Genomic DNA, 144,179 nt, shown 5'->3' with positions numbered 1-144,179 from the left:
TACAGAGTACAACGCTTTGCTTAAGACTGGCAAAGTATATACCCATTTATAAAGGTGGTGGCTTAAAGTCTAAAAAAGATTAAGGCCCAGTCAGCCTTAAAACCATTCTGGGGAAACATTTTGAACACTGCCTTGCCACACAATTAAAGAAAGAACACAACTTTTCTCATACTATAGGCATCCACCTTGATGGCTTTACTGAGGGACAATACACTCCTACCAGCCTTGTGATATTTTAAAATTATGTTAGGTGACAAACCTTGGATGGATGGCTCTGTGTTAAGAATAGTATATTTTGAACTCAGCAAGGTATTTAAAATGTACTCCCTAATTCTGAAATTATTAACATAGTATATTCTCATAAAGTAAATCCATTTACACTTAAATGGCTATACTAAGAATTAAAAGACAGAACATGGCGTTGTAATTTCTTGGGATAATACTCAGACTGGGCTACAGTTACAACTAGATATTATAAAATCAGTGCTTGGTCTGCTGTTCTCTAACATGATTTTTCCAACTTATCTACATCTTGCAGTTGTCACATCCAAAATATGCAGATAATACCAAATCAGATACTGCTTTTACATCCACTTAGGCCATGTATACCTCTCAACCAGGAAACATCAAAATCTGGACAAAAGCCCAAGAAAAGTAGGTACAACTGGCCAAAAATCAGGATGGTCATTAACATACAATTTGCATATGTAATAATGTAACCCCACCCGCACAATTGGAATTGTGGGATATCAACATGAAGATTAAAGTCACTAAATAATAATAAATAATGGTAGGCATTTGAATTTTAGACTTAATATCCCTTAGAAAATATATAATAATGCAAAACCTGTTATTCTAGCAACTATCTGTCCCTATGTTTGGGCCTTTGCCCCACTATTATTTTTGCCTTTGACCAGATTTCTTGCTTTGAGAGATTGAGAGGTATGCCACCTATCCATCACAACTGCAAAAACTAAACTCATTTTGGACAAACTGTACAAGGCTAAATCTTTCCAAAATTAATCTCAAAGGATAAAACCTACCTCCTAACATATCTCATGTTCTCCTCTCACCTCTTTTAATAACTCAGTCAAACAATTCAAACTAAAAATGAAAATAAACAGGATCACCTAGTTTCTGCGATGATCAGTCACATCCATCATTGCATCTGTTGGATCTCAGCTGACTTTAATATTACCACTTGGAATAATTTCTCTCCTGAAGTATGAGCTACTAAAAAAAAACAAGACATTTCAACTCCACTCAGACTGCTCCCCTTAGGAACAGTTAGGTATGCAAATGTGACATTGCCAGAGTACTACATTCCCTTCTGAGAAACAGACACAGGACACTTTCCCCTTATAATCTTCTTTCACAATTCCTGGCTCTATTAACTGTCTTTAAATAGAAGCCCGTCTCGCCTGCTATTATTAAAAATTATATTATATTATGAAAGTTGATATATATAACTTGAGGTTTTCTAGGAATTGTTTGTGGACTTCAATAAAAATCAGATCTCACACTTGAAAGTTTATATTTGCTAACTGGCACTGTCCATTACACAGTACCTGTAATAAACATAAACCGACCAGTTATCCAGAGTAATCTACTTGTAGTAGTTGCCATTACATCAGTTTTATGACTCACTTTCTGCCTACAGTGTGATGCATAAAGCAGCAGACAGTTAAAACAGAGTTTGATGCACTACTCCTGGTAACATACAAAGCTTCAAAACAGCAGAACACCATATTTAGAAACAAGCAAGAATCAGAACAGTCCAATCACTCCACAGCCAGTAACACTTTTTAATATTAAAAAGTCAGCAACAACTTATGTACAGAGTACAGCCTCCTCCATCCTGTAGAAGCCATCAACTTACACGCCCAGCAGTTAGTGTGTGACACCCACTTGCAACTGTGGCTCACGATACACTTAGTCAGTTAGGGTGACTCACACTTCTAAATTAAACATACATAATCAATGATCTTAATAAAAAAGTTTCTTATGGATTTAATTATAACAAAATACATGCAAACTGCAAGTTATAATCAGCTACGAAAACACAATCACTAAAAAAATCTGTTGGGCTAGTCACTTTCCAGCACAACATTTTGAGCTCAGCGTTCTACTACTGCCACCCTCCTCTAAAAAAGTGAATTCACAACAGGATTTTGACATTTTTTTTCTATTTTTCAGTTACCCTAAATAAAATTGCTTTAGGAGCAAATTCAGTACCATGGGGAAAATAGCACATGTCCTAGAATAAAGATCAGCGTCCCATCGCTAACAGCACATGTCCTAGAATAAAGATCAGCATCCCATCACTAAACTAGAAGAATAAAGAAGAGAGAGAGAGTGGCAACTGAAGTCTTACTGTATGCTTAATCTAGTTTAACCCATAAAAGGTGCTAATGCAAATTATGGTTACCAAATAAATACTTTGTTGCGTCATTCTCTGAAAGTAATACTCACAGCAAAGCATCGACTTTAGCCATTCCCTTCTCAACACCAATGGCAGACAATGAAGGAACATAAATAAGAGCACTACCATTTTTTTCCATAACTAAAAATCAAATTATTTTTTGGACTCTGTCCAGTGGTGGAGAACTGTGCACCGTTTACTTATTTGTGTAAACGAGTACCCCTGGATCGCCTATTTACAGGTAAGCGAGGGAACGCACTTACGACCATTTCAACTCATTGACATAGCCACAACATCACAGACTATCCACAGTGAATCAACAACCGGCATCTCAACAGCAGCCTATCCAGCCAGCACAGGGACTACTCATTAAAATAAATAATAGAATGAAGCTTATAGAACAAAATGGGTGAAATATGTCAGAGAATTGTACGTTGTTTGGAAGCAGAGGGTCACTGACTGTGTAAGATTGCATTAGGTGTGTGTGTGTGTGTGTGTCTGTGTGTGTGTGTGTGTGTGTGTGTATGTGTGCGTGCGTGCGTGTGTGTCTGTGTGTGTGTGTGTGTGTATGTGTGTGTGTGTGTGTCTGTGTGTGTGTGAGACCAACAACAGAGTAGCTTCCTGGTTTAGCAGCACTCCGATCTCTTATTACCAGTCTGTACCTAAAGAAAAAAAAAATGTCTAAGCTTGTTTCCTGCCATTCCTGTAAGTAGTCTAGTCCAGAAACAGATTTGCTGTATCCAGGACTTTTTGTAAGCTTCTGAGCCCCCGGCACTTAGCTAGGGTTAAACTATTCCCAGCACCCCATAAATTTTGCTCTTCAAATTTTCCCTTAGAACTAGCCATTGTTTTAGGTTTAGAACTCAAATCTGTTTCATTGAGTTCAGCACTTGTTTAGAACTCGTTGTAAGCGCCAAATAAGCTACAAATTACTACAGCACTCAACTTTCCTCACTTGTCTAGAGGAAAACAGGTTTTAGTACTTAATAAATAAGCACTTATCTAGGCATGTCTAAGGGTCAATTCCCGATGTTTTCTCTTGTCTACCTGATGAATCTGGGCATCTTGGGGCAATGCAGCAATTGCCTAATGTACACAGACAACCTTCTCCTCCTACCACCCAACACTACAACCTGTGACAGATGCACTTATATATCCAAACTGGAAGCAAAGCTCTCTTCACCCAAAACTGGACTAGACAGTCAAGAGGAGAGGGTAAACACTTGCACTACACCACACTCATCACATAATCTCTCAAAACTTTCACCACCAAAACACACACATAAAAACACAAAACACACACCTACATTTGCAGAGACTCTCAATAAAAATCTGCCCAAGCAACAGGGACCTCCAAAGCAGAAACGCAAGCAACATCCACCCCCCCAACACAACCCAAACTCAGTGTGCCACTCAACCATAGCCCATAAGGTATAACAACGTACTCAACATTCTAGTCATAGGTGACTGTATAGTGAGGCACACTGATGTTCCACTCAAAAGGCTAAACAAGGATAGAGTTGCTGTCAGCTGCCTGTTGGGTGCCAGGATCCACCACATAATGCACGCACACAGGTCACTCTACAACAAGTACAAATATGACTCTGTCAATATCCATGTTTGTGTGAATGACCTGAGATGTACCTCCCTGGACTACATGAAAAGAGACATGAAAGAGCTGTCCGATCTTGTAGCCCAGTCAGGTATGACCCTAGCCCTGAGTAGCATCCTGCCATCACCCAGAATTATACCACAGTACAAGGATAAAATGATTGAATTCAACAATTGGCTAAGCTACTCGTGTCATTCTAAGGGGATCCAGTATCTGTCTGCCTGGGATGACATGATCCACAGACCACGATGCTTTACCAGAGATGGCCTCCACCTGTCACCCTTGGGATTCCAGATACTGGCTAAGGCTCTTGCTACCCCTATAGTGTCTTTTTAGGCAAGGTTCAAATGACAAACTCACCACCGTAATAGGTACAAGCAAGCAAAATCTGAGGGTAATGCTACTCAATGCTAGAAGTCTAAACCTCAAAATGCACTCACTCGAGGCACTCCTTAAAATGGAGAACATCGATATCTGTGCAGTGACAGAGACCTGGTTCAAGGCTCCAGAGAGCACCCCTGCATTACCAGGCTATAATTCATACCACACCTTTTGGCAACCTAACCTGGACCGAAACACTAAAGGTGGAGGCATGTCCATATTCATTAAGGATATTCCCACCTCCAGGCAAGCTTCTCAGCATAATGCATCTGAGATTATCAAAGTGCAGCTAACTCTAGGCAAGACCGTAATCCAAATTGTAGCTTGCTACAGATCTTTCACCATGCCCCACGATTCCCACCCCTCATTTCTTGATACACTGGACAATATTAGGGTACAACCTAACACACTAACAATGGGTGATTTCAACTACCCCACCATTAACTGGGAAAACTACTCATGTACCAACTCTTTTGCTCAACGTTTTCTGGAATTCACAAATTCCAATGCCTTGGATCAACTTATCCACATCCCCCACTAGTGGGCAGCAATATCCTAGACCTGGTTATTGCCAACATGGACAACCGGTGTTCCACACCAGAGGTCAATTCCTCGTTGGTCAGATCTGACCTCAAGCTAATCACCCCAGACATCCAGATCCCGCCGCCAACCCCCATTAAGGAAACCACCATAAAAAAATTCTCCAAAGCCAACTTCACGCTTCTTTAGACAGAAGTGGCAAACTTCATGACACCCATGCAGACTGATAATAGAGGTATGACTGCTGAATCCTACACAAATGCACTTTATAAACACTTACACGAGTGCATAGATCGTGCAATCCCTAACAGAACCAAGATGCTATCCTCCAAAAAAAGGAAGCCAATCTGGTTTTCCCCTGCCATAAACAAACTCTACAACAGAAGAAAGAAACTGTTGCAAAAAAGAATAAAATCCCATGATTTGAGGAACTCCCTGGTCAGCCTCAGTAAAAAGCTGAGATCCCTCATAAAATCCTCCAGAGCTAGTTACGAAAACAAAATCGCCACTGATTCTAAAGACAACCACAAAGCATTCTATAGCTATGTCAAGATTCTCAATAGCAATGATCAGATCTGCTCTGAGTTACAGCACAATGGCACTAAATATACAGAACCAACTGATATTGCCAACATCCTGGCAGATAGTTTCAGTGCTGACTTTACCCCCCTCTCAGCCCCTAAAGGGCCCATCTCTATACAGGAAGAATGCAAAGTTCCTGTAATCATGGCTGCTCAGGTCAAAACCACACTCTCCAAAGCCAAGAACACAGCATCCATGGAACCTGACAACATCCCAGGCTGAATTCTACATGAACTACAGAATGAACTGGCACCCCACCTAAGCACCATGTTCAATCATAGCCTCACCTTAGGCTTTGTGCCCACTGAATGGTGCACAGCAGCAGTTATCCCACTCCACAAAGGAAACCCACCATGGACCCCAGGAACTACCACCTTATTAGCCTGACGAGCCTAGTCTGCAAGGCTATGGAACATATCATCATGGAACTTATGAAAAATAACATTGGTAATCTCCAAACTCTGAACCCCACCCAGTTTGTGTTTGTAAAAGGCAGATCATGTGTCCTAAACCTGATAGACATCTTTGAACCGATCACCAAAGCCTTAGATGAGGTTGAGGTGGTTTACACAGCCTATCTAGATCTTGCCAAGGCTTTTGACACCATCCCCACTCTCGAATTATAGATAAACTCACTAAACTAGGTATAACTCCCTATGTCACAAGATGGGTTGTCAACTGGCTCACTGACAGAACCCACACTGTGAAAGTAGCAGACTCCAAATCCGACTTCAGACCAGTGGCAAGTGGAATACCACAGGGTTCAGTCCTGGGTCCTCTCCTGTTTGGTATCTACTTATCAGAAGTACAGGCTAACACAGAAGGTTTTTGGCTAACAAAGTTCGCAGGTGACTGCAAACTAGGAACCATAATCGAAACTCCTAATGATGTGGACATCCTACAAAAGGGTCTCACTGAGACAGATGCCTGGTATCAAAGCCATGGCCTCAAGCTCAATGCCAAAAAGTGCATTGTCATCCATTTTGGTAAAAACTCTGTACCCATGAACTACCACATAGGCGGTAGTCTACTTAACACCGAAAGTGTGATAAGAGACCTTGGGACACAGATGGACAATAGTCTCTCCTTTGATCATCACATCGCCACAGTCATCAGGAAATCCTTCTACATGGCACACCTCATCACAAAAGGTTTCTCATCCAGGAAAAAAGGGGTCATAGTTCCCCTCTACTCATCACTCATTAGACCCATTATAGAGTGCAGCACCCCTTTTGGTATATACCTCACAAGACATCTACAAGAACTAGAAAGGCTGCAGGAATAACTCACAAAGAGGATTACTGGCCTCAAACAGATGCCCTATGCAGACTGTCTCAAAAAACTCCAGCTTTACTCTGTCGCATATCGTCTACCCAGAGGTGATCTCTGCCTAACATACAAAGCTATGTCAAACCCAGAGCTGTTGAACATGCTCCACTTAAATAAATCCCAATCCCTCCGACCCACACACTCTAGAGACCTAAACCTTGTCACCACAATAAACAGAACATGCTGGAGGGATAGATTCCTGTCCCAGAGACTTCCCATACTCTGGAATAAACTACCTATCTATATCAAACAAAGCGCCTCGTTAGCACTCTTCAAGAAAAATCTTGATGATTGGATGGGAGATAGGAAATTCTCCCCAGGAATCACTTCCCTCATTTCTCCTCTATTCATATCCCTACTTAGCCTATTCCTTTATTATTACATTGTCCTCTCCACTACCTTGCTGCAGCTATCTACTACTACTATTCACCTCACTCTCATCCCCTCTCTCTCTCTCATTGTTTTTCAGGTCCATGATACCAATCAAATTAAGGACATTGCCAACCCCAATCAGCCTTGAAGACCATCCACTCACTGTTTGAGTGTTGTTCCTTCGGTGGAATTCCTATCCAGCAACAGTGCAATATAATTACAATGTATGTTACACTGTGTATTCAGTAATCCTACCACTCTATACCCACTTGGTGTAGAATTTAACTTTATGTCTACTGTATGCCTCTTTACGGTACTGCCCCATGGTCAGCTATAGAACTCCCTCTGCACCTCACCCCCACTACCCATGTTCTCTCTAGTGTTTAAGTCATTCACCTTCCCACATAACCTTACTCCCATTCACTTTCTCTGCTAGCTTTTTCCCTCTACTCTCAGGGCTTCCTACTGACACAGTCCTCACATCTCTGCCTGTTTGTATCCTCCCTCTGACCTCTCTCTCCCAGATAGAATCTCTCTATCCTCTCTCTCCAACATAAAGTCCCTACTCTCACCTTTCCCTACCATAATCTCTTTTCATCCACCTCTATAGCCTTGTTCTCAGCCTAGCGACTGTCAGCTTCTCTGCTTAGTTTGTGTACTATTACTTTCTAAGCAGGCTCCCAGGACATTATTCTCAGCATTCTCTCCCCTGTACAAAAGTATCCAACCTTCCTGCTGATAGCTTTTTTATCATCTAGTTTGCTAGAACTACTGGTAGGTGCTGCCCCGCTCTGTTCACTCTGCTCACTTTACTCCTCTACCCTACCCCCATTCCCACCCACCCCCACATCAATTACATTTATAGTTGTAGAACACCCCCTCAACACATCTAACTCCCAATTAGCCAATCAAACCTCACCTACCATCCCTCACTTATAGACTCCACCACACCCCTATTCAACACCTGACTACTATTACTACTAATATCACTCCTACAATAACCCAACTACTTCTCCAACTCAACATGTCTTATATGCATCTCACCCACTTACTAAAATATTATGTTCCTCATTATCTATTTTCTCTCTCCTCCTTCTGTCACTCCTTTCCTCCTACCACACACACTTTAATACCACTTCTCTGCCACCATGTCAAACATATTCCACAACCAGTCCTAGACAAGAAGCACATTTCCCTATATCACCCTACAACCTTTCTTCCACCCAATCTATTTCCTCCCTTTATAATACTCTTAAGTACAAGACCAGTACCCCATCCTCCCTGAACCATGCTAAGATATTACACAAACTAAACAAGCTCTATTTATACCTCCTCCAAAAGCTTACTTGCTGTGGGGGCATTCACCCTAATCCAGGACTCAACAACACTAACCACAGTAACTTTTAGTAACTAAATCCTCTATATCTAAGGCCATCCTCATTTCTACTCCTTATAAACATCAATGTAAAAAGCATTCATAACAAAACCCAGGACCTTCATGCCCTACTAGCTCTATACAAGCCAGAAGTCATTGTGCTAACAGAAACATGGCTCAAACCTGAACACCATGATAATGAAATTAGTCCCCCTGGGTACAACATCATATGTAGAAACAGAACAGGTAAAAAGGGAGGCGGTGTTGCAGTACTTTTCCAAAACCAAGACGTAAAGGACATAGAACTAATTCTAGGCAGATTAAAAGTCAACTCCAAAAAACACATAATTATTGCAGGTGGATATATCCCACCAGGTAATAATACTACCATACTGGAAAGCCTACTAAACTGGATGTCATCCTCCCTTCCTCATGAAACCATACTATTAGGTGACTTCAGCATTGACTGGTCTGCCTGTTCCAGCCAAAATTCCCCCACCCATATAAACCTCCATGGGTTTAACCAAATTATAACTGCCCCCACAAGAACTGACAAAACTTCCAAACACCAGTCCATCTTAGACTGGATTCTATCATCAACAATCAGGCTGTCTTCCTGACAATCTGAGTGACCATCAGGCAACCTACTTAATTAGGAATCGATCACACCACATCAAACAACCTATCCTCAGAGTAATACATAACAAAAAGACCTTCAGAGCTAAAGACCTAATCAATTCACTAACATGGTGCAACTGGACTACCATAAAACAACTACCCCTAGATGGTGCTGTACAGTACTTCAACTCAACCTTCCTAGATATTCTAAACTGTCATGTACTCCCCAGCACCATTAGAATCAAAACTAACTATGCCCCATGGCTAACAAAAGATACTAAAACCATAATGAAAGAAAGAGACAAAGCCTGCTTACAATTTCATAAACAAAAAACCAATATCATGAGACAAACTTATCTTGAACTCCGCAACAAATCTAAAAAACTAGTAAAATGTGACAAAACTAATTACTATATAACCATGCAGGAAAAGTACACTGACAACCCTCAAAAATTCTGGGCCGCTATAAATACTTTATTGCACCCAGGTAAATCCACCACTCCTACCCCTGTACTACCAAACAACCATGACAATATCCCCACCCAGTTTAACGAATACTTTACTGAAACAGTCCAAGCCCTAGCCAACACCCAGAATACTACTAGCAGCCCCTTACCTACAAAGTCCCCTACCCACATCAGTATAACAAAAAACTCCTCCAGTTTCTCCCTGGAACCAGTCCCTACTAAACCTATTGCTAAACTTCTCAAAAAACTGAAACCAACCACTCTGGCAGCTGAAAATCTACCTGCAGACTTCCTTCAAATAACTGCTGAAGCTATAACCTATCCAGTGTCCATTCTCATAAATAGGTCAATATCAGAACGTAAAGTACCTCACTCCTGAAAAATATCACATATTATACCACTGCACAAAGGGGGTAAGTCCCTTGAGCTTACCAACTGCTGCCCTATTGCAATCCTATCACCTTTATCAAAAATATTAGAAAGGGTAGTTCATTCCCAGCTAATGCAGTACCTCCTAAAAAATAACCTGCTATCCATATACCAGCATGGCTTCAGACCTTCCCATAGCACTACTACAGCACTACTCTCCTTTACCAATATTGTTAATCACAAAAGAAACAATGGTCTATTTGTATCCTCAATATTCTTAGACATCAAAAGCCTTTGATATGGTGAAGCATAGTATGCTCCTAGAAAGTCTGGCATCACTTAACATAAGCTCCCCCACCATGTCATGGTTCAATAAGTACTTAACAGACTGTCATCAGGCAGTTCTATGGCAAGATCACCTGTCCCCTCTATTACCAGTTGGCATAGGTGTCCTCCAAGTGTCCATCCTAGGACCTCTGTTATTCTCATTATTTACTAACCAGATAACCTCATCCGCACTCTCTGCCTCAGTTCTGCAATATGCAGATGATACCACCATTATATGTGCTTCCTCCACCCCACTCTACATGAGCTAAAAGCCATAACCCCAAAAAAATGTTCCTTAGCTGAAGCATGGTTCACTAACATAAAACTTATTCTTAATCCAAAAAAAAAAAAATTTTTCTTTAGCCCTGGTAGATCTCCTCCACCAAATAATGGTTCTACTATAACATCTAGAGACAACATACAAATCACCCCAACAACACACACAAAACTATTAGGTGTTGAAATTAACAATAATCCAAAATTTGACATACATATAGCCCAAACATTTAAGAAAGTTAACAAAAAGCTTGGTCTTCTCTACAGGAATATACAGTTCATCACTAAACCTACTATAGCCACCTTAGCAAGAACTCATCTCTTATCCATTCTACTTTATGCCTCACATATCTTAACTAATCTTTGCCATAGCAAACTAAACAAATTGGAATCCTGCTACAACAAGATTGCCAAATTTGCTACTGATGCCTCTTATAGATCCCATCACTGTCTTGCCCTCGGGGAACTAAATTGGCTTGAATTACCTCAACTACCCCTACTCAACCAACTCTCAATAGCTCACATGCTCTATTACCTCCCCTGACAAAACCCCAGCACTTTAGAACCTAATTCACCCCTACACCACCATCAGAACCTTAAGATCTAGTTATCAGAACCACATAAATGTCAAAAAACACAAAAATGATGTGGGTAAATCTCTCTTTGCCTGCACCATTGCCAGAACCTGGAATTCACTCCCAAGCAACTTAACTACTGCCACCTCTACTTCCCAATTTTAAAAAATTCTCAAAACCCACTACATAAATAACTGGCATTGCACATGTTACTCCCAGGCTAAGCCATACCACTGCACTGGTGCTAGGATTCTGCTAGGATCATAAGGCTGTTCCCTATATCCTGTAGCTACAAATCTGCTTAGTATCAATTGGTTGCTATCCAAGTCAAAAAAAATTGTTATTTTTTTTTAGATACTAATATGAATATTGGCTTACTGCCAAAAAATGTAGAAATTGTGAATTTCTGCTAACTTTGTTCAAATATGTTCACTGTTCTCTTATTTGGTACTGTTTTTGTAACTACATTTGTGTTTGGAGCCATCTGCACTCAATTGTATTCCTATATGAGTATTATATGTGTATTATTATGTTTCGTTATATGCTACTGTTTAGTCTCTATGGAATTGTATTGTTTGCTTGGAGCTTTTCTCCCTGGGCCTCCCCTGAAAATGAACCTGTGTCCAGTCAGACTTTCCCGGTTAACAAATGTAAAATAAAATAAAAAATAAAAATTCTGTGGCTCTGCTTGACAAAGGCACAGGAAAATAATTTTCTTGGGTGTTGAAAGCCAGGGGACCTTTTTGGCTAGGCTTATATAGGCCCTAGGGCCAATAGACTAGTACCTACCAATGAACCTATGAACCTATTTAAAAAAATCTGGAAGTGAAGGGGCCATGCGGAGATTCATGGCATCCTGTTATTTTGCCCTCAAAACCAGTAAATACTGAGGAATTCATTGTGGTTAAGAGGTATGAAGCCATGGACATGTTAATCATTTATTTAGGTAAGATTCACACATGGGTAACTATAATGGATGCAAATTTTACTATTTAAAATTGTCAAGTGATGATGTTTGGTAGTTATTGCCTTAAAACACCAGTGTTCCTAAACAAGGAACATATACAAACACCAGTGTGTTTAAAGACTTGGACATCATAATAAACAGCAATATTTTAAAAATCATCCTCACTATTTGCATATTAAGTGTTTTGACACAATTTGGAACAATGCTTTAGACTAATACATGGTTTCAGTAGAGCTTTAGACTATGATAACCCATGGCGCTTCTATTTGTATGCCATTATATAAGACCTTTTATTTATTTTATTGATTTATTTATAATTTGTTGACCAGGTTAGTTTCACTAGTCTAGTGGCCTTTGCAGGGTAGATCTGAACTGAGGTGCTTTTTATACTACCAAGAGAAATTTGTCCAGGGCATCAAGAACATGCCCTATTCATTTCTGTAGGTGCTGTGGGAGCTTTTATATCCACTTGAACTACTACCAACTCAAGCAGAGGGGACATTAGTTTAACATCTCATCTGAAAGATGACACACTGGTGAGTGTGCACCTCACTGATGCTGCACTGCAGTGTCAGCAATTCAATCACCTAGAGCAGGAATAGAACTCACAATCTTTACATCTTCCAGCACCAAAGGCAATTGTGTGCTTACCCGTTGAGCCACTGACACTGCATTAAACTTTTATTGATCTTTTTACTTAATACAATTCATCTTTTTGTGCATATAATGCTACTGAAATTTGTATGTTAGAATGAAAGATAAACTACGAAGTTAACAGATTGCATTATTATGGATTATATTACAAGAGTAAAACCTGCTTTAACCTTTCTAGCATCACATATAGCTTCACAAGAGGGAAACTAATTCTTGGGTATAAGGCTCTTGATAATGATAATTAAATATGTATTTTTGGATGAGAAACTAACAGAAAATCATATGGCACTGAGATTCACCAACCTGAGTTATACCTCTAGCTAAAACCTGAAAGAGAAATAGGTTATTTCATAACAAACTATACCAAGGCTGCCGAACCAGGTCCTCTGCATAGAGTTTCTTTGTGCCTAGAAATTTTCAAGATTAGACTTGGCGTAATGGCTGGTGACAGAAAATAGATTGCTGCTGTGAAGTTCACAGTCCCAGATGGCCATAGGGCCTGAATGTGGGCCATCTGAACTTATAAACTTATGGTATTAAAGCTGCCCAGATTAAAGTAGGCATCAGTATGTCACCAAGGCTTGGATAAAGACTTTTATATCTTGTACCCAATCTGCCCAGTTTAAAATGGGAGCAAGCAATTTTCTGGTTAACCAACAGAAAAAGTGGTACTCTCAGAGCAGTACAGTGCAGGTTTTGCACTGTGGTTTTGTGATGTTTCAGAAGAGCCTTCCCGGTGTCCTGACCACTCTGGTTTTACTTATATTAATATATACTGTGCATTTCAGTGCTTTTCATGCAGCATTTAATTCTCCTATATATCTCAACAGTACAAGACATACAATTTAAGGAAAACAGATAACAGTTCTGCTTTTCCCTGCCATTGCTTTCAGCTGTATAAACAAAACATGAATTGTTTCATGGTTCACATTAAAGAATTTAAAACTTGCTGTAAATATTCTTCTTTGTCAAAATACTTGTAAATCAATGTCCATGTTAATGTGCCTGACAAAACTAAAGTAAGACCTCCAGATGAAGAGAATTAAAAAAATGTATGACAGCAGGAGCTTCTGTCTCTGTGGCTGACTGAAGTGTTATTAAACAGTGCAATCAGGGAGAGAGTTATTAAGCCCAGTGGCTAGCTACTATATAGAGCCAGGATGCTGTATAAACTAGCACAGCGTGGCATGCCAAGCTAGCAACTGCCACAATTCTTAATATTCAGAAACCTCACTGATAGTTGCACTAACACAGACTGTAAAAATGTCTTTCTTACTGCTGAGTGCTCTAGAATGTATTATTTTTATATAAGACTTAGAAAACAAAATGCCTGTTTATTAAATATACGTAAACCATTTTGTAAGGGCAGTAGCTGACATTAGGCTGCGCAGTACACTAAATATCAATAAGCTTCTCAAGGCTGTAAAATTTCAAGAACATTTCCTACCATGCATGACGAAGCTCAGAGTGGGCCTCCTTTATTACTTTTGCCCTCCACCCTGCAGGAGGGCAATGTTTTCTTTTCCATGGAACAGCAGTCACACAGGCATGACAAGTCACTGCTGACTTTTGTGTGAAATATGTGAAAATAGCCCTTAGATACATAATGCTATACCTTACATTTCCCATCTGCAAGTCATAAAGCACATCTGTCTACTATCTCAGGTTTGCCTTCTTTTTGGGCATTAATTATCCTGCTTAAGTGTACACAGGTTCTAATTTGTACAGTCACTTAGTCTGTTACATGCTCTTCTTATAGCATTAGTAGTGCATGACCATTCTTGTTTCTTCTTTAATTATTTATTTATTCATTCATTAGTTTATTGATGCTTGTGATAATCTGTCAAAACATAGTTAGCACATTTCCTTTTTATGGGTGCTTCTAGCAAGGCTCAATAGTTAAATGAGTTAATGAGTTACACAGACTTAAAACTACAAATACTATACCTAGCTAGCTAGCTATCTATATGTATAGCTATCTATATCTATGTCTATCTATCGGGCGATCTATATGTAATTGCTTTGACTTCAAGGCTGTAACTCCTATGTTTATGCTAGGAATTACTGGGCCAATTGTTCAGTTATACTAAAACAGATAATGGATACCAAGCAGAAGCATGAGTGCTATAAAACATAAGCCAGAGACACTAAACAGACAACATTAACCAAATGGTTGAAAAGAAACATGCCAAACTACTGCAGAATTTTAAGCTGGCATTGGTTTCCAAACTGTGTAAGATGGATATTAATAGTTTATTCTACAACAGATGCATTGCATATTTGGGGATACCTGTTTAATTTCCAAGGACTGAAAAGGCAAGCCTCAGAAGAGTGGAACTACAAGTGAGAATGTGGTCAGAGACAATGGCATTTTGTATTGTTCTCTAATCTCCAAGTTATAGCAATCTTGGAATTTGAATATATAAGTACCAAGGGTGTGGGGAATGCAGGGGACAGCAGACATGCTTAAAATGTTTAATAGCAGATTTCACAATTTGCTGTTATTTGTTTGAATTGCAATTTATGTATTTTTTTATTGAAAGTACTTATAAGATCTGTGCTTGCACTTTTGGTATGGAACTACATAGCCATACTGCAGGACAAAAAAACATAATTTAGTTTTACTATAAAGAAGCAGCTACTTTAATGTCTGATGGTGTAAAAAATTGCTTATAACATTTCTTAATGACTCAGTTGCTGTAGTCTTTAATCACTTTAAGAGCTGTCTAACTTAGCACTGAATGTACAAGCATCTAGCTAGCATGATCAGATCAAGAATACAACTTTTTTATACAATTTCTCCAAATTGTATTTGATACTTTGATGTGTAATGCAGTCAGACTAGGCACAGAAACTGTAAACAAAATAATCATCTAAATGTGCAAACTGTAAACTAAAAATTATATGCTACAAATTCATTTTACTATGCAGTTCTACAAGGCAATAGGTCCTCATATACCCACACCTCATATATTTAAATACCATATTCTAAAGCCTTAGAATCATAGGGAGAAGAAAAAAAAAGATTTTCTAACAAAAATAACTTTGTTCTCCTTTTTTGAGGTTGTTTAGAGTTTGAAAGTATCAGCAGTGGGAGCATGCAGTACCACCCCAACATAAGGAGGTCCAGTAATGTTATAAGGGGTACATAGTAACATTTTTAATTTGCATGAAAAGATAAAACACAACCACCAACCTGTACCAGAACTTAAGTCTAAAATTAATGAAGGTGAATATCACAAAGAATAAACAGAAAGACCCAAGGACAGCCAAAAACTCCAGTATAATTCCATCTATAATGCCAAGGTAAAAACATGAGTGCTTTCGTAGCAATGTTCCTTCATCAGATGTATATTACAAACACAAGATCTGCTCATTAAATTCTTTAGTCATAATATCACGTGACTACACTTCATTCTATCTTAAAGGCACGAACTGTTAAAACTTACTATCTAAATAATACGTAATATATAATATATGATACATACTAAATAACAAACTTATCAGTAACTAATAAACATTACATGGTCCAACATTCATCTTAATACTTTGTATTCATTCAGGGTATGTGCTATTAGCAAACTCAGAGTAGGACATTAATCCTCCAGTATCCAACATAATCTCCTAGAACAGAAGCTGAAATATGTAGGGGTCCGAAGAGAGAGAGAATAAAATCAGCAAACAAAGGAAAGTAGTACTGCTGGAATTAAATTCATCTGAAAGTCTTGGTGAGTACCTCCATGAAATGGATGGACCTTAATTTTACATAATCTCACCAATACGGCACTGATATATAGACTGTATTTTATATAGCAGATATCATGTCGTGTAGATTAAAAAATAAAACGACAGCTGGGTGAACAAGTCTCAGAATAAAAAAGTGCCTAGTCCTGGTAGGTACACTGGTGCCAGGACTGGAAAAAATGATGGTGTAGAATCCTCAGAAACATTTCTACAATGGGGTTAGGCCAGCCTCAGGGGGAGGAAGAGCCATAAAGATGAGTGGCTGGACTATAAAGGATAAAAAATAAATTATGTGTTGTTGCTATTATGCAAGAAGCACAGAATTTCCAGACATAAGATATATAAAAAGATTAAGAGAGAAATTAGAGGAAAGAAAAATACTTGCACATGAGAAACTGTCAAAAATTTCAAATGCAAATTTCTGTTCATTAATACAACAGATCCATGGCAAATTTAGAACAAGAAACCTTGGGCTGTTTGGAAAAAGAAGCGAGTGAGGAAGTGCGAAAATATAAAGAACAAAATCTAGAGATTTTTGAAAGGTATAAAAAGAAATATGGACATTGGAAAGAAAGCGACATCTGATATGGTACAACATTTATGCAAAAGAGAAAGCAAAACTATTCAATACAAAAAAACCAGCACCAAAAATATTTGAAGAGAAATACAGGCAAAGGCATCCAGGTATGGAAAATTTAACAATACAAAAAATATGAAAACAAAGGGGGGGGGGGGTAGAAAAGAGGATTAGTACTGGAGAAGTTAAAGAAATAGAAACTGAAGTTATGGATTACCTGCAAAGTGAAGGATTTAGTATAGAAAAATCTGACTGATAAAATCACATCATGACAGAGTAATGATTCCCCAAATTAAGGAGAAACCAGTGAAGAGGGGAAGCATCAGATCAATTGCCATATAAACATACTTTGGAACCTTCACTAGGAAGCCAGTACAAAGGTTAATTTGGAGTTGCACAGCAAGAGAAGGAACAGGAGACTGTGGCAACTCAAACTCAGTCAATGTTGTGGAATGATAGGCCATTGAGTTCCCACATGGAAGATCAATGGATGATACAAGGTGAAGCTCAAAGTCAAAGTCAAAGAAAACTTTATTGTCATTCAGAACTACACAGCAGTGTAGATGAACAAAATTACAATGCTTCATTCTCAATGCAGGAAACAGTTGCGCATGCAGATAGAGAAAAAATAATAAAATATCACAGCAGAAATTTAATAAGTAGCAATTTGTAAGTAAAGTAGGACAGCAGTGACCCACACCCATCCCAGAACAGGAGACAAGGAAGACAAGGAACAATATGAAGGTAATATTATCAAAGTAAAATTGAAACAATAATAGCATATCAATGATTGGACTGAATTATAGCAGTTTGTATATTGCACTTTACAGTCCTTCAGTGTGTAGGTGAGACACCTTTGTATTGCACTTAGTTATTGCACATCCGTAAAATAAGCCCCTTGATAGGCTAGTTATGTAACAGATGTCATAGTTCATTTTTCCAAAGAGTTCAACAGTCTAACGGAGAGCAGAAACTGTTTTCTAGTCTGGTGGTCTTACAATGCAGGCTTCTGTATCTCCTGCCAGAGGATAGGCGAGTGTACAGATCATTGGCAGGATGTGAAGATTTTCTGGAACTCTCTGTAGAATGCCCACAGGAAATAGAGAATAAAAAATGTACCCTTAGTTTAGAAGAAAATGATCTAAGGGAAGAATTGTTTGATTTAATAGAGATGGATAGACATAGTAAGATTAATAAAAGAAATGGAGTACAGAAAGTCAATAAGACCCAAAATGTTAGAAGTTTGATAGAACAAATGGCCACAGTAATCAAGGCTGTTCTTAGAAATTCATGCGATATAACAGAAATAAATAGGAAATATTACTGTGCAGTTAAATTAAAAACTGATAAAGTCTTACTACAAAAACTCAGGGCAGTAAGGGAAAGGAAGGGGATAAATCAAATGTCATCATGGAAGTACTGTATAGAGAAAACTATAAACCAAATAAGACAAAAAAGTGTCACTGCTACAGAATATAGAAGAGGGAACAGATAAAAAAAAATACTCAGAAAGACTCACATGATGAAAGCAACATGCAGTATCAGAACAGATCAGGCTCTATTGTGCACTATTGCGAATAATAAATCAAAGATATCAGTACAGGCAGCGAAACTTAGAAGATATTCAATACAAATATAAAGGAAAAGTACAAAATAAGCACTTTATTGATAACCCAAAAAAGTTTGATAGAGAACTGGTAAATAAGTCAAAAGTGAAAGAAACGTTGTCTTCTTCTTTTGGCTGTTCCAGTTAGGGGTCGCCAAAGTAGATCATCGGTTTCCATTTCTTCCTGTCCTCTGCATCTTGCTCTGTCACACCAACCAACTGCATGTCCTCTCTCACCACATCCATAAACCTTATCGTAGGCCTTCTTCTTTTCCTCTTACCTGGCACCTCCATCCTTAGCATCCTTTCCCAATATCCCCAGCATTTCTTTTCAGCACATGTCCAAACCAATGTAATCTCACCTCTCTGTCTATGTCTCCAAACCTCCAACCTGAGCTGAACCTCTAATATACTGATTCCTAATCCTGTACAACCTCATCACACTCAATGCAAATCTTGACATCTTTAACTCTGCCACCTCCAGCTCTGACTCCTGCCTTTTTGTCAATGCCACCATCTCTAACCCATATAACATAGCTGATCTCACTACCCTCTTGTAGACTTTACCTTTCACACTTACTGGTACCTGTCTGTCACAAATCACTTCTGACACTCTTTTCCACCAACTCCACCCTGCCTGTACTCTCTTGTTCACCTCTCTTCCACACTCACCATTACTCTGAACTGTTGATCCCAAGTATTTAAATTCATCCACCTTTGTCATCTCTACTCCCCAGGATCCTCACCATTCCTTTATTCTCCCACTCATTCACACACATATATTCCATCTTAGTCCTGCTGACTTTCATTCTTCTCCTCTCTAGAGCATATCTCCACCTCACCAGGGTCTCCTCAACCTGTTCTTTACTCTCACTACAGATCACAATGTCATCCGCAAACATCATAGTCCATGGGAACTCCTGTCTGATCTTGTCTGTCAACCTGTCCATCACCATTGCAAATAAGAAAGGGCTCAGAGCTGATCCTTGATGTAATCCCACCTCCACCTTAAACACATCCGTCATTCCTACCACAGACCTCACCACTGTCACACTACCCTCGGACATATCCTGTACCACTCTTACATACTTCTCTGCCCCTCCTGACTTCCTTATACAATACCACAACTCCTCTCTAGGGCCCCTGTCATATACTTTGTCTAAGTCCACAAAGACACAATGTAACTCCTTCTGACCTTCTCTACACTTCTCTATCAACACTCTCACAGAAAACATTGCATCTGTAGTGCTCTTTCCCAGCATGAAACCATACTGCTGATCACTAATCATCACCTCCCTTCTTAACCTAGCTTCCCCTACTCTTTCCCATAACTTCATGCTGTGACTGATCAATTTTATCTCTCTGTAGTTACTACAGCTCTGCACATCACCCTTTTTCTTAAACATTGGTACCAAAAGACTTCTTTTCCACTCATCAGGCATCCTCTCACTTTACAAGATTTCATTAAACAATCTGGTTAAAAACTCCACTGCCATCTCCCCTAAACACCTCAATGCATCTACAGGTATGTCATCTGGAGCAACAGCCTTTCCGTTTTTCATCCTGTTCATAGCTGCCCTCACTTCCTCCTTATACTTCCACATTATATAGTCTGTTTAAGGCAATTTACATAGTCTCTTTAAGGCAGTATGTTTAGTGTACTACAAGCACCTTCGGGCCTTCAACAACAAGTTGTTAACCATATGTAAACATACATTACTAATAAAGTGAGACAGAGACATACCTTTTATTCCAGACAGTGTGTGAGCTCTCGATGTATTATGAATAGAAGAATATATAATTATTTTCTCAATTGCATGACTTTAATGGCAAACTATAAGTTATTATACCTTCTTCAGAGAAACTTATGAGTGGTTGCTAGACTCAAACCTAGCTCTTCTAACAGATTGCAAACAGCTGAATACACATAAAAAAACAGATTAATGTTCTGTACTCCTGATTAGCCTGTTTATGTACGTCTATTTGCCATACTGTAAGCACTACCTCTATTCCTGAATGCAATGCCTATCATGTTTTCAGGCATACTGGCAGTTGTGTGGGACATTATAAATGATAATTCTTATTTGCAAGTAGTTAATCATCCTGTTATGGGCCCAGAACCCTTAATCTAGTCCTCACAACTATGACCACTTAATGCACATCTCCACAATTATCATCCTGCCATAAATTAGAGAACCTTGTGTTTAAAATTAGCAGTACTTCCTCTGTAAGTACCTTTGCTTAGGGAATTCTCAAAAGCAAACCTTCTTCATTTACTTAATGACCTAAATAAATTTTGCCGTAATCATCCTCTGATGGATCCATGCATCCGCGACTTCTTTTCCCAGTTTTGCACATGGGGTCAGGGTGTCACTCCAACACTGACAATCAACTAGAACCAAGGTTCACACCACCAGGTGCCTAGCCCTGACGTGGCTTCCTCTGATGGATCTCACTGCTAAACAGTGATGGCTCTTGATATCGGACTGCAGCACCCACCCAGCTGTGAACCACAATGGTACAGTCGTACAGTCCTCCAAATCCTCCATACAAAGTAAATCCAGACTGTTGCCTTATCAGTCCGGATTCAAGAAGAAGAAAGCAGACTGCTGATTCCCCAGAAGTCTATGCAGTGCTAACCACATAGACTGGAAGGGGATCAGACTGCAGAGTCAGCAGTCTTGGACCATTCCAGGAAAGAGCCGTGAAACTGGAAGTGTACATTCTGGCACAAATGCGAGCTGCAGGAGCTTAGAAAGCTAATGAGTCTTGCCATGGATTATATCATTGGATTACTTTGCAGGTACCAGAATCAGAAGCAAACTGTGGATTTTAGCATTGGAAGCAAACTTGTTGCAGGTTTGAAAATGTGTCATTTGGCAGGAGCTTGGAGCAGGTACAAGATTCTAGGTGTGTGTGAGCTTGGAGCAGGTACAAGATTCTAGGTGTGTGTGTGCGTGTGTGTGTGTGTGTGTGTGTGTGTGTGTGTGTGTGTGTGTGTGTGTGTGTGCAGGTATAAGATTCTAGGTGTGTGTGTGTAATGCCCCACTCATTGTGTACTGGTGGCTAGAGAGAACTCAGGATACCTGGGGGTGGTGCTTGAACCCTGGACTTTAGGTACAGGTAACAAGAGCCTGAATTCCCTACCCACCACCATTTGTGAAACTTTTGGAGATTTTTGCCTCATATTTTGTTCTATTCTGTTCCCTGTAAAATCTGTGGTTTCTGAGTGTTTAATTCCTTAAATAGTTGATGGTGCAGTGGTAGCATTGTTTTCTCACAGCTAGAGGTTCTCTGGTTTGATTTTTTGCTGGGATGGCTTCTTTGTGGAGTCTGCATGTCCTCCCTGTGTTTGTGTGGGTTTGCTCTGGTGCCCTCCCATGTTACAACGACATGTGTCTGCAGTATTTCTCCCCAGGCCTCTGATGAAAATTGTTTTTTGTTCCAAGTCAGACTTTCCTGGTTAACAAATGTTAAATAAATAAAACTGACAGGCATTTGAATTTCAGACTTCATATTTTTCAGAAAGTACATAGTAACACAAAACCTTTTATTCTAGCAATTTTCTAAATTTATAAGATGAATATTTGAAACTTGTCCCTATTTTTGGGACTGCATTCCCCCATTATTGGCTTCATCCAGATTTTTGTGCTAAGGTTGAGAGCTATGGTGAGAACTGAATTCACTGAATATGTTTGAGGGCTGTATTCCCCCATTACTGGCTTTGTCCAGGTGTGTTGTGCTAAGAGGTTGACAGCTATGATGAAAACTGATTTCAATAAATGGTAGCCATTTATGTTTCAGTCTTCCTCTTTTTCACAAAACAGCTGAGTTGGCATAGTGGTATGTTGCTCTGGCTGTTTTGCACAGGTTCCTGGGTTCAAGACTTGGCAGTGAAATGCATGGTGGTAACACAGCATTTTATTCTTGCAACTTTCCAGCTAACACTGTTTTTATTGTGAGACTGCATTGCTTTGTTTAGCACGTCTTTGTGTTTGTGCTGTAAAATGCAAAATAAAACTTTCAAATGAAGTCCAAATCATTGTAAAAGTAAAGCAGTATGCACATTAGTGTTTATGGTAAATGGGGTGAAATAGCCAAGTAATGGTTAATTGGAATGGCTGCAGGGGGGGGGGCAACATTCGACCATGATTTTGTGAGGGGGAAGGGCAGCAAACTCAAAGACAGCCCCGGCTGAACTATACCTCTCAACTGTCCACATTTTCACAGAATGAATCGATTTTTGCTTCTTGTTTTTGGTTTGTTCCTCATAAAATCTGTGGTTTCTGAGTGTTTAATTCCTTAAATAGTTAATGGTGCAGTGGTAGCATTGTTTCCTCACAGCTAGAGGTTCTCTGGTTTGATTCTTTGCTGGGATGCCATCTATGTGGAGTCTGCATGTCCTCCATGTGTTTGTGTGGGTTTGCTCTGGTGTCCTCCCATGTGTCTGCAGTATCTCTCCCTGGGCCTCTGATGAAAATTGTTTTTTGTTCCAAGTCAGACTTTTCTGGTTAACAAATGTTAAATAAATAAAATTGACATGCATTTGAATTTCAGACTTCATATTTTTCAGAAAGTACATAGTAACACAAAACCTTTTATTCTAGCAATTTTCTAAATTTATAAGATGAATATTTGAAAGGTGTCCCTATTTTTGGGGCTGCATTCCCCCATTATTGGCTTCGTCCAGGTTTTTTGTGCTAAGGTTGAGAGCTATGGTGAGAACTGAACTCACTGAATATGTTTGAGGGCTGTATTCCCCCATTACTGACTTTGTCCAGGTGTTTTGTGCTAAGAGGTTGGTGAGAAGTGAATTCACTAAATGGTAGCGATTTAAGTTTCAGTCTTCCTCTTTGTCACAAAACAGCTGATTTGGCATAGTGGTATGTTGTTCTGACTGTTTTGCATAGGGTCCTGGGTTCAAGACTTGGCAGTGAAATGCATGGTGGTAACACAGCATTTTATTCTAGCAACTTTCCAAGATTATACAAGCAATGTTTAAGTGTATCTCTGCTTTTTGGGCTTTTGTCCCTCCCCAATACATTTTGGCATTTTTCCAGATTTCTTGTGTTGTAAAGTTGAGAGATGCAGCCGAGTGTCGAGTAAATTTTACAAGGAGCTGAGAGCTGCAAGGGAAGAGAAGTTTAGTGCTGCTTATGCTGAGACTGCTTGTATTGTTAATAGCACAGCATGTAGTGTACACTTTTGATGCAGAAGGCTGTGGATTCTACTCCCACAGTATGTAGATGCATTGCTGATATTGTACTGTGTTGTAAACGGGGTGGATGCTGCCGTCTTGAGAATGTCCTCTTTGCCGAAGATACCTAGTAACTATGAACCTGTCCGTTATTTGCCATCCATTCCCTATTGCAATATTACTAGCTTATCATTTTTTAATGTAATATAGACAATGTATTCCTCAAGGGCAACAGGCACTTTATTTTTAGATGAAACAATGAAATATAAAGTTGTTTGCTAGCAGCAATCTCTTCATTTGTTTCAGATCTTTTTAATGTGGAATTATTTAGATGACTTTTACTTCTGCAGAGATTGTGCATATTTACTAATACTGGTGGATTGTAGAAGTTTGAGTAGACTTTTATGATGGAAATGTTCTCAATTGGGCAGTTTTGTCATTATTGGTGCATGCATTTTGTTTAATTGTTTATTGGAAAAATGTTCAAAACAATAAATGTAAAACACCCTATAACAACTGTACTGTATTATACAAGGAATATAATTTAATGCAATCAGGAAGGCGCATCACAGAACACATGTATGTTTTGTGTGCAAGGGGCCTATCATTTGAAAATAGCCCAAAGTTAATCTTTATCTGCAACTAGCCAAATGTATTTTCTTTGGATGTGGGTTTCAATGCTGTTTCAATGAATGTGAGTTTCAAGGGCAGAGAAGTTTTAATGCTAAGACTGTTTTCATTGTGATACTGCATTGCTTTGTTTAGCAGATGTCTTTGTGTTTGTGCTGTAAAATGCAAAATAAAACTTTCAAATGAAGTCCAAATCATTGTAAAAGTAAAGCAGTATGCACATTAGTGTTTATAGTAAATGGGGTGAAATAGCCAAGTAATGGTTAATTGGAATGGCTGCGGGGGGGAGGGGGGGCATTCAACCATGATTTTGTGAGGGGGAAGGGCAGCAAACTCAAAGACAGTCCCGGCTGAACTATACCTCTCAACTGTCCAAATTTTCACAGAATTAATAGATTTTTGCTTCTTATTTTTGGTTTGTTCCTCATAAAATTTGTGGTTTTTCAGCAAATCATTTAGGAATTAAGTCACTAAATAATGACAGACATTGAGTTTCAGACTTCATAACCTTCAGAAAAATGAATACTAAAGCAAGACCTACTATTCTATCAACTGTCTCAGTTTATACAAGAGCAATTTTTAGTATTGTTTATATGTTCCCCCAATATATTTAGCCTTGTCCAGATTTCCTGCATTAACAGGTTGAGAGGTACATGCAAATAAATTGCTTTATAGAATTAGACATATCCAGACCTCTCAACTGTCCCCAATTTTGACTCAAAATGTTGCTCTTCCTCTAATAATCCCTCCGCAAAATGTCAATTTTGGAAGAAAACGTGGAGGGTTTACAATTAATAAATAACTATAATAATTATAGATTACTTTTATTTCAGAAATGCATGTAGATTCTTTTATTTTGTCAGCTGCTCAAGTTAGCAGTACCAATATTAAAAATGTGCCCCTTTTTTGACAGGTTCCCAGCTGTATTGGGTGGCTATTTTATATTTTTGCATCACATTTTTGGTCAATTTTTCATAAAATTGTGTTTTTTTGGCAAATTAGTGGCAAATCATTAAAGATGGAAGTTAGAAAATAATGACAACCATTTGAGTTTCAGATTTCATACCCTTCAGAAAATTCATACTAATGCAAAACCTATTATTCTATTATCTTTCTAAGTTTATAAGAGCAATATTTAAAAATTGTATGAAGAAAATAGCTGCTTTGTCAAAAGGTCTCCGGTCATAAAGAAATAAAGTTAAACAACAAACAAATAGAGACCAATTGGCAGTGCAATATGCTCGAAATAAGTTATTCCCAATTTGTACTCCATATAAGTGGAGCGGATCAGTAACATGAAATATCAACGGCACAATCCATAAAAGGCAGTTTTCACTTCACCAAAGAACAGTTCAGACTAGGATTTATTCAAACTAATTTAATGATGCTTAAAATTTCCAAACGGCAAGCGCTTTCACCACATGGGCTTCCTCAGGCCAAATGCAATAGACCTTTAATTAAATGCTTATATACTCTATTATCTAATGACATAACTTCCTCATTATCAATTTAATTCATTTAAAGACATATGAAACTAAAACTCAATAGTAACTGGAGAATATAGAGAAATAAAAGTGAGTCGCTAACCAAAATTCAATCGGCTCACTATTTTGCTTAATATACTCAATTGTGATTACAAAAATATACACTTTTATAATGTACAATTCAAATCTCACGTATATAAAATGATAATAATATTCATATGGTATGACAAGAATGCACTTTCTAAACATGTTATTGATACATCATCCAACCACAGATTTAAGTTTTTAGCTGTTCATAAGAATTATACTAATATTAGGAGGGGGGATGTCAGGAATAAAACTGAACAAGATAAAAGTAGATGGATTATTAGGTTGAGGGCTGATCGAGAACCTGGGCTAAATGATAAAGTATCTTTTTGACCCATCTTGAAGGGCAGACCTATTAGAAAATAGTGTTTGTATTCTATGAATGTATTTATGTCTTCAGGCATATATATATATATATATATATATATATATATATATATATATATATATATATATATATATATATATATAAAGCACAGGATTTGTTTTTCATGGACCTACTTACATGTTCCTTGCGTCCTTATTTTGTGTATATGTCTTTATTAACACGTAAGTGTATTTTTTATATATGTTTATTATATTTTATACATTTTATACATTTACATATATTTATATATATTTTTAGCAGCTAACATGGGTTTGGGCCATCATGGAAAAGTTAGGATATATTTAGTTGCAAAATACTATAGTCTATAGTGGAACACTCAATATTTTTTATATAGATAGATTTGGCAGCTAATCAGTTGTTTATAAGAATTATTAATGTTTTTATATACAATATGACAGGACGTTTGGAGTTTATCATACCATATGAATATTATTATCATTTTATATACGTGAGATTGGAATTGTACATTATAAAAGTGTATATTTTTGTAATCACAACTGAGTATATTAAGCAAAATAGTGAGCCGATTGAATTTTGGTTAGCGACTCACTTTTATTTTTCTATATTCTCCAGTTACTATTGAGTTTTAGTTTCATATGTTTTTAAATGAATTAAATTGATAATGAGGAAGTGATGTCATTAGATAATAGAGTATATAAGCATTTAATTAAAGGTTTATTGCATTTGGCCTGAGGAAGCCCATGTGGTGAAAGCGCTTGCCGTTTGGAATTTTTAAGCATCATTAAATTAGTTTGAATCCATCCTAGTCTGAACTGTTCTTTGGTGAAGTGAAAACTGCCTTTTATGGATTGTGCCATTGATATTTCATGTTATTGATCTGCTCCACTTATACGGAGTACAAATTGGGAATACCTTATTTCGAGCATATTGCACTGCCAATTGGTCTCTGTTAATATTTAAAAATTGTCCTTATTTTTGGGCCTTTGTCCCATGTCTATGTATGGCTTTGTCCAGATTTCTTGCTCTGAGGTTGAGAGGTATGACAAATGTTTTCAGGGCCATCACAGTCAGCCAGAGACATTTCAAATTGTGACATACTTGTTGCACCCCACGCCCCCATGTAGTGACTCTGGATGTGTCAAAGCAAGGCAAGGAGCAGTTATGCCGTGTAAATGTGCAGAGTATCCCCCCATCCAAGGTAAACGCAGGTAATCTGTCCTTGATGTTGCAGAATGTTCTGGTTTCTGTCATATTTTTATACTGTTGATTTATGCTTATTATTATTCAGAAAGTGCCTGTTGCTCTTTGTTTAAGTAGCAATGCTTTAATGACCATCAGGTAAGCTTGTCTGAGATTGTAAGATGCAAGTAATCTTTAATAAGCATACTGTTAAAGAATTGCCAACACTGAAAGCCTTTAGGTTGTTGCCATGCAGAGAATACTTACATAATTAGATAACGTATAAGCCTTTGGTATTGAAATGCATATGATAGTATTTGTAATAAAGGATAGGATTACATTATTTTAAGAAGCTCATTACATTTGTTGGAGACTTGCAGTCATGTTTGCAGGCTTTACCTGTAAACTAAACAGAATGCCAATCATGTGTGGTTCATAACCTGTGCAGTAATTCTTTAAGCAATATATCTTGAGCTTGTTTCTTGTTTGCTTTTCATTTTTTATTTTGATCATGTTTTCCTCATGAAATAAGTCGATAGTTGTTGTCAGGCAGCAGGTCTTTTTCGGATAAGAAACATTTTTACAAGTGGGGGTATCACAGAGATCGTTACGTTCAGCATGTTACTTGGTATTTTAATAAAGCTGAATATAAATTATAATTAGAACTGCAGTGCAAGGAGAAGAGGTTTGAGTTGAGTGCTGCTTGTTTTTCTTATACTTGATTTTGACTGGCATTCCAGTAATGTGTTTAAAAAGTAATTTATTTTTTCATGCCTCACAACCTTTTAGTTTCCATCTAGATATTAAGTAAGCTGTCATGCAGCCAAGGAATTGAAATACTTTTTTTTCTTCTACACTTCATTTTGTTTTGCTTGGACTCTCATAATGACGGTTTGGCACCCAGGGCAGCGTATTTAATTAAAGTTACAGTTTTTGTGGTTTTGAGCATAGCTCTTCCCCTTTCTAGTTGGCCGCTCCTCTTTCCATTGACCCCACCCATTCAGCTGTCTCCTGCAGCCCCCCTTTAATTTGAAGTCACCAGCCGCCACTGCTGCTAAATCTGCTGTCTATGCCTCTGACTTGTACTCCCACTTAAATGGTCTAATTAATAATGCAGTGTCTAACCAAATATATTCAGAAATCTAAAAATAAACTACTATGGTGTTATACCCATATAAATAAATGATATAATAAGAGAAAAAAATGTCTTAATTGTTATAAAAGCTCTCATTTTGCTTACCTTAGGAACACAGTTAAGGAAACTAGTAAAGAGCTTAAAGGAACCATTAGGAAGCTCAAAGCTGAATTTGAACTTAAAATAGCCATTAAAACAAAAAAAAAAAAAAACAACTACAAATCTTTTCTTTAGCTTTGGCAACAAGTAATATTGCACACTCTGACCCAAAATAAATTGCTAATACTCTAGCTGATAAATTTAGTACAAATTTACTACATCCACAGTTACATCTATTCCACCGATTCCACATTCCCAGCCAGCCATTTAAATACTATGAAACAAATTATCTTGTCTCTTTCAAAAGATAAGAACATCTCATCCTCATGTCATAGACCTTGATAATATACCGAGTTGCCTGATTATCAGTATCAAATATGGCCTATCTGAACCCATTCTTAAACTCTTTAATCTAAGGCTTTTCACTGGTTGCATTCCCGAAGCCTGGTAAACAGCCATCGTAATGCTGTTGTGCAATAGTGGCCCAACCATGGACCCTGGTAACTACAGAACTGTTGATTTCATATGCAAAGCTATGGGATATATTATAACAGTCCTCATCGATTTGGGCATTAAAAATCTGTTAACCCTGGACCTTCATCAGTTCTGTTTTATCAAAACAAGCTCCTGACTCTTCAGTCTCATTAATTTATTTTAAAAATAAATCAAAGCAATGGATAGTGGTTATGCAGTACATAATGCAGTACATATCTGGACCTGGCCATGACCTTTGACCCCATTCCCCATGCAATTTGAATGTAAATAATTATGTTGTGCAGTGGATGGCTAGCTGGTTGTCTGACAGAACCCATGTGGTTAAGGTTGCATGTGTCACTTCTGAAAAACAAAACAGTTACCAAAAACAAAACAGTGCTAAAGAGGAACTTTGCTTGACATAAATGGGCAGCTTGTTCCAGAGTATGGGAAGTCTCTAGGACAGGAATCTATCCCTCCAGCATATCCTGTTTATTGTGGTGACAAGGTTTAGGTCCCTAGAGCATGTAGCTCAGAGGGATTGGGATTTCTTTGGGTGTAGCATGCCCAAGAGCTCTGGGTTTAACATAGCTTTATAAGTTAGGCAGAGATCTCCTCGGAGTAGGTGATATGCTACAGAGTAAAGCTGGAGTTTTTAGAGACGGTCCATGTAGAGCATCTGTTTGAGGCCAGTAATCCTCTTTGTGAGGTACTTCTGTGGCCTTTCCAGCTGCTGCAGATGTCTTGTGAAGTACATTCCAAAAGGGGCGTTGTACTCTTTAATGGGTCTAATGAGTGCCGAGTATAAGGAAACAATAACCTCTTTTTTCCTGGATGAGAACCCTTTTGTAATGAGGTGTGGCACATAGAAGGATTTCCTGACTACTGTGATGATGTGATTATCAAAGGAGAGACTACTGTCCACCTGGGTCCCAAGGTCTCTTATCACACATTCAGAATTAAGTAGACTGCCGTTTATGTGGTAGTTCATGGGTACAGAGTTTTTACCAAAGGGGATGACAATGCACTTTTTGGCATTAAGCTTGAGGCCATGCCTTTGACACCAGGCATCTGTCTCAGTGAGGCCTTTCTGTAGGATGTCCACATCATTTGGGGACTCGACTTTGGCTCCTAGTTTGCAGTCATCTTGGAACTTCATTAGCCAGAGGCTTTCTCTGTTAGCCTGTACTTCAGAGAAGCAGATACCAAACAGGAGAGGTCCCAGGTCTGAACCCTGTGGTACTCCACTTGTCACTGGTTTGAAGTCAGATAAGTTTGCGAGTGTGGGGGGGATCTTGGTCCCTGCAAAAGAGAAGTTTAGAGGAAAAGTGCGATGTGCAAGATTCTCCTGTATTTTCGGTCATTTTGTTCAGTGTTGGCACTTGGAATTTGGAGTTCTGACATTTCAATAGGGAGCCCAAGTACCAAGTTACAGGAACTAAATCTTCATCTACAGATAAACAATACACATTGGCACGATACATTCATATCCCAAGATACCCCTCACCTGTGAAACAAGCTTCCTCTACATGTCAAGCAGACTAGCACCCTTGCCACTTTCAACGTTAACCTAATAATTGCATGGGTAGCCTCAATTCATCCCCCCCCCATTTCTGGTCTATCTTGTCTTGCCCTTGCTTTAGGGAAGTTTTGCATAGTTTTTTTTTTTTGGCAAGCTTGTAATAGTCTGCAGACTTATTGCCTAGCACTCACTTACAAATCTATATTTATAACTAAACAAGTTGAAACTTAAATAAACAAACATTTGAGTGTGACGACATACTGTATGCAATATTTGTGCAAATTTCACTGCCTTATCAGCTAGACTATGCTGGCTGGCTGCCAGACTTAATATTGCATACCAGTGGTTTGTCACATCATCTGCATACTATGTTAAAATATGTTTTCTTGCTTATTAGAAAATTCAGTAAAACGTTCTGAAATTATGATGTGTACTCTGCCTTTTATGTCTTTATTAAATGGAATATGTTTGTGCAAAAGGATATAAACTCCACACCTATTTTATTAAACAAATACCACTCAGAAGGATGTCACACTTCTGCCACGCTGGAAATAGTCCAAGTTAAATCAAGAACTGTTGTATTATGACCATGTGTAGTTTAGTAATTTTAAAGCATTTTAAGTAAATTCTGTGTTGTGGCAAGTAGAGTAGAGAGATTCCTTACCATTCATGTGTATTTATAAGCTAATCCCTACAGGAAGTTCGTTTGCAAGCTGTTGAACACTGACCACCCTCGATTATCCTGTCTTAGAAACGGGGAGAATGACTATTCAGTTTTACTCATTAGTTTCCTTTTAACTTAAAAATGGTTTATTCCTTGAATGTTTAAAACAAAGCTTCATCCACCCTTCATGGATGTCTGAGTATTAAGTGACATGCACATCACTTTGCTCAGATTTTCTGATGTCTTCTCTGATTCTCCCCCAGCAAAACCATATAAAGCAGTCTACCCAGTTTGGGTGAGGCATTAATTAAATCATTTGCTCAGTAATGTTTGCATTTCCACTGACAGTACTATCAGATTTAAAGAAAGACTCCAAACTGGAAACAAAGAATGACTGTTTATCTAATAATGCAAACGATTATGCTTCTAATAGACAGGGTAACGTAGGACTTTATTCTCAGTAGTCTTTGTTGCAATATAAACATACATCATTACAAAACCATTATCCAACTCAATCCTAAGGTTTCTTTCTTTTCATTAACCAACAGTTCATGAGGGGAAAGCTCACTAAATGTATATGCAGATTAGCTGGCTTTGGGTTAACTTCATTTCATCATTTCCTCCTGCTTTGAAAACAAATAAGTCACATAATAACATCACCGTTTGTATCCTCATTGCTTGAACAGTTTCTCAAAAAATACAGCAAAAGGCCACGGCAATGTTTCTTTAACAGCAAACATGGGAGGCTCCCTGAGTAAGAGAGAGACTTGGCAAGTGTGACTTATGGGTATTCTTCCTTCATGATTTACTGAAGTAGCACTGCTTATTACAATCACTCAAGGACAGTGAGGTAATGGAAAACTGTGACACATCATTTAGCTATGGATCTAGCAATCTTTCAACTTTCATGTGCCTCTAAGGCAAATGTTACCTAATATAATCAGCTTACTATTATGTACACATTTGCACAGTATGATTGCGCACTTCTTTTATAAAAGTACTGTAGCTGGTGAGCCTTGGCTGGCATTTCTCACTCAAATGATCTCTACACGTAAAAAAAGCTGCAAGAAATACTGAACGAAAGTTCCCATCACGTTCAGGCAGGTCCTTTACCATATCTGCTGTTGGCCTATTTCATAATGGTCGTGCTTTTAATACTGACTATTTTTAATTACTTTGCTTGGTATCCAACAAGCTGTGTCTCCAAAATGGTTTGATATATACTCCTTAATTTTTTAGGGAATTATACTGGGATAATTACCTCTAAGATATCCTTATTGCCCTTAGGTGGCCCTAGCTTCAAAAGTAAAGTAGAAGCTGCATGTTGAATTTTAGTGAAAACATATTTTGATGATATTTTTTTACAGCATGTAGAGACATGCATAGTGATTCTGTGCATGAGTCAACAACAAAAACACTATGTATTCACATCTTTCATAGTTTTAATAGTTATTTACTCTAAGAGCTACACCATTATTTTAGAGATAAATGTAATAGTCATGTTATTCTTTATTTATTTGTTTGCTAAATAGATAAATTAATGTACTTCCTTGACCGATTTCAGCTATGATGGAGGCCTCAAGGGAGAGGGTAAATACAGTACATGTATTTAGTTACTTTACTAGTGCCAGTAATAATAATTAAAAAAAATGATTGTGGGAGATGGAATAATAAACCAGATTACACAGGGGAACACCATGGAGGCATGATGCAAACATACAAAATCAATGGCTGGAGGTGAGGATAGAACCTAAAGTCCCAGAGCTATAAGGAAGAAGTCATACCATTCAGCTACTACATTGTATGACTTTGCAGCTGAACTCATAACAATGCTACATATTTTTATTGTTGCTAGCTTTTTTATTAGTTATTCTGAATAGAAGTGAGAGGGACTCCTTCATGCTAAACTGAAAATTTGAGAAATGCTGCAGTTTTTTTTTTTATTTTAACGACCATTTTGACCATAATTTCATCATAACTACAAATGCTAAATTCTCTATAGTATGGTCTTGTTTTTTTATATGTTATATTAGGACAAATATTTGGATATTCTCCCCGATATGTATGATATAATAGCACTAAAGGCAGGGGCACAAAGCCATCATGAAATGTATGGATGTCATTCTGCACATGTTGGAACAATATTTTATATTACAGAGCTTAAAATGACAACAATATTACTTTTTTTCTGACAAGTATTAGTTTTAGTTCTTATATGACAAACAATACTGTTAAGATAGGATTCTAACATTTTTACTAAATCATTGACACATGTTTATTTCAGTTACAAAAATAGGAGTTACACTTCTATAAATTTTCAATAATGAAACATGTACTCAAAAACATTAAAGAAGCACACACTCACAAAAATAAAAAAATAAAAATTCTGTTTATTTATTTAAAATGTGTTTACTGGGGAAGAACAATGAATGCAAACTAACAATTTCAGTCTCAGTTCAAGAATAAGAAGTAATTCAGAATTACATTTAGAGAGAGAGAGCGAGACAGTGAGAGTTTAATATAAATACATATGTGCCTTTTTTACTTTGTTACTTTTGTTTCCCCTATTCTTTGTGCCTGCCTCAGCCCCCTCTGAGACATTAAGTTAAAGTTTCTGAAATTCTAACCATAGGATTAGATCTCTAATATTGGATCCCTGTCTAGGAAGTCCACTTTTTGCAGCTTAAAACTTTCTGCAACCCTCCCACCCTCCCACTCTTTTCCTGTTGTTGTTTTAAAAGACTATCCCCTATAGTTAATAAAATCCATGTAAGCATAGTGTAGAGCCTACAGAGAATGTTGCCATGTCCGTATACATGGTTCCCCCTCGGCAGCATGCCATGCATATTAACCATGGTGTGTTGATGAGGGAGAGACATGGAACACAGTTATTGAATCAGTGTAGGGCATGTGGTGCTGTGTTTGCAGATGGGTAACACACTCCATGCACTGTCCAACTGTATTATATCAATGTAATTTAATTTTTAAAAAAATGTTTTTAGAAAGCATGTTTGTGTGGCATGGTGTGGAGTGCAGCAATGCTAAGTGGTGCAGAGACACCTGCCAGACATCTAAAAACAGAAACTGGCTGTATTTAATTATTTATGTAAAGGTCAAGTTTAAGTGTAGCTGAGTGGGTTTGCTCAATGCGGTGCAGTGCTCAGCACTGCTTAAAGGTAGCTCAGAGGTATATGTAAAGGAATAGCAAAATTCCACATATCCACGTAGCTAAATGGGTAGAGTTATGGCCGTAGGTGCAGGGTTTGAATACATAGAAGGGCAGTAAGCATTTTTGTTCGAAATACAAATTAATTTTAAATACTGGCCTGCTGCACTAAGCTAAACTCTGCTAAGACCTGCTAAGCACTGCATAAACAAAATAACAGCTGATAATGTGTATGGACTGCTTGGCTAGTTTGCGCACCACAAAGCACTGATAAGCACTAGTAAGCACTGCTTGGTTAAGCTGAGGTGGTTTGTGCAGTGCTAAGCAATGCACTGCATTTTTAAATGTTGCCCAATGGTGTTTAAGTGTGAGAAAATGGGCTATATTAATCTCACTAGGCAGGAATACAGCATAATCTGTTGGAGTTCTACCTGTGTAATGATGATGGCTGGCATTGGAGAAAGTGTGCACTTCCGGGTGCAGCGGTGAAGCATTCAGGAGTCCAGGGTCATGGTTGGACTCCTGGTGAAAAACCATGATGACCAGCTGCTGGGGGGAGGGTTCCAGGTCTCAGAGTGCAAGGTGGAGGCCTGGGACTGGCTATCATGTAAACTCACAAGTGTGAAAGGTATCCCCCACACAGGTGAGCAGGTTCATCACCACCATGATGACCTGTTGTGTAGGAAGGGAGATCTGTTGGACACCTGGATCCAAGAAGCTCGGGCAGCTAGTGCCCCATACGTTTGTAAGTAATTTTACCTTTGTTTCACCATTACCTAATCTGAATGTCTGACAAACTGATATGCATAATGATGTGCTTCTCTCCCAACAGCTGCAGAGGAGGGGCCTCACAACATCGAGGTGCATGCCCGGCACATGGCCAGGTTGCACAGTGAGTGTGGTGAGTGCAGCTGTATATTGCTATCTATAGACAAATAAGCAAGAAATAGTAAAATATTAACTGTGATTAGGAATATACAGTAAAGATTGTATTGCAATGAATATGGATGTAGAGATGTACTGCAATAAGTGCATACTGCCAACTGCAGTGCCATAAGCAGGGAAGACTAAAGCATGAACCACAATAAAGTATATGAAATAAAGTTTGTAGTGCAATAACTGTGGAATTACAGCTGTATTGCAACACCTGCATAATGACAACTGTTATGCAATAAAAACTCAGAACTATGCCATTAATTGCATGAAGGTATCTCTAATAAAGTCTGTTATGCAATAAGTGTGGAATTAGGACTGTTTTGCAAGAAAACAATCATGCCAACTGTTCTGCAATAGACACACAAAATAATATTGATACCTGCATGAGGGTATATCTAATAAGGTCTGTTGTGTAGTAAGTGGTAGATTCAGAGCTGTTTTGTAAGAAATTAATTATAACAATTGTTCTGGAACAACACATAAACCAAGAGCAATAACACCAAGTTAAATTGTGTACATCAGGATTGTCTTGTTTTCATCATTGCATGTCAGTTATATGCATTCAGGCTGTGAGGTATGGTGCTGCAGTTAGGTATAACATAGTAATAGTTGTAGACTCCAAATAATAACCCATAATCAGATATTATTTGTTGACGTCACAGATATTACAACACACTAAGAATATATTGTGTATACCTGTATCCTATGTAGTAATGTATAGGTTACCTAGTATCTCTGTCATGCTTGAATTTCATGCATGTGTGGTCAACTGTCACTGCAGTCTAGTATAAAACTGTACTACTATTACCAGGTCATATTTTGGTTCCAGGTGAGCTCTAGGCAAATATCAGCCAGTCAGTAATTAGCAGTGACTCAGTAGCTCAGTTTGCTAAATGCTGTATGAATTACAATGAAGTAGATTTTGCCACACACAGCCCAGGGTTTAAATCCAGTGCTATGTAGTACTATATATATTACAGTATCAGTCACGTAGTGTTACTGATATTCTCTCTACAGGAATGACAGGTAAATGGGTGAGGTAGCCCATATTATGAGTAAATAATTGTGTGTTTAGATGTCACAGACTATTACAATCATTACCAGGAATGTTAAAATACATCATAAAATAAAGGAAATAGGTATATTAATAATAAAAGAAAAGAAAAGAAATAAAATGTGTAATCTCTGGTATGGCTGTATGCCTGGAGTGTCTGTTAAAGGTTGCTACAGTCAATTAATACATTTGATGCAGATGTCCTCTGCAGTCACTGCTATTAGGTTATTTCCCTGTACCTGCCAAGCTAGGCATGATAGTTGTTGACTCTCGGTACTGTACACATACATGTCTCTCAAGTGTCAGGCTGTCACGTAATGTAATTACTGGTGCATAATATCTCTGTCACAGATTTATCATTAACATGATTATGTAAATAGCAAAGTATCACTACATCAGTTCACAGTACACCTTGGTAGTTATATAGGTACACCTAATGTGTGGGAGTTCTGCGTAGTTGTGTATCTCCAGTTGTTAATGCTTAGCCCATACTGTCCCACACGGATAGCTAGAGAGTTATGTATGTGCCACAGCAGCTATAGAACACTTTTACACATAAAGAAAGGACAGACCTGTAGAGTAGATAGCACTACTGTTTGTCAACTATATAGCCTATAATGGTATTAGTGGACTGTATTTCTTTCTCTCCCCACCCCTTATCTTCATATATTTATTATTTTTATTCATTGGTTGTGGTTTACTATGAACATATCAACTCAAAAAGCCAAATGCAGTGCTGCTATCAGTTGAGGCAGGAGACTCACGTAAACATAAAAGAGAGCAATCCAAATCCAAGTGTGTGACCCTCCAGTGGCAATGAAACGAAAAGCAGAGATTCAAAGGAACTTCAAATAAGATGCATTCATAAAAAATAATAAAGTTTATTCCAATGAGTGAGCGCTTTCGCCAAAGGCTTCTTCAGACTCTTAAAACAATGAATAAAACTGTTTGAATCATTTTTAAACCATCCTTAAGCTTCCTATTGGACATTACAAATTGATATGTCACATGTTATCTTGTCTTAAAGGAACAGATACTCAAAAAGTTAACATAGTTAAATGCAACAATATTTAGAAGGAATACTTCCATCCAAATATACAATTAATGATCAGAATGTCCATGCAAATAAGTAAAAATATGCATATACCCTGATACATTCTAAAAAATAAAAGGAGCATCGTGCTTGGTCCTATATCATTCTACAATCATTAAAAACTGTTGCTACATTCATTAAAAACCCTGAACATTCTCTCTCCTCATGGTGTTAAAAACATTAAAATCCTTAGATAAACAGCAAGTTTTATCGCGTTTCAATATCTAGCATCTCTACTAAGATAGTGGTGTGTCGAATGCAACTTTGCATATATCAGGTTAAAAATTAATATAGCGAGAACTCTGTACTAAAAATGTAAGCGTACCTTTACCACAAAACAACATAGCGAATATAATGTATTTCGCGATGTGCCTCATCAAGGAGTCAGACCTCATCATATCGGTGAAAGGCTGTTGTCCAAGATTAAAAATTCCACAAATAGGAACCTCTTAGATTCCACGTAAAACAAACTGTTTACAAGTTGTAAAGTGCCGTGTGCTGTAGGAACTCTGAATGCAATTGAGTACACCCTAACTTCATGCGCTATGGTAACTCAAGCGTGCGGTGAGCACGTTCTAAGCATCTAAGTACTGAACAACAGAAACAATGTTTAAATTTCTAAGAAAAAAGGTGAGCCTATATTCGTGCTGTCCTGTGCCTAAAATAGACAGTATTTGTAAGCACGATTATGCCCTAGAAGCATATATTGATCACAAAGTGTCACTATTTAAAACAATGAAACGTGTACATATTAATGAGTACACTTATTAAAGTGTTAAGCTGAACATGGCAGAGATGGCATTAACTAATACAAAATAAAAAGATAAAAACAGATAAATAGTGGAATGCTAGGCGTAACACATAAAAATTGACACAATAAAGCTTGAAATTAGCACAAAGCACACATATAATAATACCTAAGTATAAAGCTCCATAGATGATAGGGTCCCTAACTAGTAAAAAAGCAAAATAAGCTACTACTTCCATGTACATAGTTGGAGCTAAATATAACAACATTCTAAGTTAAAAGGTCAAATGAAAAATGTGAAGAGATAAACAATCCATAACAATACTAAGCCTGTACCTAATGATAAAACAAAACTATCTATTGATGTATGGGGTACCTAGCTCAGTCGCAAAATAAATTCCAGCTACAGTGAACAAATATATAGACGTATATGCATGCTTGTATATACATGTGTATATATTTACACACATGCATGTGTAAACTATGCCCAATAACCACTAATATATTGAGGTGGTGATAGGAGGATGAAAAACATACTAGTATGTGAGGTATGGGCTCAGAAGTAAGGCTAAAACAAGAAAGCCGAACATATCCAAAGGTCCATCAGTTCCTGGGATTTGATACTAAGAACACATCTACTTGTGGCTATAAAGCTCAGAACATTAATACTATGAAAATAATTATATTCAGTCTACAAGGACTGATTCTTACACTGATTTACTATAAGAGTGACATCAATACGTAGTTTTAAAATTACCTTACTACTCTATTTAGGTAATAGTAGGTTAAGTCATCTTCGTAGTCTTCTACTTTTTAAAAAAGGTTTGAGTTGCACTTTATCATTAAGCCCTGGTGACCTATCAGACCTTAGTCTGATAATCCAACATGTCTCCTGTTCTAAGGTTTTGTTGATTAGATCACCACCTCTAAAACCCACGCTGACTTGTTCAATAACACAAAATTTAAAATTATGATTGGTGCCTGCTGTTGTATTGTGTCTAGCTAGGGCATTGGTCTCAGTACCTATCCTAATGTGGTAAATATGTTCCCTAACTCTTTCCTTAAGTGATCTATTGGTTTTGCCAATGTAATAGCTTTTGCAGGTTATACAGGTGGCCATGTATACCACATTCTTACTTTCACAGTTCGTGTTAGTTCTGAAGTTATATGTGCGTAGCGTAACAGGATGCTCAAAAGTGGTATCTTTATTAATGTAGATGCATCAATGACCACAGGGTACTGTGTTTCTATCATTTATTGGTCTACTTTTCCCCGGATGTTTGGGTCTACATAAAATGCTTCTTAAATTCTGATGATTCTTGTAGGTTATACGTGGTGTTGGTCCTGCTACCTCATTGACATCCCTATCGGATTTCAGTATTCCCCAGTGTCTATCCAGGGTTTTTTTCACCTCCAAGTTCATTTTACTGAAAGTGAGGTTGGTTCTAATTTCAGTTTTTAAAGGCTTCGGACTCTTCATACTACCTTCATGTGCCATAAAGTAAGGTTTAGCAGTACTCGTTCTTAGACGCTCCACAGTTCTGACCATTTCTAATATTTCATTTTCTTTATAGCCCCTTTCTAGAAATCTATCCTTCATGTCCTCTATTCCTTTCTCATAGAACTCTTGTTGTGGGTTCAACCTTGATACTCTCATGAATTGTCCTTTAAGGACATTTTGGAATACATGTACAGGATGCATACTGTTTCTGTGTAGTATGTTGTTTCTTTGGCAGGCTTTCCTATGAATGGTTGTATTAATAAGGCCATTGGACATCCTGAATACTTCCACATCCAAAATGGTATAGTTTCATCTGAAAAATTCATGGTGCATTTTAAAAAATCTGTAGTGTTATCCAAATAAGAAACGAAATTCTTTAAAGAGGGTTCATCACCCAACCAAATAAGGAAGAGGTCATCTACAAAGCGGCAATACATACCAACAAATTCATTGAAAAGTGGATGGTCATATAAGTGAACATCTTCCCACCTAGCCATCACAAGGTTGGCGTAACTATTAGCACAAGATGTGCCCATAGCTACGCCATCCTTCTGTAAGAATATGGATTCTTGAAAAGCAAAAGCGTTGTTAGTCAAGACAGTCTCAAGTAACAGAGTTATAAGATCAACTTTGTTATCCGAAAAGTCGGAATGTATCTTCAAATATTCTGTTAACATTCTTATTCCTGTGTCATTAGGAATTACAGTGAATAAACTGACTACGTCTAGTGTCACAAAAAAGTAATGTTGCTGTTCACCTAAAGGTCGAGTTTGAGAGTATAAATCTAAGAGAAACTGTTTGCTATCTTTCAAAATATTCCTATTGTCATTGACTAAAGGTCTTAATACACTTTCCAAGTAAATAGATAAGGGTTCAGTGACCCAACCTTGCCCTGCAACAATGGGTCTGAGTGGTGGATCTACGCTGTTTTATGGACTTTGGGGAGTCCCTGTATAATCGGGATGATGGGGTTGTTCACCTTAAAGTACTCATAGAGTTGTTGAGTTATGTCCAGAGACATAACTAAGTCATCAAGGTATTATAAACACTGAACACCATATCTATTAAATTGTCCTTAGTTAGTATGGAGTAAGTATTGCTGTCATTTAACATTTGAAACATTTTGTTAGTGTAGTATATATCATCCATGATGACCACGGGCCACCTTTATCAGCTGGTCTTATTATTATAGAGCTATCATCTTTGAGTGAATACAATGCTTGTCTCTGCTTATAGTTCAAATTGCGTCCATGTCTTGAAGGTGTTTTCTCCTGATAGCATTTGTATATGTCATCTTCCACTACATTGCCAAACACTTCAATTGTTGGGTGAAGTTGAGGCACGTAAGTGCTGTTAGGACGGTGCTTATTCTTAACTGAATTGTCATCAAACTGTCCAAACTCTAGCCTTAGTTGTAAATTACGAATGAACATTTTGGTTTCTATAATAGTGTCCACTAAGTCACTGTTCTTAGTGGGAATGAAACTTAGTCCTTTATTTAGGACTTGTTTCTCATACTCATTTAAAACCCTGCCGGAAAGGTTCATGATCAATGATTCTGCCTGCCCCACATTTTCTTTATCGTGGGGCCTACTTGTTCCTGCTCGTCTAACAATCCTTTCCTCTTCTGTCTCCCCTGCTGGTTGACCTTCTTTTGTCCAAAAATGATTTTGTGCTATGGGGAGGGGCAGGTAATATATTTGTATTCACAATAACACTATTTGTTTTGGTCTTACCACTGCTGCACCTGACCTCTGTACATCCGTAATGCAGCCTATCAGACCTTCACCTACAACAGTACTGTTAACTCTCCCATTTCCTTGTGTCCTGTTAGGGCTTACATTGTCCGTTTCTAGATTATTGTTTGCTGTGACTGGTTGATCAGATTCTGTGGTTACACTGGTACCTAAAATGTCAGTGATATCACTCTGCTTATTGTTTAAATCAATTCTATTAAATGATCTACTTTCTGAAGTATCACTGCGTGGATGTCTATCAGGATTGATTATAGGTGTGCTCAGTGTGGCATTCACAAAATTGTTACCTGTTCTACCTGGAGGCCTCGTGAGGCATTTGAGCCCTGACTATAGTGTAAATTTGGATTCATTTCCCTAGGCCAGGTGAATACATTATTGTTCTTAAAATCTCTTACATCCCTGGTAATCTTAGCTTTCTTTTGGTCTAGCAACCGTTTCTCTAAAAACAAAACATCTTCAATTACTTTCCTAATTTTCCCATGCACATCTCATTGTTAGCATATTTACTTTCAAAGTCTTTAAACAAGTTATTTACAGTCAATCTCAGTCTCTCCTCTTCAGGCAGATGAAACTCAATTAAGAGTTTCATATAACTAAAACTCAACTCCATGTTGAGTTGCTGCCAGCGATATAGTAAGTCTGGTAATGAGGTACCAGATGTAGGCATCTTCAGTACGCGTAGGCATGAGGTATAATCCGTTTGTTCAAACAACTTTCAAAATAATGTCTTTGAACTTGTAGTTAACCAATTTACGAAAACATACTCTAAATCTTGTAAGTCTTTAACAGAATCCATAGTACTCACATCAGTTCGGTGACTGTCCCTCCATCAACAACTGGATTAAAATCCAATAATGAATTGATACTTCCAGATACACAAGTCTTAAATCTGTCAAGGACATTAGAAGTATGTTCCAGAACGCGTGGTACATATGGTAGTTCAATGTTTATGCTGCTTGTCGCCATCCTTACTTCCTGCAGCACTGACCAAATAAATAATACAACTCAAAAGCCAAATGCAGTGCTGCTATCAGTTGAGGCAGGAGACTCAAGTAAACATAAGGGAGCAATCCAAATCCAAGTGTGTGACCCTCCAGTGGCAATGAAACGAAAAGCAGAGATTCAAAGGAACTTCAAATAAGATGCATTCATAAAAATAATAAAGTTTATTCCAATGAGTGAGCGCTTTCGCCAAAGGCTTCTTCAGACTCTTAAAACAATGAATAAAACTGTTTGAATCATTTTAAACCATCCTTAAGCTTCCTATTGGACATTACAAATTGATATGTCACATGTTATCTTGTCTTAAAGGAACAGATACTCAAAAAGTTAACATAGTTAAATGCAACAATATTTAGAAGGAATACTTCCATCCAAATATACAATTAATGATCAGAATGTCCATGCAAATAAGTAAAAATATGCATATACCCTGATACATTCTAAAAATAAAAGGAGCATTGTGCTTGGTCCTATATCATTCTACAATCATTAAAAACTGTTGCTACATTCATTAAAACCCTGAACATTCTCTCTCCTCATGGTGTTAAAAACATTAAAATCCTTAGATAAACAGCAAGTTTTATCGCGTTTCAATATCTAGCATCTCTACTAAGATAGTGGTGTGTCGAATGCAACTTTGCATATATCAGGTTAAAAAATTAATATAGCGAGAACTCTGTACTAAAAATGTAAGCGTACCTTTACCACAAAACAACATAGCGAATATAATGTATTTCGCGATGTGCCTCATCAAGGAGTCAGACCTCATCATATCGGTGAAAGGCTGTTGTCCAAGATTAAAAATTCCACAAATAGGAACCTCTTAGATTCCACGTAAAACAAACTGTTTACAAGTTGTAAAGTGCCGTGTGCTGTAGGAACTCTGAATGCAATTGAGTACACCCTAACTTCATGCGCTATGGTAACTCAACGTGCGGTGAGCACGTTCTAAGCATCTAAGTACTGAACAACAGAAACAATGTTTAAATTTCTAAGAAAAAAGGTGAGCCTATATTCGTGCTGTCCTGTGCCTAAAATAGACAGTATTTGTAAGCACGATTATGCCCTAGAAGCATATATTGATCACAAAGTGTCACTATTTAAAACAATGAAACGTGTACACATTAATGAGTACACTTATTAAAGTGTTCGCTGAACATGGCAGAGATGGCATTAACTAATACAAAATAAAAAGATAAAAACAGATAAATAGTGGAATGCTAGGCGTAACACATAAAAATTGACACAATAAAGCTTGAAATTAGCACAAAGCACACATATAATAATACCTAAGTATAAAGCTCCATAGATGATAGGGTCCCTAACTAGTAAAAAAGCAAAAAAAAGCAACTACTTCCATCCTATCACCACCTCAATATATTAGTGGTTATTGGGCATAGTTTACACATGCATGTGTGTAAATATATACACATGTATATACAAGCATGCATATACGTCTATATATTTGTTCACTGTAGCTGGAATTTATTTTGCGACTGAGCTAGGTACCCCATACATCAATAGATAGTTTTGTTTTATCATTAGGTACAGGCTTAGTATTGTTGCGGATTGTTTATCTCTTCACATTTTTCATTTGACCTTTTTAACTTAGAATGTTGTTATATTTAGCACCAACTATGTACATGGAAGTAGTTGCTTTTTTTTGCTTTTTTACTAGTTAGGGACCCTATCATCTATGGAGCTTTATACTTAGGTATTATTATATGTGTGCTTTGTGCTAATTTCAAGCTTTATTGTGTCAATTTTTATGTGTTACGCCTAGCATTCCACTATTTATCTGTTTTTATCTTTTTATTTTGTATTAGTTAATGCCATCTCTGCCATGTTCAGCGAACACTTTAATAAGTGTACTCATTAATATGTACACGTTTCATTGTTTTAAATAGTGACACTTTGTGATCAATATATGCTTCTAGGGCATAATCGTGCTTACAAATACTGTCTATTTTAGGCACAGGACAGCACGAATATAGGCTCACCTTTTTTCTTAGAAATTTAAACATTGTTTCTGTTGTTCAGTACTTAGATGCTTAGAACGTGCTCACCGCGTTGAGTTACCATAGCGCATGAAGTTAGGGTGTACTCAATTGCATTCAGAGTTCCTACAGCACACGGCACTTTACAACTTGTAAACAGTTTGTTTTACGTGGAATCTAAGAGGTTCCTATTTGTGGAATTTTTAATCTTGGACAACAGCCTTTCACCGATATGATGAGGTCTGACTCCTTGATGAGGCACATCATGAAATACTTTATATTCGCTATGTTGTTTTGTGGTAAAGGTACGCTTACATTTTTAGTACAGAGTTCTCGCTATATTAATTTTTAACCTGATATATGCAAAGTTGCATTCGACACACCACTATCTTAGTAGAGATGCTAGATATTGAAACGCGATAAAACTTGCTGTTTATCTAAGGATTTTAATGTTTTTAACACCATGAGGAGAGAGAATGTTCAGGGTTTTAATGAATGTAGCAACAGTTTTTAATGATTGTAGAATGATATAGGACCAAGCACAATGCTCCTTTTATTTTTAGAATGTATCAGGGTATATGCATATTTTTACTTATTTGCATGGACATTCTGATCATTAATTGTATATTTGGATGGAAGTATTCCTTCTAAATATTGTTGCATTTAACTATGTTAACTTTTTGAGTATCTGTTCCTTTAAGACAAGATAACATGTGACATATCAATTTGTAATGTCCAATAGGAAGCTTAAGGATGGTTTAAAATGATTCAAACAGTTTTATTCATTGTTTTAAGAGTCTGAAGAAGCCTTTGGCGAAGCTCACTCATTGGAATAAACTTTATTATTTTTATGAATGCATCTTATTTGAAGTTCCTTTGAATCTCTGCTTTTCGTTTCATTGCCACTGGAGGGTCACACACTTGGATTTGGATTGCTCTCTTTTATGTTTACGTGAGTCTCCTGCCTCAACTGATAGCAGCACTGCATTTGGCTTTTGAGTTGTATTATTTATTTGGTCAGTGCTGCAGGAAGTAAGGATGGCTAAAGCAGCATAAACATTGAACTACCATATGTACCACGCGTTCTGGAACATACTTCTAATGTCCTTGACAGATTTAAGACTTGTGTATCTGGAAGTATCAATTCATTATTGGATTTTAATCCAGTTGTTGATGGAGGGACAGTCACTCGAACTGATGTGAGTACTATGGATTCTGTTAAAGACTTACAAGATTTAGAGTATGTTTTCGGTAAATTGGTTAAACTACAAGTTCAAAGACATTATTTTGAAAGTTGTTTGAACAAACGGATTATACCTCGCGACCTCACGCGTACTGAAGATGCCTACATCTGGTACCTCATTACCAGACTTACTATATCGCTGGCAGCAACTCAACATGGAGTTGAGTTTTAGTTATATGAAACTCTTAATTGAGTTTCATCTGCCTGAAGAGGAGAGACTGAGATTGACTGTAAATAACTTGTTTAAAGACTTTGAAAGTAAATATGCTAACAATGAGATGTGCATGGGAAAATTAGGAAAGTAATTGAAGATGTTTTGTTTTAGAGAAACGGTTGCTAGACCAAAAGAAAGCTAAGATTACCAGGGATGTAAGAGATTTTAAGAACAATAATGTATTCACCTGGCCTAGGAAATGAATCCAAATTTACACTATAGTCAGGGCTCAAATGCCTCACGAGGCCTCCAGGTAGAACAGGTAACAATTTTGTGAATGCCACACTGAGCACACCTATAATCAATCCTGATAGACATCCACGCAGTGATACTTCAGAAAGTAGATCATTTAATAGAATTGATTTAAACAATAAGCAGAGTGATATCACTGACATTTTAGGTACCAGTGTAACCACAGAATCTGATCAACCAGTCACAGCAAACAATAATCTAGAAACGGACAATGTAAGCCCTAACAGGACACAAGGAAATGGGAGAGTTAACAGTACTGTTGTAGGTGAAGGTCTGATAGGCTGCATTACGGATGTACAGAGGTCAGGTGCAGCAGTGGTAAGACCAAAAACAAATAGTGTTATTGTGAATACAAATATATTACCTGCCCCCCTCCCCATAGCACAAAATCATTTTTTGGACAAAAGAAGGTCAACCAGCAGGGGGAGACAGAAGAGGAAAGGATCGTTAGACGAGCAGGAACAAGTAGTCCCTACGATAAAGAAAATGTGGGGGAGGCAGAATCATTGATCATGAACCTTTCCGGCAGGGTTTTAAATGAGTATGAGAAACAAGTCCTAAATAAAGGACTAAGTTTCATTCCCACTAAGAACAGTGACTTAGTGGACACTATTATAGAAACCAAAATGTTCATTCGTAATTTACAACTAAGGCTAGAGTTTGGACAGTTTGATGACAATTCAGTTAAGAATAAGCACCGTCCTAACAGCACTTACGTGCCTCAACTTCACCCAACAATTGAAGTGTTTGGCAATGTAGTGGAAGATGACATATACAAATGCTATCAGGAGAAAACACCTTCAAGACATGGACGAATTTGAACTATAAGCAGAGACAAGCATTGTATTCACTCAAAGATGATAGCTCTATAATAATAAGACCAGCTGATAAAGGTGGCCCGTGGTCATCATGGATGATATATACTACACTAACAAAATGTTTCAAATGTTAAATGACAGCAATACTTACTCCATACTAACTAAGGACAATTTAATAGATATGGTGTTCAGTGTTTATAATACCTTGGATGACTTAGTTATGTCTCTGGACATAACTCAACAACTCTATGAGTACTTTAAGGTGAACAACCCCATCATCCCGATTATACAGGGACTCCCCAAAGTCCATAAAAACAGCGTAGATCCACCACTCAGACCCATTGTTGCAGGGCAAGGTTGGGTCACTGAACCCTTATCTATTTACTTGGAAAGTGTATTAAGACCTTTAGTCAATGACAATAGGAATATTTTGAAAGATAGCAAACAGTTTCTCTTAGATTTATACTCTCAAACTCGACCTTTAGGTGAACAGCAACATTACTTTTTGTGACACTAGACGTAGTCAGTTTATTCACTGTAATTCCTAATGACACAGGAATAAGAATGTTAACAGAATATTTGAAGATACATTCCGACTTTTCGGATAAAAAGTTGATCTTATAACTCTGTTACTTGAGACTGTCTTGACTAACAACGCTTTTGCTTTTCAAGAATCCATATTCTTACAGAAGGATGGCGTAGCTATGGGCACATCTTGTGCTAATAGTTACGCCAACCTTGTGATGGCTAGGTGGGAAGATGTTCACTTATATGACCATCCACTTTTCAATGAATTTGTTGGTATGTATTGCCGCTTTGTAGATGACCTCTTCCTTATTTGGTTGGGTGATGAACCCTCTTTAAAGAATTTCGTTTCTTATTTGGATAACACTACGGATTTTTAAAATTCACCATGAATTTTTCAGATGAAACTATACCATTTTGGATGTGGAAGTATTCAGGATGTCCAATGGCCTTATTAATACAACCATTCATAGGAAAGCCTGCCAAAGAAACAACATACTACACAGAAACAGTATGCATCCTGTACATGTATTCCAAAATGTCCTTAAAGGACAATTCATGAGAGTATCAAGGTTGAACCCACAACAAGAGTTCTATGAGAAAGGAATAGAGGACATGAAGGATAGATTTCTAGAAAGGGGCTATAAAGAAAATGAAATATTAGAAATGGTCAGAACTGTGGAGCGTCTAAGAACGAGTACTGCTAAACCTTACTTTATGGCACATGAAGGTAGTATGAAGAGTCCAAGCCTTTAAAACTGAAATTAGAACCAACCTCACTTTCAGTAAAATGAACTTGGAGGTGAGAAAAACCCTGGATAGACACTGGGGAATACTGAAATCCGATAGGGATGTCAATGAGGTAGCAGGACCAACACCACGTATAACCTACAAGAATCATCAGAATTTAAGAAGCATTTTATGTAGACCCAAACATCCGGGAAAAGTAGACCAATAAATGATAGAAACACAGTACCCTGTGGTCATTGTAATCAATGCATCTACATTAATAAAGATACCACTTTTGAGCATCCTGTTACGCCACGCACATATAACTTCAGAACTAACACGAACTGTGAAAGTAAGAATGTGGTATACATGGCCACCTGTATAACCTGCAAAAGCTATTACATTGGCAAAACCAATAGATCACTTAAGGAAAGAGTTAGGGAACATATTTACCACATTAGGATAGGTACTGAGACCAATGCCCTAGCTAGACACAATACAACAGCAGGCACCAATCATAATTTTAAATTTTGTGTTATTGAACAAGTCAGCGTGGGTTTTAGAGGTGGTGATCTAATCAACAAAACCTTAGAACAGGAGACACGTTGGATTATCAGACTAAGGTCTGATAGGTCACCAGGGCTTAATGATAAAGTGCAACTCAAACCTTTTTTAAGAAGTAGAAGACTACGAAGATGACTTAACCTACTATTACCTAAATAGAGTAGTAAGGTAATTTTAAAACTACGTATTGATGTCACTCTTATAGTAAATCAGTGTAAGAATCAGTCCTTGTAGACTGAATATAATTATTTTCATAGTATTAATGTTCTGAGCTTTATAGCCACAAGTAGATGTGTTCTTAGTATCAAATCCCAGGAACTGATGGACCTTTGGATATGTTCGGCTTTCTTGTTTTAGCCTTACTTCTGAGCCCATACCTCACATACTAGTATGTTTTCATCCCTCCTATCACCACCTCAATATATTAGTGGTTATTGGGCATAGTTTACACATGCATGTGTGTAAATATATACACATGTATATACAAGCATGCATATCGTCTATATATTTGTTCACTGTAGCTGGAATTTATTTTGCGACTGAGCTAGGTACCCCATACATCAATAGATAGTTTTGTTTTATCATTAGGTACAGGCTTAGTATTGTTGCGGATTGTTTATCTCTTCACATTTTCATTTGACCTTTTAACTTAGAATGTTGTTATATTTAGCACCAACTATGTACATGGAAGTAGTTGCTTTTTTTTGCTTTTTTACTAGTTAGGGACCCTAACATCTATGGAGCTTTATACTTAGGTATTATTATATGTGTGCTTTGTGCTAATTTCAAGCTTTATTGTGTCAATTTTTATGTGTTACGCCTAGCATTCCACTATTTATCTGTTTTTATCTTTTATTTTGTATTAGTTAATGCCATCTCTGCCATGTTCAGCGAACACTTTAATAAGTGTACTCATTAATATGTACACGTTTCATTGTTTTAAATAGTGACACTTTGTGATCAATATATGCTTCTAGGGCATAATCGTGCTTACAAATACTGTCTATTTTAGGCACAGGACAGCACGAATATAGGCTCACCTTTTTCTTAGAAATTTAAACATTGTTTCTGTTGTTCAGTACTTAGATGCTTAGAACGTGCTCACCGCACGTTGAGTTACCATAGCGCATGAAGTTAGGGTGTACTCAATTGCATTCAGAGTTCCTACAGCACACGGCACTTTACAACTTGTAAACAGTTTGTTTTACGTGGAATCTAAGAGGTTCCTATTTGTGGAATTTTTTAATCTTGGACAACAGCCTTTCACCGATATGATGAGGTCTGACTCCTTGATGAGGCACATCACGAAATACATTATATTCGCTATGTTGTTTTGTGGTAAAGGTACGCTTACATTTTTAGTACAGAGTTCTCGCTATATTAATTTTTAACCTGATATATGCAAAGTTGCATTCGACACACCACTATCTTAGTAGAGATGCTAGATATTGAAACGCGATAAAACTTGCTGTTTATCTAAGGATTTTAATGTTTTTAACACCATGAGGAGAGAGAATGTTCAGGGTTTTTAATGAATGTAGCAACAGTTTTTAATGATTGTAGAATGATATAGGACCAAGCACAATGCTCCTTTTATTTTTAGAATGTATCAGGGTATATGCATATTTTTACTTATTTGCATGGACATTCTGATCATTAATTGTATATTTGGATGGAAGTATTCCTTCTAAATATTGTTGCATTTAACTATGTTAACTTTTTTGAGTATCTGTTCCTTTAAGACAAGATAACATGTGACATATCAATTTGTAATGTCCAATAGGAAGCTTAAGGATGGTTTAAAAATGATTCAAACAGTTTTATTCATTGTTTTAAGAGTCTGAAGAAGCCTTTGGCGAAAGCGCTCACTCATTGGAATAAACTTTATTATTTTTTATGAATGCATCTTATTTGAAGTTCCTTTGAATCTCTGCTTTTCGTTTCATTGCCACTGGAGGGTCACACACTTGGATTTGGATTACTATGAACATATGTTGTTACATTAAACTTTATTTTGGGGCATTTTATTTTGGGGCATTACCCATTCTGTTGGTCTTATGCCGTAACTGGCATGCTGTTAATATACTATTTTGTTATTTATTGTTGTGTTTCATATAATATGAATTGAAATGTAATGGGGGTTATTTCCAAATGTTCTGGCATACTGTTATTACTAACAATGGTTTTGTTCATAACTAACTTCTATGTATTGCTATGCCTCCATCACCACAGCATGACAGGGTGGGCCAGTTCCTGCTGATCCATCTAATTATCTCAGCTGGCTCTGGCATCAGGTCCTGGCATGTCTGGGACCCAGGCTGGTGGTGCCCCCTACACTTGCTCTGCACTAGGTATGGGGCCTGCCCCCCCCCCCTGCAGAGCAGTGGTGGAGGGTTAGTAGTCACACAAAGATCATTAACTGGCCATGGTGTGCAGGATTATTTATAGGAGCTATGAACATTACATGCACTGGATTGATGGCAGACTGGGCAACCTGGTGGGGCTGGCTGGCCCTGGCACCCAGCCTCCATCACAGCCACCTTTGGAATGTGAAGGAGGAGTGTTGACTGCCCATGGTTGGGGATGTCAGTCACACTGCTGCAATCTGAAGGCACATGCATCTCAGATTCCACAACACCCCCATCCAAGGTGTTTACCCCTCTCATGTCATGTACTGCCCCTGTCTGCTGTTTGTCTGTCTTGTCTGTCTGCAATTGCATCCTATCCTACCCAACTTACCTCCTCATATGTACCTATATCCCTTCTCCAACATTCCACCCTCTCCTTCTAAAAAAAAAAAAAAAAAAAAAATGGGCACCTGTCCCACAAAAAAATATTGCCCCATACATAGTTCTCCTTTTTGCTCACATATTCACTGGACACAACTAATTTGGTTCAACTAGCTTGACAACACATTTATGTTGTCCTCACTCCTGTCTCTGGGGTTTGAAAGTCCAAATTCATCCACAAAATCTGTCAAAATGTACAGATGTTGCTGTACAAGGAAATGGAAAGGTATGGTTCTTTCCTACACCCTTCCTGCACATTCCAACCTGCCTTTCACTATATTTTTCCCCATGCTTGCCCCCATTTCATCACTGTCCAATCACTCCTCTTTTTCTTTTCTTTTTAATTTTTTATCATGAGTTTGTGTGGAGCTAAGCGAAGCGCCACACTGCACAAATCTGCTTAAATGAGCTTTAATGTGCCTTAATGATCTGCCAGATTAGCATGCATATTCTGATGGGTGTCAAGTGTGACACTCACATGTCTCTCTCCCCTTATTGACCTCAACCCAGAATGTTTGCCAGTGAACTGCCAGATGACCACAATGTCATGGGACACTGACCAAACATATGAGGCAAAACTGTGGACATACTTCATACAGCTTTACAGTGGACAGTATAGGACCAATGCCTACATTAACGCCTTATATATTGCACTGTGGTGCCTTGTCATTGGTTTATAGGTTCATATGTGTTTACTAGGCTATCGACCACAAGGGCCTTTTTAAGCCTAGCCATGCATCCTAAATTGGCTAATGATTGTGCAATTCAGTTATTTTGGATGCAATTAGCAATTCTGAGCCACATATTGGTGCAGAGGCAATTACCTGTTAATGGGCATGACCTACAAAATGCAAGCAAATGCTTATGGGGAACAGGTCTGTATGTGGATTTACTCACAGAGACAGTGTATGTGCAAAGCATTTGCAGAGGAACACTTCAAAAAAGCAATACATCACTCTACCAGGTATGTACTGGATTTCCCCATAAAATGGAATGCAGATAATTAATGGGGGGGGCAAAGGCCCAAACTCAGTGACAGAGTATATATACTGGCCATACAAAGTAAGAATGTGAATAGACTAATAGATATTTCTGTAGCATAAGTGTTTTTTGAGGAGTCTGATGTGTGGCAGTCAGATTCTGTATTTATTTTCTGACTGTAACCATCAATGACTAGACAACCATTTGTCAAATATCCACAAGTTTGTACAAAAAGGACCACATCTATGAGGCAAACATGTTGACATTCTGCAAACATCTGCATAGTTGAGATGTATGATGCCTACAGGGAATATATACTACAGCAGATTTGCATTGCTTTCTGCCATTGTGGCATACTGGCGTTGCTTGACCGTACCCATGTAGTTGTTGTAATAGCACACTGCTATTTTTCCAACAGTGGCCGTATGACATATTAGTGGGGATTTTCCCATAGGGGACATACCACAGTAGACTGCAATGATGGGTGTAGAGACATACAGCAGAATCTGCCACAGCACACAGAGACATTACCCAGTATTGCTACTATTGTGGTGATAGTCAAACATGTAGTGTGTTGCCAGACTGTGAGGTGTGATGTGTGAGGGACCAGTGGATAGTGCAGACCATTATGGGTGTGTAGGGTCTGTACATAGTGACATCCATGTGTCTGGTCCTGTAATGTGTTCCCAACTTGTTGTTGTGCAGGAACGATGTACTAATGGAGATATCTACCATTTTCATCTGCAGAGAATGATGCTATACTGGATGCCCTCAAACTCCACCATCACATCCTGCTTTCCAGGGGTCACCACAATCATGAACAGTGGGCAGCATTGTGGGGTGACCTTGTGAGGACTGTAAATCAGATTGTCCAAAAGGACAGGACCTACGAGCAGGTCCAACACTGTGCCAAGGATATGGTCAATGCTGCATGTCAAAGGTCAGCTGCTATTGCCTGGGATCATGCTGCCACTGATGGATGGCCTGTGACAGAACAACCACTCTCAGACACAGATGAATTCCTGGCAAAACTAGGAGCAACCAACAGCTCCCAGGCATCCATAACTCCATACATCCTGGTGGTAGGTGCCACAGCATCCACATCAGATGAGTGTCCAGGTAAGCTTACTGTGTTCACCATTATAATACTGTACCAGTCATTGTGTCAGGCTCTACATACCAGTACATGGGTGTCAGGTCTGTCTGCATTGGGGGGAGTTAGCTTTTATGCACAGTTGTGCATACATACTCAGAATATCAGCAATATAGCCAGTATCACATTAGCAACTGCACATGTAGATATACGCACATATTACCTTGTAACACTGCAACATTTGATGTTGTTGACAATATCTCTCCCTCATCTTTTCATAGATCTATCAGGTATGGCCAGAGTTCATGGTCCTGTACCTGGTAAGTTTGATACTGTTGTTTTCCAGATCATATATACCCTATGAATGTTAAGGGCTGCCATTTTGTCTTATGCACAACTGTTATGCTTAGCCAGATTAGAATAACTGTATGTTACATATCAGAGCAGTTAACTACAGTGCATAGCCTAGGGAATGACAGGTGTGTGTTTGTACAAACATTAACATGTTTGCACTTATAGTTATGGGTAACTACGCAGCCAGCTATACATGAGGCAATTACTCCAAGATGCCCATTCGAACACAGTAGGGAGATAGTACATACCTGAGGCAGTGATAGTACAACTGGCATATCATTCTCAACATAGGTGTACTGGGTTTTATGTGCAGTTCTATCATATACACTGTCATATTGCATACCTCACAGGTATATTGCACTGGCAACGTTAACCAAATGTAGGTGATGTACATGTTATACAGGGCCTGACTTACCTGTGTTTGTTGTTGTGAGTTTGTGTGCTGTGCATGGGATCAGAGATGAGAAGATGGGGGACATGTAATACAGTTGTCGATCCTCATCTGTGTGTGTCTGTGTGGCTTACCATACATAATAGTGCAATGTACTGCTTTTGTCTTGTTTCTCACAGGTTAACAAGGGGTTTGGAGTTTGTCCCCCCAACAACCTGATGTCAGTGTCTTATCGGACTCTGATGATGATGGTGGTCATAGTGAGGCACAGGTGGGGTTGTTGGGGGCTGAATCTGTCCCAGAGGTTGACAACCCTCATCTGCCCCCATTTTCCCCACACAGTCAGTATGCCCACACATGCCCAGAATCCAGAGGCCACAGATATTTGACAGTCAGAGGGTGGCGACATAGTACAGGACAGTGTGAAAACTATGGCTTCAGTGAGTGTAGACACTGGCCATAGTCAGAGAGCTGGCGTGGTCCCACACAGGCAGATTGGGAGGGGTGCTCAAAAGAGGACTGCTGCTCATCCACCTCCTATTGCAGGTGTCACATCACAGATCACTCAGCACATGTTTTGGGCTGTCATGGAGGCACAGGCATGTTCTAACTGCAACACCAGATGGATGCTTAGGGTTAGGGATGCAGCACAGTATGACATCCGTGACACATTGGTGATGCCCTGGATCATTTCACTGATGTAGTGGACAGATGGTGGGCTGAGACAGTGTCGATGTTTGACTGCATGTTGTCTGTGCTGGAACATCTGGTTGGAGTTGGGCATTAGACACATGGATGTAGGCCAGCAACACCATCTGCTGAGAGTCCACGTGGCTGTGCACACTCATAGTGGGAGTACCACTCCAGCGCTACAGAGTGAAGTGTGCTGTCCACACCATGATGTGGCAGGTCATGGGCATGTGGTCCTGGGTGGTCCCATAGTGGACACAGGCCTAGCAGACAGCAGTCACTGTCAGGTACTAGCACTGCATCTGACCTTGGGCATGGTGGTGCCAGTGCTACTCCTGGTGAAGCCAGTTCCCGTGTTCATGGCTGGAGACAGTGAACTCTACCACTCTACCATGTACAGTCCAGAGCTGCCAATGATACACACATGTAGGGCTGTCACTGGGCTTGACAGTGTACATGCACACACTCCATCACCACTGTCACATGTAGGTCATTAACAGACACACACGGCACCTCCCCAGGGCCCATCTAACCAGCACCTCTTCATGACTCACACACATGCTGTCAATGGTTTGGCACAGCCTAAGGCCTCTGCCACTCCCACAGCACACCCTGTGCATGTGATAATACCTGTGTCAAATCCCTGCCATCCATGCCATCGATGCAAGGACCTGCAAATATGTGTCTGATGCACAGGGTGACTATATTACTTTACATGTGTTTGTGTAGTGCAGTAGTGTTATGCCATGGCAGTTGCTGTGGGCCACGACAGGTATTGTATGTTGGCGTGTGTCATGACTATACATCAAACTTTGTGTATCTTTGTTGCCTGATTGTACACTGGCAGTAGTGTTACAGAATGACAGGTGTGTTATGGAGCTGTGTATGTTTTTGTCCCAGGAGTCTGAGTGGTTTAACTATGGACACATGGTGACAATACAGCAGCACAGGATAACAAGCAGCACAGCAGAAATATAACGTCAGCAAGGTATGCCAGTATATGTGCATAGCTCCCTAGGTGCATATGTGTAGAACAGTGTGTCAGGGACAATGGGTACAGTCAGTGTCATCATGCTTTCATACCCTGTGAAACGGTCTACTACCCTTGATATGTGTCACCTGAGTATTCTGCACATACAACTCTAGATGGTGGCGGACATCAATTATGCTTATGTAGATATGGGCAATTTAGGGCCAGCAGCTAGTCACAGGGACATAAAATGCATAAACAATGCACAGAGGTAGGCCACATGGGCATGTCTCTAGTGCTGCAAGGGGATATATTTCACACACACACACACACACACACACACACACACACACACACACACACACACACACACACACACACACACACACACACACACACACATTGCATGCTATGTGATTAGAACCCCTACCTATCTAATAGTACACACTACAGCTTGCAGTAATTATTGCATGTGCCATGGTGTTTATCTGATATTATACTCTCAGCCAGCACTCGTAAGGTGGATGACATCAGCAGGTCTTGGGAAAGAGGCCAGTGTTGAGGCCAGCAGGTAATCACAGGGCATAAGGGGAAATCTAAGGGGGCGGCGAAAGCCAACACATTCTGGCTAGGCTCATAAATGCCTTCAGGCAGATAGCCTAGTACCTTCCTACCTACCTATAAAATGCATAACCATTGCACAGGTATAACCCATACGGGCTTGTCTAAAGTGCTGCATGGAGATATAGTTACACACACACAAGTTGAATGATTTGAGATTAGAGCCCCTACTCATCTAGTTGTACATGCTACAGCTTGCAGTACTTATCACATATGCCACAGAGTTTATCTGCTATAACATTGTCAGTCAGTGCTCTTAAGGTGGATGACATCAGCAGGTCTTGTAGAGGAGGGAGTTTAGAGACCAGCAGCCAGTCACGGGGCCATAAGATGCATACCATTGCAGGGAGATAGTACATATGGGTATGTCCATAGTGCTGTGAGGAGGTATATTGATACACACACACACACACACACACACACACACACTTCAATGATGTGAGATTAGAGCTCCTGCCTATCTAGTAGTACACACTACAGCTCACAGTAAGTACTTATTGCATGTGCCACAGGTTATGTCTGTTACATATGTTTATGCAGGCAGAGTACTTGTGGAGTACACAAAGTGGTCTTGTGTTAGACAGCATGTGTGGCCTGCAGAGTGATACTGCTTAGTACTGTTATTGTATGTAGTATCCTAGGGGTGGAATACCTGGTAATATCCCTGCTATGTGTGTACACTTACCAGTCTGACCATATGTGTCTGTTTGCAGTTTGATAGGTGGCCATGTGGCCATGGACAATATGGCCTGTCCAAGCATGTGTTGCAACCATTGTACATTACACCACCTGAATACCTGTGTCTATCTACAGGGTGACAGTCCACAGGCACTGGGGTCTGTGGGTGAGTGCATTATGTACTGTTGCAGCCTTGGCCTGGTTCCATCGGACAACTGTTGTGATGTGTAAGTGCAGATATCCCCAGCATTCAGGGGTATGTGGAGACATTTGTACATCCCCACCCATATCTATATAAATGTGTATACCAGGGATGTCTCCTTAAATGCAGTTGTGTGTGTCCGTTATTAAAATATGTTATGTAGATATATGTGGGGAGTCTATGTATCATTATATTTTATATAGCTGGGTAAACATCTTGTTATCATATATATATATATATATATATATATATATATATATATATATATAATGTGCCATGTATTGATAGAGACACTAATCAAGTATGGGGGGATAGGGATATACAGATATGTTAATGTAGCTGTATGTATGTACAGACATATTTCCATATAGCAGGTCTTTGGGCAGTAAAGGCAACAGACTTGGGCTCAAGTTAGATAAGTGCAGGAGCATGCCCAGTGTGATTGTCAGTACTTACAAGGTGACTCTGGGCCAGAGCTACCTGTACTCCAGTCCAGGATTATGTGTGCTGCAGGTCATTGGCTGCTGCACCTGTTACCACAGTACTGCACTTTCCTGATATTGTCCAAGGCATTCCCTGGCTGTTTGCTGACCTTAATATGTGACTCATACCTCCCAACTGTACAGAGCTTCACAAATTGTCCAGAATTTTGCCTCATAGTTTTGGCCCATTTCACATAACATTGTGGTTTTCTGGCAAATTAGTGGCAAATCAGTGAAGATTGAAGTCAATAAATAATGACAAAAATTTGAGTTTCAGACTCCACACACATCAGAAGATTCATGCTAATGCAAGACCTATTATTTTATCAACATCCTACATTTGTAGGAGAAAATATTTAAAACCTGTCCCTATCTGTGGGCCTTGGTCCACTTTTATTCATGGCTTTGGCCAGATTTCTTGCTCTAAGGGGTTGAGAGGTATGATGTGACTGTGGTACATGGTGTATCACCACACACAAGATGACAGCCTGCATACCTCTCCCTGTACAAGTTTTTGCAGAATATCCAGCATTTTGCCCCATATGTCTGCCATGTTCTTCATACATTTGTGGTTTTCCGGTGCTACATTGTAAACAGTGGTCACTGAATTGTTGTAACTACTGACACTTTTAAGTGATGGCTTTTACATCCTGCAGCTAATCTGACCTGTTGCAGCCTGCTGTTATACTAGCCACCTGCTTGGTTACTCAGAGTGTGTATAATGTCTGTCTGTAGGCATGACCCTTTGCCCCCCCCCCATTGACTCTGGCTTTTTCCAGCTTTCTTGCAGTAACAGATTGAGGGGTTATGACAGTCTGTGGGAATACCACCAGATGAGTACCTCACACGCTAAAGATGTTTGATGCTGCCATATTCGAACCATCAGCACAGTTGCCTATTCTGCTGTCCCTGGCCCATTGAGACACACCTGCCACCAGACAGAGAGGTTTCATTTCTCACACTATCAACAACATACAGGAATTGTCTGGTCTGCTGGCATATCATTGCAGACTTACTGTTACAGCAGTTGTATGGGAACACTGATGTGTTTGAGGTGGGGAATGACCAGCCTATGCTCTTCTGGCATAGACAGTCATGCAACTCTCCTGTGACCCAACTGTTTGGCATCTCCCTGGAATAATGTCATGGAGTTTCCAGCCATGTGGCCTAGTGGCTATTATGGGGCACAGGCTAGTGAACAGATTACCTGTTGTCCCAAGTGGCTGTTAGATCTGTACAAGTAGCCCAGTAGCCCACTAAAGATCTCTGCAAGTAGCCCAGTAGCACACTATATATAGCCCACTATATTCCCTTGCATACAGGCGGCAGGTCTATACATATGCTACCATATTGTAGTACCTTACAAGTGGTATATAGGAGAGTGACTTACCTTGCGAATGCAGCAGTTAACAGACCTATAGTTTGGGGCTGACTCAGTCTGATGCATGCAGTCCACAGCCAATACATGATAGGGTACAGCTTGTGTGGACTAGCTGGCATTATTTTTACTAATATGTATGTGAGTCGGAGAAAGGTGTCAGTCCCTAGGGCCTTAGGTTGTCAGTGCATGTGGTACAAGTTGTTTCTTGGCCAAGACCAGGGCATATTGGGCATCCCTATGTCTGCCTACAGGGACAGCCTCAGGGAGTTCCTCCTCTGAGTCCCCCTGTGGGTGTGCTGTATATAACAGAGGGTCAACTCTGCCATTTTAGATAAGCCCCATTATGACTGCATGATGTTGCACAGAATACTGGTCAGGCTCACAGGTCTAAAATCATTTGTGTTTGATGTGATCCCCTTCCATAACCATTTCATACAACTTCCCTTACTACTGGGTAGACTCTTAGGGGCATTTTATCCATGGAGTAATTAACTTGGGTTGACATGTTCTCAAAAGGCATTATAATGCATTTCTTTAGCACTGAGTTTTAAGCCATGCTTTTGGCACCAGTCATTTGTCTGCATTAAACCCACTTGCAAGATGTTGGGGAAAATGTGTAATAGCTCTCAATTTACAGTCCTTTGTGAACTTGGTTTGCCAGAGGTCTTAAACAGTAGCCTTGACTTACAATAAGTAGATGCCAAACAGGTATGGTCTCATTATGGACCCATGGTGTAGTCTGCTGGTGACCAGTCTTTTGGTGGAGGTGGTCTCAAAAATCCTGAGTTCTTGGGTCCTGTCTGTGAGCCAGGCAGCAATCCAGTGAATTATTTAAGGATTTACACCTAGCTCAGAGATCTTGCCAACAATGCCCGAGTGGGGTATTGTGTCAAAGACCTTAGCCAGGTCAAGATATGCAGCATGCACTGTATTACCCTCTTCTACTGCCTTAGTGACCCTTTCATAGAAGTCTACCATGTTAAGTAAGCACTACCTTCTCTTAACAAAGCCAAATCATGATGAGTTCAGTGTTTGTAGGTTGTCAATGTTGTTGTTTATCATGTCCATGATAATTCATTCTATGGCTTTGCATATTAGGCTTGTTAGATTGATGAGTCAGTAGCTCTCTGGGCCAGTTGATGGTCCGCCCTTGTGGATGTTAATGACTGTTGCAGTCCTCCATTCACTTGGAATACAGCCTGTTTTAAGGCTGAAGTTGAAGAGTACCTCAGGTGGTCCTAATAGATCATGTTTTAGACTATCAGGAGGCAACCAGGGATGTTGCTGGGATGCATGGTGGTGGTGTTCATGGCTTTTGTGAGTTCTGCCAGCAACTGGTCCCTGCTGATAGCTGACGAAAGTATATTGCAGGGGATTTTACCTGGTAGAGCTGGGGGTTGGGGAGAGATGAAGTTTGAAATGAGTTTATCATCCCAGTAGATCTGCTATGTCACCCTGATCAGTGAAGGTGGAACTCTTCACCACTAATTCAGAACACTGCTGTGTGTTACCTCTAAGGTTCTGGACATAGCTGAAGAAGGTCTTGTGATTGTCCTTAGCCTCTGAGGGTATCCTAACCTCATCATTGGCCTTAATTGATGTAATTGGACTTCATAGTTTCTTTTGTAGTTGTATAAGTGAGGACAAGTCTTTAAGGGATATTCTTCCTGATTTTGGCCACAAGTTTTCTTCTTTTATTATATACTCTGTTTAGGTGAGGATTCTACTATTGGAGTTTGTTTTTAGTGTTTCTTTTGGATTTATTTCTGGTAGGTATGGCAACCTCTATGAAGCCATTCATGTTTGATAGGAACCCTGTGAATAATTGTGCATAGTTTGCTGAGGTCTCAGGGTTAGAGAGAGACTTGAATTTCGACAAATTCTAATTTAATAAGATGTAGTTTGCCTTTGATAGTTCTTAATTAGTACTGGCTTTCCTAGATTTTCCAGGTTAATTTTTACTTCAAATAAGACAGCTTTGTGATCTGACCTCACTAGCAATGTCTTGTTGGAGGGGATGCTGGGGTTAATTTGCAATGTTCTTCAGTATTAGTGAGCAACAGATCTAGTATGTTTGATTCTCTGATTGGAGCGTGCACTATCTGTTCCAGGGTGTTTGCATTAATCAAGTCCAGGAAGTATTGTGCCTGTGAGTTTGAGCCAGTATACATCTCCTAGTCCATAGAGGGACTTTATCTATAGTGACCTGCATGTGGATGAACGCTATAGTATCATCCTGTTTAACCAACCTGGAGGTATGTTTGTTGCTAACATAGATCAAGACACTTCCATCTTTAGCCCCAGTCTGCACTGTTGCCTTGCATTGCTAGAGTACTTTCTATGGCTTTAAATCAAGTTTCAGTCACAGCACAGAAGTTTACATTCTCCAAAGTGAGCAGAACTTGAAGGGTGTGGAGGGTTTTGTTAAGGCTCTACGGACTGAGCAGTAATATCTTAAGGTTGCTTGTAGGCTTTTTCACTATGTTAATAGTTTTGTCTTTTTGGCACTGCCTAAAAAAGACTTTACGGGGGTAGATAAAGGTTTAGCCAGTATGGAAAAGCCTGGGGGGGGGGGGGGTGCAGCCCATCCTTGGCAAAGTAAAGTGGTCTTTTGACCATGTCCTGTGCTGACAGATATTAGATCCCCCTGTAGTAACAGCAGAAACTAAGCCAATTATTAAAATCAATGCTGCCATGGCATCATCCTTGGTGAAGGTAGACTGATGCTCAATACAAGGCTCACATCTATCAGTGACACATATACAGGAGATTTATTATGTCTCTTTTCATATTGTCCAGTGAGGTATGTCTCAGGTCATTTATACCCACATGGACTATGATAGAATCATATTGGTACCTGTGGTGCAGTAACTTGAGTATGGATGTGAACAAATGAAAGTTTGAAAACAGAATGATGATTTCTGATTTAAAATGCTTTTATTATTCATTATTCTCCTGATATTCTAACTATTACTGAGTCCTGGCTGAAACAACATATCCCTAGTGAAGAAATCCTACCACCAGGTTATAACATCATAAGGCTAGATAGAACAAATAGGAAAGGCGGTGTAGTAGTAATACTTTTCAAAAATGAAATAAACCTAAAACCATTCCATACCCCTCTACCTACATTTCCTTATGATGAAATCATAGCCTCTACCATACCATTAAACAAGGATAAAACAATTAACATTCTGTGCTGCTATATCCCTCTTGGAAATAATTCACTAGTCATAGAAGAAATCCTTCAATGGCTTAATCTGAATTCCCCTCAAGAAACAATCTTATTAGGTGATCTTAATACTGACTGGCTAGCCTGTAGCTCCAGCAACCCCACTAACCAAATAAACCTCTATAGTTTCACCCAACTAATTCTGGAACCCACCAGAACTGATAGAAGAAACCAAAAACAAAACATTATTGATTGGACACTAGTGAATAACCTCAAACACCACTACCAGACTGGTTGTTTACCAGACACACTCAGTGACCATCTGCCCACTTTTCTCTTAAGGAAACGCACAACTAGTCAAAAATGCATTACTTATAGACAAATCAGAGATGATCACAACTGTACCTCAGACAACCTAAATAGCATTCTAAAGCAATGTAACTGGCAGCCTCTAAAAACCCTTCACCTTGATCAGGCGGTAGACTATTTTAATAACATATTTATCTCAGTTCTAAACTCCATTGCACCAGAGAGAAAGATCAAAACTAAAACTAACTATGCTCCTTGGTTAAGCAGGGACACAAGAGCCCTACTAAAAACAAGAGACATCGCCTGGAAGAAATGGAAACAAGAAAACACCTGTCAAACTAAACAAAACTATAACCAACTTTGGAACCTAGCTAAAAAACATACTAAACTAGACAGAGAAAACTACTACTTTGATCTCCAAAACAAACACACAAATAATCCTCAAAAGTTCTGGCATAGTATCAACTCCCTACTGAAACCAGGCACAATCGCTACCCCCACCCCTACCACCTCCAATTCAAGCAATAATGATATAGCTTCCCAGTTTAACTGTCATTTCATAAACTCAATCCAAACTCTCTCCAACCAAATACTTAACACTAACAACTTATCAGTCACAACTGCAGGAAACCTTCCCTGAAACACTACCAATCTTCCATCTTTCTCTTTCCCACCTGTTCCCACATCTAAAATCAAACAACTCCTGCTCACCCTAAAACCTACTACTCTTACAGCAGACAAAACACCTGCAAAATTCCTAAAATTTGCAGCTGACTCCCTATCCTACCCAGTCTCAATCTTAATAAACAGGTCCATTCAGGAAGCCTATGTACCTCAACTATGGAAAATATCATACATTATACCTCTACATAAAGGTGGAAAATCTTTTCCAACTACCAGCCTATAGCTATTCTCTCCCCCTTATCCAAGCTCTTGGAGAAATGCATACATTTCCAAGTCATGCAATACTTGAATACAAACAAGCTTCTCTCCTTCACCCAACACAGATCCCGGCCTCACCACAGTACAACTTCTGCCCTTCTCTCCATTACCAATCAAGTTAACTATCACAGAAACAACAACAACTATGTATCTGTTATCTTTTTGGACCTGTCAAAGGCATTTGACATGGTCTCACATCTGAAACTACTGGATGCTCTCCGCTCACTATCCTTTACCTCTCCTGCTATCTATTGCTTCAAAAGTGACTTATCAGACAGAAAACAATCTGTGCAATGGCTAAATCACCTATTTCTCCCTCTCCCTAACTCAGTAGGGGTACCACAAGGCTCAATATTAGGCCCAATTCTCTTCTCTATTTTTACAAACAATTTATACACTGCCTCTAAACAAGCCTCATTAATACAGTACGCAGATGACTCTACACTCATCTGTGCAGCCCCATCTATCAACACCTTGCAAGAACAAGCCCAAGAATCATTCTCTGCCATTGAAACTTGGATCACCAACATCCAACTCATCCTAAACCTAAACAAAACTAAACTTCTCTTATTTACCCCTAACAAAACAAAAAAGACTCCCGCTAATTTCTCTATCTCATCTAAAAATGGAGCTATCATTTCTCCATCCACCCACACAAAGCTCCTAGGGATAGACATAGACAATAACCTATCCTTTGATCTACACATAGCTCAATCTATCCAGAAAGTTCATAAAGAAATGGGAACCCTTTAGAGACAGAATAACTTCCTCACAGACAAAGCAATACTCACTCTAGCTCAAACTGACCTCTTATCAACGCTTACCTATGCTGCTCCAATCCTGACACATATTAAAAAATCACACCTGGACAAACTAGAGTCATGCTATAATAAAATAGCCAAATTTGCCAACAACTCTCCTTTCAGAACACATCACTGCCAAGTACTAAAAGAATTACAATGGCTTGAATTCCCACACCTACTATCTTATCTACAACTCACTTATGCCTTCAACATCATAAACTACGCAGAGAAAACTCCAGCCCTAAAGCAGCTACTAACCTTTTACTCTTCCAGTCGCCCTCTCTGCTCATCAAACAAACCTCTCCTCAGTACCACATCTGCAAACAACACTGCAGGCAAAGCCCTTTTCTCCCACATCATAGCTAAAAAATGGAACAACCTCCCTACTAATCTATCCTCTGCAACAACAAACTCTAACTTTAAAAGACTATTAAAACCTCATCTCAGGGAAAGCTGGATCTGTCCATGTAGCACTTGAAAATTAGTATATCTTTTCTCCTCCTCCACTATACTCTATTGTTCTACACTTGTTCTTACACACTTACATATACTTACTTCCAATCAAGCCATACTGACGTACTATGTCTTTCAGTGTACACTCATTAGAAAAATGTAAGTTGCCTTTGACTGTATTTAAAATAGCAAATGTAGTCACTACTATTCTATTTTGTAAGATTTTTGTCTACAGATATCATAATGTGATATCATGTAAAGCATGTTTAAATTACTGTGATTGCTTCTTGTACATGTCTGCCCGTAAATATTATGTTTGTTTCCGACTGTTTGTATTTTTGTATATTTTCATATTGTATTTACTTGTATCTTCTTGTCAATCATCGAGCTTTTCTCCCCAGGCATCCACTGAAAATAGATCTGGTCCAGTTTGATTTTTCCCGGTTAACAAATGTAAAATAAAAAATAAATAAAATAAATAAATAAAAGCTCTTTATTGGCATATGTATGATGTGTTTATCTATTTTTGACCAGATTAAAGGCTGGAAATAAGAGTATATGACAGAGATGAAAAGGGGAAGCAAGCAGAAAGTATAACACAAGGTGAGGATATAAAGAATGAGCAGGATGGAGGAGGGATAGGAGCATTCCTCATATCTTCCCAGCTCAATAATCCTGGAGACTTCCAGCAATAGAAATGATTTAATGACATCAGTCCTTAATTATCTGTTAGAAAAGTTAAATTTTTATGACAAGAAAAGCAAACAACAGGGAGCAATTTTATAATTAGTTAAATATCTGGGAAGTTGAGAGTTATCTGTGGAATTTTTGAGGGGACAGGTGCCCTTTTATTTATTTATTTTTTGTTTATTTATTTATAGGTTGGTACTAGGCTATCAGCACTACAGCCTATACAAGCCTAGCCATAACAACTCCTTGGCTATTTCTTCCCACAATACTTACTTCCCTGGACCCCTGTCTAGTAGGGCGACTGACATGATCCCCAGGATAAATTTCCTATCTCCCATCCAATCGTCAAGGTTCCTTTTGAAGAGGGCCAAAGAGACACTCTGCTTGACATGTATGAGCAGTCTATTCAGAGTCTGGGGAGTCTCTGGGTCAGGAACCTATCCCTCTAGCATGTTTTGTTCATTGCGATGACAAGGTTTAGATCCCTGGAGTGTGTGGCTTTGAGGGATTGGGATTTCTTTAAGTGTAGCATGTCCAACAGCTCTGGGTTTGACATGGCCTTGTATGTTAAGCAGAGATCGCCTCTGAGTAGACGATATGTGACAGAGTATAACTGGAGTTTTTTTAGATGGTCAGCATAGGACATCTGCTTTAGGCCTGTGATTCTTTTAGTGATGTATTTCTGCAGGCTTTCCAGTTGTTACAGATGTCTTGAGAGGTACATACCAAACGGGGCATTGTATTCTATAATAGGTCTAATGAGGGATAAGTACAGTGGGACAATGAACTCCTTTTTTCTGGATGAAAAACGCTTAGTGATGAGGTGTGCCACATAGAAGGATTTCCTGACTGTTGTGGCGATGTGGTTATTGAAGGTGAGACCACTGTCCACCTGTGTCCCTAAGTCTCTTACCACACTTTTGGTGTTTAGTGTACTGCCACCTATGTGGTAATTCATGGGTACATGTTTTTCCCAAAGGGGATAACTATACATTTCTTGGCATTGAGATTGAGCCCATGGCTCTGGCACTAAGCATCTCTTTCTGTAAGGCCCTTTTGTAGAATATCCACATCATTTGAGGATTCAATAATGGCTCCCAGTTTGCAGTCATCTGCGAACTTTGTTAGCCAGAGTCCCTTAGGATTGGCCTGTACTTCAGAGAAGTAGATGCCAAACAAGAGCGGTCCCAGGACTGAACCCTGAGGTACTCCACTTGTCACTTGTCTGGAGCTGGATTTGGAGTCGGCTACTTTTACAGTGTGGGTTCTGTCAGTAAGCCTGTTGGCAACCCATCGAGTGATGTAGGGATTAATGCCCAGCTTAGTAAGTTTATCTATGATTCCAGAGTGGGGAATGGTGTTGAAGGCCTTGGTGAGGTCCATATAGGCTGTATGGACTGCTTTACCCTTGTCCACAGCTCTGGAGACTGATTCGAAGAAGTCAATCAGGTTCAGGAGACAAGATAGGCTCTTCATGAACCAAAACTGGGTGGGGTCCAGGGTTTGAAGGTTGCCAATATCTTTGTTTATAAGTTCCATGATAATATGTTCCATGGCCTTGCAGATCAGGCTCATCAGACTGATGGGGTGGTAGTTCCCTGGATCCAAGGTGGATCCCCCCTTGTGGAGTGGGATAACTGTAGCTGTGCGCCTCTCAGTGGGCATGAAGCCTGAGGTGAGGCTATGATTAAACATGACACTTAGGTGAGGTGCCAGTTCATTTTGTAGTTCATGTAGTACACAGCCCGGGATGTCATCTGGTCTCATGGATGCTGTATTCCTAGCTTTGGAGAGTGCGTTTTTTACCTGTGTGGCTGTTATTACCAGAATTTGGCAATCTTTCGGTATTGATATGGGCCCTTTAGGGGGTGACGTTGGCACTGAATCGATCTGCCAGGATATTGGCAATATCCTTGGAATCAATATATTTAATGCCATTCTGTTGTAGCTCAAAGCAGATCTGAGCATTGCCATTTAGATTCTTGACATAGCCATAGAATGCCTTGTTGTTGTGTTTGGAATCTTTGGCAATTCTATTTTCGTAACTAGCTTTGGAGGATTTTATGAGAGATTTCAGCTTCTTACTGAGGCTGATAAGGCAGTTTTTTGCATCCTGGGATTTTCCTCTTTTCTGCAACAGTTTCTTCCTTCTGTTGTATAGTTTATTTATGGCAGGGGACCACCAGATTGGCTTCCTTTTTTTGGAGGAGAGCGTCTTGGTTCTATTTGGCACGAATCATGCATGAGTGGATGTGCTCGTACAGTGCCTTAGTGTAGGATTCAGCAGTCAAACTTTCAGTTCCCGTCTGCATGGGTGTCATGAAGTTTGTCACTTCTGACTTGAGTAGCATGAAATTGGCTTTGGAGAAGTTTTTTATGGAGGTTTCCTTACTGGGGGGTGGGGGAGGGATGTGGATGTCAAGGGTGATTAGCTTATGGTCAGACCTGACCAATGAGGGGGTGACCATAGGTGTGGCGCATCGATTTCCAATGTTAGTAATGACCAGGTCTAGGAGACTGGCGCCCCTGGTGGGACTATGGATTAGTTTTGAGTAAGGAAAGTTGGGGAAAGAGGTCACAGAAGTAAGCAATTGGTAAGAGGTGAGGCTAATTAGTGGGGACAGACATTAGTGACATGGTATGCGGGGACACAGTGGTGATGGAAACATCAGACACATACAGGGAAGACAATGGTAAAGGGAAGACTGTACAACATACAGGGGTGAGCATAGATACAAATGGGAGTTTAACACTAGGTTGGGCTATAGGACTGGGTGTTTTAAGATGCAGTCTTTGCCAACTTAGGCCCAGTGAGAGATTACTCATCACTGTGGGAACCGTCAGCCCTGGGTCTTGGCTCAGAAGGTGGAGTTAGTGCTGGGCAGGGACGCAGTCCAGTGAGACACTGGAGCTGATTTTCCATGCAGTGGATGCTATAACTGTATCTCCTGTCTATTAACTTCCCCTCAAGCTCTGCCATCTCCTGAAAAGTGTCACCTTGACTTGGACTGACACTGGTGGGTACCACTGTACCACCCTACAGTGAAAGGCTATCTGACACAGGTGGTGCAGGTAGGGCAGGAGGTGTGGAGGCAACTGTGGTAGGCTAGGACCTAGATGTGCTGCATTCCTCTTATGGTATTGGTGGCTGATACCTGTGGGAGGATGACACAGGCCTTGTGAATGGATTAGGGAAATGTTTATTATGCCTGTGTGCAGACACTCTAACACTTTCAGTGCACATTGACTTAGTATGATGACCCACCTGTGCATCTATACAAGATGAGACATGCAGAAATACACTTCTAACATTGCACAGTCCTACTAGTGACCACAAACTATATCCCTGCGGGCAGTATAATAGTAACTGAAATGGAGAGGACCAACAAAAACTTAACAAAATAAATATATGAAAGGAAAAAGGAGTGACAAAGATGGTGGGGGAAGAGAAATGCAAAAACAGTGAATATTTCATTCTTAACTATACAGTTGCAGTAATGCATAATAACCTTTTAATGGTAGGAATTACACAGATTTGCCATTAGCTTGTGTGTCTGATTATGACACGGGGAAAGGGGTGAGCCAAAAGCTATCCTCAAATCCAGTTTGATATAAGAGAATGCTAACTGCTGGAGCTATTTATCAAAACAGCATATCTATGTTTGTGTCACTGATGCTGCTTGAGTTTTGACAATAATAACGCTGCACACAGGCATAATAACATTCTGACCACACGACAAATATTTCCAGCACAGATGATAGACAAGGGCTAGGTACTTCTACTGCATATTGTGAATTGCCTAGCAAGCTACTATTTATGGATATGACATATATGGACCTTCTAGTGATGCATTGACATCAGTGGGATGACGAATATACTTCACCATGAAAACCGAACTTTGGTTTGAGGGGGCTTGAACCTACAGCCATTGTAATATTCTCAGTGCATATAGACTTAATATGGTGACCCACCTGTGAACGTATACAACAATACACATGCAGAAATACAATTCTAACACAGTTATACTTGTGCCCACAAGCTATATCACTACTGACAGTTGTAGTACTGCCGAATAAAAGTTATACAGAATTATTTTTAATGGTGACATTTGTTACTCTGCAAACAAAGACTTTTTTCACAACAACATATATACTCACCCCAGTGCTGTCTTTGGTGCTCTAGTCTACTCCTGTGCATCTACATATTTTTTTCAAACTCTCAAGGGGCTAAACACATAAACAGGACATAATAAGAAACTGGGTGGTCGCATGCAGTGGCAGTAACTTACTAAGCTAAAATGCTTACTGAACTGAGGGTGGCGTGATTGCACCTAAACTTCAGCCTTCCAATGGCCAAGGAGTTCAGGCTTGAGTTGACTCATGTCACTGTAATGGAGCAGCACTGTTCCCACATGCATGGGATGCCAGTAGAGTGGGTGACAGCCTCACTCAACCTAGTTCAGGTATCAGTCTTATACTGTTACCCTGTAGCTCTCCTGAAGGAGCCTCCAGCTGTAATGCTTATGGAGGATGTAGTGAAAAGTCTTGGACTACTCCTCACACCACTTCTGTGTTCTAAAAGAAGCACTACCCTTATCTTCTTCAACTATAATTGTCTCAGTTCAAGGATTTCAGGAAAACTGGCAGTGAACTGCCATGCAAAAATGTTCTCGTGTGCCTGAGTCTCCTCACAACTATAGGCACTGACGGTCAACTTATTTGCACAAATGATGGCAAAATAATCAAATATAGGCACTGTATTCTTATGCCTCTACTAGTGGTGCTGCGGTAGCGTTGTCGCCTCACAGTAAGACGTTGTCCTGTTCGATTCTCAGCTAAAGCGTCTTCTGTGTGGAGACATGCATGAATGGGCGTACCTTCGTTAAAGGTTGTGCGTCAGGGCTGGCAACTCGGTACATAAAAATCTACTGCCAATCATTAGCAGACCGGAGTTCCGCTGTGGCGACCACTAACTGGGAAAAGCTGAAAGATACAACATTCTTATGCCTACACTAGCACTTTAAGCTGTGAAGCATGGCAGTTCTCCAGTCCTCTGTTTGCTACTGAGAATACCTGCTCAACAGTGACTCCATCTTCTGATGGCTAAATATAGGATGACAATTCTTGCTGTCCTAATCTGTTATCCATGGTGCTTAGGGGTGTGCATGGCATTGTGTAGTGCTTTTCACAATGTTTAAGAGGTATGCTTGTTGTACAAAAATAGCAATTCAAAAACAATATTGAGGTGAGCCTAATTTATTTATTTGCAGTTTGTTAACCGGAAAATTCTATTGGGCCAAGATGAGTCCTTTTTCACTGGAGCCCCAGGGAGAAAAGCTCCACAGTAAATATGAACAAAAATCAGAAAAAGTAATAACAAGAATTAATACAGTAGTAGCTCAATCATAGGTACATACAACAGACAATACCAAGAGTTAATGCAGTATGTTCTAGAAACAAACAAGCAGTAGTCAATACATGATATAATACAATAGAGTTACATTACATCAGTAGTATAGAATCCTAAATGAGAATGCATATCTGAGCTAGGATAGGCAAAAGGAGTAGGAGTAGGTGGGAGGAGAATTAGGATAGGTGGGAGCAGGAGCATTCCCAGGTAGTGGAGAGATAAGAATGGAGCAAGGCCTTACAGGAGGAAAGATTCTGTGGGGAGGAGTGACTTCCATTTTCATGCAAGGGAGAATGATAGAAGGAGTTGACCAGGGGTACATGATGGTTTGTGTACTTCAAGGAGGTTTTGATTATTAGACTGGACGGTTCGGTCAGGAAGATTCATAGTAAGATCTGAGAAGAGGGAGGGGCATTGAGAAGGGTTGAAAAGGAGTTTATGGGCAGTGGAGAATTGAATGAAGAATAGATAGGGAGTTAGCCAGTTCAGGGAGTGTAAGGAGTCACAGTGGTGGGAAGAGGATTTTGAGCTGGTAGCAAATTTGTCGATTTTATTGTAACAGGATGCTAGTTTAGCTTCGAGGGTTGCTTCCAGGTTAGTAAGGAGAGGATCTCTGTACATAAGAGAGGAGAGGAGGTACGCGGTAGACAGGGTAAGCTTAGCTGAAGATGTGAGGTAGCGATTGTGCCGGTAAAGCATCCCTAGTTTCTGGTGGGTTTTCTTAATGTTGGTTTGGAGATGAATGTCAAATCTTAACTGTTCATCGATAAGAACACCTAGAAGCTTTACTTGGGAGACTATTTCATTGGGAGTTTTAGTTTGGCTAACTATAGAGAAGGCATTTGTGTCTATTTTGGTATTTTTAAAAGGAGTAAAGACCATGATTTTGGTTTTGGATGCATAAAGAGCTACATGATTATTTTGCATCCAAATCTCTGTGCTGTTGAAGGCAGCTGCACTACTTACAAAATTAGAATCAACCTACCACAAAATATCTAGATTTGTAGCTCAACAAACATAAACATCTCACCACCGTCTCTCCCTAAAATACCTGAACTGGCCCAAACTACCTCATCTGTTCATACAATTTCAACTTCAAATCATACACTTCATCCTATATCAGCCTGATTTCTGCCCAAGTCTATCTTCTCTCATCTCTTATTACTCCCCTACCAGACTTCTCCAAAGCTCAACCTAAAACCTACTAAAAATCCATAAACCCAAATCCAACACAGGGTGCAACTTATTTAGCTACCATCCCTCTATTGCATGGAACAAACTCCCACTAGAAATAAGGACCCCAAACAAAGCTAGCAACCAAAGACCACTTTAAAAAACACTAGTCCTGCCATTATACTCACCCTCCCTGATTATTACCTACCTTTATAGTACAGTCAAACTAACTTACTAAAACTTACCACTAACTACTTCATCCTATGCTTCTTACGCAACCTCCAAAGCTTCTTCTATACTCTGCTCCCTGAAATTCTTATGTAACCTTTTAAGTTTCTGCTACTCTGCATACAAAACCTTATATTTACTCAACTCTCTTTTTAAACCAAAACATACAACGTATTCTACTTTTTTAACATTCTCCATTTTGTTTATAGTACTGTTTTATCTGTCAACAGTATACAAGTATGTAGCTTACGTATTTTAACTATCAAAATCCTCTATTGCTATTTTATTGTAATGTATCTGTATTGCTATTTTTATTGCATTGTATATCTTTAAAGCTTTTCTCCCCGGGCTTCCACTGAAAAAGGGCGATAGCTCAGCCGGACACTCACGGTCAACAAATGTAAAATAAAATAAAATAAAATTTGTATGAGTTTAGGAAGGGATTCTACAGAGCAAATAATGGTTGAGTCATCTGTATATTGCAGAAGTTTAGCATTGGGGGATGCATTGGTGGAAGTCATTTATGAAGACATTGAACAAAAGTGGGCCACAATAGATCCTTGGGAGATGCCAGTCTGTGTGTTAAGGTAGGGGGAGGTGGAATTATTCCATTTGGTGGGTTGCTGTCTATCAGAGAGATAATTGGAAAACCTATTCAAAGAGGAGGGAAAGAGATTAAAATGGGGGAGCTTAGAAAAAAATAGGTTCAAAGGCCTTAAAAAGGTCTAAGAGAAGAGCAGATATAATATTACCAGACTCACGGGGAGTGGTCGATGTTTTCAAGAAAGGATAAAAGGGCTGTGGCAGTACTATGTCCAGGTCGAAATCCATGTTGTGTAGGGGAAAGTAAGTGGTTGTCTAAGAGGTAGAGTAAAAGTTGAAGATGAACACATTTTTCAAGAATTTTTGAGATGGGATAGAGGATGGCAATGGAGCAGAAGTTGGGGATGTCAGTGTTGTTGCCTCCTTTATGTAAGGGGATGATAAAGGCTTTTTTCCACAGGAGGGGTACATAGGATTCTTGGACTGAATGGCTTATTAGTATACAAATGGGCATTGCGATGCCATCTGCAGCTAGCTTAAGAAAGAAAGTATGAAGTTTTTCGTGGGCATTGGAACAAGGTTTTGGTTTTTGGAGGAGTTGTTTTATAATGGAGACTGGGATGGGTTTGAAGGAGATGAGAGAGGGGTGGGATGTAAGTGTGGTAGATGGAGGGGGGTTGAGGGTAATAGGAGTGGACAGAGTGGTGGAGTTCTGAGGGAAAGATATGGTGAGTTTGGCAATTGAGTCTATGAAGAAGGAGTTAAATTTGGTGGTTATGATATGGTCTGGGGAGATGGAGTCAGGGCAGGGGTTATCTTTTCAGCCAGGACTGAGGAGGGTAGTAATACTATTCCAAAACTTTCTGGGATTGGATTTGTGGTTATTTTGAAGCTTGGAGTAGTAGGATTTGCGGTCAGAAGCAATTTGCCTTTTAACTTTATTATGAAGTTATTTGTATTCAATAAAGGTGTTGAGTGTTTTACATTTTTGGTAGAGTTTCCATGATTTGTCATGAGTATGCATGAGGATTAATGTTGCTTTGGAAAGCCATGGGGTGGTAATGGATTTTGCTCTTTTAGTTCTGGGAGGAGCAAAGCTGTTTAGTAGGTTTATAAAAGTAGTGTTAAAGTAAGTTACAGCATTGTCAAGAGGAAGAGTTTTCAGAGGGTTTCAGTTCATCAGTTTTAAGCTATTGGAAAAGGATTGTAGGTTGAAGTTTATGAGGTTGCGGGTTAGGATATAGTTGTGCTGTAAGTGTATGGAAGAAGGGGTGCAATAAATGAAGGCAGGCAAGTGATTAGTGAGGGAATCAGGCAAAGTGCCGCTGTCTGAGATATTATTGGGGTGTGAAACTAAAATCCAGTCCAGAATGCTTCCTGAAGAATTGTCTTTATTGTGTCTAGTAGGAGAGTTAACTAGCTGAGAGAAGTTGTATAAATTGATAGTCTGGAGGAAGAGGCTGACTGAATAGAAGTCCAGTTAATGTTAACGTCTTCTAAGATGATCGTTTCGTTGACAATATTAGCTGAGAACCAAGAAAGTATATCTTCTAAAAGGGGAATATTATTTCCAGGAGGGATATATAGGGCAGCTATGGCTATGCTTTTATGGTTGTTGATTTTCAGAAGGGCTAGGGTTATTTCACCTGTAACGAATTTAGGTATCGGGTTGGTATAAGGAATTACTGTAAGGGAGGAGGAAAAAAGTAGTGCAACTCCACCTCCTTTCTTTAGAGTTCTATCATTTCTAATGATTCTGTAGTTGGGGGTGATTTCAGAGTCTTTCAGATGTGGTTTGAGCTCTGTTTTGGTGACTGATACTAGGTCAGAGTGGTTGTGGGTGAGCCAGGTATGGAAGGTAGGTAGTTTGTTACATAGGCTTTGAGAGTTAATGGTAGTGAAAAGTAAAGATTTGCGGGGAGAGGGAGTAGGGGTTAGAAGTTGATATGGATCCTGGTATACAGGGGGACCTAGGTTGGGATGGATGTCACAGGAAGGAAGGATAGAGATAAGTTTGAGTATTAATTAACATACTGATCATATCAAGGGGATGAATCGACATGATATTGCACAAGAAGCACATCACCTCATAGTGCTATGGAAGGAAAGTACTGTGACAGAGATTTGAATTCTGCAAGTTTATTTTCTTGAAATCATTCCTTTCAGTCAGATTTCTTATATAAAGGCTACATTTTACACATTCCATTCAGTTGTATAATGTTAGCTTTGACTGTTTCTAGACCCTAATGCCTATAAGGGATATCAGTTTGTCAGTAATCTTGAGATGTGCTGACCAAAGCTGTCTTATAAGGGAAGGTACATTGCAACTGTACTGCGAGAAGTAGACTGCAAGCCTGTTAAGGTTTATGGCAGAAACACCCTGGGGGGATGCTCGTTACTGTTTTACTATTGTGTGGATTGCACATATCAAATTAGCCATAACCTTAGTTAAATTACTTATTATTTATTTGTCTTTGTTGACCAGGAAAAGGTCCAACTGTGAAAAACCCATTTTTAGAGGAGGGACTGGAAGAAAAGTTCCACATTTAAGTTACACATGATGTACCTGTATAATTGCAGGGTAAAACATCTATACATGAGCTTTTTTGCATGATTTTTAAATCGTTTTAAATATTTCTTATGTAAACATAGCATTTTAACACAAAAAAACAAGACAGATATTAATATTGGCAAATTATTGAATAGAGAAATAACATACAATAACAATTTATGTATGGCATGATAGATTGAGGGAAAACAAACTGGAGTGTTTATGAGTTTAGTAATAATTTACAGGCAAAATGTAGCTTAAAAATGATAATAGGGATATGAAAGGAGAAGTTATGGAAATGAGCAGGGACATAAATGGACAAAGGGGAATTTGTAGTTAGTGGTGGGTTATGAGAGAAGTCCCCATGGACTATGATGTTTGCAGATGACATTGTGATCTGTAGTGACAGCACGGCACAGGCTGAGGAGATCCTGGAGAGGTGGAGATATGCTCTAGAAAGGAGAGGAATGAAGGTCAGCAGGACTAAGACAGGATACATGTGTGTGAATGAGAGGGAGGATAGAGAAATGGTGAGGATGTAGGGAGTAAAGTTGGTGAAAGTGGATAAGTTTAAATACTTGGGGATCAACAGTTCAGAATAATGGTGAGTGTGGAAGAGAGGTAAAGAAGAGAGCACAGGCAGAGTGCAGTGGGTGGAGAAAAGTGTCAGGAGTGATTTGTGATGGACAGGTACCAGTAAGAGTGAAAGGGAAGGTCTACAAGAGGGTAGTGAGACCAGCTATGTTATATGAGTTGGAGATAGTGGCATTGACAAAAAGGCAGGAGTCAGAGCTGGAAGTGGCAGAGTTAAAGATGTTAATATTTGCAATGGGTGTGACGAGGATGGACAGGATTAGGAATCAGTATATTAGAGGGTCAGGTCAGGTTGGACGGTTTGGAAATAAAGCCAGAGAGGTGATATTGCATTGGTTTGGACATGTGCTGAGGAGGGATGCTGGATATATTGGGAAAAGGAGGCTAAGGATGGAGCTGCCAGGTAAGAGGAAAAGAGGAAGGCCTAAGATAAGGTTTATGGATGTGGTTAGAGAGGACATGCAGGTGGATGGTGTGACAGAGCAAGATGCAGAGAACAGGAAGAAATGGAAACAGATGATCTGCTGTGGCAACCCCTAAGAGGAACAGCTGAAAGAAGAAGAAAAGAAGGTGGATTATGAGAGAAGGAGGAAAAAGTAAGAGTTTAGGGAAAAAAGTACAGCATGAGGAGGAACGATATGGTACAAAAAGATTAGGAACAAAGTGGCTGCATCAGGTGGAGAAAGTAGTATGAGTAAAGCTAGCCAGGTGAGCAGAAAGAACAGAGACATCTTTGGTGCAGGTGCTGTTTAAGCAAAGTTTTGAAACAATTTAAGTTTTCTGTTTTAAATGTGGAGATTTCACTTCACAGTTTTGACACATAATGAGAGTAGAGCTCCTGTAGTGTTGAATGGCTTACTGATGCATAGTAAAAGTGTATTGCTAGAGTGAAAGGCTCTAGTGGGTAAATAGTACAGTACAGTATTTTGTAATGCTGGGCATTTGTCTGGACAGGACAACAGACTATGGGCAATGATTAGTTGTGAGTGTGTCAACTGGTTTGGAAATTTAAGCCAGTTTAATTGTTTTAATGCAAGGCAGTGGTGCATTTTATAAGGTTGGTTGGTTTCAAATTTAGTTATTTTGTAGTAGCGGGAGGCTAGTTTAGTTATATATGTCTTTGTCTTTTGGCTTTTCCTGGTTAGGGGTCGCAACAGTGGAACTCCAGTCCACTAATGATTGGCAGTAGATTTTTATGGTGCTGAGTTGCCAGCCCGACGCCCAGCCTTCAAGGAAGGCACACCCATTCATGCATGCATCTACCTGCATGTCTTTAACATCACTCGACCGTGGGGAGGACATGCAGACTTCACACAGAAGGCGCTCCAGCCGAGAATCGAATGAGAAAACCTCTTGCTGTGAGGTGACAATGCTAACCGCTGCACCACCGCGGCTATAGTTTAGTTTTATACACATACATATATACATATAGTTTAGTTTTATATGTAGTAGTGATATTTGTAAGAATAGAAGAAGCATATAATAGAGAAGGAACAAGGTATGTTGCTGCTAAGGTGACCTTTGCTTGATACTTGATCTGTCAGATACTGTTTGGCCCTATAGAGGAATATGTGTTTTTTGGTAAGTTTTCTTGATGGAATGAGGTATGTGGTGATCAGATCAGAGGGTGTCAACTCTTGTGACTCTGAGTAGTTTAGTTTGGCTTATGGTTTCCATTTGTGTGTTATTACTTGAAGTAATATAAAATATGAGTTTCTCGTTATTGTGTTGTTTTGGAGTAATTAGCATAAGTTTTTCTTTTTTGCATTAAGCAGCAAGTTAGAATTTTTTTAGCCATGTTTCAATGTCAGTGAATAACTTTTGAGTGATTTCCTGTAATTTTGTTATGGATTGTCAGCATATTGTGTGAGAGTGGCAAGTGTTGTAGTGGTATGAAGGCTATTTATGAAAATATTAAATAGAAGGGGGCTGAGTATTGACACTTGGGGAACACCAACAGAAACTGGTTGAAATGCTGAAAGATTTTGTTGCCATTTAGTTGCTTGCTGAAGACTGCAAAAATAACTGTGAAACCAGGAAGGGGAGGGGTAAGTGAGATCTAGAGTTGCAAGTTCAGGGAGGAGATTTGGTGGGACACTGTGTCAAATGCTTTGAAAAGGTCAAGGAAAAGTGAAGAAACAAGGTTGCCCTCGCCTTGGCTCTAGGTTATTGTCACTGTTACTATGTTGGTGAAGTTGAGGAGGGCAGTAGTAGTAGTAGTACTGTGGTTGGGCCTGAAACTGTGCTGGGTTGAAGAGGAGATCGTGTTTGGTTATATATTTCATAAGCTGAGAATGAATACATTTCTCAAAGATTTTATATATGGGTGATAGAATAGCAACAGGTGTATAGTTTGCTAACTCTGGTGAAGTACCTCTTTTGTGAAGAGGTATAATAATAGATTTTTCCGGATGAATGGGACATCGTTTTCAGTTATTGACCGGCTGATCAGAATGGAAACAGGAAAAACTAGTGCTTCTGTACTTATTTTGAGGAACTCAGTGGGAAGATTATCAGCGGCTGAGGTTGTTACATTTAACGTGGTTCATATTTTTTTTATGGTTGATGTTGGGACAGGCTGCAAACTAAAAGGCAGTGTGTTGCTTTTGAGAACATATGGAAGTTGGAGTGGTGAAATGAGGTGGTCATTGATTAGTGATATAACTGACTGACTGACTGACTGACTGAGAGTGTCAGTGAACTCTTTATTGTTTGAAGTAGAAGGACAGGGTGTAGTGGTATGGCAAGGGTGTAATAGTATATCTACAGAAGACCAAAAAAGCATGGGGTTGTTTTGGTGCTTGCTTTGGAGATTATTCTAGAATGATTTCTTGTCAGATTTAACAAGGATTTTGGTGCATTTTCTGAGACATCTAAAATGTTGGTCGGCATGTTGTAATGGATTCTTACACCATTCTTTCCATGCTTTATCTCTTTGCAGCAAGAGCTGTTTGGTCTGTTTTGTCAGCTGTGGCCCTGTGATAGATTTTTACCATTCTTGTCCTAACTGGTGCTAAATAATTTAGTATTTTTAGGAAGGTGTAATTAAAATGAGGAACTGCTTCATCTAGGGGCATTAGTTATAATACATTCCATTTGTAGTGGGACAGGGCTTTAATAAATGTGTCTTTGTCATATTTGGTTAAATTATATACTTATTTACAAATTATTTGTTTGGGTGAACCATGTTGTTGTCTGATAACATAGGTTGGGAGATGGTCACTTATAGTATCTGGTAACCAACCAGAACATTTTATTGTCAATATCCAGTCCATTGTGGACAAACTGTTAGTGCTTTTATTTATTCTGGTGGTGGAGCTTATTAGTTGGGTGAAGCCATATAGCTGCTCTTTATGGATTGCCAGTCTATATTTAGGTCACTTAAGATTAAGGTTTCCTGGAGGATGTTATCAGATATCCACTGTAGGATATTTTCAGCTGTGGCAATGTTGCTACCTGGTTGGATGTATACTGCTGAGATACATAACAATTTCTTCTGCTTGATTTTGAGGTATGCAATCAAAATTCCAACATTATTATATTCTGGGATATTTACATGGGTTGAAGTTATTTCAAAGTTGTTTTTATAAATAATAGCAATACTACCTGCTCTTTTAAGATTCCTATTCATTCCAAGTATGTTAAAACCTGGAAGAATAATTTCATTGTCATTTGTTTCTTGTTTTAACCAGGTTTCAGTGGTGATTAGAATGTCTGGGGAATAAAAATTTAGACATGCATAGATATCATGAATTTTATTGCAGATTTGTCTGAGGTTAATGTTGTAAAGGATGAGGTTAGATTCATTATCTGATGGGAAAATTGTGTCAGGAACATTGGTGAGTAACTGCTTCATCTGGGTTGACCATGGTGTTTAGTTGATGTGTGGGTCTAGAGTTAGGGTGAATATCTCTACTAAGTTTCAGAATAGAGGCGGGGTGGGTAGAGGTATGAAGCCATTTGTGTTTGTATCTGACTTTCAGTACTGCTGAGAAAGTGCTCTTCTTAACTTTACTATATCTATAAGAGAACAGATCTGAGCATGTATATTGGTACAGAAAAGGAAAGATAGGGAGAAAAAGAGGGGTTTGTTATGTAATATATGTGTGTTTGTGATGGAGTTGGGATATGATGTGGGAATATTATGGTACTTAGTAAAGTGAACTAGTGTTTTGAGTGTACAAAGCAGTAGCAGTTGACTTTCTGTCATTGTGAGTTGAGATGATGACAGTTTAGATGGTGGGTAGAAGAAGGTGAAGGTTTGGTAAGATGATGACTGCATGGTATATTAATGAAAGGATTGTTATAAGAAATTGAGAGATCAGGTTATTTTGAGGAAGGGAGTGGTGACAGATGGTCGTTCTGTTAAGGGCAATAGTCATTTTGTTAATAAAGTTTGAATTAGTAAGTTAGCATTAATAAGCTGTTCTTATATATTTTAATTTGTCTCTAGGTTTTTGGTTTCAATTCTAAGGTAGCACAGTCTCAGTTTACACTACGTTGTTACGTTGTTATGGGGAAGGGGGACTTCATTAAAGGAATGAGTTTAATGCTTTTATTGCTTTTAACAGAACCATCCTTTGCAACTACTCCCTTGCTCTAACCTGATTATATACAAATAATGAACGTGTTTAATGCTTTTCATTATACTCAACTAGGATCACTTGTTTGTGTGTTTCAATAAAGGATATTCCATTTTAACTGAACTGTGAACTACCGACTATTTTCTATTTTATTATTTTTAGTACATATTTTACAGTTTGATTTTTATTAGTGAACTAGGTACATAACATATTTCAAGGAGTGAACTTCACACCCTCCACACTGCAAAATTTCTACTTGGTTTATTTTCCAAATTATCTAACCCCAAGGACCAGAACAGCTTTGGTATACACCTGTGCCTTAGGGCATCTATAAGGTGACCCTGTCCATAAGGAAAACAGGGTGAATTAGTTATTTCCCATCCATTGGTCCAAACTGCATTTGGATAGGCTTAGGGAAGAGCTCTGCTTCACATGAATGGTGAGTCTGCCCCAGAAATGGGTAGTCTCTGAGACACATATCTGTCCCTTAACATGTTTTGCTTATGTCACAGACAAGGTTTAGATCCTTAGATTGGGTAATTCTAGTGATGTTTAATTTACAAACGTGTAACAAATCATTAAGGCCTCAGTAATCAGTAGGAGACCTAGTACATGTACAGGATTTTCAGGCAATTTGCATAGGATATGTTATTTACACACAGTATTCTTTTAGGGGGTAACCCCTTTGGCTACTCTTGCTGTTTCAAATGCCAGATCTGGTATATACCGAATGCATCATACTTGATTATTATAATATACGTATGGGTACTGATCATTTTGGTTCTTTGGGGAATTGAAGTGCTCATATGGACAGTTGCATTGATAAGCAATTTTTAATTTTGAGGAGAGTGCTCAGTTTTCTGATTTAGTCAGTAAAGGCAGTTATGTTTTTGGGAATAATCAATATTGTAAAGGGAACCTGAAATGCAAAGATATTAAACAATGCAGATGAATGTGTCGGGGTTAAACATGTTGAACATTTTATTTATAATCTCATTGATGAAATCTTAAATGATGCAGAAATAAATATTTTAAAGAAATGTTAAGCCTTTGCTCTGGTCAGATGTGGAAAGCTAAGTTCTGCAATATGTGATTTTAAATTATATGTACATAGAGTAAACCTGAAGTATATTTTAAAGTATGAAGTGTTTAAAATAAACTGTTAAATACAAAAGGGGAAGTGTGCTCACCCCAACTGTCAATGTTACTTTGGCTATGTTTAAAGAGACATAGAAGAATTTAGAAAAGGTTTACAGTTAAAAATAAAAAGCCAAGGAAATTTACAATGTAACTTATAATGAATGGAAGGTATTAGAAAAGTTAAATAAGGAAGGAAGTCTGAGCTATATGAAAGCTGATAAGGGCCCTTGAATAGTATTCATGAGCAGTGTGTTATATGAAATGAAGATAAGTGACATATTAAGTGATGAAAATAGTTATATGACTGTGGACAAAAGAACATTTATTTAGCTTATCAACAGAAAGACTTGGTGCTTTTAGATTTAGTACACAACAGCAAATTAGACAACAACACATTATATGACTTATTTAAAGTTAAATTTCCATATTTGTTTTTGGGAGGTGGAGGGGGATATCATAAATTCATAGAGACACACAAATCTCCCATTTAGACAGATTATTTCATCCTCTGGGTCTAAGATGGAATACAGCAGTATTTCTTTGTATGAAGGTTTTAAAGATATGGTTATTAAAACTCTGTCTTATTTAAGAAACAGCTAGATTTTTTTTAGATTGAGAGAATCTCCTGTGACTCAAGATACTCTTTTCCCATGATAGACATGACGTTTTGCTATACTTGTTTACCTAAGGAAAATGGTCTGGCCTTAATAAAATCATTTTTATTTCTCCACTCATATTTTGCTACTCAGTTTATTGAAATTCTTATACATTTAACTGATTTAACTTGATAGTAATTATTTTTATTTTAATGATAGCATATTTATGAAAATTAAAGGAGTGGCAATGTGGATCAGCATGGCCATTTCATACACAAATCATATACCTGCACAGTGGGATGCTGACATTATTTTTAAAAGTGCATTTTCTGATAATATTATTATATATAAATGTTTTATATATGGTATTTTATTATTCGGGATGATAGTGAAAACAATTTTTGGGAATTTTATGAATTATTTGAATAATAACACTATTTTTAAAACATTTACATTTAAGTAGTCAAGGATAATGATTATTTTTTTAGATATAAATCTGAAAGTTGATATAATTGCTGGAATGATTGACTCAGGGATTTACAGGAAACCAGAATTTGTTAATATGTATTTCTACACTACTAGCACTCATACAATGTATAATAAAGAGAATGTTATTAAAAATCAATGCATTAGACTACTAGAGTCATCTGTAGGGAAGATGAGTTAAAAGATGAACTTGAGAATGAAGGTCATGTTTCTTGAATGAGGCTACAACTTAGATTTTATTAAAGGAATCTTTAACAGGATAGAGGAAGAGAGAGAGAGAAAAAGCAAATGGATCCCCTTATTAAAAGAAAAAAGTGAAAGTATCAGAAGAATGAAAAATAGCAGATTTTTTGAAATAAAACAAGCTATTTTTGGTAAATGGAAAATTATTGAAGGTAATGGTGATTTATTTAAGAGATCAGGCTCAAAATCATTTTTTTTTCAATAAGCATAGTGAAAACTTAGAAGACAGTTTGGAAAAATACAGTTATAATAGGGGTGAAGAAAAAATACAAAACAACAAAAAAACTTTTCTGTGTAGTGTTTGTAAGGCATGCTGTTTTATTTGTGTTGGGAACTATGTGCTCTAACAATTTAGGTAGAAGCTATGATCCACCAAGGTGGTTTAACTGTAATTCTGAAAAGGTAGCTTATACTAGTATGTATCAGTTTTTTTTTGTAGGGAAAACCAAGAAGAAATTGATATCAAGAATTAAAGAATGCATTAATGGCACTAAGAACAGTGATCACACAAATGCACTGTTTCAGCATTCAGTGGAATGTCTGTCTTTTAAGAAGTGCTTATTTTTTTTTGTTTTAGACTATGTGCAAGACATTTTCAGAGAAGTGAATTTTAACAGTATGCTGGGCAAGAAAGAACTTTTATGGCAGATAAAACTGAATGTGGGAAACAAGACAATGGGCCCGATTCCAAAAAACTTGTTCACGTACACTGAGAGCATGTGTTTTGGAATCTAGTTCCCATTATAAGCCTGTTTATAAGACAGACCTTACATTGAAGTAAGTCACTTACACTAAGAGCAGGGGGGGGTATTCAATAAAGCCTACATGGAGTACTTTTTTGTGTAGGCAGAGTGGCATGGATATAACATGGAAACCAGCAGCTGTGCAATCCAGTAAACAGAGCCGAGGTGCATACACAAGTGTGTGGACACGGAAGTGTCCATAGCATGCAAATCACCTCATAAGCAGGTGAAATGCATGCAAATGAGGGTTTTTTTGCAATCCAGGAAGCAGATAGGCATCTATGCAGAAGCCGTGTTTGTGTCAGACATGTACATGTAAAATATCTGTGTACAGAAAAGGAAGAAAATTGAACAGGGTCTTTAAAAGCCCAAGTAGAAGGTCAGAAATGTCATTGTAGGCACAAATATGTGTAAAACTATGCCCTGTGAATCCAAATACTAATGCAAAATAATATAAAAATAATATTTTTTTAATACCTATATTATGTTTGCGCTGCACACAGTAAAGTGCAAACATGCCATTATGCAAACAATAAAATATTAAAATGTTTAAAAACTAAAAATAAGACATATGTGAAAATAATGCATTATAGTGCCTTGCATGCAGTATGTACAATGGTAGATATCATTGGTGGCTAAGGAGGCAGGACCTGGAATAGTGAAGTATCCAGGTTATGTGCAAGGATCTGTATGCAAATGAGCTGGGGTTACCGAATAGCAAAAATGGGCCACTGTGTCCGCAAATAAAACCTGTGTAGGCCCAGAACCATGTTTGTGTCTGTATAACAGGTAGCTGACATTAAAAAGGGGGTGTGTCACTATAAGTTTAAGTGGATTGGAGCTCAGCGGCACCCGTTTGCATGCCGCTCAGCTCAGCTAAGCAGGGGTGTGTGTCTAGTGCTGCTCAACTTTGTTTAACTGTGGGGTACATGTTTTAGCTTGTTTAAGCTATGCTGAGCATGTCTTTGCATGGGGGTGTGTCCAGACTGCTGAGTGGTGTTTACACCAGTGCCGTGGGTTTGTGTGCCATGCCGCAATGCTTAGCAGGGAAAGGGTTTTAAAAAAAAAAGCCAGTCATGTATAAATGACTGATAAGCCATGTTCCACTGACACTGGGCCATTCAAACTCATCAGTGGTATACCTGGCAGGTGGAATGCATCATAGTTAGCCAATCACACAGGCTGCATCTACAGCAGACAACTAGAAAGTATGCATACACCCCTCAATCTGATTTTTCCCACATACTCTGCACCATTGGAGTACACACTTGGGAATTGTAACTGACAGAATGCTAGCGGATGCTGCTGCTCTGATACATCTGCATGTGCTAGAGGCTGAGGTCAGTGCTGATACTGACAAAAGGTCTAGACTGAGAAGGAGAAGAGAGTTCAGACCCAGAGTAACCTTCCAGGAGCTACACGAGCTGGAGACTGTAGAGCGCTACAGGGTGGACAGGGACATACTGCAAGAACTCACCGAGATCTGCTGCCCTCAACTCAGACCGAGAGTCAACAAAGGGGAACCCATCCCAGTGGAAACAAAGGTATATGTAGCACTTAGAATACTAGGTACTTTTCAAAGACCAAGAAACTGTTGCAAAAAAAGAGTAAAATCCCATGATTGGAGGAACTCCCTTGTCAGCCTCAGTAAGAAGCTGAGATCCCTCATAAAATCCTCCAAAGCTAGTTATGAAAACAAAATCGCCACTGATTCTAAAGACAACCACAAAGCATTCTAGCTATGTCAAGAATCTCAATGGCAACATTCAGATCTGCTCTGAGTTACAGCACAATGGCACTAAATATACAGAACCAATTGATATTGCCAACAACCTGGCAGATAGGTTCAGTGCTAATTTAACCCCCTCTCACACCCTAAAGGGCCCATCTCTATACTGAAAGAATGCAAAGTTCCTGTAATCATGGCTGTACAGGTAAAAAGCACACTCCCCAAAGCCAAGAACACAGCATCCATGGGACCTGACAACATCCCAGGCTGAGTTCTACATGAACTGCAGAATGAACTGGCACCCCACCTAAGCAACATGTTCAGTCATAGCCTCACCTCAGGCTTTGTGCCCACTGAATGACGCACACTGACGGTTATCCCACTGCACAAAGGGGGAGCCACCACAGACCCCAGGAACTACCTCCCCATTACCCTAACGAGCCTGGTCTGCAAGGCCATGGAACGTATCATCATGGATCTTATAAACAAAGACATTGGTAATCTCAAAACTCTAGACCCCACCCAGTTCTGGTTTGTAAAAGACAGATCATGTCTCCTAAACCTGATAGACTTCTTTGAAGCAGTCATCAAAGCCGTATATGAGGGTAAGGTGGTTCACACAGCCTATCTAGATCTTGCCAAGGCTTTTGACACCATCCCCCACTCTGGAATTATAGATAAACTCACTAAACTAGGTATAAATGCCTATGCCACAAGATGGGTTGCCAACTGGCTCACTGACAGAACCCACACTGTGAAAGTAGCAGACTTTAAATCCAACTTCAGTCCAGTGATAAGTGGAGTACCACAGGGTTCAGTCCTGGGTCCTCTCCTGTTTGGTATCTACTTTTCTGAAGAACAGGCTAACACAGAAGGTCTTTGGTTAATGAAGTTCACAAATGACTGCAAACTAGGAGACATACTCGAAACTCATAACGATGTGGACATCCTACAAAAAGGCCTCATGGAGACAGATACATGGTGTCAAAGCCATGGCCTCAAGCTCAATGCCAAAATGTGTATTGTCGTCCCCTTTGGTAAAAACCCTGTACCCATGAGCTACCACATAGGTGGTAGTATACTTAACAACTAAAGTGTGATAAGAGACCTTGGGACACAGGTAGTCTCTCATTTAATAATCACATTGCCACAGTAGACAGGAAATTCTTGTACATGGCACACCTCATCACAAAAGGTTTCTCATCCAGGAAAAAAGAGGTCATTGTTCCCTTCTACTCATCACTCATTAGATCCATTATAGAGTACAACACCCCTTTTGGTATGTACCGCACAAGACATCTACAACAACTGGAAAGGCCGCAGAAATGCCTCACAAAGAGGATTACCGGCCTCAAACAGATGCCCTACGCAGACCATCTTAAAAAACTCCAGCTTTACTCCGTTGCATATCGCCTACTCAGAGGTGACCTCTGCCTATTATACAAAGCTATGTCAAACCCAGAGCTGTTGGACATGCTCCACTTAAAGAAATCCCAATCCCTCTGAGCTACATGCTCTAGGTACCTAAACCTTGTCAACACAATAAACAGAACATGCTGGTGGGATAGATTCCTGTCCCAGAGACTTCCCATACTCTGGTACAAAGTACCAGTCTATATCAAACAAAGCTCCTCATTAGCACTCTTCAAGAAAAATCTTGACAATTGGATGGGAAATAGGAAATTCACCCTGGGGATCACCTCTGTGGCTGTGCTTGACAGGGGCATAGGAAAATAATTTTCTTGGGTGGCAAAAGCCAGGGAACCTTTCTGGCTAGGCTTATATAGGCCCTAGGGTCAACAGCCTAGTACCTACCTATGAACCTATGAACCAAATGGGGACATGATTGGGGTCTCACAGGCATCTTCAACCAGGGTACTCCACCAGCTCCTGGCTGCCATGCAAGCCCATACCAGTCAGCACATTTATTTACCCCACACCTCTGAAGAGAGGGTCAGCAGTATGCATCTCTTTTACTGTGTAGCACACTACTCTGAGGTACTGGGTGATATAGACTGCACTTGTATACACATCAAAGCACCGCCCGGTGAGGATGGTAGAGTCTACATCAACCGCAAGGGGTATCACTCCATCAACTGCCAGGTTGTGTGCAATGCCCAGGGCATTATCATGAGTGTGTGTGCCAGCAGCCCTGGCAGTTATCATGACTCCCATATCTGGCACACATCACAGCTGTACCAGATGTTTGCCAGGGGGGGGCATCCCAGACAGCCATCTACCGAGGAATGCTGGCTACGCACTGGAACCGTGGATGATGACACCCAACAGAAATGCATACACACCTACTGAAGAACACTATAATGAAGCACATGCACAAACTAGGAACATCATAGAGCATGGGTTTAGACTGCTCAAGTCACAGTTCCACTGCCTCAGTATATCAGGTGGAGCCCTGCAGTACTCTCCAGCCACATGTGCACAGATGTTCACAGTATGTGCCATGCTACACATTATGATCCTGCAGAAACAGCTGTGGCAGGATCATCACAGGGAAGGTACACACAGCCCCCCATCAGTGCCAAGTTCCCCACAGCCACACCCACAGGGGGACTTGGAGGAGGAACCCCCTGAGCCTGTCTCTGTAGGCAGACCTAGGCATGCCCAGTATGCCCTGGCCATGGCAAAGAGGCAATGCATAGCACATGCACTGACAAACTCATTCTGAATCACATACATAGTAAAAAGTATGCCAGCTACAACACACAACCTGTACCTTACCATGTATTGACTGTGTACTGCATGCATCCAGTAGAGTCAGCCCTGATGCACTGTTATATTAACTTTTGCATTCACAAAGTAAGTCACTCTCCTTTGCAACAAATGTCTGGGTTACTAGAGTATGCTCGCATATGTATGGACCTAATGCATGTATGCAAGGGAATAAAGTGGGCTACCAGGCTATGTGCAAACAACTAACAGCTATGTGGGACAACAGGACCACTCCGTCCAATACTGGCTGCCCCATAATATGCAGTAGGCCACAAGACAGCAAAACACACTGCAGTATGTAAGGGAAATAACAAACAGTGTGGGCATAGGACAGACACATGACTGCTAATGCTAGAGTCCCCTGCGCCCAACACAGCTGTGTTCCCATACAACTGCAGTAACAGTATGTTTGCAAAGTTATAGCAGCAGACCATACAATCCCAGGGCTGTCTGTCCCAAACAATCTGGTGACATGTTCCATTTCCACAATATGCAGGGGTCAAAGTGTTATGTATGTCGGTTGTTGATAAGTGTCAGGAATTAAATATTACTGTTTGGTGGCTGGTGTGGCTTAGTGTGCTAAGTACATTATTATGGTTGATGGTGTTCATGGTTCAAAGCTGGCTGTGCCTGCAATTTTGCATGTGAATACACCTATAGTAGGAGTCTCACAGATTGTTCATGTGTCAGTATTTGTTACTGCAAGAAAGCTGGACAAAGCCAGGGACAGGGGGCCACAGCTATGGACATTACACAGCTCTGAGTAACCTAGAAGGTGGCTAGTATGACAGCAGGTTGTAACAAGTCAGAGTAGCAGCAGAATGTAAAGGCTAGCATGTAACTGTGTCAGTACCTACAACATGTCAGTGGGCACCATGTTCGTAGTATATTACCAAAAATACACCACTGTCTGAGGGGCAGAGCAGACATATGGGGCGGAATGCTGGACATCCTGCAAAACATGTACAATCAGAGGTGTGAAGTCTGTAACTTGTGTGTGGTGTTACATCATGTACCCCAGTCACAGCATACCTACAACTGCATACAGCAGTAACTATGGACAAAGCCAGGAAAAGGAACAAGAAAAAGGCCCACATATAAGGAGAAGGATGAACTAGTGGTGACACCAGAGAATAACAGGTCATGCAGTGGCATGGGTTCCCTGCTATGTATGGAGTCAGTAACTGAAATGTCTGTCAGCAGTTCCTAATGTCAATCTATAATGATTTTCCACTGATGTACCAGAAAATCACAATACTGTGTAAAACATACTAGACATGTGATGCAAAACCCTCTACAGTCTATTACAATATGTACACACCCTTGGTGTGAGTCAGTCATATATTACGGTCAGCACACAGCCGGGGAATCCCTTGGGCATTATATTAGGGAGGTGCTGGACTGGTGAATCAGGTGCAGCAGCCAACTGGCTGTAGCACACAAAATCCTGGACTGGACTACAGGTAGGTCTGGCCTGGAGTCACCTTGTAAGTACTGACGGTCATACTGGGCATGGTCCTACACTTAGCCAATTTCAGCCCATGTCTGATGCCTCATCTGCCTAAAGAACTGAGATGGGAATATATCTCTGTGCATGCAGACAGCTATCTATACCAATCTGTTTCTCCCTATCCCCATTAGACATGATTACTGTCAGTTATCAGTATGTGGTACATATATATATATATATAGACAGAGAGAGAGAGAGAAAGATATTTGTTTATTTATTTACATTTGTTTACCAAGAAATTTCAACTGGACATAGGTCCTTTTTCAGTGGATGCCCGGGGAGAAAAGCTCCACACAAAAATATATCAACAAAAGAGTTACATGAAGAAAAATTATTATACATACAATAGCAAACAATACAAGCAATAACTATATATATATATATCACTGATGTCAGACAGTGATGCATGCATGATCCTGAGCATCTATCTGGTGTTGCGTTCAGAATGTGCCTGTGCCTCCATGACAGACTGAAACATGCGTGAAGTCACTTGTGATGTAACACCTGTGACAGGTGGCGGATGGGCAGTGGTCGTCCTTCAAGCACCCTAGTCAATCTGCCTGTGTGGGACCTTGCCAGCTCTCTGGCTATGGCTAGTGTCTACACTCACTGATGCCATAGTTGTCACACTCTCCTATTTGATGCCACCACACTCTGTTGTCCGATATCTGTGGCCGCAGGGGACTGGGTATGTGTGGGCATACTGACTGAATATGGGGACAATGAGGGAGGAATTGGGATGTCAACCCATGGGACAGATTCAGCCCCCAACAACCCCACCTGTACTTCACTATGGCCACTATCATCATCAGAGTCCAATGATATAATGACGTCAGGTTGTGAGGGGGATACACTCCACCCCCCCATGGTCACTTGTGAGGAGGAAGACAACATAAGTACATTAATACCTGCACTATTATGTCTGGTGATCCACACGCACACATACAGGTGAGGTGCCATAACTGCATTATACATACCACATTTTATTTCTGATCCCATGCACAACACACAAGCAGACTACAACATGCACAGACAAGACAGGCCCTTTATAACATGCACTGCAGCTACATGCAGTTAATGTTGCCACTACTATACACCTGTGAGATAAGTGATATGCACCCATCTTTACCATACTATTGACCCCTGTGTAGCAGACTGCATAGACCTTTACAAAACTAAGTTCAAATATGCTATAGCTCCTGCAAATATACTACTGAGATTACAGATTTAATGCACTTCAGTTAACCCCTCCAAAACTGAACATACAAATATTGTACTCTGACTAAGCATATCAGTTGAGTCTACAGCAAAATGGCAGCCCTTAACATTCTTAGGGTATATATGATCCATACAAAAACAGTTTCACACTCACTGGCTACAGGACATTGGACTCCGGCCACACCTGATGTACCTGTGGAGATGTGAGGGAGAGGTATTGTCAGCAAAAACAAATGTGGCATTGCTACAGCATAGTATGTGCATATATCAACTTTTACAGTAAGAAATGTGATACAGCCCACATTGCTGACATTCTGAGTATGTGTGCACAAGTGTGCATTACAAACACCCCCCCAAATGCAGATTGACCTGACATCCATGTACTGGTATGCAGAGGCTGCCACAATTACTGATATAGTATTACAGCGATGGACACAGGAGGCTTACTTGGATGCTCCTCTGCTGTGGAAGCTGTGGCACCCACCTCCACAACATATGAAGTGATGGATGCTTGGAAGCTGGTGGTTGATCCCAGGTTCACCAGGAATTCCTCTGTGGCTGAGAGTGGTTGTTCTGCTGCAGGCCTTCCATCAGTGGCAGCATGGTTCCTGGTCACAGCAGTAGCCCTGTGCCATGCAGAATTTATTATATCTATCACCCGGTGTAGGACCTGCTCGTAATTTCTTTCCTGTAACCCTACTTGGTTTACTGCTCTGACAAGGTCAGCCCAAAATGCAGCACATTGCTGATGAGTCTGGTGATTTCTGGACAGCAGTATGCTGTGATGCAGTTTGAGGCCATCCAGAATCACATCATTTTCTCCAGCTGAAAATGGCGGGTGCCTCTGTCTATACATCCTTTCTGAAAGACAAGAAGAGAGGAACACATCACAGGACCACATACTTTGGTCACTACTATGTACACACCCTGCACATCCAAATTAACCTGAACTATCCTCTGCTAACTCCCACATCATACCTCGCCATCTATCAACACAGTATGTATGTGGCTATCAGCAACATAGTGGCAATACCAGTCATGTCCCTGTGTGCAGTGACAGAGTGCATTGTATGTCTCCATTCCCATCAATGCATCTACTGTGGTGTGTCCCCTATGGGCAATGTCCCAGTACCAAATAATACAGCCACTGTTGAGCAAATAGGTGAGTGTTATTAAAAGTATATGGGGACAGTCCAGCAATATCTGTGCGATGCAATGACAGAGAACACTGCAAATGTGCTGTATAGTATCTCCCTGAAGGTGTCTAACTTCTGCAGTACACAGATGTTTGTGGAATGTCTATGTGTGCCTGATATTTGTGGTTGGGCAATACTTAGTGGTTAATCTCAGAATGTGGGGAATCTGGGTGTCACATGCCAGAACCCTCAGAAAACAATTATGCTACAGTAATATCTGTTACTGCATTCATTCCCTTTCTTTGTATAATCAATATGTACACTCTCTCAATGAGGCTTGTGTCCCCCCACTACTACTGGGTATGACCTGAAGTCTTGCTGAAGGTGGTCACCAGGTATGCTAGGCATAGCTCTCAAGCAATGAGATATGAATGTCGACTAAACAGTACCTAGCCGGAGTACATCAGGGACAGTCAGGGATACCTGTACAATGTTTCTATTCCTGTGTGACATTCACAGACTGAGAAGAGCTGAATGACAATACATCATGTGATATTCCAGCTATGTCCCACCATTACGTACTGTCAGTATTGTCTAACAGACAATCCAGTACATTCGTACAGGAGCTGACCATTGTAGGAGGGAGTGAGAGGGCCAGAGCTGTAATCTACATCACAGCAGGCAGAGTTGAAAGGCATGCCTGTAGGTGCTGGACAGCAGACTATCACCAACATGTCATTCCCAGAGATGTACTATAGTCCTGCTGTTGTAATCCCTATTCCCCATAACTGCATCCTTCCATCTGCATCCCATTACATGGAGACGTCTAGTACATACCTGGTAGAGTGCTGTACTCCTTTTTGTGCAGAAATCCTGAGGAAAAATGCTTCTGAAATCACAGTCTGTCTTGGTAAAGCAAGTCACAGCCCTGTTTACCATAAGAAGCTGCTTGCCTTTTGTAGGTAATGCTCATTAACAGGTGATTGCCTGTGCACAAATCTGTGGATCAGACTTGCTAATTGCATCAAGAACAGCTAGTTTGCACTTTCATTAGCCAATGGCATGGCACAACAGTGCTATATCTAAGGCCTTCATGTAGGCCTTGGCCCCTTTCCTAGTCTGTGAGATGGAGATTGTCAAGGTGTGGAGACTACAGCATTGCAGAGGGTAGGTAAAAATACTGTTCACTGTTGGGATTTATGTGGTATATCCACAGTTTTGCATGCTATGTTTGGCCATGTATTTGCAAAATATGTGTGCATACATGCAGTCTGTTACACAGTATTGGCATTAGCATGTGTGTTTGGATGGATATGATGTGTGACACTGAACTGACTGTCATGATTTTCTAACCTCAATCTGTACTGATTTCCCAGTACTTTGGCACAAAGAATAGGTTTTGTGAACACTGTACCAAAATTATGTGCAGTTGACAGCTATACCTGCTGTCCCAGGCCTCATGTACATCCATATTTATTTATTTAGCTGTGTACTGGTTTGGTGTCTGCATCAAAGATGGATGGATGGATGGATGGATGGATGGATGGATGGATGGATGGATGGATGGATGGATAGATGAATGGATGAATAGATGTCGGGATGACTGGCTAGCTGGCTGGATGGATGGATGGATGGATGGATGGATGGCTAGGATGTTAGAAGAAAGAAAAAAAAACAAATCTTAGTCTTTACTTTGTTAACGGCTGTAGAAGGGCTAATAACAAACCACTCTACAGCTGCATCCTTTGTAGTGCTCTTCCTGACCCTGTTCCTGCCTCCTTCCTGAATTGCAGCCAATTGCTGCATGATTTACAACACCCGAACCTAACAGGGAATAGGTCTGCCTGCAGGTCCAGGTTGGTGATGTAACTGAATTGTCGTGGAAATGCCAGAACTAATTGCTGCTTTTCATCAGCAATTCAGTGCGATTGAAAAATAGGTCTTTCAAGTCCCACTGCTTTGCACAGCAAGCAATGGGATAAGGTAGCTCGACCTCAACCCAGGAGTTTCCCGCTGATATTGGGATAAGTGGCAACCTTATCCAACAGTAAAAAAAAAAAAAAAACTAAAGTTTCTGATATTCTTACCTACCTGGGGACATTGACCTCTAGCTCAGAGTCATATGACAACAGAACTGTGATTTGCTCATTTTTTGAACTCACAGAACTCCACTATTGGCTTTATTTGATTGGATCCCTCATTATTTATTCTACTATAACCAGCACAGAGCTTCACCTACCCAAGTTATTTTATTTAAGCATCTGGGAAGCAGAAAGCCCAAACTGTGAGGAATAAGTCTTTGATCAAAATGGAAGGAAAAATAAGTTGAAAAGAGATGCATTCAGTATACCACCACTGTTGGGAGTCTCTCTATATTGTGTGGTCTGCATAAGAGCTTTTTTTCCCCTATAGGAGACCTGCAAAATCTATGCAACCTTAGAAATCCAGGTCAGAGGCTAAAATAACCTGTGTCAAGTACAAATAAATACACCTTGAGTTATAGTATACCCCTGTCCAAATAACTAAGCATTTCCCCATGATTTTGTAGTAACTCCAGTAAAACAGTAATCTAAACAAATCACTCCTACCCTGTGCTCATTGATGTCAAAATCATGTACCAGCAATTACTCACAACATCTGTAGCCAGTCTGATTGAGCTGGGTGTCTTAAAACAGTGTAAGAATTGTCTTGTGCAGTCTGATGATCATCTACTGCTCAAAGAGCATAACACAGTGTGTGACAGATGTACATTTATAATGTCCTTGGAGGAAAAGTCTCACACACAGTAGACCCAGACAACAAAATAGTCAGCTGTACACCACATACCCTACCTCTCCAAGGCCATCACCATATTCATATTTTATTGTAGGCTGAGGTTCTAAAGATTAACATGCTTAAACTTTGAAGACATCCAAAATGCAACACAAACACAAAGCACATCCAACAAGTCAAGCCTACTTATTCCCATAGCAAAAAAAGTCCAAAAATAATGGATGTTGAGCCCATAAGGCAGGCATCCATCCAAATAAACATTCTAGTTGCAGCTGTCTCCAATGTAAAACATATAGATGTACATCTTACCAGGCTGAGAGAGGAAAAAGTGTTGGTTAGTTGCTTGTCTAATAGCAGGAACCATCAGATCATACATGTACTTTTAAAAGCTTGAAAAACAATTACCTGTATGACTCTGTCGTAGGACATGTGGGTGTAAATGGCTTGATATGTACCTCCTTGGGCTATAGGAAAACTGACACAAAAGAACTTTCAAACTTTGAGTCAAAGGCAGGTGTGGGCCTAGTACTGTGCAGCATTCTTCCTTTTTCAAGCATGATGCCACACTATGAGCAAAAAATAATTCAGTTCAATAATTGGCTAAGTTGTTACTGTAATTCAAAGAAAGTCCAATATTTGTCAGCCTGGGAGGATATGATTGACAGACTATCCTGCTTCACTTTGGATGGTTTGCATCTGTCCCCTCTAGGATTTTGATTACTGGCAAAGACATTGACAACCCCCATAGTGCCTTTTTTAGGAAATGCCAACCTGATAAACCTACCAATACAATGAAACAAGCAAAGGAAAACATGAGGGTGTTACTGATCAATGCTAGGAGGCTAAACAAGAAACTTCAGTCCCTACGAATCCTCAACCTAGAGGATGTGTACATCTGTGTAGTGACTGAGACTTGGTTTAAAATGATGGACAGCACTCCTGCTATGCAGGGCTATAACACCTTCCACATGCTTAGACCAGCTACTGCTCAGGAGGAAAAACAAAGGTGGAGGTGTGTCAGTCTTCATGGAGAAGAGACTCACATCAAGGCTAGTAAAACAGCATTATGCACTAGAGCTTCTTCATACCCAAATAACATTAAGAAAAGGTTCTGTACCACATTAACTATCTAAAAAGCTCCCTGTATGACCTAAGAAAGCAACAATGCCTATCTACAGTAATTGGAATCACTCAGTATTAAACCCAGTGCTATTTTCCTAGGTGATCTAAACTAAGTATAGACCGGGAAACCTGCACCATCTCTAGTGCGCAAGCACAGAGATTCCTGGACTTTTGTCAATACAAATGTCCTGGAACAATTAGTCAGAGTATCCACAGCCTGAATCTTGTCCTTACATGTATGGGGGCTTCTTGCACAGTCCATTGTCTGTCTTAACCACTTGTTAAGTCTGACCATAAAGCCTTCTGCTTCTAAACAAATTGAAACCATAGACCCCTTCCACCCAAGGCATTATTTATGCCTACTCCTAAGTGATACATAAGCAAGTCCCCATCAAATTCAGTTAACGCTATGGAAAAGTACACCACCACACTATGCCAGCATGTAAACAGTTGCATAGATGCAGCTGTAGTCTGTAGGAACAAATGCATGGCAAATCTCAGAACTCCCTGATGGCAGAACCATAACATCAACAAGCTTTACAATGAAATGAAGAGACTTTTGATAAAAGTAAGAAAAGTAATTCCCAAAATGAAAGAGCCCTTGTCATTGAAATAAACAGACAACTGAGGAGCTTAATAAAATCCACCAAAGTTAAGTTTGAGACTAAAATAGTCATCCAAGCCAGAGACAGTCACAAGACCCTTTTTATTTACACTCATAATCTCAGAAGCGCAAGGCAGCATTGCGCTGAGCTGATTATGAATGATGTTACCTACACTGAGGCTAAAGATATAGCCGACCTACTCTCTGATAAATTCATCTGTAACTTTATAATGCTCTCTCTCCCTTCTGTCTGTCCCACAAGATATACTTGATACTGACTCACCTCTAGCTACCACACAAGAGCAAGACCTAAAAGTCCTGTAATAAGCTAAAAATACCATATTGATGGGTCCTGACAATATCCCTGGATGCATTTTAAATATCATAGAGCATGATTTAGCCAACCCCCTAACAGCACTGTTCAACTTGAGTCTCCATTTAGGTTTTTTGCCAAGTGAATGGACAATAGCTACAATCATTTTCCTGCAAAAGAGAGGTCCATCCACATATACAGGCAATTGCAAACCGATAAGTCTGACCAGCTCATATGCAAAGCATGACTTATCATGGAAGTAATCAATAAAGATATAGGAAACCTCCAAGCACTGGACCTGTCTCAGTTTGGATTTGACAAGGGTAAGTCATGCTTTCTCAGCCTGGTTGACTTCTTTGCAAAGATCATTAAAGCAATGGATGAAGGAAAACAGTACACACTATATACCTCAACCTAGGCAAGACTTTAGACACAATCCACTCATGCCATAGTAAAAAAGCTCAAATTATCTATGACATGATCTCATTTATTTTTATTAGAGGTAATATAACTATCAACCATGGGTAAAGTCAGTCTAGCACCAAACAGGTTATATGACCCTAAAATCAAACTAAGCAACCAGAAAATATAGAAAACTCTTCTATATTGCACAGCTTGTAAACTTGTAAACAAAGGGATTGTGTCTAGATCTAGGGATCTCATTATTCCCCTTTACTCAGCCCTTAATAGGCCAGTCATTGAATATAATGCCCTTTTTAACATGTATCTGAACAGACACTTGCAACAACTGGAATGTCCACAGAGATGCATTGCTAAAAGGATACAATGCCTAAACAACATGCCCTACATGGACCAACACAAAGCCCTGTCACTATACTGGATAAGGCTGATTTATAACCAAATGAGGTTAGTTTGAGCACAGAAATTGAAATTGTCTATGCTTAAAATGGCCCAGAAGTATAGCTAGCTTAGTACTTACCTATGAATCTATGAACCTACAGCATACAGAAATGGGGTAATTTGTTTGCTTCTTTACAGATAAACAGATTCAACCAAAGGGACATTTTAGCTGCAGTCTGGTTATATTGTCAAAAATATGCATGTTCTGTGGTTTTATGCTCAAAGTTGCAATATGCCTTTTATATATAGCTGTTAGGTGAAATTATGAAAATAAGCTTGCAACTTACTAATTTCCAATTCTAAATGAAAACAACACTATCATCTTTAGAAGGAACATGTAAAACCAAAATACTGAAATACATAGTGTAACCAGTAACAACTTCAAATCCCACCAGTGGAATATAATAAAGGCCTAGATGAGTAGTAGAATGTAACTAACCTATCAAAGCAAAGCTCGGTTTTTAAGTATGTAGGGGTTTCCTGGCATGAAACCATTGAAAATCTGAAAACAGCAAAATGAAACTCTTGGATAGCATCCCCTTCACAGCTTTAATTACTACAGTAACCACACTGATACTACAGTCCATAAATCCCATCCACTGTTTAAGTTACCACTGACTGATATGCATTATTATCCCGCACACCACTATATTTACCTTAACTCTTTATAAGTGAGTTTTCATGGGTAATTGTATGGTTCCGTAAAGCAAATTAATGAAAGCCAACTAACATGAGACTAATAGGTCGATTGGGTTGGCCAATGAACAATTTTCTGTCGATGAAGAATGACCACCAAGACATATGTAGTAGTGAGAGAGATTCAAACGGCATTATGAATGGGTGTTTCTTCCAACATAATAAATCATTCAGCAGCCAGACCATTCAAAGTTTTTGTCTTGAACTGATGGGCTTTGAGAGGTTAATCTAGAGTGAACCATGCATTATCATGTCCTGAGCTATGCCCTTCTGATGTATATAAACTCAGCTCAAAGTTTCAAATGAACATGTAATATAACCACAATACTTAGGAGTAATTCCTGTGGAAGCAGGAGTACTTTTAATTTCTAAACCTTCACAAAAATATATCATAGATCTAAGGAATAAAACAAATGTGTAACATTTATACAACCAATTGTAGTACACCCCCTCATGGAAATGTGATTTTTATGGACCAATTAAATGAGGCCTTAAGCTCATACCCACATCCTTGAAAAAAAGTAGGCTATATGATTCGCAGGAGAGGTGCATGATAAGTGAAAGCACACCTATCATATGTCTCACGATGCTACCACACCATTAGCAGCCTCACCCCTACCAAGCTGAACAGAGAATTGAAGTAGGCAGTAAACTGCTGGAGTCACTTTAAAAGAAGCAGGACACATAATGTGAAGATGGTAACCATTTGAAATATCGGGACTCTGAATGCCAATTCCTGTATTGTGGAGACAGGTTGGCTAAAAATTCAGATTTAGTATATACATGCTCAGAGATTACTATTTCTTAGAGGTATGGTGATTTCAGAGTCGTTATATATAAATCGGGGGGGAGTTCAGAGGGGACCTGCCCTCCCATACAAAAACAAATTTGAAGGAGAAGAGCAATGTTCGATATTCACTCTTTTCATGCATTGTCATTCTTTTTTCGACTTGTTGAGACTTGGCATTGTGAGCCTTGATGTTTTTAATAGGGAGCCATGTATTCTTAATATGCTAATGCTGAGATTGTACCTGCCTAGTCCACTATATCCAGTAGTAAATATAAGCCTTGTAGTGCTAGGAGACAAAGAGACATGGTCTTATTAAAATGTCTGTGCCAAACCCTAACTGTGGAATCCTGTTAGGGTTGATATAATAAGGTCCAAGGTAAAGAGCATTACAAATGTCTAGTTGTATCAAGACTATTACATGAACAACTAGTATCAAAAACTAGCAGCAATCAAATGTTTAATACAGGAATATTTTAAGGATCATAAGAAAAAAAAAAAACTCCTGTCACAGGTAGCATACTTTAAAGAAAAACTGCCAGATCATATAAGTGATTTACAAACTCCAGCCTCTTTTTCTCATAAAGAATACAGAGCAACAGCTGGTCACTGGGTAAGATATGCAGTGAAAAGCTTTGTATTAACCAGACTGAGTTGCAGGCACCTAACAGTCATTGAAGTAATTCTCCATTATAATGAAATATTATATACACACACCTAAGAAAGGAGAGGTACAGCTGAGAATCGTTAACATTGCAATAATATTTTAACATCTAATTAGCATCATCCAAAGGCAGTAGGAACACTGTGAAAAATAACCAAAACCAAAAGCGTGCAGGAAGCCACAACACAGCAAATAATTCCCTAAAAATTTCAAACCAGAGGTAACCAGCTATCCATCATCAATCTACAACCCCATTTTTCCATTTTTGCATATGGTTTCAGGGTGTCACTTCAACAGCAATAATCATCTAGAGCCAAGATTTACACCAACAGGTGACTAGTCCTGCTGCTGTAGTTCTTCCACTTCACACACCTGCATGCACACTCACACCTATGACCAATTTAGACTGTCCGGTTCAGCTAAATAGATTATGCAAAGGCTGGAGTGTAAAAACTGTGCTGAAGAGGTGTCCCTAAACTTTCACTGTCCTGCTTTATTTACTGTGCAAGGAGATGCAAAGTACATTAAAATTAACTGTGTGTATATTTTTTTCTGTATTTTTTTCTCTTGCCTTTCCAAACATGGAGAGTTAATAACTGGATAGTGCAGTAGTGAGGCACATTTTGGTTTTGTTATAAAATATAACCCCGCAATATTCAACATTTGATGTAACGGATAGCCATTGGCTGGACTCTTTCAGCAATGTTACAGCTGATTATTACGCTGATAAAATGCAAAGAAACAAACATATAAACAAAGGTAATTTTATTACTGAAATAAATTCTTGAGTGTGAAATCATAAAGGAGGAGTGTCCTTTTTTCAGGGTTTGGATTGTAGAAATCTGCTTAATATCGATCTAAATAACCTGTGGAGGTATATATCATTTTCTTATAAACTCGTGTTCTGTAGTTAATTCTCCCCTTATATCTGACTGATCCCCTACAGTTTGGTGTGTCTGGGAAAGTTTTACACTTCTGTTGCTTCCTGAATGAGTGATTGAGTCATTACTTTTATGTATTCAAAGACCTGGCTATGCCATGAGAAGATGCCCACCAGGCAAGGAGGGAAACACAAAACAGGTAATAAATCAAAATCAGCAATGCAATAACAAAGGCAGCAACACAACCAAGCTTAAACAAAGCACTAACAGATGTCACATGCCAACATATGTTCTGAAATGAATTCATGTACAGACTCCAGTTTCTACCATTTTATTACTTTTTCTGTATCTGCATTTACTCTGATTTATTAATTTTTTCTGTCAATGATAGACACTACTTAAATAATTCAACAAATAGCTATGTTTTCAGAAAAAAAGTGATTTTAGACTTTTATGTTACAAAAGAACCATTTCTTTGTTTCTTCAACATCAATAATTAAGATGCTACCAGTCTCTAGCTCTGAATCACTCATTAGCGTTTAGAGCTGGAACACAGCTAAGCTTTGGGAATTGCAGAACAAATGAGATGAACGTTGTTCTATCACAAATTCAGGGAAGAAAGAAGAGCCGGCAGTGTGTGCACATCACATGCTCATATTTCTCTTGTGAGCCTTGTCTGATGCACTGATCAGAAATATTTTATTGTGAGCAGACACAGAAAGAGAGAAAGAGGAAGAGAGAGAGAGACTTCCTTTTGATAATTGTTGTGCCATATCAAGGGTCCTAGCAGCCCCTGAAAATGCTTGCATGTAAAGACATCAGAACCTACTATGGCACTGTCTTTCATGTTTATTATAAGAGCATAAATCAAGACAGACACTGTTATGCACAGGACACATGCGGCAATGCAGTAGCTAAACTGCGGAGTGCCAGGAGATAAGCTTCGTATTTGTCTACACAGACCATAAAACCCTTATAAAATTACACAAAAAGGCTTCAGACACACTGTCAGGATCATGTATGCTTACAACACCCAACAGGTTTGTATATGCCCCATAATATACAGCACCATCTTGTTTCTGTAGTTTAAGCCCACAAAGTATATATGTCAGTAGGAAAACCTGCAGTAGCAAACCAGCAAAATGAAAACCAAATGTGCATAATGGCACAAATCATTTAATCTGTTACATTGTTAAATAATGACCCATTGACATCATTGCTTCACTTCAAAAGTGCAAAATACGATTAGACTTATAACTGCTTGTACCTAAATTAACAAAAAAAATGTTGCTCTGTCTCACTCTAAAAATTAATACTTAAATGAGCTCCTGTCACATTACTCTATGAATGTCTGAGAATATTCCTAAGTAGCAGAATTAATGCTGTGTGCAACTCTGACCTGTTACATAGAATTGCATGTGGTACCTGACAGACTAAAATGCAAAGCCTCTTCATCCCAGTTAGTCAGAAATCTGGATTAGGATAAGTAACAAAACTGATTTTAAGCTGAAGTGTCTATCTAGGAAGACAAGATCACTTGTCTAGAAGAATAAGGCAACCAAAAATAGTTTTCAGAAGTACTGTTTCTTTTTTGTGTGAATTAATATCCTTGTTTATATATTTAATGAACCTACAGTGGTATAGACCTAGTTATAAAGGTTTTTAGGTGGGAAGGGAGTGAGGCAACCAGGTAGAGTTGAAAATTTGAATTGATGGATGTAGAGTCCACTTTATTTCAATATTTCCAGTTGCCTTCCAAAAGTAGAGGTAGAGTGAACCCTCCTTGTATTCCCTGCCCCTCTCCTTTACAATATTGAGTTTCATGCAGTAAAAAAATACTACATTAAGCTACCTTTAAACTATATAATAATAAGAAAAAAGTATTGATATGTATTTTTATGTACCATGAACTGCACAAAAACTATATATAAGGACCTAAAGCTTCAAGATGAAATGTGAGACCCATCCCATCTCATTTTGGGCCAGCTCAGTGAGTCCCACTTCAATGAAATCACAAATTAGGTCTAGGAACTTGCTGATAATAACCCAGCACAATGAATATCAGTTTTCCTTGCTCAGCAAAGACTAAGCAGCAAATGCCTAAACTATATAAAATACTACAAACAATAGCACATTAAAATATTTTTGCAATTTCATGTGGTAAGCTGTGCTTTGGGGCATCACCATTCCGTCCAGGTCAAAAATGTGTTAATTAGTTAAAAAATATGAAGGACTTGTTACTATCTTCTCAACCTGACAAAATAACTTTGAAACTAATTGAAGACAGGAATGAAAAGAAGGGAAACAACAAAAAAAAGCTCAGACACTCAACTTTCCATGATAGGCCTTTCCTAATTCAGACCACGCATCATCTTTGCTTGACTGTAGAGTGCAGATGCAAACTACTGACATGGAGAACATGGATAAATACTAATATGTCAAATGAGGAAACATATTTCAAGCGTTTTGAAGTTGAAATCATTAAGATAATGGGCCAGATTTTGATAAAATGTTTTTATTTTTTTAAGAAAATTAGTTATGTGTGTAATATGGCCACAAGATAATTGTCGTTTGGCATATTAATATTATATGCTTTTGATTTTCATGTGTTTGACTTTCTGATAAAGTTCATTTTTTATTTAGTGGACAAAGGTGCTAAAATTTTCTTAAATTGTTTTTACTGACATTTGGCATTAGTACATTTCCTCATTTGGCATATTAGTGGTTGGATTTTTGCTTGTTTATCCTAATCTTCCCACTTAGTTTTCTGTTGAGTTAGTTGTTTTACTGGTATGTATACTATGGAAGACAGTACTCCACCCCTTATAACATTTAATTTACAGAGTATCCCCATTTCATTTGTGTAACATTCTTGTTCAGCTTAGAAAAGTGACAGGGAATGTAATGAAGCAAAATGTGAGTGATCAGTCTTTGAGTGAACGTAATGCATCAAACAAGATGCTTTATAAGAATGTTGTTGTTAGTCTGGTATTGGATATAAATGAGACTCTAATACAAAAACATGTTAAAGATTTGACATTTTTTAAATAAAAGCCTATTTTTTCATAGTATGATACACACATTGGTGTAGGTGAGCCTAATTCCTTCTAAAGCTCACCAGACATTAACTCTATGATTTTTCCATTAAAAAATGCACATGAAATATGGAGCATTATCATTGGACATAATGTTTTTTGGCGGAAATAACAAGATGCAAGATTGCTTTGAAAAAACTTTTGTATAGAAATAATTTGCTATAATGTAAAATGGTGATGATTTGTTTGTTGAACTGAAATAATTATTTAACAAAATGTAACTGCAGTTAACTGACATTCTGTTAAAACATCATGAAGTAAAACTAAGAGAAATTAAAGCAGATCTCGATAAATTATATAACAACATTTTTAAAGATGGTTGGCATAAACAGCATTAATCTTTACTAGATTCAATTAAATAGGTATGATTTGATAGTCAAGGAACATAAAATGAAAAAAAAACATAAAAGAGAGATCTGTTGATGTATGAAAATAATATGGTTTATAGTAATAATTTTAAGTTGCATGTGGATGAGCAAACAGCTTCCATCCTAGATTTGACTGATGGTAGAGTCATCAATCAACCGGGTCATATGCCTGTGGTTAATACTAAGTTACCCTGATATTCTCTGGTATTGGCTAAAACTTTGCAAAATGGCTCCCTAACAGGTCTGAATTTTTCAGAGAACCAATTAACAATATCTTAGGCTTTTCAAAACATTTACATGAACAGCATCCGCATTTTTCAGAAAAGGGGAGGTGCAACAGTGAATTGAAGTCAAGTAAGAGTGGTGAACCGTAGAAGATAATTTTAGGCAAGCATTTTGAGACTGTTTCTTTTTGCAATTTGATAAGTAGGCATTTTTCAAACGCAAATATTTTGAGCAAAGTCTTTTTGTTTGCATGACTGTGCAGAATAAACTGAATTAAAGTTTTATGTATGTTCTTTAAATTTGAGTTATATATTTCATAGAGTTGGAAAAGACACTATGGGTGGAATTCAGTCAAACCTACATGAAGCGATTCTCCATGTAGGAATAGTATTGTGGCCTGAACATGGAACATAGACTCTGAGCGATCCAGGAAACAGGGCTGGGGGCATGCACGCGGACACAGTGAGGACATGGAGCTGTCTGCAGAATGCAAATCACCTCATAAGCTGGTGAAAATCATGTAAATGAGATGAGTTTGTGATTCATCAAGCAGAAAGGCACCTGTCTAGGTGCTGTGGCAGTATAAAAAATGCAAGCGGTTACAAGCCGTGTACCAGAGTTTAAATTTTAAACAGGGGCTGTAAAAGCCCAAAAAAGGGTGGATATTGCACAGTAGGCATGCAAATGGCCAAAAGTATGGCCAGTGAGTTACATTTTTTTTAATACATATTTTACATTTAAGCGACGTGCAGCAATGTGCAAATGTTGTTTTGCAAAAAATAAGTAAATATTGTAAAATATGAAATTTACACATATGCAAAAGGATTGCATTATAGTGCCCAGCATGCAGAGTCATAAAATGGCAGGTTACAGTGGTTGCTAAGGAGATAAGCCCTGGTGTAGTGTTGTATCCAGGGTATATGCAATTAGGTGTATGTAAATGAGCCAGGGTTATTGAATAGCAAAAAGGGTCACCGTGTCCATAGGTACTAACAGTGGCAGGGCTAGAACTGTGATGGTGTAGGCAAAACAGATAGCTAACATCAAAAGGGGAGGATGTCACGTCATGTTTTAGTGGATTGGAGCTTAGCAGTACCTGTTTGTGCTCAGCTAAGCACAGCTAAGTGGGGGGGGGTGTCTGAGGCTGCTAAGCTATGCTTAGCTCCATGGCATGTGTTTTAACTGGTTAAAGAAAAGCTAAGCATGCCCGTATACAGGGGAGGGTCCAAACTGCTGAACAATGTTTACATTAGCACTGCAGATTTGCACAGCAAGCCTCAGTGCTTAACAGTGCAGGAAATTAAAAAAAAAAACAAATAAATAAAAGGAAATAGCCTGAGAAAGCCAATCAAGTATAAATGCTGGATAAGCCTGAGAAAGCCAATCAAGTATAAATAATGGATAAGGCCTGTTCCACTGACACTGGCCCATTCAAACCCCTCAATGATATACCTGGCAGGTGGAATGTATCATAGTCAACCAATCAAACAGGCTGCATCTGCAGCACACCAGTATAAAGTGTGCATACACCCTTCAATCTTCTTTTTCCCACATACTCTGCACCATTGGAGTACACACTTGGAAATTGTAACTGACAAAATGCTAGGGGCTGCTGCTGCTCTGCTGCATCTGTATGTGCTACAGGCTGAGGTCAGTGATAATGCTGATGCTGACAATAGCCCCAGACTGAGAAGGCAAAGAGTGTTCAGGCCTAGGGTAACCTTCCAGGGGCTACATGAGCTGGAGATAGTAGAGTGCTACAGGGCGGATGGCGACATACTACAGGAACTCACCAAGCTCTGCCGCCCTCACCTCAGATGCAGAGCTAACAGAGGGGAACCCATGCCAGTGGAAACAAAGTAAGTATAGCCTTAAGAATACTAGCTACAGGTGCTTTCCAAAGACCTACTGGGGACATGACGGGGATCTCACAGGCATCCGCATCCAGGGTACTCCACCAGTTCCTGGATGTCATGCTAACATATGCCAGTGAGCACATTTATTTACCCCACACCCCTGAGGAGAAGACCAGCAATATGCATCTCTTCCACCATATAGCACACTACCCAGAAGTGCTGGATGCCATAGGCTGCACTCCTGTGCACATCAAAGTACCACCCAGTGAGGGGGGTAGAGTCCATTTTAACTGCAAGTGGTATCACTCCATCAACTACTAGGTCATAAGCAATGGCCAGGGCATTATCATGAATGTGTGTGCTGGCAGCTCTGACAGTTATCATGACTCTCACATCTGGCATGCATCAGACCTGTACCAGACATTTGCCAGCGGGGACATCCTGTACAGCAATCTACTGGGGGATGCTAGTTACACACTGGAACCGTGGATGATGACACCCATCAGAAATGCACACACACCAACTGAAGAATGCCATAGTGAGGCACACACACAAACTAGGAACATAATAGAGCACGTGTTTGGGCTGATCAAGTCACGCTTCCGCTGCCTTGACATATCTGGTGGAACCCTGCAGTACTCGCCAGCCACATGTGCACACATGTTCATACTATGTGCCATGCTACACAATATGATCCTGTGGAAACAGCTGCAGCAGGAACATTACAGGGAGGGGACACACAGCCCCCCACCAGTGCCAAGGTCCCCACAGGCACAGGGGGACTCAGAGGAGGAATCCCCTGAGCCTGTCCCTGTAAACAAATGTAGGCATGCCCTGTATGCCCTGGCCTTGGCAAAGAGGGAACACATAGCACATGCAATGACAACCTGGGGACCCAGGGACTGACACTTCACTCTGACTCATAGACATAGTAAAAAGGATGCCAGCCACACCACACTACCTCTACCTTTCCATGTATAGGCTGTGTACTGCGTGCATCTGACAGAGTCAGCCCTGAAGCACTGTCCACTCAACTGCTGCAGGCACAAGGTAAGTCACGCTTAATGACAAATGAATGAAGGAGCAGACTGTGGTAGCATATGTATGGTATTGCTGCATGTATGCAAGGGAATGGAGTGGGCTACCAGGATAGCAGCAGACAACTAACAGCTATGTGGGACAACAGGGACTCTCTGCCAAATACTGGCTGCCCCAGAATATGCAGTAGGCCCCAAGCCAGCACAACCCACTGCACTATGTGAGGCACTTACAAACAGTGAGGACATAGGACAGATGCATGGACGGTTGGAGTCCCCTACATAATTGTCAACCTCTTAGAGAAAGAAATCTGTACAAAGCCATAACGAAAAGTGGGACAAAGGCCCAAAAAGTGAGACAATTGTTAAATGTTGCACTTACAAACTCAGAAAGTTGATAGAATAACAGGTTTTGCATTAGCATGAATTGTCTGAAGGGTATGAAGTCTGAAACTCAAATATCTGTCATTATTTTCTAAATTCAGTCTTTAATGATTTGCCAGTAATTTGCCAAAAAGCCACACTTTGAAAAAGGGACCCAAAATATGAGGCAAACATCTGGACATTCTGCGAAACTCTGTGCAGTTGGGAGGTATGGTCCCCTACCCCCGACACACCCATGTTCCCATACACCTGCAGTAACATTTATGTTTGTAAGGTAATAGCAGCAGAGCACACATTCCCAGGGCTGTCACAATCAACTTGCTAACATGTTCCATTTCCACAATCTGCAGGGGTCAATGTGCTATGTATGTGCGTGGCTAATAGTGTCAGGATGTAGACTGCACTGACTGGTGGCTGTTGTGGCCTAGTAGGCTACATTACTGTCTTTGATAGGGTCCATGTTTTGAGACTGGCTGCGCCTACTATTTTGCATGTCAGCTACACCTATGGTAGAAGTTCCACACACAGTCGAGATGTCAGTATTTGTTACTGCAGGAAAGCTGGACAAAGCCATAGACAATGGAGGGACAGGGGGCCTCAGATATGGACAGTACACATCTCTGAGTAACCTAGATGGTGCCTAGTAGAACAGCAGGTTGTGACAAGTCACTGTAGCACCAGGAATAAAAGGCTGCCATGTAACTGTGTCAGTACTGAAAACAAGTCATTGGGCACCATCCATACACCATGAATGACAGAGTTTTGCAGAATGTCCACATGTATGCCATATATATATATATATATATATATATATATATATATATATATATATATATATATATATATATATGTTCCATTTATCATAACATTGCATTTGTCTGGCAAACTATTGGCAAACCAATAAAGGATGATGTGAAAACATAAATGATAGACAGTCAAGATGTAGACTTCATACCCATAAGAAAATGCAAGCTAATACAAAACTAGTCTACCAACTGTCTATGTTTGTAACAGCAATATTAAAACCCTGTCACCATGTTTGGGCCTGTGTCCTACTGTTACATATGGCCCTGTCCACATGTCTGGCTGTAAGAGTTTAAGAGGTATGGCCAACATGTAGCCTTATAACAGTGCAACACAAGCCATCTCAGGTCTGCAGCAGACATATGGGGCACAATGCTGGACAACCTGCAAAACAGGTACAGTCAGAGATACGAAGTCCGTAACCCTGTGTGTGATGTTACAACTTCTACCCCAGTCACACTATAACTAATTACATAGAGCAGCAACTGTGGACAAAACCTGGAACTGGAGCTCAGCAGGACATAGGCCTACATATAAGGGGAAGGAGGAACCACTGGCCAGACAAATGTAGAATGTGCAGACTACAACAATTCGTGCAGTAGCATGGGTTCCCTGCAGTGTATGGAGTCAGTAGCCAAATGTCTGTCAGCGATTCCTCACATTAATCTATATTGATCTGCCACTGATATACTAGGAAATCACAGTGGTATGTAAAATGTACCACACATATTATGCAAAACTCTGCTCAGTCCAATACACTTTGTACCCACCCTATATATGACTCAGTTAATAAGGATAGAACACAGAACACAGCCAGAAGATCCCTCAGCCAATATGTGAGTGAGGTGCTGGACTGTTTAAACAGGTTCATCAGCAAATTAGCTGTAGCACACAAAATCCTGGACTGGAGTACAGGTAGGGCTGGCCTAGAGTCCCACTGTTAGTATTGATGGTCATACTGGACATACTCCTACAATTAGCTAATTTCAGCCCATGTCTGAACCCACATCTGGCTACAGAACTGTGATGTCCATAAATGCCTGTACATACAGACAGCTATGTACATCTTAATTGTCTCTCCCCACCCCTTTCAGACATGATTACCCTTATCTATCAGTATGTGGCACATATAAAATATATCTGGATCTGTTGGGTGTGATATACATACATATATATATAGGTAAAATATATAACTATATCATTTATAGAGAGGCAGTGATGGGGAGAGAGAGTGTGTGAGAGAGAGAGAGACTCTGAAAGGCATAGAGTGATGTAGTGCTGCAGCCACTCATGCACCAATTACAACCAGTGGCACATGCAAATACTATGGTGAGCTCCATTGTGTAATAGTAGTTAGGTAGTGATTGTAATCTCACATCACCCACCTTGTGTGTGTGTGTGTGTGTGTGTGTGTGTGTGTGTGTGTGTGTGTGTGTGTGTGTATGTTTCTGTATCTATTACACATACAGCAGAATACACATGCCCGACAGGCTTATATCTGTGTAATGATCACCCATATTATGGCTCTGTGACTAGTGTCCTCCACAACAGTGGCCTACCTGTCATCATCCACCCCAACAGCAGTGGCAGGCACTCTCCAAACGCATAAGCCCTATGGCACATGTGATATGTATGTAGCACTATAGTGTAGACCGTTAGATAGCTAGTGGTTCTAATCCCAACAATGGCAACATAGTGATTTTGTGTGTGTGTGTGTGTGTGTGTGTGTGTGTGTGTGTGTGTGTGTGTGTGTGTGTGTATAAGTATATCCCCTTGTGGCTGTTTGTATTTCCTGTCGATGTGTGTGCAATGCCAATACATTTTAAGGCCTGTTAACTCACATTGCACTACTTTACAGGGCCTGATGATGTCATCCACCTTAGCTGCACCATTGGACATGCTCCAGCTATATCATCTCTGTGGTGCACGCAATAAGTACATAGCACTATAGTACATACAACCAGATATGTAGGGGTTGTAATTTCAATACTGGCAACTGTGTGAGTGTATATGCATGTGTATGTGTGAAGCATATCCCCTGTTGCAGTGTGTCTGTCGTGTGTGTGTGTGTGTGTGTGTGTGTGTGTGTGTGTGTGTGTGTGTGTGTGTGTGTGTGTGTGTGTGTCTGTGTGTGTGCGTGTTGGTATATCATTTTGAGGCTTGTTAAACCCCATTGAACTACTTTACAGGGCCTGTTGATGTCATCCACCTTAGATGCACCATTGGACACTCTCAAGTATATAAGCTCCATGGCGCACTATAGTACATACACCTAGGTGGGTAGGGGTTCTAATCTCAATACTGGCAGCTGTGTATGTGTTTGTGTATGCATATCTCTTGTAGCATTGTGGCTGTCTTGCCTGTGTGTGCAATGGTTATACCATTTTGTGGGCCTGTTAAACCCCCATTGGCAACCTATTCAGGGCCTACTGATGTCATCCACCTTAGAAGCACAGTTAGTCATTTTCCAATACAATAGCACTGTGGTGCTTGCAATACATATGTCAGTCTATAGTGTACATAACTAGATAGGTAGGGGTTCTAATCTCAAAAGTAGCAAATCTGTGAGTGTATGTGTGTTTTGAATGCATATTCCCCCTGCAGCAGTGTGTGTGTGTGTGTGTGTGGGGGGGGGTTCTACTCTTAACAAGGGCAGTTCATGAGTGTTTGTGTGTGTATGTATATCCCCTTGCAGCAGTGTGACTGTGTTAGGGCCACCACCATACCTCTCCACACCTTAGAGCAAGACATATGGATAAAGCCATACAGAAAAGTGTGACAAAGGCCCACAATTAGGGTCAATCTTTAAATATTGTTCTTACAAACACAGAAAGTAGATAGCATAACAGGTTGTGCATTAACATGCATTTTCTGAAGGGTATGAAGTCTGAAATGAAAATATCTGTCATTATTGTCTAACATCAGTCTTTAATCATGTGCCACTAATTTGCCAGAAAACCACAATGTTATGACAAATGGACCTAAAATATATGACAAACATCAGGACATTCTACATAAATCTGTTCAGATGAGAGATATGGCCACCACCTTTCCCACACTGCAGATTTTAGTCCATGTTTGGCCAGGTGTGACCTGTGTAAACAACTCAAACAATACAGAGGTCCCAACAAACATTTACTAAAGTTGTGTAATAGTTGCATAAAGCAGTTATGTCACATCAAATCACCTTAATGTAATGAGAAATAGCATAAGCTATGGAAATGTGACACAAAGAAGCTGTCATACTGGAAAACCTGGTATGGTTTGTTCTGTCAACTCTCACAATACTACAAGAAGTGTCCTACATTGCACATTTGATAAGATGGCAACCTTACTCTGTGCTGCCCATGTCTGTGCAATATGTAGACATGTAGAGGCCCTGTGAGTAGCTGCTGTCCCCAGTGACCCACATGAATGCCATTTGCCACCACCGACGTCTGTAGGTACTGCCTAAGGCTGTGGTGACTGTAAGTAGTGTGTTGTCCGTCATTGACCCACCAACTGATGTTAACTCACTGCAATGGGGTCATACATTGGGAATGGAATGATGCCAAGGTCCTGGTGTCAAGCTGAATGCAGAAACAGTACCATTATACCGTACAGCAAGGACATGGCCCCACTATTTCCCACATCAACGGCAACCCCATAAACACACAACCTGCACTGAGAGACCTGGGTAGTCAGGTGGATAACACTGTTGCATTCAGCCATCAAGTATCAGCAGTGGTCAGAAAAGGCTTGTACGTGGTTCACCAAACAGGTAAAGGGAGTGCATCCAGACTAAAAGTGGACATTCCCTCTGTATAGTCCTCAGTCGGTACAACAATAATTTAGTACCATGGCCCATTTGGTATGTACCTATCCAGACATCTGCAGCAACTGGAAAGGCCATAGTAATACCCACAAAGGTAATCCATGGCCTCCAACACCTGTTCCATGCAGACAGCCTTGAATCAGAAGTATCCCACTTGGTATTGGAGAGGTTGTCCACAGGTGGGCTGTGGCATGCCTAGATGGCAATGCTGTGTCCAGCCCTTCAACAGTTGGCCTATATATGTAAGTCTGACTCTTCGTGCATTACCAGCATGGCAGGACTGAATCTGCTATGCGACATCAACAAAACCTGCTGGAGAGACATGTTTGTCTCCCAGAGGCTGCCCTGTCACAGGAATGCACTTCCCAGACATGGCAGAGTACCATGCAGACCCTCATCAAGTGCAGCCTTAATGAGTGGATGGGAAACCACAAATCTGTCCCAGGGGTTGCACCTGTGTCCCTCAATGACATGGGCAACAGGTGCTGATCAATGATTCTGTCGGGGATAAAGTAATGGCTAAGGTTTTAAGAACCCAGGGCCATTACTCTAGTAACCTTCTATGATCCTATGAACCTGCGATTGTACATAATTCCCAGGTGCCATGTATCAAAACTAGCATGCTGTGTCAAGGGGTATGCATGCAAGATTATGCCATCTGCCCCGTTCGTCCTTCACACACTATTCTACACATACACACCTAGGTATCATATACATATACAGCCGTACCTTGCCAGTGTCACATTTCTGCATTGCCACTATGCCATCCTGAGCTGCTGTATTGGCAGCAAGCCCCTATGATGTACACACACAGACACCTGCAACAGAAACAGAATTGGGTCTGGGAGACAACAGTCACTCAGCAATACTAACAGCAATACAGGATCATGGCACAATGGTACATACACTTTGATGTGTACACATGACAGTTGCTAGCAGACAGCACCTTAAAGGGCATAGCACTACTGCACTACAAACTGCAATTAACTGTACTATATTCACCCTGTGCATCAGACACACATTAGCATGTCCCTGCATTGATGGTATGAATGACAGGGATGTGGCACAGGTATAATCACATGCACAGAGTGTGGTGTGGGGTTGCCTATGCTACCCAGTTGACAATGTGTGTGTGTGTGTGTGTGTGTGTGTGTGTGTGTGTGTGTGTGTGTGTGTGTGTGTGTGTGTGTGTGTGTGTGTGTGTGTGTGTGTGTGTGTGTGTGTGTGTGTGTGTGTGTGTGTGTGTGTGTGTCTGGAGAGGTGCTAGTCAGCTGGGCCATGGAGAGGAGCTGTGTATGTCTGGTAGTGACCTGCATGTGATAGTGATGTGTGAGTGTGTGCATGTACACAGTCAAGCCATGTGCCAGCCCTACATGAGGGTATGTTGGACAGCTGTGGACTGTACATGGCAGAATGGACAGTTCACCATCTTTGGCCATGAACACGGGAACTGGTTCTGCCAGGAGTGGCACTGACACCACCATGCCCAGAGCCACATGCAGTACTACTTTCTGATGGTGACCAGTGTCCACTGGGTCTGTGTCCCTCATGGGGCTATGTGCCCATGGCCTGCCATGTTGTGGTGCGTAAGCACCCTCAGTTCAGTAGTGCTGGTGGTACAGCCACTATGGGAATATGTAAAGATATGTGAAGATTTTACTAACATAGTTTAGGGTTTCCTCAGGTAGTCTAATGTTGTTTAAGCTACACAGCTGCTTCTGACTGCCTCTGAAATCAAGCTCTCTCTCTATCCCTCCCAGGTCTTCCCCTGCACAGTGTGAGGCAGAAAAGAACTTTTGGCGACTACTCTACTATTCCCCACAACCTGTAAAAACAAAACAGGTCATTATCTGGTCATTTTAGTATAGACTTTAAAGTAAAGTATTATTTAAGGGTCCTCAGCACTGAATCTCCCTAGGCTTACCCAAACAAAAAATCCAAGCTTGTTTGCATATACTCCACTTAAACTACAGAACACACTCTAAAACTAAGGCAAACAGCTATAAGTTTTAAAAACAAGCTCACAAAGCATAGGAATTGAACCAGATGTTTGTTTAGGATTACTCACCTGCAAGTTAATTATTCAGGAGTTACATCTTGAAACCTGGGCTCTAGTGGCTTAGTAAACCCAGCTCATGAGCACACTTGCTGCTCGTCTCGCCGCTCCCCCCCCCGCCCTGCCCTATTCCCACCGCCCCAGTACTGATAACCTCCAACCACTCCCCTACTGTCCACTAACTTCCTGTACCTCACTACCGCCTCTAAGATCAACGGAATATGACACCACCCAGGAAGCTTATCATACTAACTCTTTTTCCCCTCCTACTTGTCCCTTACCTAGCTACCCTATAAGAAACCTGCTCTTACATAGGCTTCCACCACCCAGGCTACCAAACCAACCCCTCCCCCATAATTAACAACAGAGGCCATGACTCAACTCCCTACTCACCCTCCTTGTTAGAACGCTATGTAATTATCAAACCTACCAATATTAGGCCAAATGATAAACATTACTACAAACTTCTAATCAAAGCCCTCAAATTCATTACCACTCTGAATCACAGACTAGCCACAGATGGTGATATCCACCCCAACCCGGGCCCTTACCCTCCACTCAATTCTAATTCCACCCTATCCTCCCCTCCACTTCTCAATCTAAACTCTAGACCCTTTAACTCTCTTCTGACCTGTCATCTAAATATCAGAAGTGTAAATAATAAGATTCACAACCTACATGCCCTTTTAGCTACTTGTTCCCCAGACCTACTATGTCTCACAGAAACCTGGCTTAAACCAAAGACACACAGATAATCCCACCAGGGTATGATATACTAAGAGCAGACCAAATAACTCGTAAAGGTGGTGGTGTAGCCATACTCTACAAAAATACATTACAAATCTCCCTTGCCTCTCCACAACCCCTCCTAACAAACAATGCCGAAATTCTACTTGTAAAACTTCAACCAAACAAACATAAAAGCATAACTATAGCATGTATTTACATCCCCCCAGGACTTTCTCCACTGGTTAACTCAAACTCACCCCCAGGAATCCATAGTATTAGGTGACTTAAACATAGATTGGAATTCCTTCTCATCTAGCTCCCCATCTAGCAGCATAAATCTACATGGCTTTTCTCAGCTCATATCCACTCCTACCAGACTAGGTAAACCCCAAAACAAAGACAGCATCCTGGACTGGATCCTTACTAATAAAGATCCTGACTAGTACTCAGCAGGTACTCACCCAGAGGACATGAGTGATCACTTACTCACCTATGTTATCAAATTCAAGAAAATCACCCCCTTCTTACAACCATAAAAAAAATCAGGAACAATAATAAATTCAACGCCTCCATTTTTCAAACTGAACTTAAAGCCCACAACTGGACAATACTCAAGTCTCTTCCTCTTGAAGAGGCAGTTATCTACTTCAACACCACCTTCCTCAAGATTCTAGATTCCCATGCTCCAATACGGTCCATTAGAACTAAAACCAAAACCGCACCATGGCTCTCTAAGGAAACAAAATCCAAAATCCTATCTAGAAACACGATGTGGGTCACATGGCCTCTAAAGACCCACACTCCCACCAAACCTTCCGGCAACTTAGAAATGAAACTAAAAGAATGATCTTAAATGATAAAAAAAACTTTTTCCTCCACCTCCAACACAAACACCTTAATAATCCACAAAAATTCTGGGCAGGCTTAAACAAGTTCCTGCACCCAGGCCAGGCAACCACCCCCACTCCAACAACTTGCAAACAAGAGTGCCCTGTAAACATTGCTAACACATTCAATAGTTTCTTCACAGAAACTATACCATCCCTGGCCACACAATTCAAACAAACAACCAGCCCACTCCACTATCCATGCTAACAGAATACTACAACTACATCAGATCATCTATTTACCTTTGATCCAGTACCCATATCCTCTATAACATCTCTTCTTAAAAAACTAAAACCCACTAAGCTAGCAGCTGACCTTCTCCCAGCTGAGTTTCTGCAAAAAGCAGCTGAGGCCATTTCCTATCCCGTCTCCATAATCATAAACCGTACCTTGTCAGAAGCCTTCATCCCCTCCATATGGAAAATGTCCCACATTATTCCTCTCCATAAAGGTGGTAGCTCACTAGAGCTAACCAACTACAGACCTATAGCTATACTCTCACCCCTGGCCAACAACTGATGGAACACCTCACCAAAAATAAAATTCTAGCAGACTCCCAACATGGCCTCAGGCCAAATCACAGTACCACATCAGCCCTACTATCCTTTTCTAATACCATCAATAACTTCAGAAACAATAATAAACTATCATCTGCTCTTTTCTTAGACCTCTCCAAGGCCTTTGATATGGTGAACCACATTCAACTCCTCCATACATTAAAAAAACTATCACTCAGCAATTCCACGCTGAAATGGTTCCAATCCTACCTGTCCAATAGGCAACAGGCTGTTCTATGGCAGGACAAATTATCCACATGCCTACCTGTTACACTTGGAGTTCCCCAAGGATCTATTCTTGGCCCTCTTCTTTTCACCATCTTTGTTAATGACCTGCCCACAATCACCCCCCATGCCACATGCATTCAATATGCAGATGATTCGACTATTATCAGCACTGCCTCCAACCTGGCAGACCTCACTGCTTCAACCCAAGACACCTTCAACCCAATAGAAAAATGGTTCTCAAGTCACAACTAGTTCTCAACCCCAACAAAACAAAACTACTTACTTTCTCACCCACTAACAAGACTCTTCCCCCCACCTTCTCTATTACATCCTCCAATGGAATCACTATATCAACAGAAGCTCACAGAAAGCTATTAGGTGTTACCATTGATAACTCCCTTAAATTTGACACCCATTTCAATCTAACCATCAAAACCGTCAATAAAAAGCTTGGCTCTCTATAAAGTAAAACACTTTCTCACTCCTCACGCTAAAATTACAATTGCCAGCACACACCTGCTATCAACTCTTTTCTATGCCTCCCCCCTCTTTACAAACCTAAACAAGACAACCCTTAACAAACTTGCTTCTTGTTACAATCACATAGCTAGATTTGCCACAAATTCCACCTTTAGAACGCACCACTGCACTAACTTGAAGCAACTAGGGTGGTTAGAGTTTTCCAGCCAACTCCATTTCAACCAACTCAAAACGGCTTACCAGATACTGTATCACCCAGAGAAAACACCAGCTCTGAAAAACATCATTCACCCCTATATTAACCTGCAATCTTTACGCTCCTCCAATAAGATCTTAGCTCAAACTACCAAAGCCAATAATTCTGCTGGGGATTCTCTATTCTCAAACTTTGTAGGTAAAATGTGGAACTCCCTACCGACCATGCTCACCTCAGAACCTTCACTCCTACAATTCAAAAAAAACCTTAAACCCCATCTCAATACTCTCTGGCAATATCCCTGTTCCAAACCTGATTAACCACTATCATTTACCCTTCTCTTACCTCACTATCCTTAACCGCTTTTTAACAAGGTTTGTAACTGACCTATGTTTTTTATATGCTGCTGTTATTTTTTTCCCAAGATGTGATGTATCTTTATATTGTATTTAGAACTCAACTATCTTCCTTTTTTGCATTAACAATGTTCATATGTCTGTTATGTACCTGGAGCTTTTCTCCCCGGGCCTCCGCTGAAAATGGACATGTATCCAGTCGGACTCTCCCGGTTAACAAATGTAAAATAAAATAAAATAAAATAAATAAATAAATGACTGTGCACAGCCACGTGAGCTCTCCAGCTGATGTTGTTGCTGACCTACGTCCACATGTCCGACACCCTACTCCCACATTTTCAAGCACAGACATTGCACAGTTAAGGATTGACAATGTCTCACCCCACCGTCTATCCACTATATCAGAAAAATGACTTAAGGCATCACCAATGCCGTGGATGAAGTCATGCATGACAGGCAGTGTGTCATCCATGACTTTGAGCATCTGTCTGGTGTACCGTTCACAATGTGTCTGTGCCACCATGATGGACCAAAATATGCATCGGGTGCAACATGCTGTGACACTTCTGACAGTAGCTGGATGGGCAGCAGTCTTCCTTCGTGCACCCTTGTCAATCTGCCTGTGCAAAACCTTACCAGATCTCTGGCTATGTCTAGTGTCTACAGTCACAGATGCCATAGTCGCTACATGCTCCTGTTTGATGGCACCACCCTCTGACTGTCCAATATATGTGGCTGCTGGGGAGTGGATATGTGTGGGCATACTGACTGTGTGTGGGGACATTGGGGGAGAAAGTGGGATGTCTACCAATGGGACAGATTAAGCCCCCAACAACCCCATTCTGTGCCTCACTATGGCCACCACCATCATCAGAGTCCAATGGGAAACTGACATCAGGTTGTGAGGGGGGACACACTCCAACCCTCATAGTCACCTGTGAGGGGAAGACAACAAGACTACATCAATTCCTGCACTATAATGTCTGCTGACCCACATACAAACAAACACACACACACACACACACACACACACACACACACACACACACACACACACACACACACACACACACACACACACACACACACACACACACACACACACACACACACACACACACAATACAGGTGAGGTGCCACAAATGCATTATATAGATCACATGTTATGACTGATGCAATGCACAACACACAAGCAGACCACAACAGACAAACACAAGACAGGCCCTTATCAACATGCAGTGCAGCTATGTCCAGTTAATGTTGCTAGTACTAGACACCTGTGAGATATGTGACATGTCAGTGTATGTGATGCTCCTTCACCTTAAACACAGTGCACCCATTTCCACAATAGTAATGCACCCCATTCATAGCAGTCTGCCTATACCTTCACAAAAATACATGCTAGTATGTTACAGCTCCTGCAAATATGCTACTGTGATTACTGATGTAATGCACTGCAGTGAACCCCTCCACAAGTGAACATGCAAGTATTGCAATATAAAAAGATGACCAACAGTCACCAGAGCTTAAACACAGTAAAAATAAAAAACACACACATCCTGAAATCGGTAAAATCAACCGTTTATTGCTAAATGAACAACTTAGCACTTTTGCCATTCAAAACTAAGGTTTCTTCAGAGTTGTTCTAAAATTTTACTCATACAGCTTATATACTGATAATTAAGTTGAAATAACATTCACCTACCAATGAATAACAATGTAAACATTTTTTTAAAAAGACAGTGTTGTCCCAAACTGTTGCATAACACCATACAAAAAAAAAAAAATATATATATATATATATATATATATATATATATATATATATATATATATATATTATTTCACTTTAACTACAATATTAGATTTGTAAACATTAAATTGTCTATATTTACACAATTAGATTATGCCTAATATTTAGATACAGCTTAATTGAAATAAAATCATTCAGACCAGGGTCCATGGTGGCATTTAACCTTAATTGCCAAAGGGATTCCTTGCCCTCCAAAACTAAATTCATTTCTCCCCTTCGTTCATTCATGAAAACCCTGTCTAGGACAAAAAATACAAACTTTTTAAAATTAAAGCATTTCTCTGAATATGTATAAAGTGCATTACGAGTGTCCTTATTCATAATAGCCCACGTGTGTTCACTTATTCTGTTCCTTAAGCTCCGAATGGTTTTGCCAGCATAGAAGCCGGAACAGTATAAACCACATGTGTAGTGTTGCAATTGCATCTGCCGGGATATTATAAAGAAGTATCATACCCTTGAATATGAACATAAGGTCCATCATTTATATACCTGCAAAAATTGCAACTTCCACATTTAAACATGCTTGATTTATACATTAATCTATTACTTTTCCATTCCAGAATGTTTTTCACATTCCTCCCCCTACTGAAAACTACCTGAGGCTTTGTTCCTAAAGTAGCTTTCATCTCCTGTTGGAAACATAATTCCCAACATTGATTAATAATGGCAACAACCATTTGACTGCTCTCGTTATATTCCAAAACCATGGAATTAGTTTTCCCACTTTCATTAATCAAACTATTGCTTCTAGACTCCCAGTTAGACAGTAAAATTGGAGAGAAAGTTGATTCCCTCTTCTTAAAAACTTCCTTTTTGATATTAATTAATAACTTTAAAGGGTAACCTCTTTCCAGGAACATCCCTATTAAATTGTATATCTCTTCCTGGAACACATCATCAATACTGGTAAGTCTTGACACCCTGACTATCTGCCCTTTAACAACACTTCATTTTTGAAAATGTGGATGGTTACTACTGAAATGCAGCAAAGTATTTGAGTAGGAAGCTTTGCTATAAATAGTACTCTCTAAACTATTGTCCTTGTTTGATAGACTGATATCCAAGTAGTTGATCTGCTCTTTGCCCCAGGTGCTAGTGAATTTCAAAAAATCTGTGGTCCCGTTAAGGTACTCCACAAATTCTTTAGCTTCCTGTTCATCCCCCTTCCACAAAATGAGGATGTCATCCAGGAATCTGTTGTAACTACAAGATTCTTTTGTAATACTGTGTTTGAAAAACATACTCTTTTTCCCATTCTAACAACACAAGATTGGCAAAAATGGGAGCTTGTTTGGCTCCCATTGCCACGCCAGCTGTTTGGTGAAAAATTTCCCCCTCAAATATGAGGAAATTATTTTTTAAAACCATCCCCATAAACACAACCAACAAGTCAACTATTTCCATATCAGTTACCCCCAGACTCACAATACTATTCCTAAACATTTCAATACCCCTTTCGTGTGGGATTACAGAAAACAAATTGACAATGTCAATTGTTAGGAAACTGTACTTAAATTCATCTATATTTCTAAATCTAGTCAACCTATTTAAACAATGCTATAAGTCCTTTACAATGTGATCAACCTTCTTCAACAGATGTTTTAGTTTATTGTCAATCTAAGCAGACAGGGGTTCAGTTTTTGAACCCCTGGCAGAGACAATTGGCCTGAAAGGTGGATCTGTGATAGATTTTGTTGGTTTTAGGAATTCCAAAAACGGTTGGTAAAACCGATTTGTCCTCAGTTAGAAATTCCTTTTCTTTCTCACTGATATGGCCTTCCAAACACTCTTGTGATAAAATAATATCTACCCATGAGTATGCCCTATTGACTTTGTGTCTTGAAACCCTTTCATATGTTGACTCCTCATTCAAAATCTGTTCCATCCTGGCTACATAGTCAATATGGTGCATAATAACTATGCCCCCACACTTATCAGGGGTCATAATTCTAAGATTCTTATCCATGGCCAAGGACCACAATAATTGATTTTCTTCCTTAGTCATATTATAATTGCGTCCCTTATTATTTATATTTTTATAATTACTAGCCAATAAACATATTTGTTTTTCACATAGTCTCTCAAACATGTCAATCTCTGTGTTACTCGGGGGTACAAAAATACTTCTACGGCTAAGAGAATTGCATTCTAAATGATTGGTATTCCTGTCTTTAAAAAACATTTTTAAATTCATTTGTCTAGTAAACAATTTCAAATTTAAAAAAGTTCTTGCAACGTCAAGGTAGGAACTAGGAACAAAAGTCATACCCTTCTTCAAAAGCATAAAATATTGATTATTTAATTCCAAATCAGAATAATTATAAATAGTAAAACCTTCCTGTTCTACCTTATTGCAACCTAATCCTACTTCTTCCAGCCCTGAATCACTATCAGTGATGCCCATCCAGTAATTCAAATGACCAATCACCTCCACTTCTTGAACTGCCTGTTGTTCCAAGACTTCACGTGGAAGTGACTGCCACCCTGGTTCCACCCCTGGGTTTGGTGCTGTTGATTCTGATTTGACTGATTCTTCAAGCATTTGGACCTTCGAGGGGGCTCCCCCTGTAAAAAAAAACTTCTGACCCCTGCTGCATATCAACCCTGCTAGAGTCAATGTTTTGCTGCCCTATATTATTAGAATACCCCCTGGAACCATTCCTTTGATTAGTATCATCAGTAGCATGGATACCCTTGTTGGCTACCTCTGGATATGCTTTGTTACTTTTGTGTTCATCAATGTCTCTCAAAATTTTATGCTGTTTAGTGATCTGTTGAAGAAGGTTGATCACATCATAAAGGACTCGTGGCATTGTTTAAATAGGTTGACTAGATTTAGAAATATAGATGAATTTAAGTACAGTTTCCTAACAACTGACGTCGTCAATTTGTTTTCTGTAATCCCACACGAAAGGGGTATTGAAATGTTCAGGAATAGTATTGTGAGTCTGGGGGTAACTGATATGGAAATAGTTGACCTGTTGGTTGTGTTTATGGGGATGGTTTTAAAAAATAATTTCCTCATATTTGAGGGGGAAATTTTTCACCAAACAGCTGGAGTGGCGATGGGAGCCAAACGTGCTCCCATTTTTGCCAATCTTGTGTTGTTAGAACAGGAAAAAGAGTATGTTGTTCAAACACAGAATTACAAAAGAATCTTGTAGTTACAACAGATTCCTGGATGACATCCTCATTTTGTGGAAGGGGGACAAACAGGAAGCTAGAGAAATTGTGGAGTACCTTAACGGGACCACAGATTTTTTGAAATTCACTAGCACCTGGGGCAAAGAGCAGATCAACTACTTGGATATCAGTCTTCAAACAAGGACAATAATTTAGAGAGTACTATTTATAGGAAAGCTTCCTACTCAAATACTTTGCTGCATTTCAGTAGTAACCATCCACATTTTCAAAAATGAAGTGTTGTTAAAGGGCAGATAGTCAGGGTGTCAAGACTTACCAGTATTGATGATGTGTTCCAGGAAGAGACGTACAATTTAATAGGGATGTTCCTGGAAAGGGGTTACCCTTTACAGTTATTAATTAATATCAAAAAGGAAGTTTTTAAGAAGAGGGAATCAACTTTCTCGCCAATTTTACAGTCTAACTGGGAGCCTAGAAGCAATAGTTTGATTAATGAAAGTGGGAAAACTAATGCCATGGTTTTGGAATATAACGAGAGCAGTCAAATGGTTGTTGCCATTATTAATCAATGTTGGGAATTATGTTTCCAACAGGAGATTATAGCTGCTTTAGGAACAAAGCCTCAGGTAGTTTTCAGTAGGGGGAGGAATGTGAAAAACATTCTGGAATGGAAAAGTAATAGATTAATGTATAAATCAAGCATGTTTAAATGTGGAAGTTGCAATTTTTGCAGGTATATAAATAATGGACCTTATGTTCATATTCAAGGGTATGATACTTCTATACAATGTCCCGGCAGATGCAATTGCAACACTACACATGTGGTTTATGTAGCTACTTGTTTATCCTGTCCCGGCTTCCATGTTGGCAAAACCATTTGTAGGTTAAGGGACAGAATAAGTGAACATACAAGGGCTATTAAGAATAAGGACACTCATAATACACTTTATACACATTCAGAGAAATGCATCAATTTTAAAAAGTTTGTATTTTTTGTCATAGACAGGGTTTTCATGAATGAACAAGGGGGAGACATGAATTTAGTTTTGGAGGGCAAGGAATCCCTTTGGCAATTAAGGTTAAATGCCACCATGGACCCTGGTCTGAATGATTTTATTTCAGTTTAGCCATATCTAAAAATTAGGCATAATCAAATTGTGTAAATATAGACAATTTAATGTTTACAAATCTAATATTGTAGTTAAAGTGAAATAATATATATATATTTTTTGTATGGTGTTATGCAACAGTTTGGGACAACACTGTCTTTTTATAAAATGTTTACATTATTATTCATTAGTAGGTGAATGTTATTTTGACTTAATTATCAGTATGTAAGCTGTATGAGTAAAATTTTAAAACAACTCTGAAGAAGCCTTAGTTTTGATTGGCGAAAGTGCTACGTTGTTCGTTTAGCAATAAATGGTTGATTTTATCGGTTTCGGTGTGTGTGTGTTTTTTATTTTTAAAGTATTGCAGTATGGCTAAACTTAGTTGTGTCCATGGAAAACTTGCAGCTCTTAACGTGCCTAGGATATAGATGAGCCATAACAAAACAGTTCCACACTCACCGGCTACAGCATGATGGACCCTGGCCACAACAGAGGTACCTATAGTTTTGTGTGGGAGAGGTATTGTCATCAGACACAAATGTGGCATTGGTACAGGATAATACCTGCATATATCAACATGTACAGCACAAACTGTGATACTACCCACATTTCTGACATTCACAATATGTGTGCACACGTGTGCATTACAACCCCCTTACAAATGCAGATTGACCTGACATATGTGTACAGGTATTCAAAGGCTGCCACTATGAATGCTAGAGTATTAATGTGATGACAACTGGATGTTACCTGGACACTCTGCAGCTGTGAAAGCTGTGCCACCCACCTCCACAACATATGGTGTTATTGATTCTTGTGAGCTGGTGGCTGAACCCAAGTTTGCCAGGAACTCCTCTGTGGATGAGAGTGGTCATTGTGTAGCAGGTCCTCCACTGGTGACAGCATGGTCCCTGCCCACAGCTGCGGCCCTTTACCGTGCATGATGTATGAGATCAGTGGCCCGGTGTTAAACATGCTTATAGCTCCTGTCATGCTGGCCCACATGATTAACCAATGCCACGAGGTCTGCCCACAGTGCAGCGCATTCTTGCTGGTTATGGTGACTCCTTGACTACAGCAGCTAGTGATGGAGTCTCAGGGCATCAGTTATGGCAGAGGCTCAACTTCTGAAAAAGGTGGATTCCTACAGTGGTGCATCTCACCTGAAAGACATGAAGAGGGGAACACATCACAGAACCACATACATTGCTTATCATTATGTACACACCCTGCACATCTACATTTGCCACCACTATCCACCGCTAACTTCCACATCTTACCCCGCCATCTATCACCACAGTATGTATGTGGCTATAAACAACATAGTGGCAATACATCATGCATTGCCCTGCTGATCTTGATGTTTCCTGCTACTTTCTGTATGTCCTATAAGGTGTTCAGATGCATTGCCTGTTGCACAAATTACTGCTTGTTCATTACCTGTCTACATGGTATGCAGTGGTGTCAGCCTCCTACTGTTGTATTAAGCACCTGGGCTGTAGGACCACCCCTTAGATCTCCCTGGCCTTCCTCCCTCAGATTCTGGACTATATGGCTGGACAATGTCCTACAGTTTCCCCTGCCAGTCCGGTTGATATGGGCATCCTGGTACAGTGTAGCACCTGCCTCATGTACACTGATGGACAACCATCTACAAATACCAGCAAAGAACACACTGTGTGAGAGATGCAATGACATTAGGAACCTACAGCCCATGCTCTCTCCCTGTCAAGCCTGCATATCTGTCCCCAAACAGGTTGTGAACACAATCAGAACACCTCACACACCACCCACACCTACACAACACACATGCACATATGCAGAGGTCCCCAACATATACATCCACAAACAAAGGAGGCCTCTGAGTCAAAGCCACAGATGAACACCACAGCCTTACACAACACATACCACACATGGCCATCCACCTGTGTCTCACAGCCATGCAGGTGTCACCACATGTCAAACATATTACACATAGGAGACGCCATTGTGAGACACACTGATGTGCCTCTCACCTGGCTGTTTATGTGGATGGTCACAGTTACTTGTGTGTCAGGTGACAGAATCTACCATATCACATATGCGCTGCTGTCTCTCACCAACAGGTACTGTCATGAATCTGTCACAGTCCATGTTGGCATGCCCGACCTGAGATGTACGTCCCTGGACTATCTCCAGTGAGACATGAGTGAGCACACTGATTACATGTCCCAGGCAGGTAAATCCCTAGCCTTATGCCGCATTCCGGTGTCACCCAGACTGATGCCGCAGTACATTCAGGAAATGATTGACCTTAACATGTGGCCTTTTATCCTGTGATATTCCAGGGGCTTCCAGTACATGTGAGTGTGGGATGATATGGTCATCAGACCATGATGCTTTGCCAGAGATGGCCTCCATCTGTTTCAACTGACCTTTAGGCATCTGGTAATGGTTCTCACCACCCCCCATAGTGCCTTCATTAGGAAAAGTGGTGAGGTTATCACTACCAACATACAACTGTCAGAGCAGCACACATTGAAGATCATGCTGCTAAAGGATAAGAGGCTACACATGACTCTGCCCTCAATGCAAGCATTCTTAAACCTGGGAAATTCTGAAATCTGTACAGTCACACACACATGGTTCAAACTGCAGAGAGCGCCCTAGCCTTACCTGGTCAACCATCCTATCATACAGTCATATCCCAAAGTGTGGGCAAAAATTCCATGGGACATGTGATTTCAGTATATATATGAGAGGGTTACACTTCATAATCTCGAATTACTGAAATCTCGAAATTCAGTAACCTGAGACCATAAAGCTGAAAACCAGAATGCTGAAAGTGCATAAGAGTGAATCTGAATATCTTGAATCCATGCTTATGCATTTCCGGTACGTCGCATGTTGTGTTATGGTGCCTGAAATTGCAGGTAAGTGAGGGTTTGTGTGTGTATTTGTTCATTGTGTGTGTGGGTAAGGGTAGGGAGGTGTAAGTGTGAGTGTGAGTGTTGGATTTGTTGGTGTTTGTGTCTGTGTGATGTGTATTTCTGTGCGAGTGAGTGGAGGATGGCGTGGTGTGAGTGTTTTTTTTTATGTTATGTGCGACCTCAGAGTTGGTGTATATAAGTAGGGGGGTGTGGGGGCACAGTCCTCCACATGGGGGGTGCAGAGGGCTTGCCCCCTGCTTATATGTAGTATAGGGCTATGTGGTTTGTGTGCTGTGGGTGGAATGGTGTGTATGTTAATTGGTGTATGGTGTATGTATGTCTGTCATTGTGTGATTTGGGATTGTGGTTTCAGTGTTGTGAATGGTTCGACTTCATAGTCTTGGGTTACTGAATTTCGAGCTTTCAGTAATTCGAGATTATGAAGTGAAACCATATGAGAGACATACACACCTCCATCTTGTACAGGCAGTAAAATGCACAGGGGACACTGCAGGGGCAGTTCACCATTGCCAACACACCTATTCAAATCATAGCTAGCTACTGGCCATCACATGTGACCAGGAAGCCCATTCTGCCTATATGGATCTCATCAACTGTATTATGATTTAGGTCTGTACCCTGATCCTGGGTCTCTTGAATGACCCAAACATACATTGGGATATCTACCCATGCCAGCACACAAATGGCCAGAGAGCAATCAATAGTAGAATTACAAACACCTCTATGTAGCTAGGGGCTACCCCCACATGAGGTGAAGGTGTGTTGGAGTTGATATTACAAAATACAGGTTACCACTGCAGTATCCCTACAGTGTCATCCTCTGTGGCAAAGCAACCATCATGCAGTCATGTTTGCAGTCACCATCTCCCACAATACCGATCTAGCTAGGGTCAGACATACATACACCTCCAAAGTGGAATACAGCCTCCTGGGGGGTAAAATACACAGCTTCACAGTCCTCAACCCCTCTGTAGGGACTGGCAGCAATATCCACACATAAACACAAGAGCTATATGTGCATTTGTATAGATGCATGGAGTCAGGTATACCCAACAGGACTACATCATCCTCTGCAAGAATACCTACACCTGTCTGATGGACATCTGCAATAAGTAAGTGTCTATAACAGGGATGACATATCCCTCCAAGACAAAGTAGGACCAGGTGCCCATTTTGGAGCAATGTCTTCTTAGCATGAACAAGCAAATAGGGTTACTCCTGGAAACCTGCACAGGAAACCCAGAGCCAACAATGTCGACATCCACTACAATCATCTCTCATTCTGCACATATGTCTGCAACATCACAGGAAGCAGTTGCATCTGCTCACTTGTGGTGGTCAAGGACTCCAGCTTTAACAGTGCTGTATATATAGCATACTTGATGCCTGACAGACTCAGTGTAGGCTTCACCCCTTTCCCCTCCATCAGTACATCAGGATGTCCACAGTACATGCCCCCTTCTCCTATATGTAGGGAACAGGTCACCACTACCATGTGAAAGTCATGGTATACATCTTTCATGGGAGCATGTCACATCACAGGATGGATCCTACATGACCCCAAGCATAACCTTGCAACACCATAAGGCACTGTATTCAAAGGAGGCATGACTACAACCTTTGTCTCAGCCCTGTGAAGGACAAACACTGTCACCCCTTTACACTAAAGTGGAGAGTCCACCAATCTGTCACATTATGCACCCATCAGCCTAACTAGGCTGTTCTGCAAGGTCATAGCACAGTTTATAGTGAACCTCATTAACAAGGACATTGGTGACCTCCACACATAGTCCATCATGCACAGTTAGGCTTTGTGAAGGAAGGGATAATGTCTGTTACACTCGATTGACCTCTTTAACACAGTCACCAAAGCCATGGATTGGGGGTGACAGTGCACACTGCCTATCTTGACTTGGACAAAGTCTGTGACACTATAACCCACTTGGCCATAATAGATATATGCTCCCAAGTATGCATCACACCATATGTTACCATAGAGGTAGCACACTGGCATGTTGACATGACCCAACTAATCCACATAGGGGAATTCACCTCAAGCAGTTGACCCATAACTAGTAGCATAACCTGTTGCTCTGTGTTTGAGCCTCTGTTATGTGTGATGTATACATCTGAGGTGCAGGGCACAGCCATTGGCCTATGGCCAACTATGTCTGCAGATGACTGCATGCTGTGTGCTGTCACCAAATTCCATAGTGATGTGGACATCTGCCTAGGAGGGTCTCATGCACATACATGATTGGTGCCTGAAACATGGCCTCAGGCCACATACCAGGAAGTGCAGTGTCAACTCCTTTGGGGAGAGTGATGTCCCCACATATTATCACAGTGCTAACAACATCCTAGACACACAATCAGTCATGAGGGATCTGTGCACACAGGTCAATGGCAACATGACATTTCACCTCCATTTTGCTTCCATTGTATGGTAAACTTTCTACAAGGCCCACCTTATGTATAAGGGTATGTCATCCAGGGACACGGAGTCCTAACATCCATGTATTCCCCCCAGTAAGGCCCATTATTGTGTAAAATGCCCCGTTCATCATTCACCTCACACAGCACATGCAGCAGCTGGGGAGATCACGGAGGTACCCCACCAGGGAATGCCAGGCCCTCAAACATCTACCATACACAGATAGGCTATAAGCCCAACTGTCTACCTGGTTTCATACATACTCCTCAGAGATGACATCTGTCTGGCATGCAAGGCAATCACCGACTTCACATTGTTGGAACTGCTGCACAAGTGCAACTCAAGCTCCACTCTATTAACACACACACACCCTCAACCTGGTGTGTGACATCAACTGGGCTTGTTGGTGGCTCAGATGTGTGTCCCACACACTCACCCTGCTGTGGAATGGTCACCCTGTCCACATCAGGCAGGGTAGCTATTTATACCTTTGCAGATGGAACCTGGATAACTGGATGGTTAACTGCACATACATCCTTGGGATACCACCTGTGTCCCTGTTGGACTGGGGCATCAGGTGCTGCCTTGCTTGCACATGAGCTAGTATCTGGCTTAGGCATATGGGGGCTCAGGGCCCATAGCCTAGTAACCTTGCATGGTACTAGGTATACCAGTTATGGCCTGTGTGCTGTGGCAGACTGTGTTGGTATGTGTCTACACCCTACACTGCCATCGACTGTGGTGTGTCCCCTGTGGGCAATGTTACAGTACCATGTCATACAGCCAACATCTAACAAATAGGTGAGTGGTACTACAAGTGCACGTGGACATTACAGCAACATCTGTGCTACATAATAACTGACAGCAGTGCATATATGGTGTAGGGTTTCCTCCTCATAGGTGTCCAACATCTGCAGTACCCAGATGTTTGTGGAATGTGTACATGTGCCTGACATATGTAGACCCCCAGCCAGACAAATGTGGATGTCTGGAAACTAGTTGGATAATATGTAATTGCTGTCCCCAGAGTGTGGGGAATGTGTCTGTGACATGCCAGACCCCTGAGAACACAGTAACGGTACATTAATATCTGGTACTGTGTTCATTCCCTTACATTGTATGCTCAATATGTGCACACTGTTGCTGAGGTGGAGCCTGTGCCACCCCCCCCACTACTACTGCCTATAACCTGCAATCCTGATGCAGGGGGTCACCAGGTATGCTAGCCATAGCTGTCAGGCAATGAGATACAGGTGTGGAGTACACAGTGACCTAGCCAGAGTATGTCAGGAACAGTCAGGGACACCTGGACAATCTTTTAACTAACCCTGTATGACACTCATAGACTAAGAGAGGCTCACTGACAGTACATGATGTGATATGCCAGCTGTATCCACCAGTAGTTACTGTCACTATTGTGCAACAGACAATCCAGTAGCATTCATATGTGAGCTGACCATTGCTGGGGGGACTCAGGGGCCAGAGCTGTGATCTATGTCACTGCAGACTGAACCAAAAGGGAAGACTGTAGGTGCTGGACAGCAGACTAACAGCAACGTTATTCCAAGATATGTTGCTGAGACATACTGTTGAAATTCCTATTTCCCATGACTGCATCTTCTCATCTGCATTTCATTATATGGTTAATTCTATGACACACCTGGTATAGTGCTGTACTCCTTTGTGAGCAGAAATCCAGTTGTAGTTTTCCTTGGAAATCACAGTCTGTCTTCATGAAGAAAGTCACAGACCTCTTTACCATAGGCAACAACTTGCCTTTTATTGGTAATGCTCATGAACAGGTGATTGCATGTGCACCAGTCTGTGACTCACACTTGCTAATAACATCCAGAACAGCTGGGTTGCATTTTCATTAGCCAATGGCATGGCAACACAGTGTTATAATTCAGGCCTTCATGTAGGCCTTAGCCCTTTTCCTGGCCTGCGAGGAGGATATTATCGAGGTGTGGGAGTTACAGCATCACAGAGGGTAGGTAGAAATATTGTTCACTGTTTGGACTGATGTGGTATGTTCACAGTTTTGCATGCTATGTTTGACCATTGTTAACAGTCTTTCTGATTCTGTGGCAGTTTACTGTTTAACAATGTGTGTTGGGGTCAGTAAGGAGACAGGCAGGTGTGAATGTCTTACATCATTTTTATTTGAATGTGCATGCTGCTGCAGTTGATGCTGTTCTATTAGCTGTGTATGTTTGTAGGGGGAGCCTGTGATACATGTCCCTGTCACCTGAACATCTCCATCCCCCCAACTCTTTATGTATGGGTGTTGTGTGAATGCCCTGTTCTAGGTGTTTGGGAGATATGATAGGTCTGTAGTAGGTAGCTGAACATACTGCTGCATGTGTAGCAGGCTGCAGCTTCTGCATTCTGGCCAGGAGTCATACTGGGGATTGTGAAGACATTTGGGGGATAGCAAGCTGTATATGCCAGTGAGGGAGCAGTGTAAGCTCTTGTGTCATAGCATGGCCAGGGCGAGGGTACCCATAACAGTCCAGGTGAGGCATGTGCCTCTGGGACATATGTTAAGTAATAGTGCCATCTAGAGAGTGTTAAGCAACATTTAGGGCATGTATTCATATTTGCGACATGTGTCCCACCCTCCAGACCTTTGACATGCTACTGTGGGTGGCAGTGACTGCAGTAGCAGCAACTAGTTCTGCTGGACATTGTAGGGCTCAGTTATTTCTATGTTGTATTGACAAGCATGTAGTTGTAGGCAACAGACTGGACTGTGGGCCAGGACTGTGGATGTCCAGATGTCAGACATGCTAGGAATGTAATAGACAGAGCTACTGAGTCATTATTATGGGAGGTGTAGTTGAAAGACATATGTGCATGCATACAGTGTGTTACACAGCAATGGCATGAACATGTATGCTCCGATGGGTATGATGTGTGACACTGACCTGTCTGTCATGCTTTTGTAACCTCAATCTGCACTATCTTGCCAGTACTTCAGCACACAGAATAGGTTTTATGACAACCATGCCGGCACAGTCTGCGCAGTTGTCAGCTCTACCTGATATCGTAGTCCTCCCTGACATCCATCAACATGTATTTGGCTGTGTACTGGTTTGGTTTCTGTTTCACAGGCCCAAGTATGCTGTCATTTATCCCATTATATGTAGAAGTAGGGTCATTGGCAATCAGGCTATGTTTGTAAAAACACCAGTTATTTCTCCAGAGTTGAGGTGGCCTAGTGGGCTAATGCACTATGCTGTAGTTCAGAAGTTCCTGGCTTCACTACTTGACAGGGGTGTGTATTCTGGCTGATGTGACATCACTCTAATGCATGATATGTTTATATAGGGTTCCTATCAGGAAATCAAATATGAAGAACACCGAATACCGGAAGGCCGAACTTGGTAGTTCGAATGGTGAGAATGTTGAAACCGCGGAAACCCGAATTCTTTCCCAGGGAAAGAATTTGGTTGGCCATTTCTGCAGCTTCAGCATTTTTGGACCGGGTCAAGGTAAGTGTACGGATGGGTAGTGACGGATTTTAGGGTTAGGGCACGGGTCAGATAACTGTGCGATAGTGATGGACTTTAGGGTTAGGGCACTGGTCAGTTAACTGTGTGGTAGTGACGGACTTTAGGGTTAGGGCACGGGTCAGGTAAGTGTGTGGTAGTGACGGACTTTAGGGTTAGGGCTGGGTTAAGGATAGTGCATAGGTAGTAGTGTATGTTAGGTTTAGTGTAGGTTTTAAAGGTGTTTGGTGTGATTGTGTTATGTGTGTGCTTTTCGGAACAGCACATTTATTCCCTGGGAAAAAATTTGCTGTTTTGAAGTTTCGATGTTATCCGAATTCGATCTTCCAAGTTCAAACTTATGGTGTTCGATATTTTGGAAGTTTGACTTTGTGATATAGACCCTTTATATAAACACCAGTTATTCACCAGATCTGTGTTAGCCTTGTGGGCTGAAGCAGTATGCTATAGTTCAGAGAGTCCTGGTTCAATACTTGGGAGGAGTATAAACTTTTGCTGATGTGACATCACTGTAATGCATGATATATTTTTAGAAACACCAGTCATTCTCCAGAGCTGAGTTGGCTAGTGGGAAAATGAACTATGCTGTAGATGAGTGGGTCCTGGGCTCAAGACTTGGCAGGGATGATTATTTTATTGATGTGCATAACAGTGCCAGAATTAGATGAGGTGATTAAAGCAGTTTTAAGTGGGTTTGCGTGCCACGTCATGATGCTAAGTGGCACTTAGTCCTACTTAAACATGCACTATTTCTAAAAAAAGAAAAGAAAAAAGGTGTGATAGTAAAGTGGTGAAATGGGGACAAGCAGGGGGAAAACAATATGAAAGGCAGGTAGGGATGTGCAGGACAGGTGTAAGAAAGGACCATAGCTCTCCATTTCTTGTACAGCAACACTTGTGCATGTTGTGGACAATTTGGAATTTGGAGCCACACATCCCACAAGGAGAGGCGTGGATGACGTAACTTTCTTGATTAATTGCTGGGATGATTGATTTATGGCAGTGTATGTGGGAGCTATGTATAGGGCAATATTTTATTTGTGGGCCAGATGTCCTTTTTTTGAGAGTGGAATGTTGGGGAAGGGTTGTAGGTAGATTTGGGGAGGTAAGTTGGGTAGGAGAGGTTGAATTTGCAGACAGACAAAACAGACAAGACAGTGGACAGGGGTGGTGTATGGCACATGAGGGGAGTAAACACTTTGGATGAGGAGGGTGTTTGGGAATCGGAAGACCAAGTGCCCCCAGATGGCAACAGTGAGATTGAGCTTCCCACCCATGAGCTGTCACCACTGCTCCTTCACAGCCCCAAAGGTGGCTGTGTTGAGGGCTGGGCACTGAGGCTGGCCTGTCCCTCCACGTGCACCGGTCTGCCCTTGATGTGATGCAGTTGGTTATCCAAATCACGATGGATAACCCTGTGCACCATTCCTGGGAACTGATTTCAGGTGACAACATCCTTTCCACACCCACGCCCTGGGTGAGGATGGGTCCATCCCCCGAGGTGGTTCCACCCATGGGTGGTGCAGGACCAACAGAGGAGGCAGCTCCAGGTTGGGTCTCAGGTGTGCTAGGACCCAGTGCCACAGCCAGATGAGGTGGGATAGGCGGATCCGCCAGAAATGGTCTACCCAATTGTGCTATGGTGTTGAGGTTTGTCAAAGTGCATTGGTTAGTCATGAACAGAACATTTCAATATTAGGTATAACAGCATGCATGGGTATTCCAATTAACCCAGAACAATAGAATTGCATAGCACACAGAACACAGGAATAAATGGAATAACAGTCATTATTGTAACAGCATGCTAGTTACAGTAATGGCAAAAGGACAACAATATTGGTATTTCAACAAGGTATCTTAGTATGCAACCATTGTAATATATAACCAATAATACAACACTAGGCCCAGCATTAGGTTTTGAGATCAACATATGTGAAAATGGAACAATACCCGAAGTATAAGAATAATAATTGTGATGCAGGTAAGGGGTGGAGGGAGGGAAAGACATTCCATTACCAACTGTATAGGCTATATTTTTCACAACAGTACTGGGCAATACTCTAGAAGTCTGCCCTTGCTTTATGTCTACAAGTGCCCTATAGCTTCTGTAGTACATACATACCTCTCAAGCTACCCAGATGGGATGATATTGGCCAAGTTGTAACACCTACAGGTACATAACCACACTGGACTATTACACGTCAGGGGAAAATATATAACTTGCAAGGTGTACTCTGCACTGATGTTGTGTGAGTGTGCTTGCTGGCATACTTCAATTGGGTATATATCTGTGTCCAAGGTTTTTGGCAGCAATGATCACTGTCCATGACAGCACGATACTTGAGAGACATGTATCATGCATAGTACAGAGAGTTTACACTTATCCTGCCATCATTGGCAGGCATGGGGTTAGACTATCAGCAGACATTCAGAGACACACCAGGCATACAGCCATACCAACAATAGACCATTCATTTGTCTTATTAACTGGGAATAGTACTGTACGTCATGTTGTTTTATTTAATGGCATCTTATCACCTTGCTGAGAAATGCTATTTATACACTACTACATCTGGACACAGACATTAGTATACCCTTCATACAGCTACTACAGATATTTATTTACCTGTAAGTCCTGTGGGGAGAATATCTGTTAACAATACATAACTGTTTCTATAAATCATCAGTACTACTTGTCTGTTACTATAAATATATCATAGCACCTGTCCCTGTGTATGGCAAAATGAACAACATACATATTGCTTATCACACTGAGCTTGTAGGCCACTACTGTATGTTGATTGAGTGATATGTACCTAAAGCTCACCTGGTGACAAAGTGTGACCTGGTAATACAGGTAGAGTGTCATACAAGACTGCAGTGACAGTTGAATGTACATTCATGAGATTCATGTATGACAGAGAGTAGGTGAACTGCGTATTAATACTTGGAATGCAGGTGTACACAATTAACCCCTAGTGGATGGGAATATGTGTGATCTGTACAGATCATATCAGGGTGCTGGGTTGCCTACCTGACCTATATACATTTGCAAATGGTATATTTGCAGTCTACAACTATTACACTTTCATACTTGCCTGCATCAGCATACCTGTGTTCAGGGATGCATATAGCTGAAATGCAAAGGTTAACACAAGGCAATCCTGGATGAAACACACTTTAATACCTTACACAGTACTACTGTAGGTTCAGATCTTAGTGAAGAACAAATATCATATTGCATTATATCATGTAGTACAGCTCCACATCTACACTTTAGCGTGACAGTTATTTATTGGACAACCTTTGGTCACTTCCTGGTGTTATACCCATGTTTACTTCACAAAACCTGTAATATTAGATTTCCTGAGCTTCAGCCCAAAATACACACAACAATTTGCAGAATACAGATTTACTGAGCATAAGATGACACAGTGATTGGTATACAGCTGACAATCTTTATTGTTCTACACTTTAAATAATACAGGCATTGGAAGACATCTGTTATTACACAATCTATGCAGTACCACCATTATTTCTTCACAATTCTGACTGCAGTTATACTGTATTTCCTGTAGATTAAGAATGCAGTTAATTTATTCCCTTCACATTTTCAATGCTGGTGTACTTTATTACCAGAACATGTATTATTAATACAGTATATACATGTTATTCCCAAATGTTATTAATGTTGTATTAACTTTCTTTCCATAACAGTAGCATGTTTCAGGCTTTCATCTATATTCAACTGTACCTGGCCATACTCACTTATATCAGTCCAGGTCTATGTAAACATTCATTGCAGTACACTCAAAACAGACTATACCTACTGGCAGTTACCACTTACTCTTTCTGAATTAGATTACTATATATTGCAAGATATATCTGTACTCACCATGCTCTCGGCGCATCCTGGCCAGGTGCCCTGCATGGGCCTCCAGGTTGCGAGCCCTTTCCTCTGCAGCTGTGGGGGGAAAACACACCATTATGCATACCTATCTATCAGATATTCATACTAGAATTTGATAAATCAATGGTTCCTATACTTAAAAACTTCTGGGGCATTACAGTCCCAAATATCTTGGATCCATTGGGCCAAGAACTCCCCCTTCCTTTGCTTCGGATCATCATAATGATGACCCACCTGCTCACCAGTGCGGGGGATTCCAGTTGCAGTGGTGAGGTCACATGCCAGCCATTCCCAGGCCTCTGACATTTATTCATAGACCTGGTACTGGTCCTGCAGCAACCAGTCGCTATGGTCTTTGACAAGGTGTCCAACCATGACCCTGGACTCCAAAATGCCCTAGCACTGCACCTGGAAGCGTGCACCCTCTCCACCTCCAGTCACAGCTCCTGCAGTGAATAAACTCCAACAGGTTCTGGATGTATTCCCATCTGTTCAGCTTAAATAAGGCTGTTTTCCTGTCCTTTGCTGCCATTAGACCATTTTAAAAATGTTAAGCGAAGCTTAGCACCGCGTAAACTCACTGAGCTGAGTTGAGCAGAGCTTAAACTAACAAACACTTAGCGATGTTTAGCAGTGCGCAAACCCACTTAGCTGAGCTGAAGACTGCTTAAACTGTCATTGCCACGCAGTGCCCAAACCAGCTAAGTGGAGCTGCACGTTGCTAAATACTGATAAAACAGGTCCTGTTTAAGAATTGCTTGGCTTGGCTTAGCAGTGCTTAGGTAAGGGCAAACCAGATTTTTAAATAATAAATAGAAATATATTGACATGAATTGCTCATTAATGATACTTTATTATTATGTGTATGCATTTTACTTTACATGACCTAACCCTATGTATTTTAATTACATTATCTTGGGGTGTGACTGCAATGTATTGGATACTTGTGTGTAACTGGAGCTTTTCTCCTCATATCTCCACTGAAAATGGGCTTCTGGAGCAGCCAGACTAACCCAGTTAACAAATATCAATAACTACATTGATAAAAAAATGTATATATTAATGCTATCAGATGCAAGAGTTGAATGGCCTGTCTGGGCATTTGAACTATGCATCTACTGCACGCAAGGCCATGACTCTAACCATTCACCTAATGTGGATGTGAAGATTTCAACTATATATTTTATATAGCCTTCAGTTACATTTAAGCACTGTTGAGCAATGAGCTGCGCCACGCAGACCTACTCAGCTATGCTTAAACTTGACCTTTTCCATTAAAATTAAAAGCATCTGGTTTCTATTTTTAGATATCTGGCATGTGTTCATTGTGAAGCGCTGCACCACACTGTGCAAACACAAGAAAAAAAGGAAAAATGACATTTTAACGTTTATGTTTAAGTACTATCTGGCACTTTGACAGTGCAGGGGGTGTGTTGATGACACTGTAACACACCCCTTACAAATAAAAAAAAAGGCCAAGTAAACACAACTAACTATTAGAGTGCCATCCAGCATTTTAACAGTGCAGGGGGTGTGTTACAGACACTGTAACACACCCCCTACAAATAAAAAAAAAACTGGCCAAGTAAACACAATTAACTTTTTTATTTCAGTGCCGTCTGGCACTTTGACAGTACAGGGGGTGTGTTACACATCTGTGAGCACTGTAACACACCCCTACACTGATTCAGTAACTGTGTACATGGCTCTCCCTCAGTAGTACACCTTCATTAATATGCAAGGTGCACTGCCAAGGGGGAGCTGCAGACATGGCCATGGTACACTCTGTGTAGGCCTTGCAGTATTCCTGCACAGAGTTTATTAAATCTGGGGGTATATTTAATTTAAACAGCTTGAAAAATGAAGTACATTTTATTATTATTTAAACAGTACTCTTATTACATTTGAAAAGGTTTGTAGTTAAGAATTTAGAGCAGAATTAAACAAGTGCCCATCATACTGTTATTACAGTTTAATGAGAAATGAAAAGATGGCTTAAAGAACATTATCAATCAATAGTTTGTTATGATTTATGAAACTAGATAAGGGCGAGGGGATCATCATTATGGAAAAGGATTTTAAATTCAGAGGCATACGGAATGGTTAATAAACACACCATTAATGTGGCATATAAATATATTGATTATTTTTTTACTGGATTTATTTTATGACAGTTGAATTGGTATGAAATTATTTAATTTTATATCTATTGATAGGCCGAAATTAGATATTCTTGGGATTCATTAATACCTACACTAAGTGACACTAAATGCATACATTCTGAGTGACCAGACATCACCAGCATACCTTACACCTTCCTCCTGCTAATTTTAGTTTTCCTAATGAATTTTTTGCAGGCTTAAATATCAAGGGGGATTCATAAATGCTACTACACAGTGTAGACTACATGTAGCTTAGTGCAATCATTCTGAGTGACTAGAAAGCGCAAAAAATGTTGTAGGGATACTCTTAAACACAGATCGTGTACACTTAGTGTATGCTTTCATGAATGAAGCCTATTATGTTTAGATCACTAAACATTCATCAGAATGTATAAAAACCTCCTTTCCATCCTATTACAGATTTACCAGATTGTAAAACAGAACCAACAACAATGGTAGTTGACAAATTAGCTAAGCAAAAAGTGACCAAAATCAAATCATATATATGGAATTCATGAGCTTTATTATATAAGTTGTATAATATGTCATTTAAATGGAATGATTGTATATTAGTCACAGTGGCCATTAAATTTCTCTAAACGTGTATTTCCCAGGATATTAGTGTAGAATGGGCTTGTAAATATCTAAGCTCACATTCTACATTAAATTAATCAAAAGATGAGCCCTCCCTCCTATACACACACCTGCTGCAGATGCAGAAGTTTCAGTAGAGACTTCATAGACTAAGCTGAATGCAAAACAAAGCAATAAATCAATGCAGGCTAACAGCATAAGGCATACCTCTCAACTGTACAGATTTTGCAGAATGTCCAGATTTTTGCCTCACATTTTTGGCCTGTTACTCATAAAAATTATGGTTTTCTGGCAAATCATTTCCAAATCATTGAGGAGTGAAGTCAGAAGATAATAACAAGATATTTGAAATGCAGACTTCATACTCTTCAGAAAATTCATGCTAATACAAAACCTATTATTCTATCAATTTTCTAAGTTTCTGTAAGAGGTTGAGAGCTATGGTACAAGGGGTCTTGAATGTGTAAGGCATCTTCAAAGGGCAGAATTATTTGCAACATGGATGTACTCCATATGTTCACTGAGCCAGACATCACTGGTGATTGTGCCATTCTCACAGGAGTTTCTGTCACCCAGCTCTCTGAGAGACCTCTGTATTTAATCTCTCAGTATATTGCATGCATGTCTTACTTCTTCAGTACACCATATGTGTGCAGTGTGGAAGTTAGTGCAGAAGTTGAAGACATTCAGTTGTTAATATCTGCTTCCTGCTGTCCGGGGTTTGATTCCCTCAGCCTCAATTTGCCTGCTGTGTGACCCTAAGCAAGTCACTTGACCAGGGAGTGCTTTAGGGCAATTAGTAATTATTTATTTATTTAGTTTGTATGACATTTGTTAACCAGGTTGGTCCAACTGAGCCAGAATACCATTTTCAGTTGAGACCTGAGGAGAAAAGCTCCATGTAAATGCAAGCAATAATGAACTTACATTTGAGATTAACAATTCAATACAGAAAAGAAACAGAAGAAGAAAAACTGATGGTAAATATATCTGAGAAAAGGAGTTACATAGCCAGAGAGAGATCAGGTACAAAGTAGGTAGAAAATAATGTTGAAAAAATGAGAGAATAATTATATACAAATGTTATTACAATCATTACTACAATATTACAAATGAGATAGTACTTATTTACAATTGTTATTGTAATCAAGTAACTATTAAAATAAACATATTTACATGGATTATTGCTGCACAAGAACATTAGGTGCTAAACAAATAGAGATGACTTCCATATGCTTGAAATAAAGTCGTAAGACTAAAAGTTGTTAAAGACTGAAGTTGTTGATTAAAAGTTGGGGGGGGGGTGGTTAAGTAGGTTCCTGGCAGGGGCAGAACCATGAGTTTAATAGGTAGCGTTTTAGTTCTTTTTTGAAGTGGTTTACATGTGTGATGATTCTTATATTGGAGGGGAGTTTGTTCGAGGCCAGGGATAATTAGTGTTTGTATAAGAGTTTGCCAATGTTTTTATTGGGTTTGTAGATATCAAGGAGATGTTGGTTGGAGCTGTGGAGTGAAAGATTAGGGGTATAGCAGGATACTAGAGAGGAGAAGGCAGTGCAAGAACTAGGTTTGTTGAGTATGGAGTATTTGATATGTAGTTGTGATAGTAGAAGTTGTTGGGGGAATTCTAACCATTGCAGTTTCTTTAGTGCATGACAGTGGTATGAGTTGCAGCATTTGTTTGTGGTGAACCTAGCAATTTTATTATAAGTTTGCTCGACCTTGGTGAGTAATGTGTATTGTAAGTTAGTGAGGATAAGAGCAGCATAGAATAGGAAAGGTAGTAGGAATGCTTGAGCCAGAGTAAGTTTAGAGTCTGATGTAAGTAATTTTTTGTATCTATAGAGTAGCCCCGGTTTTCGCTGAGGTTTGTTTTGATACACTGTTGAATGTGCAGGTCAAATTTTAATTGATCATCAGTTATGGTACCAAGGGGCTTAGTGTGAGGTTCTGCTTTGTTGATAATGTTGTTAATTGATGAAATGGTAAATGTGAATTTGAGATGGGTGAGTGATCTAGGAAGGAAGAGGAGTTTGATTTTGTTTGGATTTAAGATGAACTGGTGTTCAGTAAGCCATCTTTCAATGCAAATAAATGAATTTTGGATAAGTGTGTGCAGATGAAAGATGCTGTCAGAGAATGAGGTAAGTGCAGAGTTATCAGCATATTGCATAAGAGAAGAGTGGCTGCAAGATGAGTGGAGATTGTTAGTAAAGATATTGAATAGACGTGGCCCCAGAATAGAGCCCTGGGGGACTCCTGATTGGATAGGTAGGAAGAGGGAGCAGGGAGTATGCCATCTGACAGACTGTATCCTGTTGGTAAGATAGCGAACCACTGAAGAGTAGAAGTTGAGACGCTGACATCAGATAGTTTTGTTAGTAGCTTAGAGTGCAATACCATATTGAAGGCTTTAGAGAAGTCTAGGAAAAAACAGGATACTAGTTGTTTTTTGTTTCTAGCCTCTTCTACAGTATGAGTAAAAGATACAAAGGCAGTAGCAGTACTGTGTTTTGGCTGAAACCCGTGTTGGGTAGCAGTCAAAAGGTTTTATTGGATAAGTAGTTTGAGGAAGCTGAGAGTGTATACATTTTTGAGTATTTTTGGGAGTGGGGGGAGAATGGCTATGGGTCTGAAACTGGAAGGGTCTGTGGAGTTTTCTCCTTTATGTAGAGGTATTTTATAAAATGATTTCCAAATGTCAGGGACTGCGGCTTATTGGGTTGATCTATTTACTTCTTTACTTGAAATAGGACAGGTTATAGAATCTACAGCAAGCATGTGAAAGAGGGGAGGGAAGTTATCAGTAGAGGGAGAACATGGTTTTAGTTTAAGCATGAGTGATTTAATGTAGGTGGTGGGGACTGGTTTCAGTGAAAATGGGGATTTTATTACTATGAATATGAAAAGATGTAGGTGGATTGGGGTTCTGGCCTGTCTGAGTAAATTTATGGATAGAGTCAATAAAGTATTTGTTGAGAAGCATGGCAGTTTCTTAATTAATGTGATTAGGGTAGGGGTTAGGAGTTGAAGGGTTACCTGGGTGAAGAATTTTATTGACATTGATCCAGAATTTTGGGGGGTTTGAGTAGTGATTAGTTTGGGCCTTATTGTAGATTTGTATTTGTTGATTTGTTTTTTGGTAAGGTTTCTGAGTTCTTTGTAAATTTGGAAGTGTGAGGGAGATTTAATTATATTTATATATATATATATATATATATATATATATATATATATATATAGGTCTACCTGATAACACCAACATACCAAAACACTGGCAACGAAATAACCGACATGAAAAAAATGACAAAAAAAGAAAGTTCAAAAACACGAAACTTCACAAGCCCAGCAAACCAAAATCCCGACAATCAATAAAACAAATACCTTTCCCGAAAAACACACACACAACACAAGCACACCAACAACCTTACAAACCTACACTAAACCTTACATACACAACTATCTATGCACTAACCTTAACCCACACCCTAACCCTAAGGTCCGTCATTATCGCACACTTACCTTACCCGCACCCTAACCCTAACTCATTTAATCCGCCCCTAACCCTTAACTCTGTCACTATCGCACACTTACCTTACCCGGACCCTAATCCTAACTCACTTAATCTGTCCCTAACCCTCAAGTCCGTCACTATCGCACACTTACCTTACCCGCACCCTAACCCTAACTCATTTAACCTGCCCCTAAACCTAAAGTCCGTCACTATCGCACACTTACCTGACCCGCACCCTACCCTAACATCCGTCACTATCACACACTTACCTTACCCACACCCTGACCCTAACGTCCGTCCCTATCACACACTTACCTTAACATGTTGGTGTTCTCAGCATCGGGATTCTCAACTGTCAGTTTTTCCGTTGTCGATCTTCCGGTATAAGTGTTCTCGTCGTTGGCATTGTGCACTGTCAGTGTTTTCAGGTAGACCCATATTTATATATATAT

The sequence above is a fragment of the Protopterus annectens genome, chromosome 12.part0, assembly GCF_019279795.1.
Source record: "Protopterus annectens isolate FY-2018-M chromosome 12.part0, PAN1.0, whole genome shotgun sequence".
Lineage (NCBI taxonomy): Eukaryota > Metazoa > Chordata > Ceratodontiformes > Protopteridae > Protopterus > Protopterus annectens.
Note: the sequence above shows the minus strand (reverse complement) of the source record.